Raw genomic sequence first — 144,179 nt, 5'->3', positions numbered from 1 at the left:
TATTTGTTCAATAAAACTCTAGATTACAAAGAAAAATGTATACACACATTCCTTTCTATTTGTATATGCACCTGTATTTCTGTTACTGGTTAATTTTATTCTTAAATAGAAGACTTATCCAGTATTTCTCAGGTCCTTTAGAGCAGAGGGATGGGGGGGGGGGGGGGGGGAGGCCTCAAGCTATTTTGAAATAAGTGCTGTGTAGACATTTATATCGAAATACGGGGCCTCCAACCTTCCCAGGGTGCCCTGGTGGCCACTCCAGCCTAAACCAAGAACACTCCACTCCCTCCCCCACTCCCCGGAGCTCTTAGAGGGGTAGACTCTGGCTACAGGCCTGTGCCAGCTCCAAGCCTGCCAGCCCAGAGCCAGCAGTCACTGCCCCTGACCCAGTGGCCCCAAAACATGAGCCAGCAAGCCACTGGCAGCCAGCCCTCCACTGCTCCCCGGGGCAGACCAGGGAGGTTCTTAGTGCTCCTCAGGGTGGAAGCTCTCCTGCAGGGCCTCCTAGATACTGACAGCCACCCGATAGACCTCCCGGATGGCAGCCTGCAGAAAGTGCAGCCAAGCTCACAGCATCGCATCCAAGAGAAGCACCAAAGTGCCCAGGGGCAGCTCTGGCTCCATGTTGCAGAGTTCTGTGGTGTCCTGAGTGAGGGCAGTCAGAGCACGCAGAGACAAAAATGCTTTCCTGTCCCTCATCGAGGTAGACAAGCAAGCAGGGAAACCTGAGAACTGGCTGTCCAGGGGGGTCCCTTTAAGCACAGACCTCTGATAGCCTCAGGCAGCAGCCCCACACAGTAAGTCCTGACCTGGTGCCCTACTGGAACTGGTTCTGGCCAGCCTTAAAATGCAATTCAGAGTCCACTCAGTGTGGGCGCGCTATTTTTAAATAAGCTATTTCAAAATAAGATATTTCAAAATAACACTGTAGTGTAGACATACCCTCAGATATTAGAACCACAAATTTACAAAAAAGGTTTTTTTGCTCAATGAAGATATGGAATAGCAGTTTCCCGATAGGCATCTTTGCTCTCATGTAAACTTGGAATCAAAAGTATCTGAGTACCATCATTTCTTTAAATGAATTTGAAACGCGGAGCCAGTATTTTGAGAGACATTCTGAACAAATAGTGTTACTTTGGTGAGTAATGTTTTGGACAGTGATTTGTTTTACTAGACATATTTTGTTTGGCATTTCAGGGGAATCATAATACAGTCCCCATGGGTAATGTTTAATATGCATTTGAGTGAATCTATTACAGATTGATGTTAAAAGCTCTAGCCATTCAGCCTCTAATATTTCTGTATCCGTCTCCTTGGGCCAAGCTTATGGCAGATGATACATTGCATAGGCGTCTTAATTGCAGAGACATGTGGAATTGCTTTGTTTCTGTGTTGTTTGGAGGACATAAAAATATTAAGGATTAATATATGCAGGATTATAATCCTTTTATGGCACAGATTTTTTTAGATGTATCTTCCAGTTGCAGGCTGAAATGTAGAGCTACAGAGACTGAAGAGTGATTCTTAAAAGGAGCATTTTAAAAGGACAGTAGGGGAGAGTAGATATGAATATAGAGTTTGATAAGTCTGTGTCAGATGTTTTATATACACATTCATTTCCAATGAAGGTAATGTACATTAGTGTGGACTACTGAAGCATTAAGACATCTGCATATTTGCACGTCATGTTGCACTTCATTTCATTAAATTTGACATGGTTTTTAAGAAAAAAAGAGGATGGATCTCTGCCTGATACCCATTAAGAGTATGCAGACTAATATATTTTAAGTTCTAATTTTCTGCTCAGTAATTAATACTTTCAGTTGTGTCATACTGTTCAAGTTCTGTTGCCTTGAATTTTGTTACCTAGTTGGGGATACTAAATGAAAATCTCAAATTCAGGTGAATGCTGCTCAAGTACTCATGTTGGGTTATCCAAGGGAGAAATTCATCAAATTAATAAGGAATTACATAAATGAGACCACAAGTAAGTTAGTGCACATGGGATAAATATAATCATTACAGCCTGGATTCCACAAACATTTGCAATCCTTTCAACACATGAATAAAATACATGTGTAAGTAGCTATACTTGGGGACTTTAGCCAATATATTTCTTTACATAAGAACATACTAGTGCCCAATGTTCCATTTAGCCCAGTGGTTTTCAAACATTTCCCCCCTCCCCCCCCCCTTCATGGTCCAGTTGCAGAAAGTTGTTGATTCCCATGACCCAGCATAATTCTATCTTTTGACTAGAGTGCAGGCTCCACAGTGGGAATGAGGGATTGAGGGTGCAGGGTGGGGTGAAGGTTTTGCCTGGGGATGTGGGTTCTAGAGTGGGGACAGAGATGAGGGGCTTGTGCTGCAAGGGTTCAGTATGTAGATGGGGACTTTGAGCTGGGGCAGGAGGTGGGGCACAGGCTATGGGATAAGGCCAGGGATGAGGTGTTTGGGGTGCTGGAGGGATTTGAGGGGCTCAGGACTGGGACAGAGGATTGTTGGGGCACAAACTTACCTGGCAGCTCCCAGTCAGTGATGCGGTGGGATGGTAAGGCAGGCTTCCTGCCTATTCTGGCACAGGGGACCACACTGCATCTTGAAAGTGGCCAGCAGCAGGTCCAGCTCCACAAGCTGCCCCCACCCCAAGCTCTGACTTCACACTCCCATTGGCCAGTCCCCGGTTTGTCTCCAGACACTGCCAAGCCAAAATGGATGGAGCTCAGCTTCATTTTTTGACTTGGTTTGCTTTTTCATGTTGTGAGAGTTGGCTACTTGCCTCCACCTAAATCACAAGAATCTACCTGGTTGCACAAGGTTCTCATCCACAGAAGAGAAGGCAACTGGTGAAGGGAACACAGTTTATCCCCTGGAAGAGTCGTCTCTGCAAAGACTTTTTGCAAAACTGGGCAGCCCAGTGAGGGAGTAATGTCTGGAATTCGGCAAGGCTCTAATCCAACAGCCTCCCCCCTGTTCTCCCCCTCCCCCCAACTGGATTCTAGTCTGAGCAGGAAGAACTATTGCCAACTTCCAACTGAGAACAATCAGGTGGAACAGCTTGGCCAACTTGACCTGGTTAATGGCAGGAAACAGGTTTCCAGAGAAGAGGCCTTTGGGGAGGGGGGGAAGGGAGTGGCTCTTCAAAAAGCCTTAAAATGGATGTCTGGTTTAGTCATGAACTTTTTAACACCAAGTGACTTCTGCACAGACCATTATAGAATGGAGGCAACCAGGTACCAATGAAAATAGGTGACAGTCAAACCCAACATAATGGAGGAGAAAGAAGGCAGCATATCAGTAGCTGAGATCTTGCCTGCAAAGAGCTGCCAGATTGCAACAGAGAGTTCTTTTAATAACAGCGAAGTTGCCAGGCAGCATTTTTCCTCCTCAGTCAGATGGGGTAACTCCTAGTACAAATCCCCCATTGCCAGCGTATCACAGGCTTCAGGCAAATACAGAATGCTGGTCTAGGAAACAGCTGTTTTCTGGCTCTCAGCAGGGTCTGTTTTCTGGCTCTCAGCTGGCCATCTGGCAGGTGGAGGTGGAAAAAACAAAAAGGTCAATGTTCCAAAGTCTTCTCCAGTCCAAAAGTGCTTTTTGCTGATTCCAACACTCCCGAAACATCTACATGAAATTCAAGTCCTGTAATAAACTGGTATTAAAGCATGAGTGGGAAACACAGGTAAGGAAAAAAAAGATGCTCTGATGATCAGACAAGTGATTTGGAGACACAGAGAATCAAACATATTCCCACTAGCGTTCATGGTGTAAAGGCAACCCAGTCCAGCCCCAGAGTTATGGTTGTAAGTTACCTTTATCTTAACAGTGGTATGAGAGAACCTCCAAATAATCATCATCCCAGAGACCTGCAGGAGATAATACAGTTCCCTAGCTGAGCATACAGCTCCTCACGGTTCCCACTTAAAACAATGTACAATGTAATTGAAATACTGTACCAGAGCAGTAATGTCAGCCACAGCATGGGCAAATGTCTATAAAAAGGAGACACCATCTCACCCTCGGAGAGGGGAGTAGGCTCCACAGTAAGAAGTTGGGAGGGACAGTTCCAGCATGTGTCTATCTGGAGAAGCCAGCCCTGCACACTTTCCTTCAGAGGGAATCTGTGCCCCTGCACCCTGGAAAAAGAATAGCTGCCCCTGCAGTGACAATGGAACTATGGCTCAAAAAAGCTTCCAGTTCCCATTCCTTCAACCAGTTCCCCCGGTTATCATGGGCTGATCCTGCAAAAAGACAACAGCAGTCCATTTTTGGCTGAGAAATTCAGCCCTTTGACCATCCAATAATATTTATAAGTTGATCAGCACCACAAAGACTAGAAGGAGACAGCCAAGGAGCAGAGAGAAACAAGTGGAAATATTTTCCAAAACCATAGGGAAGCCCCATAGGCAACAACTTTTACTTTTCTCCAGGGCTGTTCCATGCCTGCTCCACCCTAAGGCCCCATCCCCACTCTGATCCTTTCCTCTCCCCCACCCCAAGTCCTTGCTCCACTTCCTTCCCCCAAGGCTCTGCTCTCATACTGCCTCTTGACATCCCCACTCTCCCTCATTCACCCTCTGCTCACTGGTATCTGGAGACTGGAAGGTGTTTGGCGAGGGAAAACACTTGTTTGGTGGCACCTTCAGTTAGCTGATCAAGGGCACTGCTGAACAGCTGCCCATGGTAGATGCTGAGCACCCCCTGTTTACCCCTCCCATGGGTGCTCCAACCCCAGAGCACCCACAAAGTCAACCCATATGGGCCATCTTGAACAATCCCCACATGCTTCCTCACTGTATTGAGCAATTCTGAGACAGATGTGTTTCCTGTAATCAGCTGAGGTACATCTCAAGAACAGTTGAGTGAATGAAGGTCTGTAAATCAAGGAGATAGTAACTTTTTGGGTAGCACCAGAGGCAAGCTAGGCGTGGAGGTGGAGGCCTGTCTAGCAGCCTGGGTGGGACATCTGGAACCAGTGCTGAGTCAACAAGAACGTTCTCATCCTCTTAATTTCCCCCTCAGAATCCACCAGCTAGGAGGAACACTGAGCAACTATTTTAACAGCTCTCATCATTCACATAGGAGTGAGATTCAGTCGGAGCTGCAGGCATATCCATTCCCTTCCCCCACCCCACAAAGTGTAGTAGGCAACGAAGCCCCAGGCTGGGACCTGCATCATCACTGCGTGTTGGATCAGGGGCTTGAGGGCACATCATGCCAGGGGAAGAAGGTAACTCACTGGGAACTCCAGGCATGAGACTGTGCAATGAGCAGTATCCTTTTTCCTCAGAGCACACAAGTCCATCTTCATGGTCTCCAAACTCTTACCCTATTAGAAATAGTCACATACATCCATCTCATATGTGTGTTTATCATGCCCATCACTAGACCCTATCTCTGCGTGCTCTACAGAGAAATGCCTGTTAGCCTCCAGGACTTGCTTCTGCAATGATAGTCTAACATGCCATGAGACGTCTCGTATTTAGGGACACAGAGGTATCCTGCAAGAGTGCTGCTCCCTGGATATTGGCATACCACATAAGGCAAAGGGCAGTGCAGATGTAGGTGCCTCTCACTGGTTCTGTTATGTCCCAGCCTCACCCTCTACTATCCTAGGATCCCACATTCTTACCAGATGCCTCTGAGATACCAAACACTATGATCCACCCCAGCACGGTGGCCCTTTAATTCCAGTTTCAAGAGCTGTTCAAGGTTACTGAAAACCACATAAAGATGACACAACATGCTTCACATTTGGGGTCAGCTTTACAAATCATCCTTGAATAGCAGAAATGTCCTTCTCGGAACAGAAGAGAGTAGACATTTATGTCTCCCTGTGTAAGAGTGGCATTAGAAAAAGCCTCTTTTAGTAGAAGTAGACAAGGGTAAAACGAGAACAGAAAACTCCTTGCCCTAGAACCCCTTCACTTCAGTACCAAGCTGCTCCAGGGCCAGGGATGAGAATCACTAAAGATTTATTCTTTTGAGAGTCAGATTTTAATTGGCACTGCCAATAACTTTGCTTACATTCAGCAACATGCCCTCCACAGTATGAGAGATCCCAGGCACATACTGACCCCTATGCTTGTAAGTCAAATTGTTAAAAGCCACCTGAAGTGGACCCATGAAAAAGCTTCCTGTCCCTCCATTCCCCCAAATTAAAACAGCAGAGAAACAGCAATTAACAGATCAAAACCAACACAGACTGACAGAAATGCAGCTAGTACACACAGCCCATATGAAAGACAGCCTCATTCTCAGCAGGCCCCACAATCCAAAGAGACTGACTCTGTGACTCTGATCTAGGGGTGAAAGCACCCACATGGTAGATCAGAGACTCTAAGTCGAGTCCCCCTGCCCCAAACCTTCCTTATTTGTTCAGAGCACAACAGCTTCTACAAGAGATACTGAGGATTCACATTAGCCTACCCCATTGGCTCAGTGAATAGAAAACTCTGAGAAGTGAGAGATCCCTATTTAAATCTTCTGCCAGAGAAGAAGAGATGAGAGACAGGAAGGGGAAATTCAGCCTGGGACTCCTATATCAAGAGAAGTTCTGTAGCCACAGGGCTAAATGGTGTAAGATGAAGGACAGCACCTCCTCCTTTTACAGCCATCGTGTGTGGAGTAGGACAGGCACCTAACTCATTCCCAGGAGAATGAATGTAGGCACCTAAACTATCAAACTCTAGTTGCCTGGTTTCTGTTTGTGGATCACTAAGCAGCATTAGGCATCTCCCTACAGCCTGGATTTAGGAGCATCTCTCTTATCAGCATCTCCTATTGGCTAGGCAATGTGGCTAAATGTCTAGCTTGCTGGCTTTTGTGGATCAGTCTTAGATGCGTACCTTTCCTCATTCATTATCTAGGGAGCCTAGGCACTTAACTTGGCTTTGTGGATTGCTGTGGGTTACTGTATTTTATAGGTACCATGCTGTTCAGCACTGCAACACCTAAGTCCCATTCATGGAGCCCACCCTAGATACTTATCTGTCTCTTTAGGTGCCTAAAGATCTTTTTTTGAAATCTACCTCTAAATTATGAGTGAGAAACAGTACAATCACAACACTGCTGCTATGGACTTTTCTGGGAATTTGGGAATGAATACAAGCACGAAAGCCTCTGTCAACAAAGAGCATCTGTCGACAAAGAGTGTCTAGACTACAGCTAGTTCTGTTGACAAAGCAAGCCGTTTTTTCGACAGAGAGTCTATCTAGATGCTCTCTTTTGAAAAAGCACAGTGTGGATGCAATAGCTCCTTTTGTTGACAGAACTCTGTCGACAAAGGGCGTTATTCCTCACAGAATGAGGTTTACTGCCATCGATGAAACTGCTATGTTTTGTCGACTTACTGTTGACAGAACTCGGCGGTAGTGTAAACGCAGGTATAGTTTTGTCAACAAAAGTCCATTTTTGTCAACAAAACCCTGTAGTCTAGACACAAGCTGTGGCAAAAGCCAGCAGGGAGCAATTTAAAGAGCTGGCAGGGACCCAGGTTGCAATAAGACAGTACTCGTCAGAAATTTTGAGTTATTTTCACCGTTGCTGTAACTTAAATTATCAGTTCAATGATTCCTAAGTCTCTGTGATCCAAATTTGGATCATGTCCTCTAAGAACTTTTACATAATCAACAATATTTTCAGTTTCTGAAAGTGTATTTATCCAGACAGACTCAGTTGCTCAATATTTGAATTGCTGAGTTTCTACTGTATAGGATTTCCAGACCTGACTCAGAAATAAATTCCACTGTATGGCAGTCATTCACTCATGAGTAAAATTCAGCCTTTTGTCCTATGCACCAGTTCAATCTCCCATATGCCCACAATATTAATTTCACCTCTTGTGCATTCCCTCGTGCTCATTAAAATATCTTCATCTCCTCAAGATCAACATATAAGATCACAGGGGGGAAAAAAGAGGAATAAGAATTCAAAATATTAAGCTAGCATTGACTAAGAAGTTTTTGGATTACCATCTTTAAGTGAAGAATCTCTTTTAAATCTATACAAACTAGGTAGTTTTTATTGGCGAGCTACGGAAAAACAATGTGATTTATATCCTAATCCTAATACTATTCACTAGAATCACAACTTTCTTTACACAACTTGTCTTTACAATGCAATGTAATTAGACACCCATTTTGAGTTCTAGCCAAAAGTAGTGTGCTTTCAGTAAACAGGTGCAGAGAAAGTTTAAATATGATCAGAGAAGAGCCCTCTTTTTCCCCAGCATCTTTCAACCTCCTGTAATTTAGGCCATCACGGAACTGATTTGCTGATTGTAAGTGGCAGTTATAAGGAATTATGGTTTCTTTATAGAATTATTCCACACTTGATAGCCAATTCAAAGAGGAATTAACTACATGACATAACATTGTTCCCATCTGAATGGTTTGCATCGGATTACAAAACATCATTTGTTAAACTTAAATCTCAGATATTGAATTACCTATTGCATTGGGGGGCAGAGTCGACAAATCTCCCACGGTAAAAACAATTCCTTTCAAAACACTAAAGTAAAACAAAAAATACAGTGCAGCAGCTCTTCAGTCCCATTTAAAAAGGGATGACATTCCCAGGTCACCCACCCAAGAGTTTTTAATTCTGTGCCAGGGCCACACTCTTCAACCCATCTACCCAGGAGTCTTAAGAGTCACTTCTTTCCCATGAGCTTTCTCCTGAAGTCTCATGTCAGATCTCCTACAAGAGGCCTCTCTGCAGATTCACACTCCCACCCCTAGTCTGTAAGTCCTACCCCTGCTCTGAGGATGCTCCATCCAGAACCAACTCCCATCTTCTAGACCAAGCTTACATTGACTATGCTGGTTCTTCCCCTCATTCTTAGAGGCCTCTACACAAGCCTTCTTGCAATTCAGTAACATGCCCCAGCTTTAGCCTAGTTTCCCAGTAATTTCCCTCAGAACTCACCACAAGCAGCTCACAGTTACTGTTGTTCTGCAGGACTCCTACAGCTCTTCCTTTCTCACTGCTGTTCTCAAGCACATCCACTGCCTTGCTTGATTCTCTCCTGCCCTGTTCACAGGTAGCCCCTTTATACAACCCACATGCCTTCTCTTAAAGCACATGGGGTGGCAGCTGACCAACCATAGATGCACCTGAATCTACTCCATCTGAAAGGGGGCAGTCACAATGTAGTACTCATGTAACTTTAAGCTTGGGCTTAGGTTTCAGTGACCTCAGTTGGACTTAAACATGTGCTTAAATGCTTTCCCGAGAAAGACCTAAATCATCTGCTCAAATCAAGCTCAGTTTGGTACTGATCAGAAGAACCATCTGATGGGCCTTTGGTAGCTTATGTTATGCTGTCAATAGGACAGAACATAGATCACCAAACCTGTTTTGTGCCTCTCTAATTTTCTGTCCTGCACCAAATCTGGCACTTTATGAGGTAGAATGCCTGTAAGGGACAGGCAGTTTTTGATGCCATCCAGTTGTGTTTTAGCTTTTCAGGGGTGATAGAAGAGGGGAGAGGCTCTTTTCCATCCTGCTTTCATTGGGTGAAAGTCAAAGATGATTCTCACAGGGAAGTTGGTAGGCATTTGGACCAAATGGCCATGTCACTGTAGAAATTCCCGGGTAACCATTCAGTGTGCAGGAGCTGTTTAGGTAGAACATATATCCTTTGACTTTAATTTGTACTATTTGATGTCTTCTATCATTTGGAGATACTTCAGCTGAATGGTGTTTAACTTCTCTTCAGTCTTGACTGGGAGGGATCATGTAGTAGCCTCAGTCCATTTCCCAGAAGAGAGCTAGTGATTCAACAGAACTACCTCTACATTTGGCAAAAAGTGAACCTTTTTTTGCAGTCTCAACAAATGTAAGACTGTAGGAGCCATGGAACCTAAACTGATCCATCCTTAGAGTAGACCCTCTTGAACAGGGCTGAGTGGGGAAATAATTGACGTGTGAATAAATGAGCACTATCAGGCACCTTCCGGACCTTTGCATTCTCACAGGAAAAAGCACATGCACTTTATTGTTGCTTTTAGATACATTGTAGCAGGGGTGAAAATAACTTAAATTTCTTACAGGTACTGTCCTCTCACAACCCCCCTTGGGAAAAGCTCAGGGCACAGGATAGGGGAGGTGCAATACAACAGTACCTGTATAAAATTTAAGTGTGGTGTGGTGTGTGCAGAGCTCAAGACAGAGGTTTGGGGTGGGGGGTGCAGGAGTCAGGTAAGGGGTTGGGTGTGGAGGGATACAGGAGACATAGAGTGTGTGTTGGGGGGTGACCAGCTTGGGGCGGGGGGTTAGGTATGTGGAGGAGTCAGTGCCGGGATTGGGGTGTGGGAGGAGTCTCAGGGCAGTAGTCAGAGCAGGGGTCTGGGTACATGGGAGGTGCAGGAGTCAGGTTAGGGAGTATGAGGAGCTTAAAGCAGAGGGTCAGTGTGTGGGAGTGAAAGAGCCAGGATAAGGGGCTGGGAATATGGGGAGATGCTCAGGGTCATGTCTGTGTGAGGGGCACAGGAGTCAGGGCAGGGAGCTGAGAGTGTGGGGAGAGACTCAGGCCAGAGAGCTGGGGTATGTGGGTAAGGAGGAGTATGGGGAGGAGCCTGGGACAGTCCCAGTTGCTGCTGGGTTACCTTTACCTAGCTAGTAGATGGGTTCCTGCCTTGCTGCCCCTGTTTGCTACACTGCCACAAGGGAGCAGTAAACCAGATGTGTGGGAGCACTGCTGCAGGGAAACTGGTGGTGATGTGAGAGACCTCCCGCACTCTCCCCACCCCTGCCTGCTGCTCCCTTTCCCTGGCTTCTTCCAGGGGCTGCCAGCAGCAGTGCATACCATAGACTGCACATGCGCTGCCCAGTATCCAGCAAGAGAGGGGATGCAGGACATCATCTGGGCACAATAATATAAGACCACATATTTCTATTTTATGATATAGTCATTCTAAGTCAAATCCAGGATTGTCACAGTCATGGGATTGCAATGGTAAATACATTTGAAAAAAATAATTAATTATAATTTTGCCGTCTCAGTATGAGGTTAATTAGGGTCAAAGTGATGACACCATGAGCCTGCTCCTATTGCAATCAATGGGAAAAGTTCAATTAACTTCCTTGAGAGCAGGTTGAGTAAGTCCCTATGTCTAACTAAGGATGTGTGCATTTGCACAGAACATCCACTTAAAAGCTCCTACAGTCACTTTGGAATTACAACCCTAATGGAATTTTAAGAATGAAGTCCTGCTTTCCTGTTGATTATTGTACTGCTCTTTTCCAGTTAACAGAAACATCTTATTTAGAAGAATGTGCAGATCTTCTAGTTGCATAGATTTTTACATCATCACACTTTATAACAGTTGCAATGCCCTCCATCTACTTGTTGCTCCTGGGCTGGGGCATGGTTCAGGGCGGTGGGGCAGGCGCTGGCCCGGAAGCAACAAGTGAGCACGCAGCAGGTCTGGCGAGTGGCGGTGGTGGCTGCAGGCAGGGAATGGTGCCTGGCTGGATCACGCAGGAGCAACGAGCAACAAGCACCATGCCCTGGCCCTGCTCCTGTGAGCCGTGGCTGCCTGCAGACTCCCGCTGCTGCTGCTGGCCACAGAGCACTGCGCTGCAACTTGCTCCAGGCTCTTTCCCTTTGTCAGCCTGGGCTGGGAACCTCCCGCCTTATGCCTCTGCTGGGGATGCCTCTGCCCCAGCTCCGGAGCATTCCTGGCTGCTGTGCCCATTGTAAGTTTCCCTGCGTTGTTCAGTTGCGGGCTGGGAGCCTAACCCCACACACCGTAAATATACCACCGCACCCTAAATATACCCCCAGCACAGTCTTGTATACCCCGCGGGTTATACTAGTGTGCGGGGTATACAAGATTTTTTTACTGAAACAGCAAAAACCTCGGAGTATATTCGGGTGCGGGTTATATTTGGCTGCAGGGTATATTCACTAAAATATAGTATTCTGACCTCTCAGTATGATTTCTCAGTTTGCAGATTGTTGGGTCTAAAAACTAGATCCTGTTCTGCTCAGTTCTGACATTCCTCTTTTTTGTGTCCTCCATGAAAACAAACCTGGAAAATTTCACAGGCCAAAAACTGTATGTAACCCCCAAGGAGATTGCTTGGATTCCCGGGGCCTTGTCTGCTGGCAGCTCAGGGAGAGGTACTCTGAGTTTGCCTTGGCTCCCCCTCCCTACCAGGGCCAGAGTCTGCCCGGCAACCCATGGGGAGTGAGATGCCCCTCCCAGGGGGAAGGAGAGACCATTGTGGAGGGGAGTCTGGAGCCAGCCAGGGAAAGGGGAGGACTGGCTGTGTCGGAGCTAGTAAGCCCCAGGCCTGCATGCAGGTTCCCCCTGAGAACTAGCCTCTAGGGACCTGAAGGCAGGATCCCTCAGCTGGTTTTATGTCTCCACTGTTGATTCCCAGTTGTGGAATTTGCTGGGAGGCTTCTCCAGCCAGGCTGAGTTGGCTCTCCAGCTCCCTGGGTGAGAGGAGTCACCGCATGGTCAGCTGGGCTCTAGCAGCAAGTTCAGGGCTGCTGCCTGCTGTGTGGGTCTGGAGGCTGGCCTGGGAGGCTATAGTTTTGAATTTTGGTGCAGTTGTGTGGCCTGCACCTTGAGCCCTGCACCTCTTCGCGGTGAGGGGAAATTCTGGGACCGAAGCAGCCTGGTTCCTTCTTGAAGAGGACCCCTGTGAGAAGAGAGCAGCCCTTTGCAGAGACTGAGTCATCTCTCAACCTGAGGCTCATTCATGGAGTGTGTGAGTGCACCAATTTTTAGTTAGTAAGTCAGGGAATTTGTTTGGGGATTTTATTACCTGCTGCATATTAAACCTGTGGAGGGATTTACTGCCTTCTCCCATTTGTGAGTCCTTTGGGCTGTACTGGACCTAGTCAGCCCCACTGCTAAACCTCTGCAGAGAAGGATTGTATGGTCAACAGTCATCAAGGGCCCCAACAAAGTACACGTACCAACGGGACACTAACCTCACAGTTGCTGGGCACCAGTGACCCTAAAAATAGTGTTTTACCCTGTTCAGTTATATTTGTCGCCTGTTTAATATAATTGTGTTTATTATAGTGTATGTGTTTGTGTTATTTTCTGGGAGTCTCCAACTATCTGGCAAATATGTGGGGATTATCCTGGGCTAGAATTTTCCTCCCAAGCTGCCCTGGTGACCCTGCTAGGAAGGAGTGAGGGGGGTGGAGGCACCGCCAAGTACATCAATCAGAAAGAATAAAATTGAGTGGGTGGCGGGATCCAGAAGAACCCAGACCTATCCATCCAAACCTGAAAGGAGATTGGCTTTAAAAGAAGATAACCAGGTGGAGAGGGGGCGCTACATGTATTTTATACCTATTGGATGTTGCTTATGAGACAGATAGGAGCATTCATTCATATTACACTTATATCTCCTTCACTGGATTTATTTCATTAGCCTGAGCCAAATAAAAATAATTAGGTTGAGCCCCAAAGATTATGGGGTTTTTTAGCCTTTGTCCAATGACAAAACTTCACTATAGATAACATCATCTTTTCAGAACTATATTGTATATGCTGAATACCTGTGGTCTTTTCTAAAATGTTTCCCTCTCTCTTTTAAAGGGATTCAAAGTTATTATTTACAGCTACTTCTCACACGGCAATTGCCTAAAAGAGGAGTTAGATTAACAAGAGGAGTATGATGGGGCAGGAGAATCATGAAGAATGCTATGCAGCATGTCTACATCCTTAAATGTTTCTCTTTTTCTGAAGAGAGTAAAATTAGCTCCTGTGGACTTTTGAGTATCTTCTCTTCTTTTTAGTTTGTTGTTCCTAAGTTTATGCTGTGATGATCCCAACTGCCCACTGACTTTTGGCTGTTTTTTCTAGAGCAAATTCATGAACCTGTTTACTGTGATTATTATGTTTTGGGGTAGGGAAAATCAAGGGGTTGTTTTTTAAAAGAGAAACATTTTAGATGGACTGTAATTCAAATGATAAAATCTAAACTATTACTATTTTTTCCTGTTCATTAATTTTGTCTAGTTAAAAAAAGACCTCAGAAGAAAGGCATTTGACTGTCAGTTTACAAGTACTCAACATAATCAGTCTGAACAATTCCCCACTTTTGAGTCATACTGTATGTGCAAGTTTGTTACTGCATTTGTTATTTTGTTTTTTTCCCCCTCTTTTTTATTGACTGAAACCACTTTGGCACCCACTCTACCAGCTCTGGCTACATTGCTGCTAATGGATATGTGGCTACAGTATCATTTTTCCAATGAAGGCAACCATTGTCTCATAATTTAAGAATAAACGAGACATGTCATAAATTGTCTTTTTAAATAAAAAAAGTCTGAAAGAGTTATGACTTATTTATCTGTGAAAACTACTATTTGTACATGCAGGAAGTCAGAGAAATCAGGACAAAGAAATTCTTAAGTAGTGGAATCAATGGCAAAGGAAAAACAAACAAACAAAGCACTGAACTATGAATGCTGATATAGGTAAGTATTTCAAGTTTGGGAACATGTAGCTTTATTTTCACTTATGCCTCATTCCTGCGACATGAATAATTCATAAAAACATAAGAACGGACATACTGGGTCAGATCAAAGGTCCATCTAGCCCAGCATCCTTTCTGCTGACAGTGGCTAATACCAGACATCCCAGAGGGAGGGAACACAATAGGTAATCCTCATGTGATCTCTCTCCCGTCGCTCATTCCCAGCCTCTGACAGAGGCTAGGGAAATCATTCCTACTCATCCTGGCTAATAGCCATTGATGGACCTAACCTCCATGAACCCATCTACCGTATATTCCGGCGTACAAGACGACCTCTGAAGTTAAAAAACATCCCCCAAAAATCGGGGGTCGTCTTGTACGCCGGATGCCCCGCCGCCGGAGCCCCTCCGCGGCTTTGAAAGCCTCGGGGGAAGCCGGCGGCGGGGCATCCCAGGCGCGCATGGGCTGCCCCCCCTCCGGAGCCCCTCCGCGGCTTTGAAAGCCTCGGGGGAAGCCGGTGGCGGGGCATCCCAGGCGCGCATGGGCTGCCCCCCCTCCGGAGCCCCTCCGCGCCGCTGCGGAGGGGCTCCGGAGGGGGGGCAGCCCATGCGCGCCTGGGATGCCCCGCCACCGGCTTCCCCCGAGGCTTTCAAAGCCGCGGAGGGGCTCCGGAGGGGGGGCAGCCCATGCGCGCCTGGGATGCCCCGCCGCCGGCTTCCCCTGAGGCTTTCAAAGCCGCGGAGGGGCTCCGGCGGCGGGGTGGGGAGGAAGCCCAGGCGCTCCTGGCGGCTTTGCTCCCGGTGCCTCTGGTCTGCTGGGGACCATCTCCAGCAGACCAGGGACACCGGGAGCAAAGGAGGCGGAGGGGCGCTGGGGTATAAGATGAAACCCTATCTTTTAATTAAAAAGATAGGGGGTCGTCTTATACGCCCAGTCGCCCTATACGCCGGAAAATACGGTAGCTCTTTTTTGAACCCTGTTAAAGTCCTAGGCTGTGTCTACACTACAACGAAAAGTCAGAAAAAGATTTTTGGTTTGCAATTTGCGTATTTTTCCCCACTCTTCTTACGAAAGAGGCTTTTCCAACATTTGGCACGTTTACATGGGGCCAAATGTCAGAAAAAAACATCTTTTGGAACATCCTTTTTTCCTCGTAAAATTAGGTTTACAGGTTTATAGGGATGCCGAAAAATGTGTCTGATTTTCTGAAATTTTTTTTTGAAAAGCAGACGTGTTCCCTAGATGTAACAGAGCATTTCTGGGATACTGGAGGTATCCCAGAAAAGCTCTGTTGTCCAGACGTACCCCTAGTCTTCCCCATATCCTTTGGTAAGGAGTTCCACAGGTTGACTATGTGCTGAGTGAAGAAAAACTTCTATTTGTTTGTTTTAAACCTGCTGCGTACTAATTTCATTTAGTGACCTTTAGTTATTTTATTGTAGGAATAAATAAATAACTTTTCCTTATTCACTTTTCCCACACCAGTCATGATTTTATAGACCTCTATTATATCCCCACTTAGTCTCCTCGGGTATGTCTACACTACCACCCTAGTTCAAACTAGGGTGGTTAATGTAGGCAACCGGAGTTGCAAATGAAGCCCGGGATTTGAATTTCCTGGGCTTCATTTGCATATTGCCGGGCGCCGCCATTTTTAAATGTCCGCTAGTTCGGACTCCGTGCCTGCGGCTACACACGGCTCGAACTAGGTAGTTCGGATTAGGCTTCCTATTCCGAACTACCGGTACCCCTCTGTCTTATTCTCTATCCTTTTTTTGTAATGATTCCTAACATTCTGTTTGCTTTTTTGACTGCTGCTGCACACTGGGTGGATGTTTTCAGAGAACTATCCACAATGACTCCAAGATCTCTCTCTTTAGTAGTTGTAGCTAAAATAGTCCCCATCATATTGTATCTATAATTTGGATTATTTTTTCCAGTGTGCATTAGTTTACATTTATCAACATTAAATTTCATTTCCATTTTATTGCCTAATCACTTACATCTTTTCAAAGCTCTTCCCAGTCTGCTTTGGTCTTAACTGTGTTGAGCAGTTTGGTATCATCTTCAAATTTTACCACCTCACTGTTTACCCCTTTCTGTAGATCATTTATAAATACATTGAACAGGATTGGTCCCATGACAGACTCTTGTAGTTGTGAGAGGGCCCACAAGTTACTTCTCTCCACTCTGAAAACATACTATTTATTCCTACCCATGAAAGGACCTTCCCTCTTATCCTATGATAACTTACTTTACTTAAGAGCCTTTGGTGAGGGACCTTGTCAAAGCTTTCTGGAAATCTAAGTATACTATATCCACTGGATCCCCCTTGTCCAAATGTTTGTTGACCCCCTCAAAGAACTCTAGCAGATTAGTAAGGCATGATTTCCCCTTATAGAAACCATATTGACTTTCCCCCAACAAATTATATTCATCTATGTGTCTGTCAATTTTATTCTTTGCTATAGTTTCAACTAATTTGCCTGGTACTGAAGTTAGACTTACCGGTCTGTAATAGCCAGGATCACCTCTAGAGCCCTTTTTAAATATTGGCGTCACATTAGCTATCTTCCAGTCATTAAATACAGAAGCTGATTTAAAGGATAAGTTGCAAACCACCGTTAATAGTTCCACAATTCCACATTTGAGTCATTTCAGAACTCTTGAGTGAATGCCATCTGGTCCTGGTTATTTGTTACAGTTAAGTTTATCAACTTGTTCCCAAACCTCCTCTGAAGACAACTCAATCGGGAACAATTCCTCAGATTTATCACCTAAAAATAATTGCTCAGGTTTGGGAATCTCCCAGTCTCCAATATCCTTAGCCATGAAGACTGAAGCAAAGAATTCATTTAGTTTCTCCAAAATGACGTTATCATCTTTGAGTGTTCCTTTAGCATCTCGATTGTCCAAGAGCCCCTACTGGTTGGTTAGTAGGTTTCCTGCTTCTGATGTACTTAAAAAACATCTTGCTATTACTTTTTGTGTTTTTGGCTCGCTGCTTTTTGGCTTTTCTTATTATATTTTTACACTTAAATAGACAAAGTTTATGCTCCTTTTTATTTTCCTCACTAGGATTCCATTGAACCAATTGATTTATTCATTGGGCACACTGATAAGTATGCTCAATTCAGAAAAAAAGTGAAGATTCAGCACTTCACCAAATGGGAAACCCTATAAACCAGCATTTCTGATCTTGGAAAGTAGCGGTTGGAGTCCAGTTGGTGTGGGGTCAGCAGGCTCCCTACCTGGCTCATTCGAAGTGGCAACATGTCCCAGCTGCTCCTAGGAGAGTAGAAGAGGGAGATCAGAACTGTGAGAGGGGATTGGAGTGTGGAAGAGGGGCCTGGGAGGAACTCTGGCTGCAGGAGAGGGCTTTGGGCTGGTGTAAGGATATTGGGATGCAGAACAGGAGGTGGGGTGCAGGCTCTGACCAGGAGGCACTTACCTCAGGTGGCTTCTGGTTGATGGGTCTAAGCAGGATCTCTGCCTGCCATTTCTCCATGCTGCTCTGCCCCCCAAGGTTGCCAGCATGTCTAGCTCATAGGTGGAGGGGCCCGGCTGCTCTGCATGGTACACACAGCCTGTGCCCACAGATTCCACCTCTGCAGCTCCCAGTGGCCGTGGTTCCCAGCCAATGGGAGCTGAAGAGCCAGCACTGGGGGTAGGGGCAGCATGTAGACATTCCCTGAATAATCCTTGTTTAGGAGCTGCAGAGACACACCAGCAAGCTGATGCTTCAGGCTCCTGACCTGTGGGTGTGGGGGGTGCTGAGGTTTGGGGGCCAGCGTCCATCCGCAGCACAGACACTTGCCATGTGCCAGATGAAAAGAAGCGGCGGGCTTCTTCCAGCCCATAGGTTTATGGGGTCCCACTTAGCCTGAGGCCCTGGGCTGCAGCCCGTAAAGTTCCTGTTAATCTAGCCTTGCCTCCAGCTAGGAACAGCCCCCTCCTGAAACTCAAGACCAAGGGTGCTGTTCTGGGACAGCCATGGAGAGAGGGCAGCAGCCGTGTGTACCGGGATGCAGCTTATTTTTCTTCTCATTCCCTTGACTATCAGGGAACAAGGGAAAAGTACTTGGATTCTCACTCCTGGCTGGTGAAAGGAGGAGGCACAGGAGTAATTCAAAGAATCCAAGTACTTTTTCCTTGCTCCCATATCGTCAGGGGAACAGGAAGAAAAGCAAGCCTTGTCCTGTTATGCATGGCTGCTGCCCCCACCCTTGACCCTGCTCTCCCAAAATGGCACCCTTGCTCAAGATCCTCATCTTGGCCCCACCCTGGATCCTACATCCCCTAGATGGACCTCTCATTCCCTCCCACACTTATTCCAGTTAAACAAAGTATTTGACTAACGAGCACTCCTATTCCCCCAACATGGCAGATAACACTTTTACTGTGTTTCAGTTTATAGTGCCTGTTGCTTAGGTATTCTTGCTAATGATAATATTAGCAAATATTATGGTGTTTATTTTACAAAGTATTCATGACTGTACAAGATTTTTTTGGCAATCTGCTAAAAAAAGATGATTGGGATACACGCATTTTATAGCATTAATAACTGTGCTACAAGGAAAGAGAAACCCCTATGGGATGAGAAGAATAGGGGATAAGGCCACATCTCCATTTGCCATACTGGAAAAACAATCTTCTGGCATTCTATTTAGCGGGTCTAGTTAAGACCCACTAAATCAAAAGCTGAGGCTGGCTCCAGTCTGTGCTGGTACTCCTTGCAGTCTGCCTCTGTGACGACGCGTCGGGGTTTTCCCATCTCCTGCACCCCGAAATGGCATGAACAGACTTCACCAGCCAGTAGAATGGAGGTTGTTTATTGTTCCTCCAGCACAGCGCAGCACAGATGTAATCTGGTTACAGGAACTGGGGCTAAGAGGCCTCAGTGCTCCCCTTGAGATAGGGGAGTCCCAGCCCCCCTCCCCAGCTCCTTCTTCCCTGCCTTCCAGCCAGGAACTAACCAACTCTCTTCCAGCCCTGCCCCCCAGCCAGGGCAGCATTCCACCTTCCTTTGTTCCTCTCCATGGGGGGTGTCTGGCCACTGGTTTGCATAGTGACTCATCCTGTTTTGCTGGGTCGTGGTACCCACGGCAGCCAGTGGGGGTTACCCCAGAGCCAGCAGCATAGAAACCAGCCAGGTACCCCCACTACGTCACAGCCTCCCAATGTGAAGACAGTGCTGAAGCTCAGCTTAAGATAAGCTGATTTCAGTTACATATTTTACATAGCTGGAGTTGTATACCTTTACCTGACCTTCCAGGTCTAATGTAGACCTGGCCTAAGCTGGGCATCCACCTCATCCAGCCAACTGGAGACATACACTGTATCATCCTTCTGCCATCCTTGCATGCCACCATGACTCCTTCTGCCAGTGCAGCTGGCAGAGAGAAAGAAAACGAGAAAAGGAAAATTCTTCCTGTTCCCCAGCAGCTGGTTCACTCTTATGCACCGCAACAGCCACTCCAGCCCTTCCTCTGGGAGTTGCTCTAGCCTCTTCTATCAAAAACATGCGCACAGGGGCAAAAGCATTGCCAGGTTCTGCTCTTCCCTCCAAAAGATATTGTGAGGGCAGAAAACATTGTGGTGGTTTTAGGTGGGGCAGAAATATACACAGCCCCTCTTCTTCATATGTTTCCTGGCTCTAGACTAGCTCACGCTTCTGGTTCTGCATCTTTAGACAAGTCATTCACAACACTTCTAAAGCAGAAGTTCAGAGCGTAGTCCATTTAAGTCTGTTACTTTCCAATGGATGTCATGAATCTGTTTATGACTTTACAAATAGTTGCTGAAGGATTGACTTAATGTGGAGGATAGCTTTTACTTTGTACAAATCCTTTCCCCTATACAAATAAAGTCCCTTGTAATAAAGAATATAGACAAATGATGAAAATATAAGAGATTTCCATATATTGAGCCAGATTCCCCAGTATGCATTGGCTGGTTTGTACCACTCTGGCTGCATGTATAGGTTTGTGTTGCCAAATGGCGCAAAGCAATCAGAGCATTTTGATGAATCTAGATCAAATATTTCTTAGTACAGTATTTTCCAAAGTTTCCTAGGAGGCATAAATACACTACTGATCACAAAATTAAATATAATTTCATTGTCCAACATTAACATGTTTGTCTTTTTATGCATTGAATATGAAAATTGCAAAGCAGTTCATGATAAAAATATACACTTTAAATGTCATGGATTTCCTTTGAGTCTAGAAAGAATGATTGAGAGCTTTGTTACAGAAGATCCTAATTCAGCTTCCGTTGATGTTAATGGTAACATTTCCACTGACTTCAGTGGGTACTGAGTCAAGCCCTTGGTAGTTTGTTTCTTGTGGTGCCTGAAAACAATCATGCCAAAATTAATGTCCAAAAAATTAACTGACTTACCTATCCCTAACTTAAATCATTATTTCCCTTTTCTCATTCTTCAGTTCTCTCCCTTCTCATTTACAGTACAGTCTCTCTATGCTGGCTGAAGGAGTAATTTTCCTGTTGAGTAGCATAGATAAATTCTGCTTTCCATTAATTATGAACAGCTCTGGCTGTTTTCCCATAGAGGCTATATGAGTTGTGTAGTGGTTTAGGTTCAGCTGGTTCATGACACCACAACAAAAACCATATTTTTGGCTACCCATTCTCTCTCTCAGGACTCTTTTAGTCTGATCCAGCTACAGCTGAAAGTTTATTGAAATATTCCTATTGATTTCAATAGGACTTGGATCAGCCCTTTATTTTTGTTTATAGTGTAATATTTACAATGCACGACCCAAAACAAACAAGTCTGTATTGCCAGAAATCAAACTGAAAAAGAGCTCAGCTAAGGCTACTGCCTCTGAGACCTATCATGCAAACCTTGATGTAGCAAGGAATACCTCAAAGTATCCACTATTTGACTGACATTTTCTAACTTATTAAATCTGAAATGTGTTTAATTTTATATTTATACTATAGATATTAAAAGCTGTGAAGATGGCAGAAGAATACAAGGCAGAAAAAGATTTTGAATAGCCTATGTGGTATTTATGCACAAAGATATTAGTAGAGTATTGTATGGAATGAGCACCCATTGTTGCCAACCCTTCAGTAAAGGAGATGCTCCATAAAAAGAAATCAAAATCTATTTTTGGAGTAAATATACAGCTTGGTTGGCTAAGTGTATCCATATGACTGATTAATTTGCAGTAAACTGAACAAGGAGAGATATCAGTGAATGTTGCTATATTGTGCAACACCATAAGCACAGCAGTCTGTGCAGGGACATGATCACCTTTGAAACTCCCCAAATTTTAATGCTTTCTTAATCTCATGGCAGTTTTTCTTCCTCTTCTCCTCTGTCTCACCTGCTTCTGAAGTTTTTCTTTATTGTGAACTCACTTATTGAAGTTTCAAGATGCTATAATGTAAACATATTTTGGTTTTGTTAGTGACTGTGTATTCTTTTACTTGCTGCCTCTGTCCTATTCTAAATGGCAAATCACACCTACTAGAGCAGGTGTGGCCAACCAGTTAGAAACTAAGAGCCAAAATAGCTTTGGACAGTAGTGCAAAGAGACACGTATTATATATTTATTTTTATATATCTAGGGTCTAAGGCACCCCCAGCCTCCCTGCTCTAACCCAATGCACCCATCCCTCCCCCAGAGCCAAGTCACCCCAACCTCCCCGCTGTAACCCAATGCACCCACGCCTCCCCCAGAGCCAGGCACCCCTAGCCAACCCCCCACTCTATCCCAATTCCCCTCCCCCAAAGCCAGGCAGCCCCAGATTCTTTTATTAACACCCTGGGTCTCATCAGAGCCACTTCTGCCACCGCCACACGCTTGTCCCTCCAGGCGCTGGGGCACGTGTGCAGAGTGGCCATGAACTGTCCAAGCGCGTAACTCCGAAAAACAATTGAACATTCCCTTGAAGACAGGTGCTGCTGCCCCCTCCCTGAATCCCAGACATTTTTTGTGTTTAGAAAAGCCGGCCAGATGGCAACTTAACATGGGCAAATGAGGACATGTCTGGGAAAAACTGGATGTATGGTAACTCTAAAGAGCCGCATTTCTATGAGCAAGGAGCCACATGCGGCTTGAGAGCCACGGGTTGGCCACCCCTGTACTAGAGACTCCTCCAATGGCTGAGCAAATGAAGTTATTCTTCAGAAGCTTCAGGGGGTAGCCGAGTTAGTCTGTACAGGATAAACTTAAAAAACAACAAATGGTCTGGTAGCACTTTATAGACTAACAAAACATGTAGATGGTATTATGAGCTTTCCTGGGCACAGCCCACTTCTTCTGCTGACGGGAGTTATTCTTGTAACTTAATAGTTAGAAACCCAGTTTTTTTGTAATCAGGAGTAAGGGTTTACCTTGGTCATATTACCCAAACTGCAAAATATCACTCTCTTCCTTTCCTAGTCTCCCTGTTCCCCCGTTGTGTTCAACTTATTAGCAACTGGGATGGGGAAACTTCTAGGCTACGTCTAGACTGGCACGATTTTCCGGAAATGCTTTTAATGGAAAAGTTTTCCGTTAAAAGCATTTTCGGAAAAGAGCGTCTAGATTGGCAGGACGTTTTTCCGCAAAAGCACTTTTTGCAGAAAAGCGTCCCTGGCCAATCTAGACGTGATTTTGCGCAAAAAAAACCCCAATCGCCATTTTCGCGATCGGGGCTTTTTTTGCGAAAAACAGATCTCAGCTGTCTACACTGGCCCTTTTGCGCAAAAGTTTTGTGCAAAAGGGACTTTTCCCCCAAACGGGAGCAGCATAGTATTTCCACAAAAAGCACTTATTTCTTACAGTAGGAAGTCAGTGCTTTTGTGGAAATTCAAGCGGCCAGTGTAGACAGCTGGCAAGTTTTTCCGGAAAAGCGGCTGATTTTCCGGAAAAACTGGCCAGTCTAAACACAGCCCTATAATGATTCAGCAACTGAACAGGTTGTTTTCTGGAGAGGTTGTATTAAGGCAAGTAACTTGGGCCAAGTTAATCAGGTTATTTGTCAGAGATGGGTGGGGGGTGTCAGGTTGCTACTTGGAAGATAGGCTCTGCAGTATTTATGAATCCGACCTGACTTTAGTATTGCACACTCACTTCTATGCAAATCTATGAATACAGAGATATTGAACTGTGACTGCTTAGGTCTTTAGTAATTATTCCATTCTTTTTGCATACAGATAAAGACAGTGGGATGCCAACAATTTGGATCTGTAGCCTTGAAATATTGTAATGGCTCCGCAAAACAGAACTGGCAAAATATAGGTAATGACTTATAGCAATCATCACAATTCCAGATATGAAACGGGTGCTTAGGTTAGTGAGGCATTTGGTAACTCTTTTGAAATAGCCAACATTTGTCATGGTGTTGAGAGATACAAGGAGTTTGGCATAAGATAACAGAATTATGGCTCCTCTTACTCCTCCCTTGGAGCTTTGTAGCCCTTGAAGTCTTGCTGGGGTCTCATCAAAGCGAGTGATCTCAGACAGCAGACTAGGATTTCCAACTTGATTAATAAGTCTCTCGGCGTGCGTGTAGATAGATGTAGCATGTGTTAAAAATTAGTGGCCGCTTCAGATTCCACAGCAAGGATCCAGGGCATGGAAATGAGTTTTCCATAACGCTGCTGCTGTTGCCGCAAGGTTTGAGGGCTGCGGATTCTTTCCTGCTGACGTCCCCCCCGCCCCCCCCCCCAGGCCTTGGCAAAGCTGCTGGGCAGAGCGCGCTGCTGTTCCCAGCTCCCAACCTGCCACCTCCCCGCGCTCCCGCCCGCCCAGCTCCCAGCCCCTCTGCCCAGGTGCCTCCCCACGCAGCGCCTCCCCCGGCCGCCTCTAACCCCCCCCCCGGCCCACCTCCGCCCGCGCGCCCACGCCCTCACCTAGCGCGCGCCCCTCCCCACCCCAGCCAAGCCCCCCGCTCCTCTCTGCCCGGGCTCCCATTGGCCCGCGGGCTGCGCCAATGGCGGCGGGGGTGGGGGCACGCGCGGGGGGCGGCCGGGGGAGGGACTAGAACTTTCCGCGGCCGGGCCGGAGCCGGACTCTCCCCAGCCCGCGGCGAGCAGAGCGCAGGGAGCGGCCGCCACCCGCCGGGGACACGGAGCCGCCATGAGTCACTTCAACAAGGGCCCCTCGTACGGGCTCTCCGCCGAGGTCAAGAACAAGGTGGGGACCGGCCGGGGCTCGGTCCGCTCGGGGCTGCCCCGCTGGGGGGCTCTTCCCGCTCTGGGCAGGGGCGGCCCCTGCATTGTCTGCGCTCCCGCCGCCGGGCAGGGGAGGAGAGCGGCGCCCGCCCGCCCCCTGGAGCAGGGTCCGCGTCCGTCCTTGTCTTCTCCTCCCTCCGCGGCGCGGGGCAGCCAGACAAAGGCGGGCGAGGCTCCCTGGCGGTGGGCGGGCTGCCTGGGGGGAGCAGGCTGCTGGGGGGTCCCTACGGGCTCCGGTGATGGTGTCCGTCGCGGGGAGAGCGAGGGATGCGCTGGGGCTGCGGGCTGGCTCCTGCCTGGTGTCGGAGGAGCATCCCCCTGCGGCCCTGCTGAGCCTCGCGCCGGCAGAGCTGCCCCTCGAGTGGAGGGTGTGACGTGCCAGGAGCCTGGTACTGGCGAGTCAACTTAGGAAAAAAACAAACAAAAAAAACCCACCACTTTTTACGAAGGATGCGACAAGCCCGGCAATGGGGCTCTGAATTGCTAAGCCTGGAGATGCCAAGATTCAGCCTGGGCAAGTCCTGGAAAGAATTAAGGACTGGGTAAATGCTGCTGCCCAGGGCATATTGGTCTTTAGTCAGTAAATGGCATTGCACGTTGTGGGATGCTGTTTTCAAAGCTTCAGAGGGGTAGTGGAGTTAGTCTGTAACTGGAAAAACTTAAAAAACAACTGAATCATCTAGCGGCACCTTAAAGACTAACAAAATATGTAGACTATCATGAGCTTGCCTGGGCATGACCCACTTCTTCAGATGAAGCAGGTTGTGCCCAGGTACCATCTACATGTTTTGTTAATCTTTAAGGTGTTGCTAGACCATTGGTTGTTTTTTACTGTTTTCAAAGTTAATGTTCCTTCCTAGAGTTTCCTAGGAACAGCAGACTTATGTATTATGTGTCTGTATTAGTGAGCTATGTGCCAGTGCCTTACACAACATTTTCATCTCCCCCCCTCCCCAACATTGGGACTCATTCCTTCTGTTTACACCATTGCTAATGCCCCTACAACTATTCTTATCCCTTCATTTACATCGCTTTCCACTCTCCCTTCCCTTTCTCTCTAGTCTGCAACAGCAACTTGGGAGGGGGATGACATTCCTGACTAACCTTTGCAGCTAGGGTTTTAACACACTTTGCATTCGATCACGTGTAATAGACATGTGCAAAGTGGTGGAGGTGTTGGGTGGTATTTGTCTCCTTGATTTTAACTGGTGAACCCTTTGGTCTGGGAAACAGATGAGAAATGCTTCCAGTCTAAAGCTCCAACACATTCCAATCCTATTACATCATGGGGTACTGGGAGAGACCAGCCAATCCGCGTGGGCGCTGTGCACAGAATGCTCATTGTCTCCCTTTGCTGCTCCAGCCAAAAGGGGGCGGGGAGAAGAGATGCACAAAGGAGGTCTAGAAAGGGTGAGGCGGCAGCAGCTACTGCTGTTGGGGGTTTTAGTTTCCATTGGTCTCTTGGGGAAATAAAACATTTCAGGATTGCCACCATCACATTCATCTCATTGCCTAATGCAAGAAGGTATGCTCCAGTGACAATTAAGCCACAATAAAATATGTTCTTGCAGTCATATAGTTGTGGCAGAGATACATGATACAGACAATATTCAGTAGTTGCTGCTTGTGATTATTTTTATCTGTTTGCAAAATGTATGTGACAATATCTCACACATAAACTGCCTGTCTTTTGATACTAAAACAACTTCTAAAGAAGCATGGCTACTTCTCAACTGTCTAAGGATGTATAGTATAGTTTTGAAGGTTTTTTTCCTGTAGTGTTTGATTTCACTGTTCTCTCATTTCCATTTTTCTGCTCTGTGAAAGATGCTTTTATTAGTATCCCATTAACACAGGCATAAAGTACCAATCCTGCATCAGATCAAATAAATCATAATATGCTTTTTATACTGATTTTTAGTGTAGTGGAGTCATTGGGTGCATGTTTATTTTAAATTTAAGTCTAGATCAGTATATGTAGAGGATTTTGTAAAACATCCAATTTTTTCCTTGAATTTTTTTGCCTTTATAATTAACTACAAACCTTGGAGAGTCTGGCTCAGCAGATGGCTGTTTCAAAATTTTGTTTAGATTTCTAGAGTTGTTTGTAAAGTTACGATAAAATGTTTATATATTTGAGCATATTAATTAGAAGTAATGTCTTTCTATCTGGGTAAGGTTTTTGGCTGTTCAAAGGAAAAATAATTTTACAAGTTGAAACAGAGGTCTTTATAATTGGTAGTTCCAGCAGCATTCTAAGGTCTTGTCTACAGAAGAGCATTGCATTGAGTTAGTTAAATCCATGCAACTCCTTTGTGTGGATGCTGTTTGTTTCAATTTAAGAGTACCTTCTATTAATTTATCCTAAGTCAATTGCTTACTGACCTAAGTTAAACTGATAGAAACCAAATGAGTGCACATATAAGGGAGTTAAGTCACTTTGTACCAACTTAAATCTGTTTACAATTTTCTTTTGTAGGCAAGGTCTCAGAACAAATATTGATTCCATATTTTGTCTTTCCTTCAAAAGACTGGACACAGTATTTCTGTGGTATCAGTAATAAAATGAAGCCAAATAAACAAAGTGGGTGCCAAATAAAACTAGACTCAGTCGAGATACAGATTTTGCCCGACATTCTACTTCCCGCTCAGTGTAATATTACAGATGAAATGGCTTGTGGTTGGCAGAAGTCTATGCTTCCGCCTTGTGGAAAACATAAGGTGCCAGACAGCGTAGGGGGAAAGGGAGGAAATATTTTCTTGCTGGACCAGAATCATGTATCCATTTCTTTCCAATCTCTACCCCAACAAATAAATCAAGCATCTTCTCCATCCTTGTAGACCAAAAGGCATGAAACTTCTGGGTTGATGGGGCATTTACTAATCTAAGTTTTTATTATATGTTGACAGGCTTCAGCAAATCTGTTCTCCAAATGCTTTATTTTTCACCCCTTTCTGCTGGGGGTAATGGATTTTTTTAAATATAATTTTAGATTGTGTAAATTTTCCCACAACTGGGAAAGGAAGAGTAGGTGCAAAGGAAGAATGTTGAACTTCGTTTGGGGGAGGAGGGAAGGGGTGGAGAGAAGTGTGAGTCTGAAAATTTGGCATGATATTGTGTTTCCTGCATCTCTCTTCCACTTTCCATAGTGTGCCTGGCAAAACCCATCAGCTTCAGCAGGAAATTGACACCAGAATAGTCTTTCTGATCCATTTGAAAGTCACTAAGTTTCAGTTATCCTCTGTGCAGTTGTGACCTTGAAAGAACAAGCACAAGTGCAAGGATAAAGGGCAGGGGTTTGCGTGAATTGTTTTAAGTTTAGGCTGAAGATTGGTGGTTAAAAGAACATTGGAAATAAAGCATCTTCCCCATTTTGTAAGTGTGCAGGAATGGAACATTACCTCTGCCTCTCTTCCCAAGCAGGAAAACTTAAATTCATTCAAGTGAAAATTTGGGCTGAATGATGCCAACAAGTTTGACTTTTTCTCCTGCAACAGTTGACAGAATTTTTTAGATTGTTACAGGGCAAACCCAAAATCCTAAACTCAGTTCTTTGCCCACAAGTGACCTTTTTTGAATATTTAAATTTACAATTTTTATTTCCAATACTAACTTCAGGGTTTTTTTAAAGCTTTAGGGCTGGTGATTTGGGAGAAGGTTAGAGTCTTGGGTGCCTCCAACGGAACTAGTTGGCCTTATTTCCTCTCCCCACCCTCACCTAAACTCCAATATTCTTGTCTGACCTATTTTTAAAATAAACTTTGCATTTCTGTGTATCTTTTCCTTCTTCATACTTTATATACTTTTGCTTCCATGCTGTTTCAATTGCCTTGCCTAATTTTTCTAGACCTCGTTACTATAAGAATGTAACAGAGGATTGCACATTTACTGTTGCACACTGATCTAAAAATGTAGGCTTTCTGCAGTCTTTTTTTTCTTCCTCATGTGAGGTAAATGTGTACATGTGTGAAAGAATTTAAATATTTAAACTCCAGACTTTGGTAGTATGGGACTTCAATGGAAATAATTCTGTTGTTGTAAAGTATTTTTGTGATTTGTTAGGTGACTTGTTAATATATACAAATATTAGATTTAGACAAATGTCTCTGTTGTTCCTTATTAGCAGTTACTCCTAAGCATTCTCTGCATTAACTGATACATAGGAATTATGGAATATTGACCAAAGCATTTTTATTTTCTTTAGTGGGAACTTACAATATACAGTATTCGAGTGCAGTAGACCCAGCACTGGAAGAAGTGACACACAAGTATCATTCTTTCAAAAATACACTTACACAACAAGAAACAAGTTACAAAATGTAGATATGATGCTAAGTTCCTTGTAAGCTGCACATCCAGGCAGTTGCCTACTTAGCACCATGCAGCTGCTCAAGGAATCTGCCCAAGGCAGGGACCTACCAGCTGGAGGAAGGTACCCCTTTCTCTACCTACCTCTGCCTGGGGCCTGCCATGGCCTGGGGAAGGACAACCTAAGCTTGGCACCTCTCCCCTGGTCCAAAGGTAGCTGCAGTGGCTGGACCCACCCATCCACCATGGCTGGAGCCCCAATCCAGCTGAGCCCCAATCCAGTCCCAGCTGGACCCTGCTGCATCCAGGGAAAGGAGCCTAACATCCAACGGCAGCCCCCTGATCTGCCACGGAAAGACACCTTTCTGCCCTTCCCTCTCCCCAACCTATTTTCTGCTGAAAGGAGAGAGGGTAGAGGGAGTCCTCTCTCCTTGCAGTAACCATGGAACACGCTTCTTCACCCAAACCCCTCAACATGGCTTCATCCCAGAGCCTGCAGCCCGGAATCCTCACACTTGTGCATCCCAGCCCTCTGCCCCAGGCCTGATTTCCCCCTCCCACACTCAGAACCTTTGCCACACCACGTGAATTTTGTTATGAAAATGTCAGCAGTTACACATTTACACGGGGGGTGGGGGTGGGAGGAACAGGAGCCACCTGGCCTTTGTATCAGAAGCAGCAGTGCGGGTATGCACAGGGAGCTGACTTAAAAGCTGGCTTCCCAAGCATACAAGCTCCTGCTACACCCTGCTGCCTCTGATATGGGTGGAGGAGGCTGCACATAATGTGAAGATTAACTGTTTACACTAACACACCTCTGGTACCAACAGATATATCACATGGCCTCCATACTGGTGCATGAAACACAAATCTGTTCAGAAGGGGGAAAAATAGAGGGAATACTGATACGCTGGTTAAGTCCATAGTTATGTTTGCATTCTATTAATGCATTTAGTTGACACTAAAGTACTAAAAGTGTGTGCACTAATTAGTAGAGATGTTAAAATGCAGTGAAGTAAATGTATAACCCCTGAAAATTTCAGTGGTACGTGCAGGGGACAAGTGGCTCCCCGGAACCAGTATGTGTAGGGAGCCTGCTTTTAGGCCAGTCCCCTGAATGCTCTGGCCTTTGCTGCTGCCTCCCCTCTCCCAAGAGTGTAGGATGGGAGAGACAGCTTCCCAGGAGGGGCTTTTAAGTCAGCTCCCCACACATCCCAGGAGGCCTGTGTAACCAAGAAGGTGGCTAACCGTGTACAAGGTTACACTTTCACATATCTACTAATTATTAGGGATGTTAGCATATAGTCGTTGGTTTGAACGATTAACAGATAAACCTGGGCTTATGGGTTAATCCTAATGACTACACACAGCCCCCACCGCCTCTGTATCAGAGACAGAAAAGGGGGAGAGATGGGAGCCTGTGGGGAGCCAGCTTTTAGACTGTCTTCTCATGCATGCCGGATCTCATGGAGCTACTTCCCTCCGCCCCCTCCTTCCCCCTTCTTCCCCCCGTTGCCTCCCAAAGAGGCAGCAACACAGGGAGGCGAGTGGAAGTTTGTGCTCAGGGGACTCCCCAGCTGATCCCCGGCTCCACTTGTTGCTGTCCCTATGAAATGCCGCTGTGGCGTTTCAAAGCAGCAGTACCGCACAAAGCCTGGAGTCTGTCCCCGTCTGATCTTGGGCTCCAAGCGGTGCTGATGCTTAGAAGTACCCCCTTCTTCTCCCCCCTTCTGCTATATCTGACAGAGGCTGCAAGGTGGGGGGGGGGGAATCGACTAGTCCTTAACATACGTAGTCTGTATGTCTGGCCCTCCTTCCTCTCAGTGGGTCAGAAGACTGTTGTAATAAAGACTGTCTCCTGGGATAGGGCTGTTTTGCTAACTGCACTTATGTACCTAGAATTTGCAGGATGCCAATTGAACCATAGCAGCGCTTTCATTGGCTGCAGAAGGAGCACATGGCTCAGAGAGTCAATGTGTGCAGTCAGCATGCATCTCACTTCACCTGCTTTTGTTCTATGTCTGTGTAACTTGAGTATTATTGGTAGGAAAAAAACTTTGGGTGGAAACTAGTGGAATCTAGCAACCCTGCATGTGGGCAACAAAATGTCTCACGGGTACCGCACAGAACCCTGATGGGCTACATATGGTCCATGGGCTGCACTTTGCTCACCACTGATTTGTTAGTATTGCACCATATATTAATGATTAGAATTATCAGACATCTCCTGAAATTACTGAGCCTGTCTGTTTGTGGCCTGTGGTGTGGTGTGGTTTGGTGTGGGGCTCAACATGTGGCCCACAGGTGGGAACCAAAACAAAAAAGTAGTCAATATAATGGTCTTCTATTGATATGCATTTTAGTAGTTAAATTCCTGGACTATCATGGCTTATTAAAAGTGCTGTCATGTGGGTGGAAATCGGGTAAACGTTGCATTTTATTAGTAACAGCAGAACTGACTTAAATGGGGCCTGTGTTGTGTAGTCTTCCCTTAATCTTTGTATTCATGCAGTCAATGTGAAAGAAGCTATTTGCATATATATTTGCATGTATATACAACCACACTTAAGTTGTGGTCCTTGGCATGTGCTATGAATGCCATTGTGGCCCCCAGGACTTCCAAAGTTGAGTAGCCCTGCACTGGAGTAAACTAGTAAACATTCTGACTGTCAGAGCTCTTAGGCTAGGTCTACACTCGCGGCTTCTTGCATCAGAAGTATGCAAATGAGGCTGTGTGGAATATCACTAAGCCTCATTTGCATACCTAATGAGCCACCATTTTCTTGAGCCCCTTCGTGCACAAGAAAACCCTCTTGTTCCTGAAAATAATAGGCATTGCGCAAGAGGGGTTTTCTTGTGCACGAAGGGGCAGTGTAGACAGCTCCTTCTGGTGCAAGAACTTCTTCTGCAAAAATGGCGGCTCCTTAGGGATGCAAATGAGGCGTGGTGATATTCCACACTTAGCCTCATTTGCATACTTCTGACGCAAGAAGCCGCGAGTGTAGACATAGCCTGAGGGTTGCCAATGTATGACAGATAGGCAAACAGAATTAAGTTTCTAAGCGGTGTCACTGTGTCTAGACTACATCTCTTTGTCGACAAAGAGATGTAGATTAGGCACATCGAAATTGCTAATGAAGTTGGGATTTTAGATATCCCTCGCTTCATTAGCATAAACATTTTTCCGCTTTTTTTTTGACACGGAGCTTTTTTGAAAAAAAAATGGCAATCTAGATGGAGATCTGTCAAAATAAACCCTTTTTCGACATCCTGTAAACCTCTTTTTTTTTTTTTAAAGGAATACGGCATCTGTCGAAAAAGGGTTTATTTTTCGACAGATCCCTGTCTAGACTGCATTTTTTTTTCAGAAAAAGTGGTGGCCATGTTTATGCTAATGAAGCATGGGATATTTAAATCCCTGCTTCATTAGCAATTTCAACGTGCCTAATCTACATCTCTCTGTCGACAGAGAGGTGTAGTCTACATGTACCCTGTGATTTTTTTTTCCCAGAAAGCTTCAGCCAGTTACCAAACCACTGTGGTTTATTTAATGTCAGGTTTCTTTAAAAATAGCCTCTTGAAATACTGACCATTTTGAAAGTGCCAGAACACCAATAGGCTCTTATTTGAGATACTGAACTTCTCACTCCTTTTAGATGACTAATATGTACCTAAGTTCTAACACTTATTATTTTTCCAATAAGAGAAATTTAATATTTATTGCAATAACACTTCAATTGATTAGTCTACCACAATGTTTACTGAAACTTCAGAGGGATTGCCAAGTTAGTCTGTAACTGGAAAAACGTAAACAACGAATAGTCTAGCAGAACCTTAAAGACTAACAAAACATGTAGAGATGGTATTATGAGCTTTCATGGGTACAACCCACTTTCTCAGTCCTCTGGTGCTATTGGGTGTTTTTTAAGTTTTTACTGAAACTGTAAGAAATGAAACAAAGCTTACTGAAGTCAACATCCAAGGTTTAATAACATGTACAAAAAAGATTAACTGTATTACTTAAGCTTATTGTATGCATCATAAAAGATAGTTTGAATTGAGTGTGAGACCATTTGCTTGTGACCTGATTGAACCAAGCTGAGGTATTGGGTTTGGGTGTCTCTGAATTAAGTCATTTCAGTTGCATTTTAGTAATAGTTGCGTGTTAAAGTGTACATCTGAAGTTGTTTTGAATGCAGTTTCAAATGTGACTTAATTTTAGAGAGAATGTTGCTACATTCTTGATGCCAGATCAGTACCATAAGGGGATGACTGATTCATTGTTTCCTGCTGATGAAGTTTCAGTAAACTTTATTTTCTTTCAACCTTGTCTTTTGAATTAAGATGCTCACAGATATCTTAATTTTTTTGTAGTAACCTGCCTTTGAATATAAAGAATAGATAGCTTTTCTGTACTCAGAACTGTTGGCCTCTGTAGCTACATAATGCCATATATAGAGTGTATCTAACACATCCTTTTAAGGAAATTTTTTGAGAGATTCCTATCCCCTATGGAACTGTACAGGAAAGGCCTCCAATAAAACAGGCTGGAGGCCAGGACACGTAGGGCAATTTGAAACAGATTTTTTCTAAGTGAGATCATGTGAAAAATGACTTTCTTCCCTTTAAGACTTTTTTTTGCTAAAAAAAAATACTTTACAAGCAGTTCATTCTAAACACTACACACTGTTCTGCCTCAACCTATCCCGCTTTTGTAACTGTCTGAGAATATAAATTCTTATTTGGGTAAGTTGATTTTTTTTTTTAACAGCATGTTCTAAATTTGTTAGGTGACGGTATGTCCACTGGCCAATTCATCTTATAAAATTACTCTAACAAAATAAAAAATTTGAAATACTGTAAATATTTAAAACTGTACTCTAGTTTGTTGTGCTTTCTGAAATCAATGCAGAGGGTTCCGGTATAGTACAGACTAAATACCAATAAACTTTGGTTGTTTCTACAAAAGCTCATTTTATCTTTGAGACATGCCTGTGGATTTAACATTTCATAATAGATACTAAAATATAAAGGTTTTGTCATGCTGAAGAACTTGGCATTAGAGTCTCCAAAAGAGCAGTATGTTGAAGAATCAAATTAAACTGAAAGTAAACTTAATAAAAACAACAACAAATAATTTGATAGCACTTTAAAGACTAACAAAACATGTAGATGGTATCATGAGTTTTCATGGGCACAACCCACTTCTTCAGATGACATTGTAATTCCACACACAAGATGTAAGCTAAGCATACCCCTTACTAACTGGCTTTTTTCTGTTGTGGAGACTTTTGTTTAAAGAACTTTCTTGAACCAACAATGGTTTTATCTAATTATAATTAGACTGTTTTCAAGAAAGTAGATAGAATATCTTAATGCTGTTGAATATCTTAATCCATGATACTAAAAACTTGAATACTGTTTGCAGTTCTAGTTACCCCAGCTCAATAAGATATTAGAATTTGAAAAGATACACAGAAGGGCAACAAAAATGACTAAGGGTTTGGTACAGTTTCTGTATGAGGAGAGTTTAAAAAGACGGGGATTTTTCAACTTCCAAAAGATGATTAACAAGGGATATGATAGAAATCTATATAAAATCATGAATTATGTGGAGAAAGCAAATAAAGAAGTGAGGTGAAGGAATAAACATCAAGAACCAGGAGTCGTGCAAGTTTAAAAAAAAAAAAGAAAAAGGAAATACTACTTCACACAATACACTGTACAACATGCGGCCCGAAGGGGTTCACTGTGTAGCCCGCGATGACTTTAGGAAATAATATTTCCTCCCGCCTCTCTTCCGCTCTCCTCTACTCCCCTTTTGAATGCGGCGCACTCTTGTGCCGGCGCCTCTCCCCCGATGTCAGGGACGCACTTGCTCTGGCCCCGCCCTCTGCCCACGTGCGGCCCCGCCCCTGCTTCCAGCGCCCGTCCCAGGGCTTAGTCCTGCTGCACGCCGCTCAGCTGAGTGGCCGCTTGCACAGCACAGACTGCTGTCAGAACACCGCGCTCCCCATGCAGCACGGGGGTCAGTGCTATAGGAGTGCAGGGTGGGTCGCCCTGTCACAGCTCGCCAGCTGGTAAAATCTACGTCCCATCGATATTATAACTTGTATTAGAGGGAACAAATTTTGCTCCGTGAGATATTTCTTCTCTTTGTGTGTGACTGAGAGTCTTTCCCTTGCGTGTGAATTTATTCAACAAAATCTTGAGCTTTCAACAAAATCTGTGGTTGTGTGCTGATGCCGGGTGGTGCGGGGGTTTTTTTGTATGCCCAACATGGATGGTGGTGGTGTGGGGTTTTTGTGTGTGTGTGTGTGTGTGTGTGTGTGTGTGTGTGTGTGTGTGTGTGTGTGTGTGGTGGTTTGTTTTTTTTTTTAAATTTTTTTTATTCTCAACAAAAAATTTTAGCCCGCGTGTTTGGTATTTTTTGGGAGAGCATCTGGCAGCCTTACTTGTGGCCCGCAGCTGTTTTCTTTGGAGTAATATGGCCCTCGCTGCTTTCTGAGTTGTGCAGGCCTGACACAATGGAACTAGTTGCCACAGGATATGGTTCAAAATAGGGAAATTACTGTGTATCTGTGAACACTGCTAACTGATAAGCCTGAGTTTATCAGTTAACCATCATGGTTACATTTGCTCCTCCCCTCCCCCTGCTATGGATGTAAAAGAGTAGTCAAATAGTCAACTACCCAATAAGCCTATGCTTATTGGGTAGTTGAGTTGACTACTTGCATTTGTCATCTACCTCTCCCCACCCCCGCCTCTATATCAGAGGCAGTAAGGGGGCAGAGCAGGAACTGGTGCTGGGGGAGCTGGCTTAGAAACTGGTTCCCCCTGCACTTTCTCCATAGTGTGGGGAGGCAGAAGTGTAGCGGGAACTGAAGCGGGATCCCAACTGCTGTGCCTCTGCCTTGGAAATGTAGCAAGAGCCACCTGGTGGCTCTTGCTACATTTCCAAGGCAGAGGTGCAGCGGGGATAGAGAGCACCCCTTTTATTGACTAATTGAGTAGTGGATGAAAATTCCATTAACTACTTGATTAGCTGATTAACCAAAATTAACATCTCTACTCCTCACTGCCTCTAATTCTCAGGCAGCAGGGGGAAAAGGCCCATGCCAGCTCCTGTGCACCTTCCTGGCATGCCCCCGCCCCACATTGCTGCCTCTGAGAGAGGGGCAACAGAGGGGTGGGGGCAGCTTTCTGTAAGGACTCTTGCTTGTTCTCTTCTCTCTCCTCCCCTCCCCCCCCCCAAACTTTGAATCGCTAAGAAAAATTCAGCAGCTACATGTTTACACAAATGTATCTTAATATCCCTAGTTCAAATAAGTTCCTGGAGGATAGTAATTGATAGAGCTAGTAGCCAAGATGGACAGGGATGCAATCTGCTGCAATTGTCAATCAAAATACTCAAGAGCTGGAAGTGAATGAAGGGATGGATCACAAGATTCTCTGCTATTGCCCTGCACACAGACTATCCTAGGGCTTGGTACATCCTTGGCTTCAATTCTGCAAACCTATGTGTGGCTATGACTTCCACGTGGAAGGAAGGGCATATACAGCTGCCTGGCATTCAATAAAATTGCCAATAAACAGCAAATGTTACCAATAATTAGACCAATTAACCTTCTAGTCAGTTGGATCATTCCAGGCAAAATGTTTCTATTGAAGGAAAGTTAATAGGTTGCTGTTAAGTGGAATCTGTTGTGTAAGTAAAGACAGGGGATTGCCAGGGATATTAAATATCGGTTAATTGAATAGTTGAGTAACTTCATGAATTCTTATCAGTTAGTCAACTATTCTGTAGTCCTCCAGGGTGGGGCTGGCAGCCAGGATGCTCTATCCTCACTCCTGAGGAGCCCTCTGCCACTCCATGCTGCTGCCTCTGTATCAGGGGCAGCAGCATGGGGTGCCAGGTGGGAACTGGTCCTCAAGGGGATTCTGTTTAAAAACCAGCTCCCCTCGTGGACAGGCTGCCTGTCATCCTGTGCTGTTTCTGATAGAGGCAGCAGTGCAGGGTGGCAGCAGCTCCTGGATCTGGTGCGAGCTGGAACTGAGCTGGGTTGCTTATCCACCCAGCTCCTAATACACTTTAAATGCAGAGCTGCAGCAGGGGGTAGGTCCCAGACCCGTCACAAGCTAGGACTGGGCTGGGCTGATGGCCAGCCTGCTTAAAAAAAAAAAAAAATTCTGGCTGGGGGAGGGGAGGGAAATACATGTAGTCTATAGAATTAACGTATAACCTTTTGCTCATCGGTTAATCGATTACTCGACTATGCTATTATATCCCTAGGTATCCCCAAAGGAAAATAGTTTAAAATACAAGTAACAAATCTTACCTCAGCTGTATATCTTAAATTGTGGAGGGGGCCGGGCTGAAGGTGGAGCTGGGGCCTGCCTCCTCCAGCCCCAGCTGCACCGACCACCCATTCATTTACCTGTTTTTAATTGTCTTGGGTATAAGGCATGCAGTCAGAGAAATGTATAATAAACTCAAAATAGCCAGAAAAGGAAGAGACTGATTGAGAGTCATGAGAAGCTGTGACTCTGGCTGCTATGTTTTTTGTCAGTACAGTATTGTAAATAGGCAAGTTGTCATCTTCTGCTGGGCTTTCTTTTCTTAAAGCTTACCTCAAATCACTATTAGCAATGTCATACTCTGGACAGATATGGGTACCATGCGAATAGTAGATGCGTTTTGCATCGATTGTTTGACTAGTCAGTAGAGTGTTTCTGCCTTTGAAGTTAGCCCTAGAGCTGTTGCTACACTTTAAAGGTGAATGTGCCATGTGGAGTGGCTGTGGGCTTCCTGCTCACTGCCGCTCCATGCGTCGCTGCTGCTTTGAAACGCTGTGGAGCCTGGCATCAGGCTCCTCCTGGCATTTCAAAGTGGCAGCGTTGCCTAGAGCTCGGGATCACCTGGGGCTCCAGGCAGCGCTGCCGCTTTGAAATGCTGGGAGGGGCCTGACATCGGGCTCTCTCAGAGGTGTTTCTAAGTGGCAGCACTTCCTGGAGCCCAGGATCCGGCCCCAGGCTCCACGCAGCGCTGCCACTTTGAAGTACCGTCTTCTTCCCCCCTCCCTTGCTACCTCTTTCTGGGTATGTCTACACGAAACGAGGAGTAACGGTAGTTCGGAATAGGACCCTAGTCCGAACTACCTAGTTCGAGCCCCGTGTAGCCGCGCTATACGGGGTTCGAAGCAGCGGGGATTTAAAAATGGCGGCTCCCCGCTTATGCTAATGAAGCCCGGGAAATTCAAATCCCGGGCTTCATTAGCAAGTGCGGTATGCATACATTACCCCGCTAGTTCGAACTAGCGGGGTAGTGTAGACATACCCTCTGATAGAGGCAGCAAAAGGATGCGGGGGAGCAACTAGTCGACAAACTTGTTGACTCTGATAAGCAAAGCTTATCGGATAGTTGACTAGTCCTTCACATCCCTAGTCTGAGTTCTATCTAGTGGCTTTATTTTCTTTCTTTATTTTTGGTTGGGAAACAAGTTGTATGTGCGCTTTAGAAAATAGTCACCTTTTTTGTAAAATTTCTTCTGGGGCTTATGGAAAATAGCAAGAATTTCAAACTTGATGTATCTTGAAATATTTTAGAAAATATGCTTTGTGGAATGTTTTAATACAATTCCTCTGTAGAAATCCTAAGAACTATTCACAGGATTCAAAAACCACACAAAGACTACCCTTACTCTTTTTACCATTCTTTAAAAATAGTCATATGAATATTGTACTAATGATTTTTGTCACGTTAGCATTATGTCACTTTCTGTTTGATTACTATCATGCTGCTTGCAAAAAAGTTAACTTCTGCAGGGAGCACATTTTATCCATCCATGGGAAAAGTCTACAATGGCTTTAGATATGTACCAGGGGTTAGAGCAGTGGTCTCCAACCTTTTTACACCCAAGATCATGTTTTAAATCTCAGAACAGGCGAAGATCTGAAGCCCCGCCCCTTCTTGAAGCCCTGCCCTTTCTATTCTCCTCCTGTCCATCACTTGCTATCCCCAGCCCTTACTTACACACTCTGATAAACAGTTTATTTTAAAATTATGCGATATATACAATTAAAATCACGTGTTTATAGTTATGAAATAAATGGTCTGTTTTTTATTCATGCTATTTAAATCTAAAATGAAGCATTTATAATTATACATTTTGTGGGGACAGAGTTCTGCGGCTGGGGGCAGGGGAGAGGAACAGGGTGCTGGGAGGGCAGAGGACAGGGTTCTGTATCTGGGGACAGAGTTCGGGGAGTGGGGATGGGACTGGGGACAGAGTTCTGTGGCTGGGGACAGAGTTCAGGGAGTGGGGACAGAGTATTGTGGCTGGGGAGTGGGGGCTGGAGTCTGGGGACAGGGGGCGGGGTGCCAGTGGAGGCAGAGAGTTCCCTGCATCTGCCTCCTCCCAGGATTCCCCCTCCCCCCCGCCCCACGGTGCAGGGAAACCCTGTGCGTGCCTGCCCCAGGGCCGACCCCCTATCCCCTACGGTGCAGGGAAACCCCGCGCGTACCTGTCCCGGGCCAACTCACCCTTCCAGCACCGGTGCAGGGAAGTTGCCAAGCTCTTCCAGGGCCGACGCCCCCTCCCGCAGCACGTCCAGCAGAGCAGCCAACGCACTTCCCGACTCCCTGGAAGTGGCATTAAGCTGTGGGACTTCTGTCCACCCGCGGGAAGCCGGCACTACCTCTCTGGAGGTAGGTAGTGGGGCTTCTTGAGGGGGGGGGAGGGCACAGACGCCTCGCAATTGACCTGTTGGTGACCACGGGGTTAGAGACTGAGAACAGTAGCCATTAGAAGTCTACCTCTGAGCTTGCTGGGGCCCATACTCTGCATTGACACAAGGCAAGGGTCTTTCAAGTGGGAAAGCTGGAACAAAGAACTGCTGGAACTTTTAAAAGCTGCACCCTGCTAAACAAAAAGGGAGATTGAGCAGGGGAATTGGGTACGGGTAGTGAGCTTATGAGATTCTCTCAGGCACTGATAAGATACAAAGAATTCTGAAGTGACAAAATGGAAGGAGAGTTTTGCATACAAGTGTGTGTTGTACTTTGCCTAACTCTTTTGTGTTTTTCCTAGAAGTGTGGAAAAATTGTAAAGCTTATTAAGAGGCTTTTGTAAGAAACGAAACCTCTGTTTTGAGCCATGTCTTCACTTACAGTAGCTTAGCAGTATTGATACAGGTTCATTGCTGCAAGATTGCTTGTGTAGCGTGTTATGCTGACTGGACAGAGCTCTATTGACATAAGAGCAGCCCTATGAACAGCGTAGATAAGTCAGTGGGAGAAATGCTTCCACTGACCTAGTGCTGAGCCGGCCTGCTGAAATTATGTAGCCATATGTTGCTTGGGGGAAGTGAGAGGAGAGAGGGTGGAATGAGAAACATTCCACAGCCCTGGGTAACAAAAGTTTTGCAGTGCTAGTGTAAGACATTATGTTAGAACAGGGCTACTCAACTTTGGAAGCCCCAGGAGGCCACAATGATATTCTCAGCACATGGCAAGGTATACAACTTAAGTGTGGTTACATATACAGGCAGTTACATACAAGATAGGGACTAGAGGTTTGTTAAGTGGAATTTGTATGTAAGTCGGAACTGGCTCCAGATTCAGCCGCTGCTGAAACTGATCAGCGGCTGACTACAGGAAGCCCTAGGCAGAGTTACTCTGCCCCGGGCTTCCTGGAATCAGCCGCTGATCAGTTTCAACAGCGGCTGAATCTGGACTCCTGGGACAGAACAGCTGGGGCACTGCCGGGTAGGTCCCCGCAGGACCAACCCGGCAGCACCCCAGCTGCTCTACCCCAGGCGTCCCGCAACAAAAGCCAGGTCTGCTGGGGGGTGGGGGCGCGCACTAGCTGCGTCCCCTCCCCCCCAGCAGACCAGGGAGACCCGAGCAAAGCCGTGGAGGCGCAGAGGTCCCGCCGCCTCTGCGGCTTTGCTCCTGTCTCCCTGCTGTGCTGGGGGGGAAGTCCTTTGCCCGGAGCAAAGCCGCACAGGCACAGGCTCCTGTGCACAGCAGGGAGACAGGAGCAAAGCTGCAGAGGCAGGGGACCCCGCCGCCTGTGCGGCTTTGCTCCGAGGCAAAGGAGCAAAGCCGCACGGGCAGCGGGGTCCCGCCAGCTGTGCGGCTTTGCTCGGGTCTCCCTGCTGTGCTGGGGAGTCCCCCCCAGCACACCAGGGAGACCCGGAGCAGCTTTTCTCGCCCCGGAGGACCGTGTTAAGTCGGGGACTGCCTGTATATGCAAATAGCTTCTTTCATACTGATGGGCATGAATACAAAGATTAAGGCAAGACTAAACAACACGCAGGCCCCATTTAAATCAGTTCTGCTGATATTAATAAAATGCAATTTTTATCCGATTTCCATCCATATAAAAGCACTTTTAATGAGCAATGACAGTCCAGGAATTTAACTACTAAAACGCATATCAACAAAAGACCATTATATTGACTTGCTGTTGTGGAATGTGTTCCCAGTGGAGGCCATGTTCAAAGGATCCCACTTGTGGGCCATATTTGAGCCCCACATAAACCTAAACTGCACCACGGGCCACATGTTGAGAAGCCCTGAATGAAAGCAGTCTGTTCAGGAAGACCGGTATCAAGCATGAATTCTGAAAGCCTAAAGAAAGAACCATTTGAGTTTGTGCAGAGAGATGTTTGCCAACAGCTGATCAAGTAAAAGTCACTCCATGAGTCCATGTTGTGCTCAGATGTGAGGGAGAATCGAGATTCTACCCTAAACTGGGACACAGAGGAATGTGCCACTTCTACAGAGCATGAGGTGATCAAGGAGATGTTCCACAGACCAGTGCACTCAGCATCAAGGATAAGAAATCAGAATGCCACCAAGAGTGGAAAATGCTGCAACTGGAAGAAAGGAAGCTTGATCATGGAGGAAAAATGGCTAAAGCTAGCTAGTTGATTGAGAAAAGGAATGACAATATGGATAGAAAGAGAGGGAGATGGCAACAACAAACATGAATTGGAAGGAATGATCCAGCAGCACCCAGATCTGGGATGTGGGGACAGTCCCTGTATATCTGGTTCTTTGTGTGGCATAGATTCTTAATTGTTACATTTTTAAAGGGTCACAATAAGATATTATGAATGATTTTGAGATAAGCTGTGAACTAAATTGGGTAGAGGACAGAGTTGAGTATCTGTTTCCCTTACTGAGGGAAGGCCCTTGGGGAAGCAGGACTAAGGGAGAGGGGATTTGGGTGGCCACACAGAGTGAAGGCTCGTTCCACACCCTGAATACATTTTCTTGTGTTCCTGTGCAGGATGATGGAAGTTCTGAGTCGTGCAAATAACTTCTGCTGTAAAAGTTTAAATTGACACCTGAAGCATATAGGAAGAGATTTGGGGGAGTTCAGAAAGATGGGGTTTGCTACAGTTAATAAATCAAAGTTTTCATGAGGCAATAGATGGGGAGCTATATTGGAGGCAGCAGGGGAGGAGGAGTGTAGGTGGGAGCTGGTGCTCACAGGGAGCTGACTTTGTAAGCAGTTTCCCCACACATTCTCCCCCCCCCCCCACCAACACACACACACACCCTGCACTGTTGGCCAGTTCTCTGCATGTACCAGGCTTCCTTCCCTAATCCTCCACCGCTGTGCTGCTGCCTCTGATACAAAGGCAGCGGTGGTGGTGGGAAGTGTAACTATGCACGTTAACAGATGAGCTCATGTTCACTTCCCTAGTTTTAATCAGAATTCAAAGGGTGGGGGGGGGGGGAGGATATTTACAAAAATATGGTCTCAGCAGCTTAATTGATATAAAAGCCCTAGTCTACAAATCCATCTGTGTACAAGCAGTTCCTCCAAAATTCCTAAAGTATAGTAACGTAGCACAGCAGCTCTTCAATCCTATCCAGAAGTTACTACTCCCAGGTCACCCAGCTAAGAGTCACTAAACACTTTTGCTCCCTTTCAAGGGCCCTACTCACTAGCTCATCTGAGGGGTCTGAGATCTGCATTTTTTTGAGTTTCAGTCCAGGATCTACCTCAAACCCAAATATCCCTGCCCTGCCCCTTTGCCAAGACCCTGCCCCTGCCTCACCCCTTCGCTGAGGCTCCAGCCTCCTCACTTTGTGAAGATGGTGTACAGGGGAGTGGGATGGAGTGGCATCAGCACCTCCCTGCCTCTGTCTCCCCCACTCTGCGCAACAAGCAGGAGGCTCCCTGGGGCAGCTCTGAGGCTCTGGGCAAGAGCGGCAGGGTGGGGCAGCTGATAGCCTCCCAGTCAAACTAGTTAGGATCACCTGTCAGAGGCTCCAAGATCTTCCAGTAGATCCTGATCTACTGGTTAGTGACCACTGTCTTAAGCCCAGTTGGAGGACAGCTGATGAATCACAGGTGCACTTGACCTTTCTCTCATGTAAAGGGCTCAGTCTTGCTTAATGGCATTATGAATAAAGGACATGACATCTTCCTTTCTTTTTCTCTCTGCTCTCTCTGTTTTGAAATTCTCTTGTAAGCTAGGGGAAGAGTGTGCTACTCTTGCTCATAGAATCATTCAGTTGCTTAAGTAGGTGTTCTTTATTTTGCTTTGATGCTCCTACATTGTGCTGTGTTACATGTGTTGTGATATGTAGGACAGTGGTCACTAACCAGTAGATCAGGATCTACTGGTAGATCTTGGAGCCTCTGACAGGTGATCCTAACTAGTTTGGCTGGGAGGCTATCAAGTGCCAGCACTTCAGCTGCCCCACCCCGCACTGCCCTGCTGCTCTTGCCCAGAGCCTCAGGTGAAGTAGAGGCATAGATGTGGTCTTTTGCTGTTGCTGAAGAGCGAAGGAAGTACAGATTGTTGTTGTTGTTGTTGTTAGCCAGTCCATAGTATGAAACTGAGTACATTTGTAAGCAACTGTTGCTACTTAGTGGGTAGTATCAAAAGAGGGACCAGAAATCCCAGGAGACCAAACAAGAGACTAGAAGAGGAAATTAGTGTTAATTTTAGAGTAGAATGTGTATTGGAATTTCTTGCAGTTGTATGAAGTTCACTAGATTTGGTAGCCAAAAGGAAACTATTAAAACAATTACTGACACCTGATCATCTTGCTATAGTCTCAATACTTTTTCTAACCTCAGAGCTAAAAATCAAATCCTTTTGGCTAGAGAAAAAGAATCTCAGACAGTGGAAACTTTGAGCAATATAGATAGTATGATTTCTGGTAGTATAATTAAAGACTACACGTCAAGATTTATTTTGTTCTAACTTGAAGTGTTGCACAGGGAAATACTCATTGGTTCCTTGCCTATCCCTCCTGTTTGATCTATAAACTGTCTTTATACTTTAGGATTTTTATGATGACTAAAACAGTTGTTTTAAAAACAGAAAAGCATGTCTCCTAATTAGAGGGCAAAGCAATAGAGATTTAGAGAAGAGCTTGTTGGCATGGCCAACTAGTGTGCTGATTTCTGTGACAGGACAGTATGTCAGTTTGCTCTAGTTAATGTTACATGTTACCAGGTAGCATGAGAAGACATGGTCTGGAATTGTCTCCAGTACAGCAGCAAGCTATTTGTAACAGAAAAAGGGTAGATTCAAGCAGCAGTGTACAGACTATGGGTCAATACCCTATTCTAAGAAGGTAGCCAGCGTTGGTTTAGACTTGTTAGCATCCAGGGCTGAAGTTACAAATCACTTGCCATGGGCTGAAGCCCTTAGGCTTTGGGGGATGGTGGGGCTATGGCTTTGCCCCCCACATCTGCGGTGCCAGGGCTCAGGCAGGCTCAATCTTCAGGTTCCCCCTCCCGGGGTCATGTCAGAAGGTGGTTGTGGTACATTGAAGTTTGAGAACTCTAGGATTAGAATAGATATGTAAAATTAGGATTCTGAATAAGTCATATTCTGCTGATTGGGTTTGATTTCTGAATATGTTTTCTATCTATTCTCCAAAATTTTGCATGGCATATAGTTTGCAGCTGGCTATCTTATTTATTCCCAGTTCTGAAATTTGTAATACAGATATGACTTCTCTGGGAGAACCTTTTGAAGCATGTATCTTTCTCAGTTCAAGTTCCTCTGAGAAACTGGATAGAGTTTAAATACTAGGCATGGGGTTTCATGAACTACCCTTCACTCTACTATTAACAACTTAAAAGAAGGGGGTATCACAGTTAAGAACAACAGCATTTGTATTTCCTTCATATGGTCCAGCAAGGGCCCCCACTCATAGGTTTTCAACTCCCTTGCCTTCTCTTCTGTTGGACAGAAACACAAGTGTCTCTTTCTCTCTCCCCTGACTGGTATTTCCAGATCCCTGTGTACATTGTGAATTCCTCAGCAATCAGACTGCTTTACTGTTCTCCTCAGAGATTATAAAGCTTAATAACTTTGAGTTGGGTTACCACACAGCTCTTTCTAAGCAAGAACACTTAACTTTAAGGTGAAAGCATTAGAGTAAACCTATTACAACTAACAAAGAGAGCTTACATGCATGCTAACAAGCTTACCAGAGATCACCCGACTCCTACAATGGCTCTGGCAGGCGACAAGTCCTTGAGACCCCACAAAGGGGTTTTTTCTCTGGTCACAAGTTCATAACCGTTTTTTTCAGAACATGCAATCCTAGGTATCCATGGGTCACTGTTTATCCAGTTTGGGCCTCTGATCTTTTACTTATGTAATAGTTTCAGTGGATAAAGGTTCCCTCCTCAGGGCATGGTTCCAAAAGGTTGAGTTGGAAGGTAAAAAATTGATTTCCTTCTCCAGGTATTTGAGGGCCGGGATGGGCAATAATTTTTGAGAGGGAGAGGTCTTCCAAGAATTTGGTAAGTGGTCAAGGGCCACACTCTTCCATGATATAGATGGAGGAAGTGCGGGATGGAGGTTGGGTGCAGAAGGGAGCTTGGGGTTAGGGATGTTAAATTTAGATTAATGGGATAATTGAATAGTTGATGCTATTTCATCAACGATTCGATTAGTCGATAAGGGCGGCTCCATCTTTGAAGTGTAGCAACTGCCCCAAGGCTGTTGCTACACTTCAAAGGCGAAAGCACTGGCCTCATGCTCCCTGCCACATTTCAAAGTGGCAGTGCTGCATGGAGCCCAGAGTCCCCAGCTGACCCCATGCTCCACTTGACACTGCTGCTTTGAAGTACCCTCTTCCCCTGCTGCCTCTTTCTCAGAGGCAGCAAGGCGTGACTAGTCAACACTCTAGTCGACTAATCTGATAATTATTTGCTTATTGGATAGTTGACTAGTCATTCACATCCCTACTTGGGGTAAGGGATTGGGGTGCAGGTGGAGGCAAGGGATCTGGGGGAGAGTTGGTGACAGAAGGAGTTGTGACCTGGGCAGGAGTGCAGGGAGAAGGTGCAGGTGTTTAGGATATGACCTGGGGTAGTGGATTGGGGTGCAGAGGGTTTGGGTTATGTGCGGTAGGGAAGCAGGCATGGAAGGGCAAAGGGCTGCCTGCTGGAAGGCGGAGCTGGGGTGCCAGAGGCAAATTCTAGACGGGAAGCCCCTACCTGAGTGAGTCCTGGCCAGCAGCCCAACAGTTTCCTCACCCAGGCTCCCTGCCTTCTCTGCCCGTGCTGCTGATCAGAGCAGCTGACTGCAGGGGCCATGTGTGCTGCTCTGAACGCTGCAAGCCTGGAGGAAGGGAGGGAGGAGTACTCTGCTGCTTCTTCAGCCTCTTCAGATGGGCACCTCCTATTAGGGATTAATCGATAAGCCTAGGCTTACTGGTTAATCCTTTTGACTACACACACTTCTCCCCCCTGCAGCCACCGCGGTATCAGAGGTAGCAAAGGGGGGAGAAGGCAGGAGCTGATACACATGAGGAGTTGACTCTGTGGACCGGTCTGACTCTGCTTTCCCCGGCTCCTGCTGCCTTCTACAGAGAAAGTGGGGGAGAGAGGCAGGAGCCAGTGGCCCCCCTCCCCTGCACTGCAGAGGCAGCAGCGTGGGGGATGGAGGGTAGGGGAGGCTGATTCTGGTGTCCTATGGAGCAGCTTTTGTCCACAGTGAGCCTGGGCTTGCTGCAGACAGAAGCTGCTCTGCGGCAGCCTCTGTCCATGGGGAGCTCTGACGCTGCATGGCAGTAGCTCTTGTTTGTATCATTGTCAGCAGTGCAGGGCAGCAGGCAACCAGTCTGCAAGGGGGAGCTGGTTTTTAAACTGGCTCCCCTCACAGACCAGCTCCCACCTGCCTCCCTACGCTACTGCCTCTGCCTCCTTGCTCTAGGCAAGGACTGTCCTTAGCATTCCGCCTTAAATTTGTTAAACATTTAAATACCTTATTTTTATTGCACGTGTAGCCCATTTCATGACTTTGATGCATGATTTATCACTGTAATATAAGATGATAAATTTGCATGCTAGAATCAATAATTTTTTATTTATTCATGCCATAGGAATAAAATGATTTCCTCTAAGCTTACATAGAAACTTTAAGAGGAGACATTTATGTTTTGCAGTCATAGAAAGTCATCAAACTTCAGGTGTTAAGCATGGCAAAAGAAATAGCAGGATTATTGGATACTATATTATTTCTATTTGCTTTGAGACTAAATATGTGAGTAGAATATTGGTATAAAAAAATCTTAGCTGGGCTTGGATGAAATTCGGTATAAGGTTAATGTGTTCCCAAACTTTGAATCACAGGAACCTTGTGCCTCTGAAATTTTTTGTCATGAAAATGTTACACTATGTCTAGACTACATTCCTCTTTCGAAAGAGGAATGTAAATGAAGTAAATCAAAAGTGCAAATGAAGCGCGGATTTAAATATCCCGTGCTCCATTTGCATATTCGCGTCCAAGCACTTTTTCACTAAAAGGTTTTTTGAAAGAACCAGTACCTCAGGGGTTGGTTTCTCGAAAGAACCTCATCTAGACTATGCTTTCACTTTTGAAAAACCCTTTTTCGAATAAAGCGCTCAGATGCAAATATGCAAATGAAGCATGGGCTATTTAAATCAGTGCTTCATTTGCACTTTCGATTTGCTTCATTTACATTCCTCTTTCGAAAGAGGAATGTAGTTTAGACGTGCCCTTAGTCTTGTTTAAAATGAGGCATATGAACCCTGCCAAATTTTTCCTATAAGGAATATTCACACCTGAAACTGAAGAGCTTATTTAATAAAACTTTTTTTTTTACCAAAAGTACACATTGAAAAGTATGCATGCCCTGAAACATTATCCTTTACCCAAAGAAAAGTCCTCGCCATGGCTCTAGTTCTTATGCAGTATGCAGTTTATTTTCATTTTTTCCTTAAAAGGAAACTAAGTGAAATGAAAACATACTCCTATCTGGGGTGCTAGAAAAATTTATACAGTTGGCATAGGCTCGGGATGGAGCACTCATGGATTAAAAAATAGTAGCTGCTAAGCACCCATTAGCAGCCCATGCCCATCAGCTCCTCTCCCTATGGAGTATCTCCTCAGTGTATTAGATTGCAGGGGGTGCTAAGATTCATTGAACTGAACAGTAAACCCTGTATATGATGGAAACTATTTCAAGCAAAGGGATGTGGCAGCATCTCTGATTCCTTTTACATTTGAAGTAGAGTATGTAAATACTTAGTAACTGTGCTAGATACATGGATCAAGATGATTGCATTTAGTCTGACGTCTATTATATATAATTAAACATCTGACCTACAGAGCACATTCTTCAGGTGAAAAGTATAGCATTTATTTATACATATTCAATTCCTCTTTTTCAGTTCAGTGATTTCTTTTGAATCAGTAGCAGATTCTGTTTGTGCTTTGATAACTTGCTCTACATGTAAGAATAGCATGATCTGCAGAGATGAGAATTGGCAGTTTACAAGTTCAAATCCTGATTCTAAGGCTCAATGTGTGAATTTTGAGCAAATTTATTTTAATCTGTTTCTTAATGCTACCTTGTAGGGGAGTTTTGAGGCCTAATCAGTGACTATCAAGTAGTTTTAGACAAAACACTATCTAAATGTTAAGTATTATGGCATCACAGGCAGACTACCAAAACAAATTCCATTATAATCCTGCCTCCATTTACTTATAGCTCTCTGAAACTGTCACTGTTGGATCTTGTATTCTCATGCTTGTATATTCTGAAATGAATTTTTCTTGAAAGCTTGAGAGAGACTGTTTGGGTTTTTAAAAATCTAGTTCTTTAAAAATGGCTGAAGTATTTTCTTAAACTTCACAGTTTGGCATATGTGCACAGAGTCCCTGATATATACGTCTGCGTTGCATTCTTGAAAAGGGGCAACAGATACTGAAACAATGGGTATCAAGGAATTTTTCCCTGTAAGAAATGATGACCTACCCTGCTGCCTCCTGCCCCGTTCTCCCTGCTCCCCTCCCCAGCACATCTTGTCCCCCCACTTTATCCTTCCAGTGCCTGCTGCACATCACTGAACAACTGTGCTGGGTTATGCAGAAGGCTCTGGGAAGGAGGGGAAGGAGTTTGTTGGGGGGGGGGGGAGAGTTCACTGGCTGCTGGTGGTACTAAGCACCCACAGAAAAGTGACACAAAGTGAAGCCAGTCCTGTAAGTTGTAAATGATGATGGATACGTGGATTGTGACCAACATGAATTGGAATGAGTCAGTTCTGAGTATGCTAGTCATCCTGGTCTATTGGATAGCTTGAAATTAGCCAGGATAATTTAACAAATGTTTCTAGGATTCCATGTACTTTATACAAGGAATAATCACCCATTTTTTACTGCTTTTGTCACTAAAATTCCTAGTTCCTCAAATCACGATGAATACAGATTTTGTATAATTAAAAAAACAAACTAATAGTACCTGGGTATCAGGCTGGGTGTTAAAAGATCTCGAAATCTCATCAACCCAATTCCATAGATTGATGACTTGGTCATTTAAAAATTAAAAATCAAGAACTCTGAGGTGTAAGACACTATATAATAATTCACATACATGTAAATTATAATAGACTATTTGGTATTTCTCCAAATAAATGAGTTTTAGCCTAATCATTATAGTTTTATTGAACTAAACTTACTGGAATAAATTTAGGTAGTGACAAGTGGTCAATGGTCATTAACCAAGTGTGAAATTCTGTGTTAAGATTTGGAACTGAAAACATGCACAATAAGCTGCTTAAAAGGTACATTTCCTCATACCCAGGAAGCTGGCTTCAGACTAACAATCAGGTGATGTATTACGGAACTACTTGCAATTTTTTGCTAGCCAGCAGAGCTTTAAAGTTTTGGTGTTCATTTCCCTTGCTCTTCCTTTCTTTATAAACTAGTCAAATGCAAATGGGACACCAACTTTACCACTGAGTAGAAAATGTTTTACACCAAAATAACGAAATTGGAGTGCAATTGTAAATTATTTGAGAACTTGACAAAACTCAGCACAAGTAGTGTCACTGCTTCCTTAGATTTGAAGTTGGTGTTTCTTTAATGCAAGAATGAAACTAGGAGTGTGAACAAAAATCAGAAAGTCTGTATGTTAAACCTGAAGGCTGCTTCTTGAAGCATTCTCACCATGATCACACCTTTTCTCAACTAATACAATAAAATAGTATATAGACCATATTTCGACGCCCTTAGATTACACATTCAGTATGGCATAAAAGTCCACTTATTCCTGTGGGAATTCTGCACGAAAATTAAAATTCTGTATGTACTATTTTCAGATTTTGCAAAATTCTGCACATTTTATTTATCAAAATAACACAATGTAATCATACCAGCTTCAATTATTGTTGATCACTTATTTCAGAATACCTGTCAGCAAGTATATTTGTAACAATGCAGTCAACAAAAATATTGAGAAAATGATTTTGACAAATAGATTCCTTATAGACATATTAATACAGAACTCTTAATTCTACAGTGCAGAAGTGTATGCACCGCCAGAAACATGCAAAGGCTTGGGGGTGGTGGTGATGGGGGGTGAGTCCAGGAGTAAAGGAGGAGCTAGGGGAGGATTTGAAGAGTTGTTGAGTATGGATGGGGCAAAGTATGGAACCGCTTTTTGTGCAGCAGGAAGGAATTGTTAGGTAGCTTCCCCAGGCACATCTGCCCCCATCTCCATGTGTCTGTATGTCCCCACTCAGCCACCCTCCCTTGTCCTTATGTGGCCCTGTCATCTTGTTGCCCTGCAGCTCTGCTCCCATTTATCTACTGTTCCTGGCTGAACCCCCAGTAGCCCTTGCTGTCTGTCTCCCTATAACCCCCGTCTCCTGACCTGGCCAGATGACACTGTGAAGAAGGCAGGCTCTTTGCCTTGTTTAGCTGGTCGGGAGCTAATGTTAGAGCCCTGCATATCTGCAGCTCGTTTTTGCGGATTTAGATGTGGCGACAAATTTGTGGATACCCGCTTTATATTCGCATCCGTGAATGTCGATATCCGTGCATCATTTTTGTGGATTTGAATAACAATTTTGCACCTGGACAGGGCTCTAATAATGCTCTGTTCTATCATCACAGTGTCCCCTGGCGGGAGAAAAGGCAGAACTGCAACAGCTTTCTAGAGGAAGGTTTTGTTTTTGTGTGTTTTCTGTGTAAAAACTGAAAATATGTGCAGCCTACTAATTACGCGAGCATGCAGTGGTACAGAATTTCCCCAGGAATTACTTGTGGACTGGTAGGAAAGTTTCTATGGAAAGTGACTTGTAGAAGGAAAAGACAAACTTTTCATCTTTTAAAAAATAATTAGCATTTCAGATATAAAACAGGTGGACAGTGATTTCATTCTGGATCTGCTGCCTATTTGTGTCTTTCATACCCAGTGTTACGAAAATGAAAGTGTTAATATGCAACAATGAAAAACTGCAAAATTCCATATGTGTATCTAACGTAGAAAGTATTTGTAAGTATTTAAAAAAATAGCACATTCAATTTAGGACTGTAAATGCAGATGTTCAAGGGAAGAACATGTTGTTGACCTACATACTTATTTTCATGATGTTAACATCTAATTATGACCTTGCTATAAAAAGGTCAATTATCTGAAAAGGATCCTGGAAACAATTTATTACCAGTATTTAAGGACCAATACTGTAACTCTGGAACCCCAGAACAGTAAATCTGGCCAAAGGCCTTGAACCTCAGTCTTCCCTCTCCTTCCTCCCTGCCCCCCCGGTGGGGCTGGAGCACCAGGAGAGGGAGGTGGGTTTTTTGGGGGGGTGGGGGGAGAATTATGTCAGTGAGGGTTGGGGGTTTTGGGAGAATTGGGATTTTGTGGTTGTGGGGTTTTTGTTGTCGCTTTTTGGTTTGGGGTGTAGTGTGGGTTTTTTTTTCTTGCCCTTATCACTTGTGTGGGCCTGACTTTTTTTCTGTGGGTCCGTGGTCCAAGACTCCAAAAAGGTCAAAACAATGAAACCTTTTGTGTTGGACATATTTTACTTTATTTAAAAATGAAGCCTGGCCAACAAGCCCCCAGTTGGGGCCCAGGCTCCATCTGGCCTCCGAGTCATATCACTTCTGCACACACATGCCCATGCTCACCAACCCTGAGTCCATCATACATCTGAATCCTCTGCCTTGAGCCCCTTGTACACTCCAATCCAAACTCCTGCACTTCCACATCACTAGCCTCCTGCCATAAGATTGACAGAAGACAGCCTGATTGCATGAATGAAGTTGGATTTGACCAGTTATGATGTAATTTCAAAGAAATGTGTGAAAAGATGCAGCAGCAGAAGTCCCATTAAATAAAGTCTGAGAGTAATAATAGCATAAATGAAACATTGTAATCATGTCAATTATCAATAATATGTTGTATATTTTCAGTCATGCAAATAGGCAGTCTTATGTTTGGTTTGAAAAGGTTGCTGACCCCTGCCCTATTGGGATGAATGTTTTAGACTGCATTGTATTTTGGAGGATAAGTCTCCAGACTCAATATTTAATGTTTGCACCTTTCTAAAATACCTGTCTACAATCTGACAGTACACAATACGTTAAAATGTTGGATCTACAGTAGAGCTTCAGTTATGGACACTTTGGTAATGGAGACTGTCCATACTACTGAACAAAATGCAGCTCCAGCATTTCACATTCTTGGCCAGGTTCCAGAGGTAGTTAGCTTCCTCACAGGCAGCTTTTCCTGGCCCTGGACAAGCTTGTTCCCCTCCCAACTGGGATAGGGAACTGAAAAGTTTCCCCCTCTCTGAGGGGGGTGTGTGTGTGTGTGTGTGTGTGTGCGCGCGTTTGCGCGCGCGCGCCCTTCTCTGCCAAGCTCTTTGTGCGTGTCAAAACAGCATACACAGTTTACAGGAAAGCAACACAGAACCCACTGCTGTTCTGACTGCCTCGGGCTGGCAGCAAGAGCTCAGAGTTTTTCCTGCAAATCTCAGCATCTTTCATTCCTAGCTGTAAGTGGGTGCTCCATGTATGGGAATGGGCACAGGCAGTCCAGAGGGGCCTGCCTTGAAGAGTCAGTAAGGCCCAATACTGTTTGAGGGGAAGGGAAATTGGTCTCTGCTGCTGCCTGATTGACTATGTCTGGTTTCACATGATGTTTGATTCTTAGAGGTCCTACAATATATACCAAGCAGACCTGAAGGAGACTTGTCAACAAAGCTGGTCATTGCGCTGAAAGGTAGAAAAAATAGTAAACTGGTGTAAACTGATCACTAGGTCTGAAAGGAGCATGAAACTTGGAGCAGGATGGGAGAGGGTCAGCTTAATGGAAAAGGAGTCAGTTGTGCCTGGGTTAAATTCCAGAGAATGATTTTGCTAATTCTTAGACTGACCTTAAGTACAGATGTATGAATACAGTGAACAAGAAAGCATGGTGGGGGCCATGTTATCCATAAACAGATAATGAAAATATACAGAATCTTGTTTCACAGTGACACCTGAGCATTTTTTTTAACTATATTTTAACAGTTTATGAGCCTTTTAAGTGCCAAGAGCAATCTTAAGCATGCAATTTACAGGGTTGGTTGGGGGGGGGGGGGCAGAAGGAGAATGAGGTGAAAGGGAGGAATAAGTGTTTGAATCCACTTTCGGCATACTGGAGCGGAAAGGTGTATTGTTTTGCATGTGATCACTACTGGCAGTGTTCCCAAAAGCTATGTCAAGAACAGCAGGATGTCAGACTAGTTGGCTTCTTTTAGTCCCCTACACTATTCCTTTCTGCTTCCCTTCATTTCCAAACTGGCTGGGTTGGATTACTGGCCTAATCTTTTCTAGGCTTGCCAGTCTAGTTCACTTCATCCTCCCTTAAACAGTCTACTCACCATTTTCTTGACTCTTGTCTCCACATGCAAACTCTAGTCTCAGTTGCTTCTTCCAAACCATCTCACACTGTTTTCTTGCAGTTTTTCTGACACTGCAAACTTTGGTCTTACTCTTGATGCATGTGGTCTAGCAATGCCACTCCTTTCAGTGCCATTAAACCTCTCATTTCAATGGCTTCTCTCTTTGATTGCCTGTGCAGCTGATCCAGAGAGATGTGGCCTCATGCCAATGTTGTAGTTAGCTCTTAGTAGTCTGGTTATAAATGTGTCAGATCATTCTGCTCATGTTACTGCAGACTTCCCCTGCACTTAGTGGGCACTTGCATTTCTCTACTTATTTCTCCATTTGCTGTTAATCACCCTCACGTTATGAAACACTACGCCTCTTTAGCCTCTTTAGCCTCTTTAGCTATTATAATGTGTGTACTGCCTCTTGGTTCAAATTTTGCATCAGTCTCCTAAATTTGTGGGTCAGCTGATGCATGACTCACTGGAGAGTAACTCAACCTGGGTCCATATGCTAATTCAAACCATTGGTGGTACAATGGTTGCTGCTGAAGCGTGATCCTTTTTGCTTGGGATAACCTTATAATCTGTAATCATCTTCCTACTTTCTTCTATCTAATATCCAGTATGTTAAACTAACAGTCACAGACTTGGTGCTCCCCTGTTGAAAAATATCACCTCAGTCAGTTTCTCTCCTCTTGGTCTATGTTCTCTGCCACTGAAGGGTAAGAGCACAAATTTTTTTCTCAGAATAGCACTTATTCTGCAGGATTGTTCAATATACAGGTTGGATCTCCTTGGCCTCCCTCCTGACTGGCAAACTCCTTCCTTGAGGACCAGACTGGGGAGGTCAATTCTGGCCCCCTGTTGCAAGCCTCCATGCTCTCTCAGCCCCGGGCAACACTTCCAGTTTCCAGGGTTCTCTGGTCCAGCATCCACCCTTATCATGGATGTTGCTGTACCAGGAGGTCCTACCTGTACTGGTGGAAGTTTCCTTTTGTGCTGAAAATGAGATTAGTAAAATCTGAGTCTGTACCAAATCTAGATGAGGAAGGTGAAGACTACAGTCCTAATCCATGACTTATTCCTAAGAGAGTTCTGTCCCACCCCCCAAAACTCCTGCACCACCCCCCCAAAAAAAAATTGGTGCACAATATTTTACAAGTCTGCATATTTTGTGTCAATAAATGTGAAGGCTCCAGAACGGCAGGTGGGAAGCACAGATTACTGGCTGTATAGAGATAGTAGATCACCTTGCTTCCTTCCTCTTCCTGGGATACAGATTTGATGATGTGGCTGCACCCAAGGCTGATGCAGCATAAGGGCTGAGCCTGCCCCAGAAAAACACTTTTGCTTGCTATCTTGGTGCAGAGGGGCAGGGCCAGAGGAACAAACTCTCACGCATGCCCAACCCTGATACCTGATCCAGGTTTGGAGCAGGCAGTCAGCTTAGCAGGATCCAAATGTGGAGGAATTTAATGTAAGGTGATTTAGGTGTGGCGTAAGAGTGCCTCTCATAGAACAATCTGGATGTGAGCAGCTTGGTGGAAGGTCTGGCTGCAATGAGGGATCTGATCCTGGGTGTAGGAGTGAGATTTGATGGGGAGGATTTGAGTTATTGGGGGTGGGGGAGTAGGGCTAGTTTCTGGGCTGGCTCTGACCTGACCTTGGGCCTGGCCGCTCTTTCAGATAAAAAGGAAGTGCTGTCTTCTCCATCCAAATTGGACTAGCAGCTAAACCTGGTATAAGGTAGGAGCCACCAGCTGGGGCATCCCCAACCTCCTCTCTACCCTTGCAGTGATTTATGTCTCCAACAGCTCCAGGCACCCAAACAACATGTTTGTGCTGGTGGGGAGGAATGTGTGACTGATTTTGTGACTTTCCACTTAGAAGTAATTTTTCTGCAGGGAAACAGAGAAATTTGTGGGGGATGTGAATTCTGCATGCACACAGTGACACAGAATTCTCCCTAGAATGATGACTGGGGCTTCCAGGCACTACTGCAATAAAATTTAAAAATACTTCAGACAGATTCCTGAAGCAAAGCCAAGAGGTTTCCATTCCTCTTGAACAGCAAAATCATAATCAGAATGTTACTTTGTTTTTTGGTTTGAGGCTGTTCATCTTTGTGGATTGCTAAAGCTAAAAAGAAATACAATTATTCATTTCTAATCCTGGTAGTGTATCAATCTGCTCAATAACATGCCTTCTCAATGGTCTCTCTTACCACAAGGTTTTTTTGTGATGACACATAGGAGTAAATGTGACAAGTATAAATGTATGTTACTTGTTAGGCATAGGGATGTTAAGGACTAGTCGACTAGCTGATAAGCAAATGCTTATCGGATAGTTAGTTGACTAGTCTATTTTCTCCCTCCCTTTATCAGATAGAGGCAGCAAAGGAGGGGAAGAGGGAGTACTTCAAAGTGGCAGCGCCACATAGCTGAGCCCAGGATCAGCTGTGTGGCGCTGCCGCTTTGAAATGCTGGGGCAGCCCTGCACAGCTGAGCCAAGCGTCAGCTGTGCGGTGCTGCTGCATAGAGCCTGGAATCAGCTGGGGAAATGCCACACAGAACCCATGGTCAGCTGGGAAGTCCCCCGTTGACCCTGGGCTCCATGCTGTGCTGCGGATTTGAAATGCACAAGAGCCCCTGGTGGGTACTCTTGTACATTCAAAGCTGGCACCCATGCGGGGCCAGTGGGAAGTCTGCACGCAGAGTTTTGCATTCCTCCTTTGAAATGCACGGAGACTCTTCCACATTTCAAAGGAGGAATGTGCAAGTGCCTATGGAGTAGTCAATGGAAATTTCATCAACTACTCGACTAGTCAGACTATTACTTAACATCCTTAGTTAGGCATGTCTTCTGTGTTAAATAGTGTTTGAGTTGTATATTTTAGCTCACTTGTCTTTCCATTAGACAAAAATACCGAGGGTTTATTTTCTAGACTTGTCATGGTAACTCAATCTTATGTTTTTCATATGAATGATTACACAGCCTGATCTATAATTACAAAACTGGTATAGCTATTGTTGGTTATAAATTTTGGGAGGAAAATACCCTAAATAACTGCTGGTTTTGCCCACGAAAGCTCAGGATACCATCTACATGTTTTGTTAGTCTTGTAGGTGCTATTCGTTGTTTAAGCTTTTGCTGCTTTAGGGTTTTCAATAGCAAATTCAGGTTCTGCCTATACTGAGGGACTCTGGTTAGTAGGTAACAAATAAAATAATGACCTCATACATAAGAGTGAAATCCGAGGATTTGAAGGGTAAGGAGGATATTTAATCAGACCATTTAAAAACCTTGTTTTTAAGATGTCCTTAACTTCCTCCCTCTGAAGAATGAGTCAGCATGCTGACCTGTTAGTTGAATTACGAGGTCACACAATTCCTACCTTCTTAGGTGTCCAGACAGTCCTCAAGCAAGGCAGGCTTTTGATATTACTGATTTTTAAGATAAGACAAAAAGTTCTCTTGCTTGATGGTATGGGGAAGGAGGAGGTAACTCTAGTCTTCACGAATCCTAAAGAAGCAGGAAAGGACACAACTTTCTTCTTGCTTTGTTAGCTATAAAAAGCTTTACGTAATGGACAGAGGTGCAGAAAGCTTGTTGTCCTAAGAGCACATTCATAGGTTGCCAATTCATTAAGGAAATGAACACAGCACTGGTATGACTGAGATGTTATAGAATATTCTATGATGCAAATTAACTTTACATTTGGACTAAAACTTTTGGGAAGGCAGTACAATGACATATCTCTTTAACAATTTTCTGTTACAGATTGCACTGAAATATGATCCACAGGCAGAAGAAGATCTACGCAACTGGATAGAAGAGGTTACAGGCATGAGTGTTGGTGCAAACTTTCAGTTGGGCTTAAAGGATGGCATAATCCTATGCGAGTAAGAAGCACATTTTCTTTGTTAGGTAGTTTTGTTTTTTTCCAGATTCTGGAGAGCATTTTGAATATATCAGTTATAATCAGAATACATTTGCTACCAAGGAAGACACTGCTTCCATGTTGTCTTTTTCATGAGCCTCCGGGGAAGAAAGACCAAGAATCCTATCAGAGATATGACACTATGGTATTAAACTAGCACATTTTGAATTTGTATTTGAATTAAGAGATTTGTCAGAAATCCTTAAGTGTAAGAGGGGCCTTTGCATGAAACAAAATAATTTAAACTGGTTTGCATCAACTCACTACAGCAATGGTAGCATGAACAATGAAGATTTTTAGGTAATGCCTGTACAAATACTATGAAAATGAGATTCACGGTTTACACATTTCATTCATTTTTCCCCAGACTCATAAATAAACTGCAGCCAGGATCAGTGAAGAAAATCAATCAATCAGAACTAAATTGGCATCAGGTAAAAAAAAAAAAAAGCCCACCTTGTATGTTTGCAGAACTGATGTAAATGGGATAGAACTGCCTCTACTGAAATATTTCCAGTGGTTAATTAGCTATTTGTTTATGGATACTTAAGCAAATAGAGAAATGGAGTCCCAACTGGGTTGTCCTCTAAAATGGTACATCAGTAGAAATGTTTAATAGCAGCTCTAATTACTAGCAGAAATTTCAAGTAGCAGACAAATGGGGACATACAGCAAGACTACTTGTTCCTTAAAAGGAAAAAAGGCTTTTAAAAGGCTGTTTTTAGTTAAACTTTAACTGGAAATTTTCACCCAGCCAAAGCTGCTAGCTACTGCAGTGTTTGCCAAGAGTTCTCAAACTTGATTGCACTGTGGTCCCTTCTGACAACAATTACTACACAACCCCAGGAGGGAGGGCTGAAGCCTAAGCCTTCTCATTCCCTCACTGCCCTTGGGAGGAATGGGAGCCAAAGCTACACACCCTGGACAAAATGCAAGCACAAGAGCTTCAGCTCCAGGCAGGGGGCTTATAACTTGAGTCCTGTTATCTAGGGCTGAAATCCTTGGGCTTTGGCTTTGCCCCCTGAGTGTTAGGGCTTAGCAAGTCTGAGGCAGCCCTAGGGACCCCAAAACAGTGGCATCATGACCAGTGTTCCTGGTAAGCTGAGTGCTTGGGTGGCTACCCAGGAGAGATTCAAATGCTGCCTGCCTGATTAGCCAAGCACCCACAGCTGGCACCATGTATTTCTATTGATGGTGCACATAAAAATATAATTCCACACGTGGATGGAAAAAGATTAGAGGGATGTTATCCTTGGGACCTATCAGCAGTATCCAAAAACTACTAATAAATAATACAGAGGGGTAGCCGAGTTAGTCTGTTACTAGAAAAACTTAAAACAACAAATAGTCCAGTAGCACCTTAAAGACTATCACAACATGTATCATGAGCTTTTGTGGGCATAAACCACTTCTTCAGATGTGTCTAAAAAATAATACCTGAAGTTGGGCTGACTGTCCCAGTGAGTCAGCAGTAAAGTGCATAGTGTAAACATGTATTTCACATGTGACGGGAGCTTAATGGACAGTTTATGTTAAGCTGGACATTAAGTAATTTCTGAAATACTCTTTATTTCAGAATTTCTACAAATTGTAGTTCTGACTTTTTTGAAGTATTTAACATAATTCAGTAGAACTAAACTATTGGCACAGATTGTGTTTGTGGGGGGTGATATTAGTTTAAACTATTTGCTTTCAACCATTTGAATTACCCCTTTCAGCAGTCCAATTTTTCTTGCATATCCCCAAGTTTCACCTTGCTTATAAAATCAGACATACAACTACAAGTTCCATTAATTACTGAAAATTGCTTACTTTCTCATTTTTTATTATATAAAATCAAATGAACGTAAACATTGTACTTGCATTTCAATGTATAGGATAGAGCAGTACAAACAAGCTATTGTATGAAATTTTAGTTTGTACTGATTTTGCTATATAGCCTGTTGTAAACCTATACCCCTAGAAGACCTCTGCATACATCCCAGGTATACATACCTATGGTTGAGAACCATTGATTTAAACTAGAATATCTCTGAGGAGAGAATATGAATCTGATCAGGCATTAGCGGGTCTATGTATAAAACAAAAAATCCAAATGCAGATCTAATGTGTTCTGTTAAGCTTTACCGCTCATTTACTTTGCTCTATGTTGTGTCCCATCCCGAGGTTGTCTTGTCTAAACTCTTCAAGGCAGGGAATTTGTCAAAGTTCCTACTGTAAATTTTGAAGCTACCTTTTAAAAAATGAAACTGTGTGTGTTGTTTTTCAGTTGGAGAACATTGGGAATTTTATCAAAGCCATCCAAGTCTATGGTATGAAGCCACATGATATTTTTGAAGCGAATGATCTTTATGAGAATGGGAACATGACCCAAGTTCAGACTTCCCTGGTAGCACTAGCAGGTCTGGTAAGTATTTGTTTCCATCAAATATACTATACCACATTGAACTGGCAGAAATCCATGCATTGACCAGGATCATCTCTTCCACTCATAAGCATGGAAAACTTAGCAGGAAAAGATTGATTTTTACTGTGCTCCTCTCTCTGCCACGGCTCTGCCTTAGTGTCTCCCTCTTCACAGTAGTGGGTATGAGGATTGTGAGTTGGAGAGGATTGGGGTTATGAAACTGTGTCTTTAATTGCATAGTCCCCTGCTTGCATGTTACAGCCAGGAAAGGAGTTAATGACATCCTATTAACTCGTACTAAATCTCTTCCATAGCTGCTATTGAGCAGCCACAGAGCAATTTTGCTAATGGTAGCGGGGTGTGAGTGTGTTTATATAAAAATAAAAGATGTGCTTGCAAGGAACAGGGGCTAATAGAGGGTTAGCTCTCGGGACAGGGCTACATTTTCTCTGGCTGAGAATGTCCTATCTCTTAGGTGTGTGAAGGCCTTGTACTCTGAACACACATAGCCATAAACTCCATTCACTAGAGGAGGTAAAGCCTGAAAATATTGATGTTGAACTGAAAATCCTTAATATCTTTATACCCCTCTGCCCCCAGCTGTCTCAGGTGCATACAACTAATGAATCACATTACTCCTGAATTTTCAGAAGGCCATACAAGCTAATTACTAGTGTGGTCATCTACAAAATTGGCAGAAAAAAATCCTGCCAAAGAAAACTTAACTGTACAGTATGCCTGTAGTTGAATATTAAAGTGTTTCTAACAGCAAGTAAAAGATGTATGTACAGTAAGCTTCCGATAATCCAGCACCTTTAGGACCTAGGGGGTGCCGGATTATCAGATATGACGGACTATCGGAAGGGGGGCTATGAGAGGTCTGGGGGAGGATACGCCCCTTGGCGCTGCAGGACCAACCTGGCAGCACCCCAGCTGCTCTGCCTCAGACTTCCCCAAATCAGCCGCTGCTAAAACTGACCAGCGGGTGACTCTGGGAAGCCTGGGGCAGAGCAGCTGGGGTGCTCTGCCCCGGGCTTCCTGGAGTCAGCTGCTGGTCAGTTTCAGCAGCAGCTGAATCGGGGAAGCCGGGGGCAGAGGCACTCCCAATTGTCTGGCTGCCTGGAGCTGGGTTCCAGATGGTGCTGGACCATCAGGAGTGCCGGGCCATTGGATGCTGAACCACTGGAGTTTTACTGTACTAAATGTAAGACTTAGTCAAGTAATTCTCACTTTTCAAGCATATCTAAAACTTGCTAACAAATATTTAAGAAGTGACTAATGATTTTGGGTGGTGGTTTTGAGTTCCCATATTGCACTCTATAGGGACTGATTTTCAGAACACAGATTTGCAGCACTGTCTGAAAATCAGGTCCACTAAGGCACCGTAAATTTGGGACCCAAAAGTCACTTCTGAAAAGCTTAGCTTGCTGTCTGTGTATGGGATGTAATTCTTTCATGAATTCTAACAGCAAAAAGGATTATTTAAAAAGTGTGTTTTCCCTTTTTAAATTACTTGTTTCTACTTAGGCAAAAACCAAAGGATTCCATACCACAATTGATATTGGTGTAAAATATGCAGAAAAGCAAGCAAGAAGTTTTGATGCAGGGAAACTAAAAGCTGGTCAAAGTGTAATTGGCCTTCAGGTAAGAATTAGATTAAAGTTTTGTGTGTGATAAACCAAACTGATAAACCATCAAAGATAATAGGGCCTAATCTAATTCATGGTCATGAAAAATGAATTACAGATCATGAAATCTGGTCTTGTGTGTGCTTTTACCCTATACTATAGATATTTCACTGTGGAGTCTGACATTTCTCTGCGGGTCCTGGTCCAAAAGTGAATTGCAGGAGAGGGAAGCCAAGTTATTTAGGGGGATCATTATATTATACCCTTTTTTGTGGCCTTAAGAGCTGGATTACTGGAGAGCAGCAGCTGCTGGTTAGATGTCCAGCTCTAAAGGCAACAATCCACGCGCAGCAGCACAGAAGAGTGGCAATACCATACTATGCCACCCTTACTTCTGCACTGCTATTGGCAGTCACTTTGCTGCCTCCAGAGCTGGAGAATGGTGGCTGATGACCTGGAGCCCATCTCTCAAGGCAATCAGCAGCAAGGCAGAAGGAAAGGTAGCAGTACCACACCACCAATCTTTTTTGGCTGAGATCCAATAATTAAACATTTCAGATTTAAATACAAGCTATCCTTGCTATAAGTCCAAGATACTTTCCAAAAAAAGAACTTAAAGTGGGACTTCCATTTGTGCAAATTGGTTTTTTGGTGGGGGGGGGGAGGGGTGTATGTGTGTGCAACTTAAGATCAGGGAATAGGAGGACTTAATGCATCAGTTCTTACAAGCGTCAACAACTTGAGTGCAGAATGGATGTATACTGGGGCAACTTATAGCTGGGATGCCCTGTAGCTAAAATAACAATTTATTATTTTTAAAAGTCCTATGACTGGGACATTAACAAATGGACTGTAAATTTAGAGGTTCTAATAGATAATTTGCTGTTTGAAAAGCTGGAACAAGGTCTCCTCCTGCTATTGGTGTACAGTTTGTTTTCTGTCCTTCTAAAATAATAGATAGGATTTCTAAAATCAAGTGACATTATGAAAAGAATTTTTCTTTACTATAATCTCTGAGAGTTAGAAGAATTAGATATTTATTGATAGATGAAAAAGTCTTGATACTCATCAAAATATAAATGAACAAAGTAAGAAAAATGCTATTTGAGAACTTGAGTTCCACCTTACTATTTATAAAACAAACTGGCAATACATCATATTAGAAGAGGTGAAACATGAGTGTTATTTAGATATCTTTAAACTGACCCCTTTCCTCCTCCCACAAATTCCTGCAACTGTGAAAATTTAAATTGGTTAAAATGTGTGGGGGGGGGGAGAACGACACGTAACCTATACTTTTAGCCAATTCAATACTTAAAACCGATAATGCTTAAAAATGAAGACTAGTATTTCTGTCCAAACTATTAAAACACTTCAGTTATGAACACTTTAGGATTGGAGTTACAAAACACGATTCCTTGAAGTTTACAATTGAACATTGACTTACTGCTTTGAAACTTTACTATGCAGAAAGAAAATGCTGCTTCCATCTCCTCACCTTGTCCAATTTATTAAACTTTCCCTTTAATAGGTTACATTTAACACCATACTGTACTGTATTTGCATTTTTTCCCTTCTGCTACTACCTGATTACGAACTTACAATTCCAGATAAGACATGTGGTTGATAGGTCAATTCATAACGTGGTGTTCATAGCTCCAAGGTTCTACTGTAATGAGAAATGAATCAGCCTTTCCGCTGTAGATCATAATGGCCAAAATATACCATAATGTGCAAAATGAAATAAGGTTTCTCATTCTAAGCAATACCCTTGCTGAGAAGACACACCTCCTTTGCACACCCACTGAAATATGGCATATCTGTTTTGGACTAGGTCTCTGCATTGCAATGAAATTAACACCCACTCTCGCCCTCCTCGCCAAATTTTTTGTGTTTTTTTTTTTTTTTTTTTAAGATGGGAACCAACAAGTGTGCCAGCCAGGCAGGTATGACTGCATATGGGACCAGAAGGCATCTGTATGATCCAAAAATGCAAACCGATAAACCATTTGACCAGACAACAATTAGCCTACAGATGGGTACTAACAAAGGGGCCAGTCAGGTGAGAAAGGTTACATGTGATAGTATTTCAAAATCAGCTATTGTTGTGACGCTGCATCTTGCTAAAGGAGTCACTTGAGACCTTGAAAGGGCACAGTACCAGTAATGTTTTCTTTTAATGATTCAAGAGCTGAATCTTTTGTGGGAGCCCAACCTGCTTCCTGCTGAGAGAAAACTAGAGGAACCCAAAAGACCAATGTCTGCAGAGAGTCCCTTTCTCTGGTTGTGTGTCAGTCAGTAAAGTTAAAGGGAAGCTTCATTTTCCATACTTCCTAGCCAAAACAAAAATGGAAGACTGCTCCCTATGCAGTACCCTAGTTGAATATTCACCATCCACTTTGCAACATCCAAAAGGGGGGCATGCTGGACTTATCACCAGTGCCTTCCCCCAAGGCATGATAAGCTGTAGCTTATCTCTTTTTCCCTACTGGTATTTTAGAACAGGTTAACTGTTAGTTGTGTAATATTGTTGCATTTTAAGTCACCATTTTTGTCTGTAGCTTGTACTAGTTGATGCTGTGTACACAGAACTCAGTGAAATGTGATTAACTGTCTTTTAGGGTAACCTTGTCATGATGCTTAATTTAAAACCATTATAATGCTATTTTATTAGGCTGGGATGCCAGCACCAGGCACCAGAAGAGATATTTATGACCAGAAGCTCACATTGCAACCCGTGGACAACTCTACTATTTCACTACAAATGGGTACCAACAAAGTGGCTTCCCAGAAGGGAATGAGCGTGTATGGGCTTGGACGACAAGTGTATGACCCCAAATATTGTGCTGCTCCAACAGAACCTGTAATTCATAACGGAAGCCAAGGAACAGGAACTAATGGATCAGAAATCAGCGATAGTGATTACCAGGCAGAATATCCAGATGACTATCATGGCGAGTTCCAGGATGACTATCAAAGAGATTACCATGGTCAGTACAGTGATCAGGGCATTGATTATTAGATCTGTATCAAAAGCTCAGTATTAGTCCATTATTTTATTCAGTAAAAACGAAACTAGCCTTGTGGAATTGTTACCCATTTTATTACACACTATGCTTAATGTTCCTTAAGAAAGATTGCCTTACATACATACATTCCTTTTTCCTTTCTCTGCCCTTCCCCTCTTCTAGTTGCCTTTAGTGCTGTAACATTTGTAGTCTACAGCATAGCCAATAATTGCATATGAAGTAAAAAGGAATACTGTGAGTACTCTTGTACAGCCAATTCTTTTAATAAAGATCTATGCATTTTCATAACCTCCTACTTAAATAGGTATACACACCACATCCACCCCTCATTTTACGTTTAGTACTTAGGTATCTTTTGCATGGAATATTGAACACTTCCATGCTTATGTTAAATGCTAAAATTAAGCTGCAGTACTTTTTCTGCAGTATTGTTTGCTTGTGTTTAAAGTCAGACAGGATAAATGTGCATTTGTGATTGTGTATTCATTCCATTATCTAAACTGACCAAACTCCTAGAAATAGTTGTCTTACTAAAAAGGGAGCTTGTACAAAGTCCTTGAGCCCACAAAAGTCCCATGTTTTGATGGTGCATTTATTTTTATTGTATGTGCCATAATATATCCATGTAGAAATGCTTTTCTCCCCTTGAACTGTATTTATTGCCACATTTCTCATTGAACTGATCCCATTGTATTTTTATAAATATTTTCTTGAAGTTACATGACTATCTCATTCATTTGTTACATCCTCAGAACGTTAGTTGCCACGGAAATGATTTCCAAATAATCTTATTCTTGGCTGTGCAAAGGTAATCTAGAACCTCCTCAGCTCTGAAAAATTCTGGTGTACATGTCAGGCCAGACTATGAAATGGTATTTTTAACTTCAAAGGTCTAGAGCAGGAGGGGCTCCTCTGCCCCAGCACAGTCTAACTGGGAACAACATACAAAAGAAAATACTCTCCCTGCTCTAGGGGCAGTGGTGGAACATGTAGGATATCACTAGTATCTCTCAAGGTTCGGGAGGAGGACCTATCGAATTACAGATTTTGCTGGAACTTGTTCTGCTTACCTTCTCTCATCCCCTAGACAGCTGGGGGATGCAGACTCCAGGTTAAAACATGGGATGGTCTAGACAGTACTGGGTCCTGATGTGAGGGCACGGGAGTGAACTAGATTATCTCTGGAGGTCCCTTCCAGTTCTAGTGTTCTGATTCTATGGAATTTGTACTTAACCCCATGAGAATAAACTGCGGAGACTAGAAGGATATGACTAAGATACAGGTTTTCTGCTTTTTCTGTACCTTTGAAATAGCCGGCATGTTTTGTCTACCTTTGCAACACATTGTTTCTGCTGTACCATTTCAGTGTAGAAACTTGCTTATGATCCACTGACTAATATGCTTAAATAATATGCTTAAAAATCTGATCTAAGGTTGCAGTTGGATGGGGATCTGAAACTTATTTATACTGATAGGAGGGCTTTTCCTGTTGTTGGTATAGACATTTCAGCTCAATCTAGCACTGTCTCCACCAGCAGTTAGCCTAACCAAACTATGTTCAAGGCTGTGGATTTTTCAGGCTCTTGAGTAAGGCCTGGTTTATAGTAACTACCTTATTTGCCTTCTCTAACAGTAGCATCTCTGGGAGCCCTCCTGTTAACGTTAGCAGCAGAAGGGGACACTTAAAACTGTAGCTGGCGTCTTTAGCATGAATAAAGTATTCACATCAAGCAAGACATCCTGGGTTTGTGAAAGGCCCTTATTTCAGGGCCTCTTCTGTTACTGAATTCCTGCTTTTGATATTGGACGTTTTCTGATTACTCAAACTCATAGGCTACGTCTACATTGGCCCCTTCTCCGGAAGAGGCATGTTAATTTCCAACTTCAGAATAGGGAAATCCGCGGGGGATTTAAATATCCCCCCGCGGGATTTAAATAAACATGGCCGCCGCTTTTTTCCGCTGTCTCTTCGAAATGCGAGAGCTAGTGTTTGAAAGGGGCAGTCATGGAGCCCAGGGCAGCTGGCTTCACGGCTGCCCCTTTCACATACTGCTTTGGGATTGTACCACACAGCTGTCTGATAGAGGTAGCAAGGGGGAGGAGGGATCATTTAGTCCACTGACTATCCAATAAGCATTTGCTTATCAGCTAGTGGACCAGTCTTTAATTTCCCTACCGGAGATCAGCTGGAGTTCCCAGCTATCTCCAGATCCTAATATGCTGTCCCTTTGAGATGCTGACGTGGCATTTCCAAGGGGTAGCACTGTATGGAGCCGGGGGTCAGCTGGGGACTCTAGCTGAACTTGGGCTCCATGCAGTACTGCCTTGTTGAAATGCCGTGGTGGCGTATCAAAGGGGAGGTGCATGCGATTAACCACTATTAAATTTTTTAAATCCCTTGCCAGCTGTACTATTTGTCTACCAAGTCATTCTGAAGTATCTGCCTCAGTCAACAGAATTAAAACAAACTTGGAAGGAAATGTCCATCACACCTGTGAATTAGCGCTTTACTGCAGTTGCTCCTGTATAGGCTTGCATAGGAGTTCAATCCCTATGAAGGTAAACAACTGTGGGCACTCAGATGCAATAAAATACTTAACCAACAGTCTTCATAATACTGCTTTTATGTCATATTGATCAGTTTTAAACTACTTTCCTGGAAATTGCATTTTTTTTAAATAAACTTGGTCATTAGGACTAGGTCATCCTAGTCCAACTGAATTCTGTGTATTTGAGTCTGATCCTGCACTACTGTTTTGTTTTTCTCTATGATCCAATGAACTACTTAATTAGCATGTAATGTGCAAATTAATTTCCATTTTTAGTTGTTTAAGGAATCACGACTCTGAATTTAGTGGATAGTGCACAATGTAGGAACGAGGGAATATCCACATACAGCTTAAAAATACACTTCTATAAATTTCATTCTGACTGACTAGTTGAATATATAGTCACAAATACCCATTACCTGTTTCCTTAAGACCAAGCTTTGTGCACAATTAGCTTGATTTCAGACTACATTACTTTGGACTACTTTAAAACTGATTAGTACATTAATCCTGATGTCAGAATGTAATCAATTCAGGTTATACTCTCCCACTCAACTTCCCTGGGACAAACCTGTACAGATAAATTAGTGCTGCAAATATGAAACATTGTCAAATACGGATTCTTACCTGCAACATCCCTTCTGACTTTAAAGTTCCTCACTAAGTAGTCTGTGCGCGTGTTAACTACCAAATATTACCAGACCTTTATCCACAGAAAAGCTACTGTAAGAATAGTGTTATTGCACCCTTCATCACAATGTCTTAAAGCTGGTCTTAGAAGGTGTAGGTTTTTTTTTTTTTTTTTTTAAATATAACTTCCCTCCCTCTATCATTCTACAAAGATTTAATGAGTCAAGGCCCTGAGGACATGTCTACACTAGAAGACATTGACCCTCTGGAGGTTGATTGTTTAGCATTTGATTTAGCAGGTCTAATGTAGACCTACAAATCGAACACTTGAGAGCAGCCCCCACTGGCATCTGGTATGCTTCGATCTGCAAAGAGCAAAGGAAGCTGCCTCCTGCTCTGTGGATTCCACCATGGCTCAACTAAAGGTAAGCTAGTGCCAACTATGCTTTATGCATAGCTGGAGCTGTGTACCTGCAGACTGTGTCTACACAGGGAATATGTCTGTTTTCGGAACAGTTTCCAAAAAAGTGGGCATGTTCTTTTGGCAGCCCTGTATTCTTCATTTTATGAGAAATAAGTGCTCTTCCGAAAGAGATTTTTCCCATATTTGGCCCCATGTAGACCGGCCAAATGTCAGAAAAGCCTCTTCCGAAAAAATAGGAAAAAGGTCTAGACAAAGCCTAACATGACCTACCTGGGCCTAGAGTAGATCAAGCCTTACTTATCCAGACTCATAGAAATTCCATTTAGTAGTATAGACTTTTCACTGAGGGGGGAAAAGGTACTCTTCAGCATTTACTGATAACCTCCCAGCTGTAATTAAATCTTAATGAATCCATTTTGTTCTGTAGACTAAAAATTGAGAGGATGTTTGTTAGAATTCTTGAGAGAGCATTTTGGAAGTAATCTCTTTGAGTTCTTTAGAAGGGATGTTGAATCCCACTTTAGCAACAGGTTTGAGTCTACCTCTAGAGATTGTAATCTAAGTAATGGAAAGCAAAGAAATGGCGAAGACACCTCTAGGGATCAGATTTTCCTTTTTAGAGCCCACAAAGTATAATTGGCCAACCTCGTTTTACAGCAACATGTCAATAGCATCCGCAGTAAAATAGTGAAGACAACTTAACGTAGGACATCAAAAGCCTGAAGGCATTAAAGTTGGCAGTTGCACCTGAAAATATTTGATATTTAGGTTTTCTAAAATGCCTTTTACAGTTCAAGTAGGCATTCTTTGAAAGATGTAGAAGATAGATTCTGCCTATTTCATACAAGTTCTTGTTCCTATTTAATGTCTGTTTCCACTTCTAGCAGATGTAGCCATGGAAAGATGACAATGCATAAAATAAACTCACCCCAAACAATAGGAAACCCTTAAAGATATATGTGGGAGAACATGGAGATGAAATAAGGATGAAAGACTACTGTAAACTTGGTCCGGGAATTAAGTGCAATATAGTGTAACTGTTCAACACACCGAAGTGAGAGGAGGTATCTAGTCAGTAATCCATGAACTTTAATGTTACTCAAGTTCTTCAGAGTAAGTCAAGAAAATAATCTCTCCTCTAATGGTAATACAATACAAATTTATAGAACTATACACCTAAGACAAACTGAAAATCTAGGACTGTCGAAGAAAGGAGATGCTGTTATGTAAAATAGTGAATGGCTGTGTATACTTACAGGAAATCACAAGACATCAGAAATCTGGTAACTGTAGGAGGAGTCAGAGCTCTCCATTTTTAAAAATAGGAATATGCACAAGGCCAGTAAAATGGTATCTTTTATTGGACTGGCTTCTGTTGATGGAAGATGCAAGCTTTCAAGCTACATCAAGCTCTTCTTTAAATTCTGACTAAGACCTGAAGACCACTTCTGTGTTGCTCCAAAGCTTGTACCAACTAGAAGTTGGCCCAGTAAAATACTACCTCACCTTTCTCTATATATATCCTGTGATGAATACGATTATAACACCACTGCAAACAACTCTAGAAGATACTGTACTTCAATATCAAGTCTACTTTTCTTTGGCATTAGGTCCCTGCATTGCTTTAGATTTATCATTCTAAACTATATTTCTGTTAGAGATCCTATGTTTATTCCTATTTTAAAACGTCTTATAAAATAAAGTTGTATAAATTATTTTTTAAGCTTCCCTATTGGTATTTCAGAGTCTTTTCAGCAACAGACTATACATAATGTGCTGTCACATGAAAGAAAAAACATTCAACAAATAGAGATCCTGTGGGTTGCTAATATCTATATGATCACTAAATTTTCAGTGAAGGACTATTTTCAAGATGACTGTGTGAAATGTGTGGTTGTTTAATCAGGAAGGACTCTGGAGTATATTATATGCCATCCTCTACTTGGCTCAAAGGCTGCTGATCTAACAATGAGGACATTAGGTCAGAGGACTAGCCCTACAAGTTGTCCTGAAACTGTTTAAGGCAGGAGTGGGCTAATAGTGGTCCAAGGGCCAGACATGGTTCATCAGGATTAGCCCCTGGTGGACCACCAGGCATTTTGTTTACCGTAGCATCCTCAGGCATGGCTGCTCACAGCACCCATTGGCTGTAGTTCCCATTCCTGGCCATCAGACGCTGTGAGTGGCCGTACCTGCAGATGCTCAGGTAAACCAAGTGCCCCTCTGGGGACTAACTCTGATGAACTGTGCCCATCCCTGATCTAAAGGTAGGGTGGATGCTTAAAGGAAGAGGCAAAGACAGAATACAAATGAATCAATGATATCAAAGATAGGCTACCAGATTTACCTCTGTCACTGCCAACTGGGTAGAACAGCTGTTTGTAGGTGCAGGCTCTCACCCAGTAGGAATTCACTTTTGGAAGCCAAAAGAGAAGTAAAACAACTACATTTAGGACTCCCTCACAAAGTACCACCATAGTTTCATCTACTTCTGCTGAACTGAGATGTACATATGACTGGAGAAGCTTCCAGTGTCTGGTTAAGCTATATTCCACTTGGGTCATTTCCTTGGTATAGTGGAACCTAAGAGTTATGGACACCAGAGTTACAAATTGACCAATCAGTCCCACACATCATTTGGAACCAGAAGTGTGCAACCAGGCAGCAACAGACATACAAAAAGCAAATAAAATATAGTACTGAGTCAGACTGTTAACTACCTTTTAAAAAGTTAACCAATTAAATGCTTTTTTAACCAGTTTACCATGGCGTAGCCCTCTGCCCGCAGTGCACGGTGGTGAGCCCAGCCAGAGCAGCCCCACCGCACGGCAGCTGGAGAGGCTGGGCTGGGCCCACTGCGCTACAGAGCAGGGGCGTGCTGGGCTGGAGCAACTCACACCTGGCTAGGCTGCCAGTTACCCTTTTGTATTCCTAGAGTAGTAGGTTAAATGTAAACTCAAACTAAGCAGCAGTATTTTTCTTCAGGCTAGTAAAGTTTTAAAGTTGTATTAAATCAATGTTCAGCTGTAAACTTCTGACAGAACCACCATGAAGTTTTGTTCAGTGTTATGAACAAGTCAGTGTCAGAAACTACTTTCATTCCCAAGGTGCTCATAACTGAGGTTCTACTGTACTAAATTCTCTGGATGCTGCCTTGTCCCATTGGAAGAACCACACTAGGGAGCAAAAGGGCAAGTAGTCCCCATAATGTTTCCCTTGTGGAATTTTCTGCCCAGTGCATGGATTTTCAGGCTGGGCTTGCTGTCCACATGAAAGACTGCAGGAACTGCCTCCCAAATCCTCAGTTCTGAGACAATCAGGAAATTAAGTCCATCTTCATAGAGGACCTGTGCCTCTGGCCACGCCACTAGTAGTATTAGGGCTTTCACTGCCAGTGGCGCTCAGAAATCCCTTATATATAGTCTTTGGGAAGGATCCCACCTGCTATCTGTTCCCCTCCACTGCATAGATCCCCAGACATATAGAGAGTTAATGTCTGGCTGAAAAGGTAGAAATAAGAGAATGCTGACACAGATTGTCTAAGCCTACTTTTCCTGCGGCAGGGAGGATCCATAGATCTCAATGGAATGGTCTAACTTTACAAGATAAGAAAATTGTCCACGATTGCTTTTGCTGCCTCTGAAATTTGCTTAGTTACTAAACAAACTGTCCTCAACCGATGAAGGTTTTTTTTAGGGCAGCAAAGAAAGGAAATTTCACTTACCTGCAGAAATATCTCATCTCCTAGACTGAAACTATCTGTACTGCCTGTATATCTCTGCTCGAGACATCCTATGTTCTCCCATGCAATCCTGCCTTCAAAACAGGAAATTAAAACAGCTCTGGAAAAAAAAAAGATTGTGCAGCACTTACTAAAAATCAACCATCAGTTCTAGAGTTAGGTGAATTCAGAAAACTCACTATAATATCCCAATCTTTTGAAATATTTTCCAATTTCCTCCAAAAAGGTGGAAAAATGGATCCATGTATCTCTCAGAACAGAACAATTTTGACCTTATGAAAATGTATGACATGCAGGATCTAAACCCAACCCCAGAGCTGAATGAACTTCAATTGTGCATAAATAAAAAATGCTCTTCTAGGATTTTTTATTATTAAACTTTTGTTAATTTTATCATCTCTTCTGGAGGCTCCTTCCCCCTCTATAAATCTTAGGTATCCATCCTTTGTCATCTCTTTATTTACTCTCTCACCATTAGGTAATTTCCTTCATGCCAGTGCAACTTCCTCATCAAATTCTCTTCAATCATATCTGCTTCTTTAGGACATTTCATCCTATGATCTTAGATCAACATCAAGCATCCAACTGATTTTCCCTGCTTTCTGTCACATACAAAATGTTCATTTTTATTTAGAAACCTTTGTACATCTAGAGATTTTATCTTACATCTGCCATGTAGAGAGGATAAAACATCTGTTCATAATTTTTTTCTCTATTTAAAACCATTCCTCACCAAGACCGCATGTACCAAAAATCCCTCCCCAAACAAACAAAAAAACAACCTCAACTTCACATACCTCAAACTTCACATACCTCATAGACATTATCTTGTCTGAAAGAAACTGGTCATAATTTCCTTCCAAGGGTTTCAATGTTGCTCCTGAATTAAGTGGTTATAAAGGGATATTAAATAGCTCAAATGGGAATGATCCAAAATAATTTTTTTTTAGTTCTGTGCAACTGCTGACCCAGGAATTACTGGCTGGTCATATTTTGGGTCCATACCGAATTACTGCTGGTCATGTGAAGAGATTTATCAAGAGGGTCCGAAAGCAAAAGGATAGCACTTGTGGACTCTCACCTGTTTTCAAGCAGCACCATAAATCTTACAAGAGATTTGTTTATTAATTCAACTTTTATAAAACATGTGAAATACTTTTACATTTTTAATAAAATCAGATATGCTGGAAAAATCCATATATAAAAAATTAAACAATAATTAAATACCTAATTATCTCTTGAGCACAAAAGGTACAAACCAGGGTTACATATCTAACAGGTCCTGCCATCTTCATAAAAATGTATGTAAAATGTACTCTTCCAACAAAGTAAATGAGGCACTCTTGTTGTACCTTTGCATCCAGGATTTTCTTTAGTGGGGAAAGTAAGAATACAAAGAACCCTGTTTTGTATTCTGCTTTTCAATAAATTTCTAACTCAGTTCATTAAGAGTACAAGTAATGAAGACACCTAGCACAGTCATTCATAATCAGAATAATAAACTGAAACCATGAATTCTAACCTAAGAGCTTAGGAATTTCCATCGACTACTCGATTAGTTGATGGGGGGGCAAAGTGCTACCTATCCCAGCTGCAGCTCTGCAGTTTAAATGTAGTAGGAGCCAGGCATGCAGCAGCAGCCCAGCTCTTTAAACTACATTTAAACTGCAGAGCCACAGTGGGTTAGCTCCTAGGGGTGGCGTGTGGCTCTGCATTTTAAATGTAGTAAGAGCCAACTGGGACTGCTTAGTCTTAACTAGACTCCTAAATCGAACTCGGGAAGATTGATTGTGGTAGCAGTGATCTTCCACAGCGTGAAGATGTGGCTTAGTGTTCAGAAAGACAGGAGTTTGTACACTTGTTATAAATAACCAAAACTGCACCTGATTACCACCAATTTGTACTCCTGCTTGGAACAGTTCCCTACCTTTGATTAGCCACTCGGGTCAAAAAGAGGTGACAATATCGATTTTTGTGCATGACACCATTTAACAGGACATGGAATGGCTGCTGCAGAATATTTATCGGCCAGCCTTGGTTGTATTGAGAAGTATATTTTGTTCTATGGAGGCAGCCATGCTGAGTTCTGAAGACAATGATTCAGATCCTCAGCTGACATAAATTGTCTTAGCTCCACATTCAACTGGCCACATTTTTCTCTGAGAGCTTGTTTTCACAGCAACAATTACATCAAGTTAGTGCATTCTAAAACTGAAACCAGGGAGTTACAAAGTAATTAGGATAACAAAATGATTGGATTAGCTGCTAATGACTTGTAACATCAACTGTTACAGCCCCACAGCATTACTAGCTTGAGCTTCAGCATCACTCCAGTCTCAAACTATACCATCCCTCTCCTACCCAAAAAGTCTTGAGCATAAACCAACCTTTGTCTACACTACAAAGTTGAGACAACTTACATTCCGTGACTGTACAGCCACCGCTGCAATTAAAGCGCTGCTGCATGTCCACACTATGCTCCTTGTGTTGGCAGAGTGCATCCACAATAGCAGCACTTGCATAGACACAGAGAGCAGTGTGGGTAGCTATGCCATTGTGCAACTGGCTTCAGGACTTTTTTGGAAAGGGTTTGCAATGATTCATGGGAACAGGGTCAGCATCACATGGTGCAGGTTTCTCATCCCATCATTCCATGGGCATTATACTAGGCTTCCAGCTGCTTCTCAGCTGCACTGACAACCTGCAAGTTTGTCATCTTTGTCAGAATGCATGGATCCTGCACTGTTCTTCAGCACTTGGCTGTGCATTATGAACACAAAGCTGTAAGAGGAGATCAATGGGAGGGTGCGAGGAAGCTATTCACCAACACGCTGACCCCTGCCACCTCCTGGTAGAAATGGCACATCTGTGGGTCCACACCAAAAGGTGACTAGTTACCTCCCTTCCCTTCTCCTATACCTGCTGCAGCTGAGTTTTACATAGCGCTGCTATATGACACTATTGTAGCCCTTCTCCATGTCCCAAGCAAGTTTCTGTGGTTGTTAACTGACTGTACCTGCACAGCCTTGTCTCCCCTACAGATTCAAGAGATCCACCACCTCCTGGGTACTCAAGGCAGGCTGCTGCCTGAAGTGGGCATGCTCAGCTGAGCAGTTTCTATGGGAGCTCTCCACCCTGAGCAAAAAGGAAGAACAAGTTCAGAAATTCCTCAGGCTCTCACAGGTCATCAGCATTCACTTATATGCCACTGGCTTACGTCAACCTTTTTGAGCAGAATTTCACAGGCCCTCCCCTTCCCCCCGATCCACTTTTGCTAGTCCAAATGGCTAGTGGCTTCCTGCCACTCTAACAGTTTTTTAATGGTTAGAACAGGGTGACGTATTCCAAAAAGAGAAAAAAAATGTAAGAAATGACTGACCAGTTCATAAGCTGACTCCAGAGGATAGTTGCAGCTTCTCAGCTTCAGCGTAGGCTGAGAAACGTGCAGACTGTAGGGCATGGAGCTACTCAGGTCCCATTGGCTGCTGTTTGCCTATATTGCTTCCTCAGTTCCTGTCCTTTCCATCTCCTGTCCAGCCACAGAGCCAGGAGGCTCTTGTGCCAAAGGGAGCTCTGGAACTGCCAGCTCCTCAAGGGTGGAATTTCAGGAGGGTGGGGGCAAGGGCAGAAATTCGGGAGCACGGGGGGAGGGCGGGGAAAGAGGAGCAAATAGGTAGCAGCTGTGCGCTCCAGGTTGTGGCTTGCTTTTGATCCCATTACCAAGATGCTAAGGGAGTGAGGGGAAAGTGCTTGCATCCCATCCATGCCTCTCACACCAGCCTGGTATGAAAGGCATGCATGGCCTGCAAGCACTTTCTCCACACTCCCTTAGCTTCCTGAGAATGGGTTCAAAAGCAAGCTACATCCTGGCATTCACAGCTGCTGCTGCATTCCCCACTCCCCATCTGTGTGCCCGGGGCATGGTGGGAAGGATAAGACAAGTAAGGATTAGGCCCACTGCACTAGGCCTGATCCTTACTTTTAAAAATCTTCCTCAGACCCTCTGCAGCTCTCGTGGACCCCAGGGAGCACAGGCCACTGATTGGGAACCAATGACCATAAGTGATGCAGCAATACTGTGTTGCTGATACTGATACTTTGTTGCTCTATGCTGCCCTATACTCTGTGGCTCTCATCAAGGGGGTTTTCTCATCAAGGCGGTTTTATTATGTCGTGTAGCAGGCGAGTTAAAGCGGCAGGAGGAATACTGTAGTGTGCACGACTAGATAGTTAGGTTGATGTAAGCTGCCTTATGCTGTCAAAACTATGTATTGTAGACATGGCCTAAGTCAAGCTAGAGATTTGTGTGTGGGGATGGGAGTAGAAGGCTAACACTGAAATTATAACTTAAGTTAATTGTACTGTAACTAACACGGCTACATTTCTATCACTATTGTGCTGTAAAGACACCCTTACTCTTCTTCCAAATCTGAAACCGCATCTTGAAGGGGCTTCTCTTTTCTTTCACCTCATCATTTTTAAAACAGTGGAAAGCACAATCAAACAACATGTCCACTTAAAAACAAGTACCAGATTCTCTGCTGCATCTGAGCACTGCGCAGTGCATGACAGCAGGAAATCTATACCCGTTCCAGTGGGAGTTAGAACCACCTAGCACTACACTAACTTACACTTAAGGACTTCTGAGCCTTTATGCCAATGGAAGGTCAATGTGGCTGTGTGGAACCCTGCCCATATTCCTCATCTGCACCTCTTCATCCTTTCTGTGCTGGGTGTGGGAAGGGTGGCTGGCACAAAAGCCAGCTCTGCCTGCTTTATTCCAGCACAGTTCACTGCTAGCCATTCATGTGCTTCTGGTGTCAGTAGCAATAATTAGTTTGAAGTGATGAAAGAACTGGGTCTCAACAATTTGGCTACTGCAAGAAATCACAAAGTAGAAAATAATATTTACAATCTATTGCCATTCTTGTAGTTCAGCTGGGAGACAAGTTATTTGATGTCCTCACTGCTTTGTCTTTGTTCCTGTCTCACCATAGGCTGTAGTTCTGTACCATCTTCACTGTTTGGTGGGGTCTTTGGGTTTCTGTTTTTTCTCCCCTCTGTTAGCTTGGTGCTTTGATTCACAAAACTCTACAAAATAAAAATAAATGACAAGGTCATCCAAAAATTTACACTTATATAATTCAATAATCTGGTGCAACACTGAAAAGGAGGACAATTAGCATGGAGCTCTAAACCCTTCAACTAGCTGGTTCCCAGGTGGATGACACTGGAAATTAGCTCACATATAGTGCATACTCTACAAAGTCCAGTGGGATGTCTCTCTACAACAGTGGTTCCCAAACTTTTTGGCATCATGCCCCTTTTCTGATTTTTGAAAAACCCTCATGTCCTCCCCACCCAAAAAAATAGCAGCAAAACTTTGAGAAAAAGAGAGACAGACAGAGAGAGAGAGGAAAAAGAACTGACTGGGGCAGCAAAACTTGATGGGGGGGGGAGAAGAGTCTGGGTCGCCTCGCACCACCCCTACAATGTCTTCATGCCCTCCAGTTTGGGAACCCATGCTCTACAACCTCCTTTACCGGAAAGCTTCATTTCCCTCTAGCCACAAGGACATGGCAAGCTGCATAGGGCACTAAAGCTAAAGTTGGAGAGTTTGGCAGTAGGATTAGGAAAGGGACTACAAGTTGGACCTCCCTGGACCAGCACCTTCAGAATCTGACTGGTCCTGGAGGAGGGATTTTACTGGACCAGGGGAGGTCATTTCAGGTCCCCTGATACCAGCCACCCGCCATTACATGGGCTTCTTGGCTCCCTCCTCAGCCCAGCTGAGCCGCGCACAGACTCCCTGCCCCCCCTCGCTGCCCAGATGAGCCGCACGCTGGCTCTTGGCTCCCCCCACAACCCAACTGAGCCACACACCAGCTCTCAGGCCCTCATCCCCCATACAGCACACTAAGACTCTGATCCTGGAACATGTGCCAGACCACGGGTGTTGCCGGACCAGAGAATCCCAGATTTTAGAGGTGCAATCTGTAGTTAGCAGTGCAGAGCAGTGTAGGTAGGGAATGGCTATAAATTGCCTCCTTGAGGGAAAAATTAAAAATAGACATGTTCTGAACTCAGACAAATGTGACTGACAGAAGGAAAAGACTCTCATTTGACAAAGGAAAAGTTTGGAGGGCAAGACTCCAAAAGTTCCACACTCAGGAATGTTACACTATTCATGGCAGAACTTAAGCACATGCATAGCTTTTAGCATGCAGTTTAGTGCTGTCCTAAATCAGGGCTAAAAACCAAACCACTATCTTCTTTTGTCCAAATGGTTACATTCATTATAGGGACTTGGGTATTTAAAAAAAACAAAAAACAAAAACAAAAAACTTAATTCTGTGAACATTACAAGGAATGTAACAATGACTATTTCAAATCAGATACCATAGCATTTTTCCTGAAGAAATCCATCCAGAGCATCTGTATTGTACGGGTTTTTCTGGTTGCTGAATTTACTTTTCATGGACCAGCAACACTGTCTTTGTCATATGACATTTAAGGAAAAATGCAGACCTGGCCAGAAAGCAGCATAAAACATCTGTCTCTTAACCTTCCTCTTGATATGAAAGAGAAGGTATGTGCACATTTAAACATTCCACATGCCTTTATAACTAAAGTACTCTCTACCTTTACTAACTACTGAACATTTGTTTAAACTAAAGCTGTCTTCATAATCCTTCTGATGATTCTCCATGTAACATCAGAAGTCTGGCACAGGAATTCCCATAATATAAGTAACAAACAACAAAATGGAAAATTTGAAGGGTTTGACAGGCTGTGACACTAGTTTGGTACAAAAATTCTATTTTGCATGCATGAGAAAGACTGATAAATTTGCGAGGCATGGATGAGGCTTGTAGTACCTTCAGAGCTATCTGAACAATGGCTGAAAACTAAAAGGAATATTTCTGGGTACAAGTTAAGATACAGTACATCTACATTTCTAGTTTTAGGACTTCATGATGTAGAAGGAGACTCTGCATATTGGGTCACCAATTAATTTGTTAAATACCAATAATGTATTCAGCCTATAAGAATGGCCATACTGGGTCAGACCATAGGTCAAGTTTTCTGTCTTCTGTGCTCAAGAGAGCATGAACATAACAAGTAATCAATAAGTGATTAATTCCTTCTTGCTTATTCCCAGCTTCTGGCAAACAGAGGGTAGGGACATTACCACTCCATCCTGGCTAATAGCCATTGAGGAATTGATCCTCCAGGAATTTATCTTGTTCTTTTTTGAGCCCTGTTATACTCTTGGTCTTTACAACAGCTTCTGGCAAGGAGTTCCACAGATTGACTGTTGTGTGAAAAATCATTCCATTTCTTTTGAACTTGCTGACTATTAATTTCTTTTGGTGACCCCTTAATTCTTGTGTGACGAGGAGTAAATAACATTTTACTTTCTCCATGCCAGTCATGATTTTATAGACCTCTATCATATCCTCACTTAGTCATGTCTTTTTCAAATGGAAAAGTCCCAGTTTTATTAATCTCTACTAATGGCAGTCATTTCATGTCCCTAATAATTTTTGTTGCCCTTTTCTGAAACTTTTGCAATTCCTATATGTCTTAGAGATGGGTGAACACATCAGAATTCAGGATGTGGACATACTATGGATGTATGTAGATTAAATATGATAATTTCTGTCTCAATCTCTTTCCCTTTCTTAATGATTACAAACATTCTGTTTGCTCTTTGGACTGTTGCTGCACACTTAAGCTACATCTAGACTGCAGAGTTTTATCAGAAAAAGATAAGCAAATTGCAGATTACAATTTGCTTATCTTTTTCCATTTTTTCGGAAGAGGCTTTTCCAAAATTTGGCCCACTTACATGGGGCCAAATTTCGGGAAAAAACTCTTCTGGAACATCCCTTAATTCCTCTCACCGAGAGGAATAAAGGAATGCCGAAAGAATGCACCACGTTTTTGGAAACTGTTCCAAAAAAGCAGATGCATTCCCTGGACACGGCACAGCTTTTCCGGGATACGGTATCCCAGAAAAACTCTGCAGTCTAGACATAGCCTTAGTGGATGTTTTCAGAGAACTATCCACAATAACTCCGGGATCTCTTTGTTGAGTGATAACAGCTAATACTAATCCCAACATTTTATATGTATAGTTGGGTTACCAATCTATACAAGAACCTTCCTTTTTTTCCAATGACATCTTATTCTGTTTAAGAGCATTTGGTGAGGGATTTTGTTAAAGGCTTTCTGAAAATCTGAGCAGTGTATGCGATATACCTAAACTTTAGTAAGGTATTTGATATGGTCTCACATGATCTTCTTATCAATAAACTAGGCAAGTACTACTTAGATGGGCCTACTATAAGATGGGTGCATAACTAGCTAGATAACTGTTCTCAGAGAGTAGTTCTTAACAGTTCATAAATGTGCTGGAAGGACATAAGTTGGGTTCCACAGGGGTCTGTTTTGGGACTGGTTCTGTTCAATATCTTCATCAATCATTTATATATTGGCATAAAGATTCTGCTTCGTAAATTTGTAGATGATACAAAGCTGGGAGGGTTTGAAACTGCTTTGGAGGATAGGGTCATAATTCAAAATGATCTGGACAAACTGGACTGAGGCAAATAGGAAGAAGTTTAATAAGGACAAATGCAAATACTCTACTTAGGAAGCAACAATCAGTTTCACACATACAGAATGGGAAGCGACTGCCTAGGAAGGATTACTACAGAAAGGGGTCTAGGGGCCATAGTGGACCACATGCTAAATATAAGTCAACAGTATGATGCTATTGCAAAAAAAGCAAATATGATTCTGGGATGCATTAACAGGAGTGTTGTGAGCAAGACACGAGAAGTCATTCTTCCACTCTGCTCTGCACTGATTAGGCCTCAATTGGAGAATTGTGTCTAGTTCTGGGCACCACATTTCAAAAAAGATATGGAAAAATTATAGAAGGTCCAGAGAAGAGCAACAAGAATGATTAAAGGTCTAGAGAACATTACCTATGAAAGAAGACTGAAAGAATTGGGCTTGTTTAGTTTGGAAAGGAGAAGACTGAAAGGGGACATGATAGCAGTTTTCAGGTCTTTAACAGGGTGTCACAAGGAGGAGGGAGAAAAATTGTTCTCCTTAGTCTCTGAGGATAGGACAAGAAGCAATGGGCTTAAACTGCAACAAGGGAGGTTTAGGTTGGACATTAACCACCCTGACAGGAAGATTTTCCTAAACACTGGACTAAGTTGCCCAGGGAGGTTGTGGAATCTCCATCTCTGAAGATATTTAAGAGCAGATGATCTAGACAGTACTGGGACCTACCATCAGGGCAGTAACTAGACTTGGTGACCTCTCAAGGTATCTTCCAGTTCTAGTGTTCTATGATTAGATCCACTAGGTACCCTTTGTCCACATGCTTGTTGACCCCTAAAATAATTCTGGTAGATTGGTGGGGCATGATTTCCTTTTCAAAAACCATGTTGACTCTTTCTTCAAAAAGTTATGTCCATCTATGTGTGATAATTTTGTTCTTTACTCTAGTTTCAACCAGTTTGCCCAGTACACAAGTCAGGCACGATGGCTTGTAGTTACTGAGATCATCCCTAAAGCCCTGTTAAAAATTGGGGTATATTAACTATCCTCCAGTCATTTGGTATATAAACTGATTTAAATGGTCGGCTACAAACTACAGTTGGTAGTTCTGCAATTTCACATCTGAGTTCCTTCAGAACTCTTGGGTGAATTCCATCTGGTTCTAGTGACTCTTAAGTTTATCAATTTGTTCTAAAATCTCTGGGACAGTTACCCAAACCCAAGTCATTCTTTTTAGGTGATAGATTTGAGGATCTCCCTCACATCTTCAGCCATGAAAACTGATGCAGAGAATTCACTTAGTTTCTCCTCAATGGCCTTATCATCCTTGAGTGCTCCCTTAGCACCTTGATTTTCCAGTGCCCCAGCTTCCTGTTTCTAATGTACTAAAAAAAATTGCTATTATTTTTTGAGTCTTTGACTAGCTGTTCTTCAAATTCTATTTTGACCTTCCTGATTATATTTTTAACACAACACAGACAAAGATGGTCTTTATCTAAAAAGGCTTGGTCTAAAAGACTGAACCAGATGCAGTAGGTGGTTTAGTGGGAAGTGTTAACTTAATTTGTATCCTTTAGTCCACATCTTCTAAGGAGCTGGAGAGGCATTTACTATAGGTTAGTTTTTCAAGGCAGGGGATGAAGAGGGCGGGGAAGTGAATCTTAGGCACTATGACATCACTTGATCAATACGTTATTAAAAATATTACAGAATTTATCTGCCTGCCAATATATGTTACCGTCACAAGAGTTTACCAGCAATTGTTGATCCATGAAGTATGGCTTCTCTGGAGATCCATCATTTGTTTCCATATCAACAGCAAAACAAAAAAACAGGGCATCCATGACCACTTCAAACACCGACAAAAAGCTGTGGGCTACGAGGTAGGCAAAAAGTGCAACTAACAACAGAGGAACTACCCATACATGGAACTCACGATGGTAGTTAAATGCCATTAAACCTCCAAAAACTGTAAAACATACAACAAACACCTGTATAAAGGAGAAAAAAGGAAGCAAATATATTATAATATGCACCAAAGCTAAATCAAATATTTTACTGGCTGATGTTTTAAAGAATTTATTTCATAGGAGAAGGCTTGAGATCAATTTGAAACCATCTTGCTGCTCACATAGGGAACATGTGGCTACATAGATTTACTATCATTGTTATTCTTGTCCTCCTATCCACGTCCCTTCCATATGTTTGTTATACCTATTTGTCAAATCTTGTCTTAAATTAGACTAAGTTCTAAGGGGCATTCACTGACATGCCTCTGTCGTCAGAGGCATGTAGATTAGGCTACCAGACATAGTAAAATGAAGTGGCGATTTAAATAATCGCCACTTCATTTAAATTTACATGGCTGCTGCGCTGAGCCGACAAACAGCTGATCAGCTGTTTGTCGGCTCAGCGCGATAGTCTGGACGCGCGGGTGGCGACATCAAAGGTATCTGTCGACCACCCAGGTAAACCTCATCCCAGGAGTGACAGAGGCATGTAGTCTAGACGTACCCTATGAGTTTGTACAGCTATTAGTGCAATGAGCCTCTCGGTGCTTCCATAATACAAATGATAATAATAAAATGAATATAAGCAGCAATCATGTCCTTCAACAAAAAACTGAAATACCTGATTCTCCTCCTTCCAAGCCCAGTTTACATTAGTGTAGCCCCATGACTGCACCAGAGTCATGCTCCTGATTTCCTTAATGTATGTGAAAAGAGAATCAGTCTCTAATCTTTGTCTTCATTATTCCAGGAATGGACGCTGAGGCTGTAATTTAGGAGTTTATCCATGGACTTTATAAATTATAGTCTCTTACCTTTCCTAGAAAAATGATGAAGTCTCCAAAGAAATTAATGAAGGCTATACTAGCAGAATTCTTTGCTAATATAGATAGAGCATCCTTTGTCGAGGTACAAAAATTTGTCCCATTTATGGCAGTTGTCGTGTATACATGCTGAAATGAGAGAATGAAAAGGTAATATGACTGGAAAAAAGGTCGGAATCTTTTAATATGGGATTTTCTATGGGAAAAGAAAAGCCTTAAAACAGGGCTACTCAGCTTTGGAAGCCCTGAGGGCCACAATGACACAATGCCAAGGGCTGCAATTTAAGTGTGCAACTATATATGCAAATAGCTTCTTTCACACTAACAGGCATAAATACAATAATTAAGGCAAGACTACACAACACACAGGCCCCATTCAAGTCAGTTCTGCTGATATTAATAAAATGCAATATTTACTCGATTTCCACCCATATGACAACACTTTTAATGAGTAAAGACAGTCCAGGAATTTAACTACTAAAACACATATCAACAGAAGACCATTATATTGACAACTTTTTTGTTTTGGCTCCCACTCGCAGGCCACATGATGTGTGTGTCTAAACTACACCCCTCTGCCGAGAGAGGGATGTAGATTAGGCACATCGCTATTGCAAATGAAGCAGGGATTTAAATATCCCATGCTTCATTTGAATAGAAATGGCCGCCGCTTTTTGCCACCGCGGCACTTTGCAGGCAAAAAGCGGCAGTCTAGACGGGGATCGGTCAACAAGGAAAGCCTTTTCTGGCTGATCCCTTATGATCCCTTTATATTTAAATCCCCGCTTCATTTGCAAAAGCAATGTGCCTAATCTACATCCCTCTGATGGCAGAGGGGTGTTGTTTAGACACACCCATTGAGCCCCACATAAATCCAAGCTGCACCGCGGGCTGCAAACAAACAGGCCGTGGGCTGCCATGTGCCTTAAAATATCTTTGGAAATGCTGATGTTGTGCTTACACATAGATTATTTTGCATAGTCTTATATTTTAACTTTGAGCAAGTATAACTGTGCCTCTAATTTCAAACTGACTTTTCACATCGCTTCTACACTGGGTAAATATTGACAAAAGTAAAACTTATATTTCAGAGACTACCTCTTTACAATTTCTTTTGGAATGCTGGAAAGTGACAACCAGTCTTTGGTAATGATTAACTACTATGACATGTAAGTTTCATTGTAACTCGTATCTGGACATATGCCAGGCTGATGACCTTTTCTAAGTATATTCCAGCTAAAGTGTTGCATTTGATAAACTGTATCAATGAAACAAAAAGTAACACTCACTTTGCACACTAAAACTTTAAACTTTGCACACAAAAAATTAATGATTAAATAAGTTTTATGTGTGACCCTTTTTCTTACTAGTGAGCCTTTGAATTTTCATGGACCCATAACCATAAAAAAAAGCTTCACAGAAAGACAAAAGAATACAGGCAGTCCCCGAGTTACGCGGATCTGACTTATGTCGGATCCGCAGTTACGAACGGGGATTTTCTCTCCCCGGAGGACTGGAGCGGCGGGACACCTGGTCCCGCCGCCCGCCTCCTCCGGGGCGAGAAAAGCTGCTCCCCGTCTCCCTGGTCTGCTGGGGGAGCCAGCAGACCAGGGAGACGGGGAGCAAAGCCGCCGAGGACCCGGGGCCGGACCCGTGGCCGCTTCCAGATCAGCTGGAAGCGCCGCGGGTCTGGCCGGGTCCTCCGCGGCTTTGCTCAGCGTCTCCCTGGTCTGCAGACCAGGGAGACGCTGAGCAAAGCCGCGGAGGACCCGGGCCGGACCCGCGGCGCTGATCTGGAAGCGCTGCGGTCCGGCCCGGGTCCTCCGCGGCTTTGCTCCGCGTCTCCCTGGTCTGCTGGGGGGGGACGCAGCTAGTGCCCCCCTCCCCCCCAGCAGACCAGGGAGACGTGGAGCAAAGCCCGGGGCCTGTGGTAGAGCAGGTGGGGCGCTGCTGGTTGGTTCCGCAGCACCGCTCCTTGGCGCTACTGGACCAACCCGGCAGCACTCCAGCTGCTCTGCCCCAGGAGTCCTGATTCAGCCACTGCTGATCAGTTTCAGCAGTGGCTGAATCAGGACGCCTGGGGCAGAGCAGCTGGGGGTGCTGCTGGGTTGGTCCAGTAGCGCCGAGGAGCGGCCGCGCTACTGGACCAACCCAGCAGCACCCGAGCTGCTCTGCCCCAGGCGTCCCCCAGTTAGCCGCTGCTGAAACTGACCAGCGGCTGACTACTGGAAGCCCGAGGCAGAGTTGCTCTGCCCCGGGCTTCCTGGAATCAGCTGCTGATCAGTTTCAGCAGCAGCTGACTTGGGGACGCCTGGGGTTCTTAAGTTGAATCTGTATGTAAGTCAGAACTGGTGTCCAGATTCAGCCGCTGTTGAAACTGATCAGTTTCAGCAGCAGCTGAATCTGGATGCCCGTTCCGACTTACATACAGATTCAACTTAAGAACAAACCTACAGTCCCTATCTTGTACGTAACCCGGGGACTGCCTGTAATGACAGGGAGCGTCAAAACTAGATCACTTGGTTTTATGTTGTGAAAAAAGATGTTGATTTCAGTGGAAATTATAGGCACTCAGTAATTTTCAAGTAGATACCAAAAATTTTGTAAGATTAATATTAATTGTTTTCAGGTGGAATTTTGTTAAAGGGAGACTGGAGGATAGACTTATGAGCTATTTCAATAGGAATCTTCAAGCATCTTTTAAAAATAGTTTATAACATAACAGAAATCATTAGTGAGGAGTTAAATTAGTATCTCAACAAAGAGCAGAAAAACATTATTCTAGCAAAACTTTTATATAAGAGAGATTATATGGTATTAAAAACATTAGTTAAGTTTAGTATGCTCACTAAGACTAACTGTATGCAAGAGTTTTTGTGCAAAAGGAATTTGTAGGTTGCGCAGTTTATTTAGGGATTAAACTACCTTCTGCTTTGCTCGTGAATGAATAAAATTCTCAGCCTAATTGAAGGAAGTATATAGATTGTACAGAATTTCTGGTCTAACTTGCTACTTTTTCCTATTACAAAAGGAAATATAGAACTGCCTAGCATAGCTTCTATCTGCCTTACATATTCCCGTGATGCCCAATTATGTTCCATAACTTGATCACAAGCATCTGGGCACCACGCCTGCTAGACTATAAGCTGATATGACTTAACCTTAAAATATTTTTAAAGGGAATTCATAAAAGCAAATGAAGACTTTTGGTGTGAATATAATAGCAGAATATTCACTTTATATGACGAGACAAGGGAAATTATTTTAGTTCCTGAACAGTGAAGACATGCAAACAATGATGTTCTTTCACTGGAACATTATTTATGAGCAACAAATGGATCTTAAAAATAATTAATATCAAGACTGATTTCTACTGCCCTGAGCAATACATACATAAGACTGCAGAATGGACAGAGTACTATGTAGAATGTTTGCATGGATATCTGCCTGTTTGTATTACTTAAATAAGCAGGTTAGAAAAACAGACTCAGTACTAGACTGTTTCATTTCTACTCAAGCTGCTCTTTGCCCCTGCCAGTATCTTAATCTGAATGCAGGGAATAAAAATAATAGCTCAAGTATCTGCTGAGAATCATTAGTAATATTGTGGGTATAGCATGTGTTCCATCTGAAGATCTCAATGCACTTTATAAACATTGGTAGATTCATTTAACTTTCTGCGACACTATTTGTCTTCAAGTATGCTAAGCACAAAGCTATGGACTTGATCCTGCTCCACTGAAATGGATGTGAGTTTCACCATTAACTTCAATGAAAGCAAGACTCTGGACGCTATTTGTGTAATTGGCAGTCTCTTCTCTTGAATATTAAAGGTGTATGGTGCACTTTTCTTTGTACGAACACTATTTCCACCTTTCAAAAGGGAATCAGCACTTGACAGCTATATTGGGTTGCGAATACTACCTAGATGAAGATTTGTCATACTACTAGCAAACAAAGCAGAAACAGAAGTAGCATTTATTCAACACTTTGGAATTCCAAAGAACCATGTAAATATTAACTAAGTCATCACAACACCCAGCAAGGCAGATGTGTACGTAATAATGCAACACTCACAAACTTAAAAGAGGCACAAAAGAGGCTGAGTGAGTTGTCCAAGGTCACAAAAGCAGTCAGTGACCAAGGCAGGATTAGAAATCAGCAATTCTTGGCTTTCACAGTGCAAGCTAAATCACCTAAACCAAGCTACCTCCATGCATATATTAATCTTGTAACTATAAATGTATGAATTAGAGAGCAATTTCATGCACTTTAATCACATTTTACTAGTTTATTATTCGAATAATGAAATAACGCATTGGTTCCGCACATATAAAACCTCAGTCTCACAGTTCAAGTCTCTATGATGCTAATCTATTAAACCACTTAATGTACCTGCCTAATTTTAAGCATATAAACAGGCTCAGTGAAATAAACAGGACTACCTGAATGAAGTTAAGCACACTGCTGGAGGGTTTTGTTGGATGGTGGCTTTAGCCTCTGTGATAAACTGGGGTTCTGCCAGTACAGCCTAATAGTTCTCAATGGTATTGTGAAGTTGATTTAGGAAAAACTGCACATCTATCACATGTCTCTGTATGTGTATGGATTCACCACTGCTGACAAGTCCTGTAATAGGTACACACTAGTGATGTAAAAAGGAGTTTAAAAATGTAACTCTGTAACTGCTAAAAATCCTAGCGGTTACATGCGCTGCAGGCTCTGCAGTATAAAGCTTAAATAAACCTTACACTGCAGACCCCACAGTGAAGCCTCTCCAGGAGCCTTCTGGGACGCTTTGCTGCAGACTGTGCAGCTAGCTCCCCAGGAACAGGGCTGTCAGCCCCTGCCAGCCCCACTCCCGGGGAGTCAGCATGTAACCTGAGGAGGGGGAGCTGGGCCAGGCCTGCCAGGGATAGTGCCTACTCCAGCTGTCCGGCCTGAACAGCCCCTGCCTGCTATGAGCCCTGCAGTGCTGAAGCTGCCCCCTGCCCAGGGTGAGTGGGGAGCTGTTCTATTCCCTACAGGTTAACTGCAACCAGCAAGTCTCACCTGTTAAGGGTAGGGCTTATTGATTCACTGGTTAATTATTTACATCCCTAGAACACACCTGACTGTTACAATGGGGATGCTTAGAACTCAGCGACCTCAGTCAGGTACCAACACTTAGGTACGATGAATGGGCTGCATCTTAAGAAAAACAGTTTTGGCTCAATCTCCTGAAGAGGGGAAGGAGGAAGAAAAGAGTAGAATGTTACCTAAAAGGTAGAACAAAGGAAGCCAGCAAGGTTTAACGAGCAAGACACACATGTATGCGAGACAGACAGAAGGAAGAAGCAAGGGGGTTGGAGAGAACACAGTCTCCCAACATGTAGCAATCACCTGTGGCAAGGTGCTCTGGACATTTTCTTGAGCCCTGGTGGCCCCATGGCCTCTAAAAACTTTTGGAACTCTGACTTCAGCCCAAAAGAATGCCCTGGAGTGGTGAGGATGTTTTGTATGAGCACCACTCTAGTATTTAAATGTGTGTTAACTGCTTCACAACTGCTGCATCCGTCTTAGAGAGTTAAACTGTAAACATGAAGCATAACCCCATTGGGATGGAGAGGGTGTTTTTAATTACAAAGTAGCTTTGGGAGTCGGAGGTGTCAGATGGAAGGTCTGAGACCTAAGAATATGCCTAGGGAATGAGCAATGGTGAAGTGACTAGACTCCATTTATACTCCAAGGTCTTAAAACTCACACAGGCATCTAGAGCAGAAGAAGCTTGGATTTCACTCACAACAGTACTAGAGAATGGCTGAAAAGGGGCACTTGCTGGGATATGCAACTATCACGAGCAACCAATACAGGGAAACAATAGCTCAATCAGTGACCCCCCCCTCCCCCCCCCCCCCCCCCCCACTCAGCAGTCTTCTGCAAGCCAGAAGAGCGCTCTTCCTTTTTGGACATTCACATAATGCTCAACCTAACACCTATTTGGAAAGAATGGCCCAGATCCTAAGTCACAAAGGGCATTTCCAACATGTTATGAATTCTTATATGTTCCATTGTTTTCTAGTTATTGGGAGTATTCACCGACTCATTTCCTTTCAATAAAAGATATATTTTCTGAGCAAGAGAAGGTAAATCCAAATAAATTCAGAACATGCTTTCATTTGGAAACAGGCAATTTAAATATATTTTTCAATAGATTTTAAACTTTTGCCTTGTCACTAGACTCTGTTTAATACACCAGTGATTATTCCACTAGTGCAGTCCTTCCCAAAGCTATGGGCAAGTAGTTATGACATCAGAGCTGCACCATAAATCAGAGGCTTGGGATGCATTAGATAAGAAACAGCCTCTCTCCTGCACTAAAAAGAGCTCATGTACCACCACCTCTGTGAAAAACACAGCCATCTCTGCTTTGAGGCCTGAGAACCAGACATGTTTTTCAGTACCAGGGCAGATAAATAAGGAATGTGAATGTTTACATATTTTCTAATACCACACTATGCAAGAAAACTATTTAGAAAAAAACATCCTTCTAATACTTCACAACACAGAATGTCAAGGGTCTTGGAAAAACTGGCCAGCTAGCTTCATGAGAAAAACACTGTGGCACAGATCCAGGCTGTAAATTCCCGTTTGTTGAGAATAATTGCTACTTTGTATAACAGCTGAATGCAGTCCTCCATTGAAGGATTGGCTATAACAAAATGAGCTCAGTGAAAAAGAACGGCCATAGCAACAGAGTCATCTTAAAAAAGAAGCCAAAACCAAGCTAGTCAGATATCCCACTTCAGCTTCTACTGCTCAGCCTGACCTGATTTTCTTCTTATTGAATAGAGCCGCAGACTCTAGAGGGCTGGCCTGCAATGTGGCGGGACATAGTTTGAATCCTGAGTGCCATAGAGACATGCTCAGAGAATGGGTGCTGGACGAATAAGAGACTATGATGTCACTCTGGCTAGCGCACAGAGCAGCAGCAGAGCAGATTCTGGAGGAAGCCATGTCACGCCACCTCTGACTAGAGGGAGGAAACAGAGCAACACAGGGCCTATAATAGGGAGGAAATGAAGGCCTCCTTCGGTGTCCTAGAAAATGCCATCTCTTGAGGCCTCAAGAAGTTAAAAAAAGGGCTACTCTTCCAAAGGGCACATTAAAACACCAGGCCACCAATATTGCAGCCCTGCAACAACTTCCCTGATGTGTCCCCCGCAGTCTCACAGCCCACCTTTCTCAGCTCCTTGATCTTCTGTCCTTTCCAGCTTTCAATCCTTGCCCCGCTCAAGAGCCTACTCATGCCCCTCCACTGTTTTCTTGTTCTTTTCCATGCATGTAATCTAGTCCCTCTCTGGCTAACAATCACAGGCTGGTTCTAGAAGCAAATTCTCTGTCATTGATTTTCATGTGAATGTTCTCAAATAAACCTACACTGAGCCACAGCATGGTTCAGAATTACCCTTCTCAAAGGCACTGTTTCTGAATTCCTTCGCACCTGCTTCCTTGTTTTAAAAAGGAAGTTCCATTTGGCAGACACTAACGGCCGTTAGTCCAACACAGGTCTATGAACTATGCTGGCTATTAGCTAAGAGTTTATTATGGAGTCAAAAGTTCAGTTCAACCTGCATCAGTGGAAACATAGGCCAACACAGTATAATTGTTCTCTGCTCCCCACGTGGTAAACCATACAATAGACTATGTGAAGACTAAAAGGGTTTTTATTTCCAATTGAGGCATTTATGAAGGTCCTCAGGGAAAGCAAACACTTAAAAATATATGATTTAACTGAAACTATTTATTTTTTCAGTTAACTGTGATTTTGAGATGCCTGAAAAATCTAGCCCTACCACCTACTAACAAACCTGCCAGTAATATTAAAACACAGTATTTTTGGAGGGAGGACAAGAAGAGGTATTTGATAGGGTAAGATAGCAAGAATGCTTGGCAGTCTCCAGGAGAAACTGTATTTACATTAGTGCTTCTGGATTTTGTCTGCATCCACATGATTTTTGCACATGGTATTTTAATCCCATGACCACAAAGCTCTTGACAGACTGCCACCCAAAGGTTTAAATTACAAGAAAGCCCACCAGTAGACATGAACCTGATTGTTAACCAGGGTTACTATTATTACTTTTATATTTATATACTAAGGCAGTTAAAATAATTTCATAATTTTAGTGAATTTCAGTACCAATAAATGCTGAGCCATAACACTGGCTATTATCACTAATGGCCACCACAAGATTCTGCATGCCATTGCAGCCTCAAATTCATGGTGCTGATTAGAATAAAGAAACCACACACTTCTCAGCAATTCCTGCAGAAATCTGTGTGCTTGCACTTTGGAATGGGTGCTTGCCAGTTGGCTGCAGATCAACTCAAGCCGGATATAGAAAAGGAAAATTATACATCTGGTGATATACTGTAAAATAAATATACTGAAACAAGACTAAGGAAGGAGAGATGTCTTTGAAATACCCCAAATTAAGGCACTGCCACAACAATTTAAGAGAGGAGACAGAAATTGTGACTACAAACCAAAAAGAGGATTGTTTTATGGAAGAGAAATTCCATTCCACCAAATTTTACTTGAGATGATTTGAATAGGTGTAGCCTATAAATGCAAGATGATGAAAAAGCTATGGTAATTCTAACTAATGTTGGCACACAGAAGGATAATGGTTTTATATTCATCATGTACCTTTCATCCGGATAGATTCCAGAGAGCTTTACTAATGTAACACACACAAATCATTTTGTCCATGACTGAAGTACAGCAGTTTAGGGGTAAATTGTTAAACAAAGTAATATTATTCCATAGGACAGGATCCAGTTGCAAGTACAGAGAAAATTCAGGCAGGCTAAATAATTACACAAAGTGTATTCCAAACAGGATACTGGGTTAACACTCATGCTCATGGAAAAAGTGCTGTCACTGCAACTAAAATTATATATTCTGCACACGTTATAATAATTAGTGACTCAGGAGCAACCCAGGTAATGGCAGGATTTATTTTATGGTATGTCTACACTGCAATTAAACACTTGCTGCTGGCCCAAGGGGCAGTTTAACTGTGATTCAGACATTACGGCACAAGCTGCAGCCGGAGCTCTGGGACCCTCCCACTTTGTTGGGTATTAGAGCCTGAACATCAACATCACACTTAAACAGGCCGTTACACTGAGCCCCATGAGCCCAAGGCAGCTAGCACGGGCCACCAGCAGATTTTTAATTGTGGTGTAAACATCTCCTTAGGCATCTTTTAAAGAGACTCAGCTGAGTGATTTGGGGTTGATTCACCTGGAGGAGGCTGTGTTTGAACTAAGCTTAGGGGAGATGAACATAGACTGCTGTTCTCTAGCTTAGAAAATGTGTTGAGTTAGTGAACTAAAGGCAGAAGAGTGGAGATACAACAGTGCAGATAATCCTGGAAACCCACAGAAGGGACATTTAAGGGAAGATAAGGAAGTTCTTATTACCTGTGCCACTTCTGAAATCTGCAGATGAGTGAAAAGGCAGTTATAATCGCTTTCCATTATTTATAGATATAGCATCCTGTTCATTTTTTTGGTACATTTTATACATTTAATGTTAGTATTGTGTTGTTTTGCACATCCAAGCTACTGTTCCTACTCCACATCCAGTGTTTGCAGGCTTTTAACTGTGAATAAACATGTATCTTTTGGACTGTACCATATAGGTAAAACAGAATAAGGCCCCTAAATGGATCCACACTTGTTCTATACTATGTTGTAATAGATTAAGGAGGATCACCAAATCCAGCGAGCACCGGACAGTCAAAATAACATAGTAAAATACCCCAGAGTCATCAATGGGCATATTCTCTATTGGTGTGTCTACACAGCACCCTTAGCTATGCAATTTGTGCTACATAAATTGTATAGCTTATTTCGATGCTATTTCAAAATACCTTATTTCATAATTTGGCACGGTCTACACAGTGGCACATTTCAAAATAACTCACTATTCTAAAATTCCCCTTAACCTTCGTGGGATGAGGGTTACCATGATGTCTCCCAAAATCGCTCTGCAGTGTAGACATATCCTACCTGAAGGCGATGCAGAAGTCGATCAGAGCCCACATTAAAATCTTATCTGAAAAATAGCATATCCAGCTGCCCTCTGACAACACAATGTGCCACTATGTTAATACTATCTCACAGGTAAAAGCGCTACAGTCTAAATCATCAGCATTACTTCCTGTGACACTTGTTATTCCTCTGCAAATTTTGCATCCAGGTTCTGACCCATTCAACCCTGCTTAGTTTGTGAAATCAGAATCTGAGGAGGAATTAAATAATCTGAATGACAAAGGCAGGCAGGCAGGCAGAAGAGAATATCAATGCTGAAATGATGGCGAGGGACTTGTAATCATATTTTTAACATGTGATCTCTTCCAACCTATCAGAGTTCTCAATGGATTTCTTTTTAGAATTCCCATGTAATGATGTATTTGTTAATGGAATATTCATCACTGATGAACAACACTGGGACAAAGGACAAACACAAAATGGAAAATGTCAGTATACACAATAACTCTAGAATCAATAAAAATTATTCTATAAAAACAAAAATCTGAAAAATATTTAAAAGTTTTAAACATATCTATAGAGAGAGGCCAAATGTTTGAAAACAAGTGCCTAAAGTTAGGCTCAAACCCAAGCCCACACTCAGGAACTAGGTAGGCGACCTTGATTTCAGAAGTGCTGAGCACTCAGCAACTTCCACTGATTTCAATGAGATTTAGAATGTTCAGAACTTTTGAAAAATCAAGTCACTTACTTAGGTGCCTAAAATTGAGCCTGTAATTTTGAAAATCGTAGTCACAGATTCTGCAAACCTGAAGCCTGGTTCATACTTATTTGCCTAATTGCCTCCCAAAAAACTACATACACCTGATATTGCGAGGGCATGGAGGACAAACAGATTAGTGCATTACACAGGATAATAGTGCTAGCTCTTACTGTTTTATACAGCTATCGCTTCTGTAGGTTACCTTATCTTCTCTAACCTTCTCCCATCTTCTATGTTGCTCTGGTGTACAAAGCTGAAGCCATAGTCATTTTTGCCAAAAACATACCCAAACAAATGTTTATTTAACAACAGACCCAGTGTTATTATCTTGAATTTTAAAAACAACCTCATTTTTATTTTTTTCTGAGATCTATTTTTTTACTACAATGGGCAAGGAAAACAACAGGAAATCTTTTAACAAAGTAAGAACAAAAAACACAAGCCTTTGACCCCAGCAACTACCATTATAATAATTAGGTATTCTTGTAACACACATAAATGACATACAACAGCAGCTGGAGAAAGCAAATATTTTTATGTTGGCTATCTTCTTTGAAGGGCAGGAAGCCAAGGTGAAGGGTGAAAATAACATGCTTGGAGTCCAAACTAACTCTAGGGCTCTTAACCAAGTCAGTGACCATAAGATCCATCCCAGAATGAAAGCTGGGAAAGTTCATCCCACGGAACTAATGATTTTATTGAACAAGAATTTAGTGCGGACTTGACTAAGAAGCATGCTATTTCTTTTAAGTTACTTCAGCATCTATTTTCTCTTATGCTGAGACTTTAAAACAGTAAAGAACAGGTCTATAAGAATCTGATTTAAGAGTAATCAAAACTCAACTTGTATTGACCAATGGAATCTTCAAAACTGTAGCATGTGAAGTATGAGAGAAAACTGGAGTGAAACTAGAACCCCAAAGAATACCATACATCAAGGACAGCAAAATAATGCATGCGGGCTAAATATTCAGCTTGCCAAACATTCAGATCCAATTATTGCCCATCCCTGCCATACATAAAAGAATGTCAGTGCCATCACAGATGATATGGGGATATTGTAAAAACACAAGAAATACGTAGAGACAAGAATGGAGATGTAGTTGGGAAAAATATGGAAGAAAGGATCAGAAAGGAAAGAGCAGGAATCAAATATTTGAAAACTGGTACCTCATAGGAGATTTATTAAATAACAGTTCAAGTCATCATTCTTGGAAAAATACTATATTTTGTGGATGCCTATTTTGGTTTACATTCCAGACATGATAATACTACAAATCAGAAAACCCCAGTGAGAGTTTTTTTCCTTTTAGTGGAAGCTCCCAGGGTGGACAGTTAATTACCCACCTAAATTGTATTTTAAACTATTCATGGAAGGGGCCATATATTTTGCTCTGTTGTATAGTGCCTAGCACAATAACTCCCCACACTGAATGAATAAGACTTCTAGGTACTGTTTATCCCACAATCACAGTAATAAATAATAAGCCCCAAAGTGTCCACAAACCAGCAGGAAAGCTGGACATCATCTTCAAATAGGCTTCTTGACTGAACCTTCATATGGACAGCCTGCATCTCAATAGCTTGACATCTATCTCGTAGAGCCACCTGGTTTTCTAACTGTTGAAGAAGGGGGAAGGCCCACTATAGTTTTTCTAACAAGATATTTCCAAACTAAACTATCAGATTTGCTTTACCACTCTTCACACCCAGCTACTTATAGCTGCTTATAATCTTTCTTTGCCACAGGCACCTCTGGATATGTTAATGAAACAACCCACTAAAGTCCTCAGATCTAGATGGAGAAAAGCAGCCAACACCAATCTTCAGTTCATCTACACAAATTCATTTTTAAAAGTCAAAATTTGTACATACCAGTCTGGACACCTCACAAACATACATTCAGACTAGCATGGACTAATGTGTTTGCTGACTAAAGTTAATCAGCAATCAATTAATTTGAACTAAAACAGTTTTATCACTCCTCTGGCATGTCTACAGTAATCTTCCTGATTTCACCCACCAAAAGTGTGCCTATGTATGACAGGATTCTCTCATACCGTAGGCAATATTCAAGAATATTTGAATTAATACAGCTAGATACAAAGCAGACAAAGATTCAATCTGAAATGAGTTCTAGGACACAGGATAATTCATTTGTATACAGTGTTCACTATATTGAGTCTACCTTTGCTTATAGGGTACTTTAGGTATACACTTGATATAAAGTACTGTACCTGGTTAAAGTATTTTAGGCACCTTTCTAGGCACCAGAAGCAGCAGAAACAGCATTTGAACATGCATCTTGCACATGCACCCTCCTGCAAGGATATCAAGTAACTAGTTAGTGCATGCAGATTTTATATAATATTGACATTTTACATGAACTTGCTTAACAGGACACTGTAGTTCTCCTCACAAAATGTTCATTTAAACAGCAGAGATTTCCTTCCTGCTTATGGGAATTGTTTTTAATTCAGACCCTAAAGTATTAATGATTGATGAGGTGAACTTTTTTTTTCTTTTTCATGGAAGATACTACTCTGGAAGGAAAATAACTGCTGTAAGCAGCTTTGGTTGCTAACAGCTGCATGGAGCACAAAGCATGCAGGCAAATCAGTAACCCCTCAGTGACCAACAGAGTATCTAAAAATAAAAAATAATAATAATAAATACAAATATTATATATAGAGTATGTATTTTTGTTGTAATTCATACCAATGTTAGTTTTATTTTGGGCTATTTTTCAAGTTTTTGAAACAACTGGAATCCTATCCGGCAGAAATAAAAAGACTAAAGAGATGTATACAAATGTGCGTAGGCACACGCAAAGGAAATGTCTACACACACAAAGGAAATGTCTACATATCAGCTGAGAGCATGCTTCCTAGCATGAGTAGACAGATCTGCTAACTCTGCTTAAGTTAGTGTGCTAAAAATAGCAGTGACAATAGTGGCTCAGGCACTCACTCAGGCTACCCACAAATGTACAAACCTGCCTGATCCCTTGGGTATGTACTCTAGTGGTTAGCCTGAGCCACCACTCAATGCCACCAAAACCACAGCGCTATTTTTAGACACTCTCTCAAATGAAGCTAGCGCATGTGTTGTCTATCTGTGAAGGTAAGCTCGCTCCCAGCTGCTGCTAAATTAACATATTTACAGAGTATTTTAATTTTATTGGAAAAGATGAAAACAGCAGACTTAAATTCTCAATGTGATCATTCCTTTCAGGAAACAGTTTAATTTGATGTTTAATTCATCAAAGTCATACAAAGACTTTGATGAATTAAACATCATCTTTATAATAAATATAAATGTTTATATTAAACATAAAAAATAGGGAAAAGCATCTGCCATTACCTTGAAAACCAGAGTTGTTAATTCTACAAAGTACTTCAGAATTTAATTATGAAATCCTACACTGTGGCATGGCTATTTTCCCCACATGGTATTTAAAGTCAAATTCCATTTAATGATATTTGATCAAAAGCCTTTTTTAATCCTTTGTCTTTAGGGATCAGAAAGGTTTGTGTGAAGTTTTTCTTTTCTTTTAAAGTTAAGCACTTACAATGGCTCTGTGAAATCTTCAGGTCACATACATAGCTGTGGCATTTTATGGAAGCAGTGAAGGTGAAATTTTTTGAGTCTGGAGTTTAATATCTTTGCAAATTTTCCAGTATTCAATATATTTTTAAATGTCACCAAAGAATAATACTCTGAATTCAGCTGAAAGACAAAACTTTTCCATGTCTCGCTGGAGAACGGTATTTATTATAAAAGCAACATGCTAATTTTTTCACAATGGACAATATTCATCCCTTTCCACATTAACCCCTTAGAAGGAAACTCTGTATGCCACAATTCCACCATGTAATTCTATCAAAAGGAAGGGAGGGGGCTCCCTTGTGGAAAAGGCCATGATGTTCTTCTATAAATCCATCAAACTCCAGGGCCTCCTATGTGATGCTCAGGCCTATAAAGTGTACCCACCCTCTCCCAGACAGCATAGCTGCGGTGGAGCCAAGGATCTCATTTCCAGAGGGAAGGGAGACATCTGTGGAAAAGGTAATACAGCCTGGGCAAATCCTGGGAAGCCACAAGATGGCAGATTTGCATCCTATCCAGCCTGCCCACTTCCCAACCTCTGCCACCTTTTGCGCTCTTGTACTTTGTGGACGGGACTTCACAGGGTCCAGGTGTATGGTGGATTATATTCTGGTGTGCCAGAACCACTTGCGCCTTCTATATAGAGATGTGTTATCACTGTGTGGAGAGTCTCCTCCATGAATTGGGGGGGGAACAGTCTAGCCCATTGTTAGCAGGTGCCCTACAGCCTGTTAGGAGCAGCACTGCCTTACTTCAGTTCTGTCAAATCCTTCTAAGCTGGAAGGCTGGACGCTGTGCACCAGGGCCAGGAAAGGTAAAAGAAGAACAGGACATGGAGGATAAGCCTAAGGTACAAAGAAACCCTCCTTGCTAAAGAATATTGGCCCATTCAAAAGGTATCCAGAATTTCTAGCATCTATTTCAGATGTACAACAAAAGCAGCAGACGCTAAAGTTTCTGGTTAATCTTCTGATTAATCAGTAATTTCTTATTTGTTCTTATATATTATTTGTGACTTTTACCAGATTCCAGTGAATAGTCTTATATGCTTGTGGTATGATGAACTCCTTCACAAGTAGAAAATAAAACATATTCTTCCTATTAACAAAGCCCTTCTTATCCTATCATATCTATTAGTGAAAGGCAAGCCAACATCAATGGTTTATGGGCAAAATCTTCCACGAATAGGTTCCTAAAGTTAAGAAACTACATCCAAGTTCAATCATTTTAATAAGAGTAACTTGATTTTCAGAAAAAACAACAACAAATGGTCTGGTAGCACTTTACAGACTAACAAAACTTGTAGATTGTGGTATGAGCTCTCGTGGGCACAGCCCACTTTTTCAGATGACCAGAGTTATGAGTTAGGGATATGAAATAAATAGAAGAGGGTAAGGGGGGGGGGGGGGAGAGAAAGCATCATTAAGTATCTGGAGAATGGGTACTTAAACCTAAGCAGATAAAAATCAAAGTCAATAGATAGATTCCTAAAACAGGAAGGATACCCCTCAGGGAGCTGTTAGCACCTTCAGTGATTATTAAGTAGGTAGAGTCCCCACCAGCCCATATCACAACTGAGTCCATTAGCATGGACTCAATTGAGTCCCAAAGCTCTTGATTTTCAGAAGTACTGAACACTCACAACTTCTGCTGACTTCAGAGAATGTTATGAGTGCTCAGCACATCTAACATCAAGTCATTCTGCAAATGGATTTCTGTACTCATATGGACCCCCAGTGATGTTAGTGGAACACCACACAGATTCTCTAGCTTATTACAAACTGCTGATTTAGAAACAGAACTGGACATCTCACGAGAAGCAGCTCCTCCCATGAGATTTCCAGAAATGACCAAAAGTAGTTGAAAGATATGCTGGAATTCTGGACTAGACTGTGGGCTAGTTCTTATTTTACCTATTCTGTTTACATACTCTTGTGGCTCATATCATAAGGCAGGTGAAAGAACCCAAAAAGGAGAGCTTTCATGCTGAAAATAAATCATTCTTGGTAAGCTGTATTTTTTTTTAAATGACTATGATGCGAGAGTTTTAAAAAATCATTTTGCCAACTCTAGCATGCGCCTTCCTCCGCATATAAGATTTTACGTTAAAAAAAAAGTTAAAATGGTCAATCAAAATCACCTTTGATTTTCTTTTCTGAAGTTAAAAAATGTGATCTCAGGAGGAAAAGTAGTAAATACATACAAGAAACTATTTCATGAAGAAACCAGAATAAAACAAACTATGGATCATATTTCTATTTCTTACACAGAGTTCAGTTTTTCAGTACATATCTTTCCTGAACTTCACTCCTTACCCACTGTACCACGGTTTTACACAAGAATGTACCCACCTTTTCTTTTAGGGCATCATAAAGGGACATAAAAATAATTCTTGGAATTCTCACTACTGAGATTAAAAATGAGCCTTTTACAACTGTTCCTTGATGATAGCAAAAAAGAACTGATATGCAAGAGAGGATCAAGTGTCGTGGCAGGCTACTCTTATTTCTATGGGAAAAAACAAACAGCATGTTAAAAATGTTACAGAAATGGAAACACAGCTAATTCTACTGCTATTTAACAAGCAAGTAACAAGTAATATTTTTATTGTTCCAGTCTCTTGTAATGCAAGTATTAATTAATAGAATCCCATGGAGGTCAGCCCTCAGTCTGTAGCTACTGAATATTTTCATGAATAACATGGATAATAGAGTAGAGGGTATGCTTATAAATTCTGCAGATGACACCAAGGTGGGAGGGATTGAAAGCATATTGGAAGAAGAGATTAGAAACAAAAGCAAAACAAAACAAAAACACCATGGAAAATTGGAGAACTGCTCTGAAATCAACAAGATGAAATTTAATAAAGATAAGTAGAAAATACTACTCCTTATGAAGGAAAAAAATCAAATGCACAAATACAAAATAAGAAATAACAGGCTATATTGTAGTAGTGCTGAAAATGATCTAGGAGTTACCACAGATCAATTAGGTGATAAGGAGGTAGCTAATATTCTATGGTGTATTAACAGGAATGTCATATAAAAGTCACATGAAATAACTGTCTTGCTCTGGTGAGCACTGGTGAGGCCTAAGTTGGAGAACTGTGTTCAATTCTGAGTGTCATGTTTCAGGAATGATTTGGACAATTTGTAGAAAGTCCAAAATAAAGTAAAAAAAAATTCTTTAGAAAATGTGATCTCTGAGGAAATGTTGAAAATCTAAGCATGTTCAGTCTTGAGAAAAGAAGACTGATAACAGTCTTCAGTATGTAAAGGGCTATTATAACAAGGATGGGGATCAACTGTTCATCATGTCCACTGAAATTAACATACAAAGTAGTGGGCTTAATGTACACCAAGGGAGATTTTGTTTAGGGATTTTTTTCTAATGATAACGGTAGTCAAAATCTGAAACAGGCTCCCAAGGGAGGTTGTGGAATCCCCATCATTGTACATTTTAAAGAACAGGCTGGACAAACACCTGTCACGGATAGTCTAGATTTATTTGGTACTGACTCAGCTTAGAGGACTAGACTTCTCAGTGTCCCTTTTAGCCCTACATATCTATGAATAATCTGGTATCTCTTTTAGGACTTGCTATAACTCCAACTTTGATTGACTTTATTTGGGAGCTGGATCAAGCCCTAAATCCAAATGAAGAAAAACAAATGAAGATATATGTGCACAGATATCACAACAGGAAAACTGGCCATGCAGGTGGGAGGGAAATGTTATAAGTAAACAAATAACATAAGATAATTATAAGTCCTTTGAATGCTTCCATACTGCTTCTGTCATCTTCCTAACCTCTCTGCACTGGGTTGTGCCCACAAAAGCACACCATCTACGTTTTGTTAGTCTTTAAGGTGCTACTAGACTATTTGTTGTTTTTAAAGTTTTTCTTGTTACAGACTAACTCGGCTACCCCTCTGAAGCTCCTTATTTTATGTTGTTACAATAGGAGGTCAGTCTGCAGGACTGTGTCCACTTGTTCTGAGACAATGTTAAACTAAAATAAATAAGCAGTCTGGCAAGATTGTACATGTAAAAAATTAAGGTTTACTCTCTAGTGCCACTATAATGATTGGGCCAATTCTGCTTTCAATTTTTGCTGATTTAACTCCTGAAGAATTATATTGCAGCCAACAGGTTTGTTTCAGATTTACAATGGAGTACATCAGAGCAGAATTTGGTGCACTGTGTTTAAAATATTATCTGAGTTACTCATTGCATTTTAGCTATGGTGCTTTGAGGTAATAACATACATATTCTAGCATCCAATTCTACATATGAAAATTAACCCCATATTTTGTCTTATAAGTGTTGTCAAAATTCCACATACAGGATTTTTTTCTACCGTATTTTCTGGCGTATAAGACGACTTTTTATACTAAAAAACATCCCCCCAAAATCGGGGGTCGTCTTATACGCCGGGTATAAGCATACTGTAACTTCGGCTACATACAGAACGTCCCTGTGCTGATTCTGTATGTACCGCGCTGAGCCAATCACGGCAAGCAGTGTCATCTATTAATGCATACAAAGCCTGCTCGGATTGGCTGAGTCAGAGAGGCGGGCTATTACAACCTTTGCCAATCCGAGCAGGCTTTGTATGCATTAATAGAATACACCACTTGCCGGGATTGGCTCAGCGCTGTACATACAGTATCAGCACAGGGACGTTCTGTATGTAGCCGAAGCTACAGTACTGTATTAGGGCACATCCAGCGGGCTGGTGTTATTAAATGGTGTTGTCTCGGAAGGGGGGGTAGTCTTATACGGCGAGTATAGGCCAAAACCTATGTTTTAACTGGAAAATTAGGGGGCCGTCTTATACGCCCAGTCGCCTTATATGCCGGAAAATACGGTATTTGCATTTTAAAGATCACTTTAATATGAATAATTTACAATAAATGGCATGGCAACTCTCAAGAATTTATACTAATTAACTCTCCAAAACCAGGAAAAGAACTAAAAAAAAATAAAATAAATGACTGAAATCAGTCTTCTCAGCACAATAAATCAGCATAAAATGTTTTTGAGGACTTCATATACACGGGTTACTATACCCTGTGGTCACACTAGCATAAAAGGTAGGAGACCCTTTTACTAGCAAACCCTAAATTATAGGCTCAATCCTATATATTATTTACTCAAGCAAAAATACATTGAGTAAGGAATTAAGGATCAGACCCTAAGTCATAACTAAAATATTCACTCTTCATAAGAACTTTTGAAGGATTCATTTATTGCTTTTAAAAAAGAATAGTCTACAGAAAAAACTAAGCATAAAAAGGGTGTATGTGTGTGGGTGAGAGCACAGCTGGGTGGAGTTTGAAAAGGTCTGCAAACACATTTTTATTAAATCTTCACCACTGCAGACATTTAAACCTTACACAGCTAAGTCAAGATAGTTATCACAGTGCTGCAATACAGTACTCCTGAATGTATCACTGCAGTCCTTTCATAGCAATAACTCCTTGCTAGCTATAAAGTCATATTTATATATGCCTGTGCACCACATTATTTTAAATAGGAAATACCAGCAAAGCGGTTGCTAGTATGCAATAGTTTTGGTCTTAAGACGAGGGGAGCAGCTAGAGGAATGCTGATTTTTATGTAGAGCAAGTATTTTGACATACTTTCTTAAAAAATCATTTTTATGTTAGAAATAAATATTTATTGATACCCTAATAATTTCACCCCTGTATTACTGCTCTTTCCTATTTGTGATGGCTTAAAATCAGACCTGAGAAAATTAAAGATTAAAGAACAGCAAGTTAAAATATTAACCAAGTTTAGAAAATATTGGAAGGGGAAAGATAACTCTGTTAATAATCCATTTGCTGCTGAAGATAAGATGAGAAGGGAAATTATTCTTTAACAATATGGATTAATAAGTAAAGTTTGATTTGCATAAATCCCTATAAATGTGGAGGCTGTTGCAAACTTCCTTGGTCTAACTGAGAATTTTCATATTCTAACAATATTTCATTATGGTTTAGGGTTGCCAGATGGTTTAACCAAAAATACCAAACGCCCCTTCCCACTCCCACCCCCAAAAAAACCACCAGGGGAAAAAAAATTGTTGAGAAAAAAAAAGGGGGGAGACCAAAGTTGGCGAGGGGGGGGGGAAAAGGACCCCAAGAGTTAAGGCCATCTTGTCTTCCTGCTTCGGACGAGACAGCTTCCTTGAAGAACCAGGAGACTGGGTAAGTGGGGCAATACCGGACACCTAGCAACCTATTATGGTTCCAGGAATGCTGGAAACTGAACAAAGAATTTTCCTTCCTGGATCAAAGCAGAAAGTACTAACTTTAAGAACATGACTAACTTAAGAAAAAAACAACCCACTAGTGGTGTTTGTCTCTCAAAATATGGTTTGCCTTTAATCAGTTATTTTATCTTTATGGATCCCAAACACCCACAGCTCCAAATCCTACCAATAAGCTCTGCACAGGTGGCCTTTGTACATATATGAAGCCCGCTGAAGGGCTCAAAATTGCTCCAAATGGACACAGATCTTATTGTGGGACTGAGGCTTTAGTTTGAATTGTCTTACAATATTTTTGTTGTATTGTCTGTGAATGTCTTGATTAATACAGAAAAATACTGAACCCACGTTCCAGCCTGAGCTCAGAAATCTACACAGCAATGAAACAGTCCTGCAGTCCAATTTGACTGGCACTGGCCAGTCAGGCATAGAAACAGTCTTAGAATCAAATCCTATAGCCCAAGTCCTAAAACATTTAAACACACTCTTAATTTTAAGCATAAATGTGTTTGGAGGCTCAGGGCTCCGATCCTACAAATGCCTAAGCATATGATAAAGTTACTCACAAGACTAATTTGGGACTACTTGGGAGTACAGTTATTTAACATACTTGAGCATTTGTAGAATTGGGCCTTCTGTTAATCATGTTGGTTAAGTAGTCACATCCACAAAACCTCTTTCTTTAAATCAATGTCTGATCACAGCAAGGAGACAGCAGCTGTGCACTTAACCCCTCAACACAGCAAGATGACAATAAATCCTTATACAAAAAAAAATCTCGCTAACAAGATTTGCACAAAGATCTTTCTCCATAAAAACGGGCTGTCAGGAAAGTCATTTTTTTTTGAAAGTTATAAAAGAATAGCCATTGCATAAACCATTTTTTATTAAATTAATAAAGCCTCTTGGGAATTTATATTTTATCTGAAATAAAAGAAAGCAAAGTGTGGTTTCAGTATTATTATTTCAGGTCAAACAGATGTCACCACTAAAGCTAATCCAGCTGAAACAACTCTCTGCCCTCCCATTTTTAATTCCGCTTCTGGACAGTGGCTGTGAAGTGCCTAATGGTTGTTGTGTGTACTGAGGAAGCAGGTTTCCTCAGGGAAAGGCTGTCCCATTTCCTGCAGCTATTCACTAGCTAGAAGGTAAACCTCTCCATGGGATATCATAAAAAAAGCTCGTGACAAGCATTTATGAAGCTGCATCACAGAACATTAAATTGCAGATTCCTGGTGACAAATTCACTGTTGTCAATAAGAACTAAGATGGTTCATGGCCCTCCTGCCCTTTATGTCAGTAATACTCCTACTCCACCATCCAGCCCCATTACTTTACAGATAAGTAGATAAACCAAAACAGTGAAGACAGATCAAGGAAGAGGGATCACCACCATTAAATACATCTACATAGCATTTCCCTTTCCATGCACAACTCCCTCGCTACAATGGGTGTCAGCTGCCAAGCAAATGGAATACATGGGAGGAGAAAGATTTCAATGGAATTCAGAACACAGAACATGTCTACTCCAAGAGTTCAATCCTGAACCTCACACTGGTGGTGTAAAGTAGCTGGAAAGCAGATGGGTCTGGTCTCTCGAAGATTAGTTACCTAATCCTGAGGGGATAGCGAGCCAGCCCAGCAGCTTCAATACTGTCTTTCCAGCCCTGGATGTAGACGGAATGGCCAGGTTGCTTCCATGCCTTCTCACTTCCAGAATAGTCCTTCGGGCTGCTGAAAGCAGTGCAAAATACAACAGCTCTGGGGCTGCAATATATTTTACACCAGAAACAAGTTTACCAGCCCCAAGATCAGTAGAGCCCTGTGTGCACACAGAATTTGAGCTGAAAATGTGATCTATAGATGTCTGTAGAAATAAAGCAAGGAGCTACAGATTTTCTGGGTTCTACAGGTAAGGTGTGTATGTAGTATATGAAAGCAGCTTAACGTCATCTTTTCCTGTCTCACCCCTGAAGTACTCCACATATAGCTTGGAGCATCATAGTATCTGGATCAGTGATTTATGCAGCCCTGCACACAAACTGCCCATACTCAACAATTAATGATAGATAATCTAATGAGTGTGAGCTTCAGTATAAGTGCCAAATCAGAGAATACACTGGGACAGACACTCCTGTGAAATGTGACTCTCTCTCCCCTCACTTCTTAAAACAATGTGTTAAATTTTAGTGCCTTATTCAGGCAAACTCCCAATGACATCAATGGAGTAAAAAAATCTCATGATTTGGCCCTCTAGTATAGTTGTTCTCATCCTTTCTAGATTATGTACCCCTTAAAGGAGTCTTATTTGTCTTGAAAACCCCAAGTTAGATCTGATTTTGTGGAATGTAATACAAAAGTGTCACAGCACAGTGCTACTGAAAACATGCTTACTTTCTCATTTTACCATATAAATCAATTGGAATATATATATTCTTACATTTCAAAGTATAGAATATAGAGAAGTATAAACACACAATTGTCTGCATGAAATTTTAGTTTGAGCTGACTTCACTAGTCCTTTTTTCCTGTATCCTGTTGTAAAACTAGGCAAATATCTAGCTGAGTTGATGTACCCTCTGAAGGACCTCTCCACAGTTCCAGGGTACGCATATCCCTGATTGAGAACCACTGCTCTAGTATAACTATTCATTGTTTAAGACGGAGAAATTCAGATTCTGATGACAGAGCACTTCTTTTACAGGATTGGACACTATGCTATACCCTCAGGAGCGAAGGGCCACTGAACTACTTACAGCTCTGCAGGGGCAGTGGTTACTTGTGTTGATCCCAGTGAGAGCAAGGAGATTAATGTATGAAATATGAACCTCTGGTCCTGACACAGTGGGTGAAATGGTAACAGGTTATGCCAGCATATTGATCCTCTCCCAAATCAGCGGGTTTTGATAGAAAAATAGAAAATGGGCATTTTAGATTCTCTCTATACCAGGAATATTTTAAAACATTCCTCTGTCATTACCACCAGTTCAATCTCACCCCTATTGAGAGCACTAGAGTAGATGCACTTCTGACAAGTGTTTTAAATGCCGTGTTGATTAGCCTTGCTTTAAGCAGAGACAAATAACACTGCTTAAAAAGGGGGCTGCAGGGCTCCCAACATTGCAACCACCAATGGAGTTGAACCTGTATTAATAACAGTGGAAAATGTTTAGACCCTTGTCCACTATAGGGATATTTTTCTAAACTGGTTTTCCTGTCAGAAGAGAGAATAGAGTTTTCCAAAAGAACACTTTACTATCTAAAACCTGCTGATTTGTTAAAATCAAAACATTCTGTGAGACTGTTTTGATTTGGAGAAATTCCAATCAACACCATGCTGGTTTCCTGACAGCTCCCTGTCAGTCTAAGAGTAGGATACCCTGGAAGTCCCACCTCCCAAATAGCCTACGCCCCCAGATCTATGGCAGCCGGCCAGGTGGGCTTTTGTGCTTCCAGGCTCTTTACGCGGCAATTGCCACAAAGGAGACACCCCCACAAAAGGCCATGCAGCTTTTCTACGTTTGTATCTATACACGCACTTTTTTATTCCATTATAGAAAAAGAATTTTTTCGAAATTTCAGACTTTCACAGAACAGAACACGTGTTACCATATTTGCATGGTATGGACCAGAGGAAACACAACAATGTGGTTAGCAAATCAAAACATTCCTGTACAGTGTTGGCAATCAAAACAAAAACAGCATTGATTTACTGCATGAAACCTGTCTTATTTCACTATCTAAAATGAAGGGAGTGTAACAAGCAAAACACGATAAACAGTAAGAAGTAAATGAGATTTTCACAATTCCTGCCCATCTAGCTAAGGTGGTGTCTTGGTAACTCAAAAATCAAATAAACTGGCTTAGAATATATTTTTTAAAATCTTAATAGTGAGCCTTTAACAACCCTTCAAGTAAAAATATTTGCGTTGCATGACAAAAGATGCTCAATAGTTTTTACAGCAAACTTCTAGAGGATTATTCAGTAATAGGAGATGAAAAGCCCAGTGGAAGGACGGAAAGGAGATGAAATCACACTACAGGTTGAACCTCTCTAATCCAGCACCCTCCGGACCTAATTGGTGCTGAACCAGAGAATTTGCCAAACCAAGGGAGGTTGATATTGTCTAGCAGCATTACCAAAACTTCCACTTCTTACTGGGCTCTTAGAAGACATTTACAGGTAAATTAGAGCTAAATAACACAGAATACTGAGAGCCAGTACTGGTGGCTATAAACAAACTGCCAGAAACTTGATCAAACCAATGATAAGTGGACGTCTGGCTAACTAAAATTATTCCAGACCATGAATGTTGCCAGACCAGAAAGTTCTGGAGTAGAGAGGTTCAACATGTACTTTTGAATTACTCTGGGGCAATCTGCTACACCTTTACTTAGAGCTACCAACATTTACTGGGGCAAGGTTAAAATTTAACTTCCGTTTTGTCAGAGGAGTTGTGCTGGCTTGCACATGAGAGCTCATTCAATGCAATGAACACCTTAACTTTCTAGTTTCGCATTCTTAAATTAATTTAGTTCCCAAGATACTAGTCTAAATATAAATCTAAGGTATTTTATAATAGTTTATCTAAAAAAGAGTAAAGGCTAAGAAAACACTAAATATATAAGGAGATAAATTTTGAACATACCTGTTGAAATAGCACGTAACCACTACTCCAGCAATTGTCATTTGCTGACAAGCCAAGATGAATTCACTAGTCCAGATAAGGCCAATTAAATGGTACCACCACATGTAGCGAATGCCAGACAAAATTTTATATTCTACTTGTCCTCCTGAAATGACTTGTGCATTACCTGAAGTCAAAGATATCACAATATTAATCACAACTCAGCAAACAAAACTGTACTTAAACATGTCCCATATATCCCATGCATTTACTTTTCTTTAATAAAGGAGGGGGGAATGGACCCTAATTTCTAATGTGGGCACTAGCTCCACCCCCCAAAAGCTCCCCTCCCTGGTTGCTGGCTAGCCCCTTTCTCCTTCCACCCACAGCATTTGGGGCACAATGCCCCCATGTGACCTCACACATTGCTCCAGATCTCTAGTACCATCTCTTTCTTTCCCCCACCTTTAAAAAAATAAAATCAGACCCAAGAGATATTTTCCTCTCTCACAGAATTTTGAAATGGAGCACATTTCCACATATAATCAAAGTAAATGTTATCAGATGCAAGGTACATTTGCATCTCATTCTGTATTCTGAGCATTTCTTGACTCCTTTAACTTTTCCAACAGTTTTAGGTTCCTGCATTCTTACAGCAAGTACAACTAGTGAAACACGCTCAGACATCAATTGTAATCATTACCAGGGGCAACAGTGCAAACAGATAAATGGTGGTCTCTTCAGCCTTCAGTTTCATTTAAAAAGAACTGAGGATTTTTCAGTAGCAGAACTGAGGATTTTTTCCAGGTGTGAAACCTTTACTTCTGAACATTCCCTTACCATGCAAACTGTTAAGATATTTTACTGTTGCACCAAGAGACTGGTTAAAATGATTAATGGATGTCTGAATCACAAACTGTAGTTCCACTGCTCTTAACAAGCCACTGCAATTTAAAATAATGAGTAACAGCAGCAGCAGTCTTGGCTAAACAGAAATTATCAGGGGCTGGTATTATGTGCATAATAATGTATCACTGCCCTCTGCTGGATGCCATCATGTGTCAGTGATCATTTTATTTGCTGAGTAAGAGGAGCCAAAGATCATGTGCTGTATTCCCTCATGGTGCATGTGTGAGACTGATGGAGACCCTTTGGGTCTATGCTTACCATGCACATACAAATGGAATGAGAGAATAATGCATTTTAGTACGTTTCATATATAAAAACATGAGGATATTGGTTGTGTGGGACAAACAGCATGGATCTCACCAATATCCTATTAAAAATACATTTCCGTTCACCATTCCAGTGTGATCTAGTCAGGGAGCCACAAAGAACCCCACCCCATCCACACTACTGTCTGCAATACGTCCTTCTTACAGCAGACTAATCACAGCAGAGAGGTCACTCACTGAAAATCAGTCTTGCCAGAGCAGCCATTTGACAGTTCCAAGCAGTTAATAAGTGACTAAAATCCACACTGTTGAGCTACAACATTGTACAAAGCAGCCTACTGTATGTGTACTTTTCTTAGACTTGTTATTTGGATGCAAATACTAAACAAAAATGTGTGTCAGATACCAGGATGCTGCCACAGCATTTCTAGTAAGACTCTAAAAAGTTTCTTCATCTGATTCAGTAGCCTGATACTATAGCCTTATATCAGTCACAGCCAGAGAGATGCACACGATCAATATCAGCACAGTTTCTGTCTTGCAGACTTGTGCCATACATTCTACAGAAGTGGCTACAGGAGGGTGGGTTGTGTTTTGCTGCTGTGTGGAGCAACCAGAAGTTTTAAGCAGTTGGAACTCGTAGGAATTGGAAATCATTTCCCTCAATTTATCAGTATCACTGTGGCATCAATCAATGTGATTCTATAGCATAAGTCCTGTCCTAGTGGTTCTCAAACTGTGGGCTAGGGTCCCAAAATGGGACAAAAATCCCATTTTAATGAGGTTGCCAGGGCTGGCTTAACCTAGCTGCAGCAAGGGGACAAAGCCTAACCACCCCCCCTCCCGGGGCAACAGCAGAAGCCCAAGGGCTTCCGTCCTGAATGGCTCGGGTAACAGGCCCCCTTGTCTAGGGCTGAAGCCCTTGGGTTCTGCCCTCCCCCCTTAGGTAGTGCGGCTAAGATGGCTTGGGTGGGCTCAGACATTGGTCTCTCCACCTGGAATCGTGTAGGATTTTTTTGTTGTTAGAAGGGGGTCATGGTGGTGCAATGAAGTTGGAGAACCCCTGCCCTATCCCCCCTGAGCTCCCCTCCCATTAGAATGCATCGTTAATCTGTGCCATTTGATTTTTGTGCTAACTCCAGTCTCTTGCAATTTGGCATCTCTCCTAGCCAATGTCTGGCATTAGTCATAGTCGTACAGATTTGCAATACTCTTGGCTTCTGCTGCTCATACAGCCCGATTTAGCAAGGTAGCCAAGCAAATGCCTAACTTTGAATACCTGAGCAGTCTCACACCAGTGAGACACTTGTGTATTTAAAGCTATGCATGCACTTATGTACCTTGGTCATCTGAGGCTATAATTATCTGATCTCCCCAAGGAGTTAGCTTCTTCTCAATGTAACAATAGATATTTAAAATGATAACGTGATCTGCAGGCATCACACCCTTAACATGGATAAGGTGCCTCAGAGTTACAAGATGCAGTGGATGTAAAATATTACAGAACTACCAGAAGCACAAGGGAAATATTAAGAAGAGGTGCAACACAAAAGCAATTCAATTTCACAAGCCAATCACAACCGCACATAACTAAAACCTACGTGATGTTATTGTACATATTTACATTTTTTCAGCATTCTCAAAAGATTTACTAATAAGCTAAGTTCCTTTTGCTGTGCTGTGCAGCAGTGCAGTTTCCCATTAAGCACTGGCGCAGGGCTCAAGGCTGCAACATTGTGCGTTGGGACTCACGGGCCCGGCCCCTTGGACCCTGGTCATGGCAGCTCCATGCTGGGGCCAGAGAGGAAGCTGCCAGAACAAAAGGTCCAGCTCTTAGGCAGGGGGACCAACAGGGCACTGCACACCATGTAGCCTCATCTCCTGTATCCCACGAATCGAGCCACCACTGCCCAGGCAGGTTTAAGCCTCAACACCCCCGCCACACCACGGGCCCCGCCCCCAACTCAGAGCTACATCCTACACCTCAAACCTTTCATCCCCCACCCTGGTGCCACCCAACCCTCCATCTGAGCCCTGAGCCCTCATCCTCGGCCCCACTCGAGAACTTGCATTCCCAACCAGAGCCCTCACATCCCTGCACTCCAACCCGCTACCCCAGGGCTGAGCCCCCTTCCATACTCAGAACCCTTGATCCTACTCCCACCACATGAATTTTGTTATGTGCACCAATATGTCTGACATAGGCACACATAACTAAATTCATTCCACTTAGGGGCAGGAAAAATTAAAGGGAATACCGTAGGTAAGTCCAATGTAAAACTAAGAGAGTGTTTAGGTGAAAATTAGAAACCGCTATGATTCAAAGGTCAGGTCAAGATTTTACAAACTGAGCCCCTTCTAAGAAACACAGAAAGCCAAAGACCTTAAATGGCCAGCACATGGAGGTCCAGAGCAGTATTCTTATCTCCCACAAAACACCCAGAAAAATCAGAGAGCAGGAAAAAGTTCTCTTCCATCTCTATAATCAGCTGTTAATATATTATGGAACATGAATCTTGTAAAACCTGTATGAGATTTTATGTGAAATAATGTATTTAATTTTTTTTGCAGACTGTTACATAAAATGCTATTTATTTTAGAGTATGAAGATTTCCCCCTCCTGTATGAAGTAGGTTCAGGTTCTATACCTCCCCACAAATCCCCTGCTAACTTTTTTGCCATGTTAATGTTACATTTACATTTTCTTATTTTTAAGTGTTTATCTACCCCACATACAAGAGCACAAAAGAATTAACAGAACAGATTTTGAAACTGACTTGCATAAAATTGACTTTCTATTGCACAAAGTAAATCCATTTTACTCTAATCTTTGTCAGTTACAATAATCTTAGGTGTTATGCGAAACATTGTAAAGCGAGAACATCTAGGCAAAACTGTAATTTTTAAATTAACATTGTCTTTTTAGCCTATTGTGAGAATATTAACAAAGCAAGTGAATCCCTCCACCAGCAGTGTTTTAAATAGATTATGAAGATATTTATCAAATGTGATATAAACTTTAAAATTTATGAAATAGAGGAAAAATAGAGCACAGCATGAGATTATACTTCTAGCCAACCTAATTCCACTTAAAACAGATTTTCACACCCGTGGTCAAGTAGTCCTAATGATACTCGTGGGACTACTTGCACAGCGAGGAACAACAATGGATAATTTTTTAAAAAGAAAATGCACTGATTTTTATTCCGTTATTTAAATTTGCTTTATTTAAAAAAATAGTTTAAAATGAAAACCTAATTTAATACAAAAATAACTTAACTTATTAGTCTCTTAAAGATATATAAATTAAAATAAAAATGCTGACTATATGAGCCCCTATCAAAAACCTTGAGCTAATGGTTGCTTTCCTATGTGGAGACAAGAATGCAGGGGAAAACATCTAATTTTTGTGGTGCTATTTTTACAAAGCTTGACAACAGGTCACATACCATGATAATTGTCTGAGCCAGTGAGGAACCCATAGGCTGTGCTACTAGGTGCAGTATTATGTAATAAAAATAAATACGATATATTGTGTTTAATTAAATCCCAATTATCAACCTAAAGGAGCCTGACACAGCTACTGAGGCAATAAATAAATAAATAATTTACAATTGTCCAGCATGCTAAAATATACAATTGTTAAGAATCAGAAAATATTAATCAATATTTGAACGTGTATAGTTATACTGCATCTTTCTGGGTAGCAAAAGTGTACCAAACCTAGCGTAAAGGCTCCTGTTAGTTATAAATCAGAATGAAATAATGGTGGTATCAACCAATGAAAATGCACCTTAGAAAACAGCTACAGTATAAATAGAAAAGTTGATTAAAATCAATTATTTAAATGAAGACTTTCATTATTTAAATTACCTATTTAAGTCACCTTGATTTACATCAATACAACCCGTGAAGAACTATTACATGGTCCTGACCCAGCAAATGATTCAAGTCTAAGTGCTTTTCTGGATTAGGGCCAACATGAATAAGTGTCAGAAACTGGCTCTTACAGAGCATGATATAGATTTAGACACTTGGGACTTAATGATTTTGAAATATGAACACCAGAACTGTTACCTAATGGTTAGAACAAGGGTGGGGAACCTCAGGTCCGGTGGCCAGATGCGACCTCTGGCTTGCCTGGATCTGGCCCCTGAGGCTCAAGGTCCCTTCCCCCCCAGCAAGGAAACTGCATACCAAATTTGGTGGTCCTAGATCTTACTGTAGGAGGAATTCTTGAACAAACAGACTCCCAGATGGACAGACACATAGACAGACAGATGCATAAACTCTCTCAAATATATAGTACAAATGTGATCAATGAACTGGTAGTAAAAACAAGTATCATTTGAATTATTAACAATAGCCACTGTTTATCTTTGATGTACTGAATGCTAACCTGATTAGAACCAGTGTTAAAGCTCAATAAAAGCTCACTTGCAATTACAAAAACAAACACATAGTCTGATATTCCTGTATCTTCTCTAACACTGTTTTAACAGTTACACTGTCACTTTACAGGCAGTCCCCGGGTTACATACAAGATAGGGACTGTAGGTTTGTTCTTAAGTTGAATCTGCATGTAAGTCGGAACTGGCGTCCAGATTCAGCCGCTGCTGAAACTTACTATCTATGTACACAGCCATTTGTATGTGGTGTTTTCCCCTGAGATCTGAATCCTTCCTTTAGGACTGTTTTCCTTAGGGCACTCCTACAAAGCCAGCCTCATTAGGACAGCCTGCTGCTGATCCTGGGTTCTGCTGAAATGCCGCACGGAGCCTGGGATCAGTTGGGGAGTCCCTAGCTGACCCCGGGATCCATGGCACTGCCCCAGCCACCGCACAGCGGAGCCCAGGATCAGCTGTGCAGCGCTGCCACTTTGAAGTATCCCTTCTCACTCCCACCTTTGCTGCGTCTATCTTAATCATTTCTGTTCAGACTCCTGGTCTTTTTACGGGTATTTTAGGATTACATATTCTTTTTAAAAAATTCCTATCGTACTTTCTCTGACTTCACTGGGAAGCATGAAGCAGCTCACAGAAATCACTGAACTAGCTCAAACTACCAAAATAATACAGCTTCTCATGCCATTAAATCCGTGTGCCATCCCTCATACACACCAATGTCATCTCTCCACCTATTTATTTGGCCTGCTCCTATGGCAGACTTAAAATCCCCATTCTCTAGTTTAACTGTATTCACCTTTGCTTTCATAGGCCTCTTTTTTCCCCCTTCTTTCTCTCTACTGTGTTTGTGTCCTTCATTCCTAATCTAAACAAGAGCCAGAACGTCTGCAATTATTTTTGCTACTTAATGGGAACTATATGTGCTCTCGGTAAACTGCATGCTATCTAGTTTGACTATGGCATGCGGAAGTACTTCTTGTCAGTCTGTTATTTTACTGACTGCTGTGCTCACAGAAAGCCTTGAATTTCAGGCCATGTCTGCACTTACAGCCGAGTGTGGAATACATGCACTGCATGCCCCACCTAGCATAGATATAAATAGCAGTCTAGATGGCAAGGTCCTGCTTAGACAAGTACAGACATTGCAAAACCTTCATGAACCATGGCTCTCATCAAAGCAGCACCTCCATCTAGACTGCTATTTTTTAGCAGTGTGGTGACACACTACCAGAGCCTTTCCTATGCAGAGAAGGGCTCCAGCAGCACTGAACAGCTTTGGTGGGGAAAAGCTGTGAAGAAAAGCTCTGGCAGCTCCCTGCTGATGGAGCCTTTCTTTGCAGTAGGAGAAAGGCTCTAGCAGGGCGAGGCAGTGGAAAATGACTCCAGCAGCCTCCTGAAGCACAGAAAGGCTCTAGCATCTTTCCACTGGCAGGAGCCTTTCCCTGTTGCTTCCTTCTTACCAGAGCCTTTTCACTGTGGTGTGTAGCTAAACACCACAGTGAGTATGGAAGCAGCCTGCTTTTCACTGCAGCGTGTAGCCACATGTACCCTCCATGCTGCTATGAGCGTAGACAAAGCCTATAGCACTGGATCTCAAGTTCTTTACCCACAGAAAAGGTACCATACATGGAATCTCACTTGGTTCAGCAAGACTGGCCTCAAGTATGCTGACTGTGATCCTGCTACTTGTCCACTGCGTAGTGAACAGAGTGCATCACACTTGTGCTACGCACGTACCCTCTTAGGAGAAGAATGCCTTTTGATCACCCAGGGGGCTGGGAATTTGCCGGACCCGAGGAGGTCAGGCCTTGGGCTCTCCCAATGCTCCCCTCCTAGCTGCAGTCGGGGCTACTGCACTACTCCAAGCATGCTTGTTGGGATCTGCTGCCCCTGGTGGGGCTCCTCTACAGTCTGCCAGCACCACTCTGGCCAGCGGGGTTCTTTGCCCCCAGTCAGGCTCTCTAGGCCACCACCCAACTCCAGCCAGTGGGGCTCTGCACTCCAGACAGTGTTCTCTCCAGTCTCACTCCAGCCACAGCAGGGCTCCATGCTCCTGGCTGGCAGGATTCCCTACCTCCGGCTGCTGGCCCCACTCTGGCTAGCAGGGCTTCTCTTCACAATGGCCTCACACTGGCTGCAGCAGGGCTCCATGCCCCTAGCCAGCAGGGCTCCCTGTGTGGCTGGGGCTCTCTGGTCTGGACCACGGATTTTCCTAGACCAGAGAGCCCTGCACCACAGGGGTTCAACCTGTAGGACAAATTTGTGCTGCAATTCATACCTGAAAGGTTTTTTTGGTTTGCGGTGGGTGTTGATCCTTTTCAGACCCAGAGTTACTGAGTACCATTAATTTTTTTCCTCAGAGGAACAATGCCTGACAGAGCCAACGTTTAAAATGTATGAGCTCTTTCTCTTTCCCACTCTCATCCCTTCTCATCCATTTACACATTCATTTTAAGTTTATTTAAAAGTCATTTTGTAATTTCTTACAGCAATATTCTCCAGAATAATTTTAAATCTCTCACACAAAGGAAGGCACTGTCCTGTTGTTCCTGTAGTAGAAACACATTAATTTCACAACCACTCTCCTAAATGAAAGCACTCCCCTTTCTGTTATACTCCCTTCTTACAAAATGCAACTATGTATTTTGAATCTGGAATGATACTTTATATTATGACAACTAAACAAGAAAAAACAAAAGTAGTCTCCACAAGGGTACACAAGAGTGTCTTTCCTCTAACATGCTATACCAGGGCTACTCAATTTTGGAAGCCCTGGGCGCTACAATGATACTCACAGCACATACTGAGGGCCACAATTTACATGTGGTTACATATACATGCAAATATATGCAAATAGCTTCCTTCACATTGACAGACATGAATACAAAGCACTTCCCACAATGCCCCTGCACTCCCAGCACCTCCTCCCTGGAGGCAAGAAACGCCAACACCCTGTACACGTCTGTTCCAGCTAGCCCATCCGCTTGCGTCTTTCAGTGCTCACCCCGCCTGGGAGATGCCTCACTGTTGTGGAGTGTGTTGCCAGTGGAGACCATGTTCAAAGGATCCCACCCATGCACCGCATACTGAGCCTCACATAAAGCCAAACTGTACCGCAGGCTGCAAACAAACAGGCAATGGGCCACATGTGGTCCATGGGCCGCGTGTTGAGTAGTCCTATGCTATATTACCTTTGCCTCAGAAAACTGTCAATACTTTTGCAGTACTTGTAGAAAAGCAAAAGTGAAGTAAACAGAAAACAAGACCACAAAATAGATATATTACATGTACTACGCCTTGTACACTAACACCAACAGACTGTGTGTATAAAGACTAAATTTTAAAATGAGACACTGTAAACCCAGGACCAAAATAAATTACAACTACTTACCTGCAGTTCCTAAGCTAAGCAGCACAGCAACCCAGAAAACCCAGAAGAAAATGAGAATTAAAAAGGTCCACAGTGGCTGGAACAGTAGCAAAGGGACCCTGCCAATTAGTTTATTAGCAATCTGAAAGAGCTGTACAGTCAGCTGAATCCTCTTCCTCAGTACAAATATGAGGGAAAGTAGAATTATCTATTAAAAGAGATGACAAGAGAATCAGAACAATAATAAACTAGGAATTTCTTTCTTAAATTATCAGAAGTTGCCAAATTTTGTAGGGGGAGTGTGATACAGATTTCACAAAGGAACTGCAGCAGAACATGTCTTTTCATAAAACTATTATGCACCAAATAAGACTGAACTGTAAACAGTGTCTAAAAGGCACAGCACTCTGGAAACTATAAAACAAACATTCACAATAGAAGCTGCTTAGCCACTTTTCTAGCCTGCTCTACACTAAGATATCAGATACTCTTAAAAGAGCAACCAAGAAAAGTGGGTGAATTTTGAGTTCTACAAACAGTACCAGAACAAACCCGCAAATTGCACAAGAACAAATATGTGCACAAGAACAAATATGCATCCAAAAACACCTTTTCTTATTTTTCTATTGAGAAAGAGAAGAGGTGCAGATCCCACTATCTGATAAAGTACAGAGAATATGCAAGCAATCGCAAGTACATATCACAATTGTATATGTCATTTTAACATAATACAGACCACATATGCTCTTAAAGAAATTTAACTGACTCATTTCCCAACAATATATGAACCGTTCACACATTTATAGGGGGCTACTATGCTAAACAAGACAAAACATTCATTTCAACAGCATAAAGCCAAAGTAATCACCTTGTGTGTGATGGACGACAGGAAGACAAATATTCAGCACCACAGTTTGTGGACAGGACACTAAATTGCAGCACTAAGCTTACACCCCTCTGCAATGGCTGTTGCCCCTTTGTGTCACTTACAAGGTATACTGGGCCCACTCTCTCAACTCACTCAACTCCCTTCATTAGCTTAAATGAAGATGGCCTATAGACCCACACTGCAGCAGCGTGCCCAGGGCACTAGTCCTCCAGCACAGCTCCTCTGATGGCATTGTCCTACAGCCCTCGCAAAAGGTTTATGTTTGTGAATCATAGATCTAGAAGAGACCTCAGGAGGTCATCGAGTCCAGCCCCCTGCCCAAAGCAGGACCAATCCCAAATAAATCATCCCAGCCAGGGCTTTGTCAAGCCAGGACTTAAAATCCTCTAGGGATGGAGATTCCATCACCTCCCTAGGTAACCCATTCCAGAGCTTCACCACCCTTCTAGTGAAATAGTTTTTCCTAATATCCAACCTAGACCTCCTCCACTGTAATGTGAGGCCATTGCTCCTTGTTCTGCCATCCATCACTACTGAGAACAGCCTCTCTCTGTCCTCTTTGGAACCTCCCTTCAGGAATTCGAAGGCTGCTATCAAATCCCCCCACACTCTTCTCTTCTGCAGACTAAATAAGCCCAAATCCCTCAGCATCTCCTCATAAGTCATGTGCTCCAACCCCCTAATCATTTTGGTTGGCCTCCGCTGGACCTTCTCCAATGCGTCCACATCCTTTCTATAGTGGGATGCCATAAAGGTGTAAGAAAAGGCTTAATTAATTATAAGCAGATCTTATTTGGCTGCAATAGAAAGCAGAATGCACGAGCGTGCAATCCACCCTGGGATACACTGACTGGTTGAAACATCACAACACTGGCTCAGTTACTCACTACATTGGAGTGTCCACTTATCAATGTCAAGTTTAAATAAATAAGGGTATATGTGTATTTGCATTGTTGTCATATAGCTTTATTCAAGGTTTCAGATTGTAACCTCTAGCATTAAGCTCCCTCACCACCATTCTGTAACATTTCTCACCGTAATCACTGTAGAAATGATGGCAAATCCAAGTAAAAATTTTACATTTTCCTTTTGGGTTTCCAGTTCTATGCTTGGGTCATTGGCATAGTCATAGTACAGCCACCAGAGAATACCTGAGACAACTAACACAAACACAAACTCATGAAGTTGCAGATAGTGCATCACGACAGTGCATCACAAGTGACTGGCAAGCTAATGTACATATGTTTATATGTTCTCTGTCCTCTTGAATTCCAAAATAACTGAAGAGCATAAGGTGACTGCAGCATAAGGTGAGAAATACTAGATGTAATTAACATAACGCTAATCACTGAATAAAACTGTGGAGCTGGTTTGCTATTTTGAGGTCAAAGCCAACATTAGGTCTGGTTTTCTTTCAGCTTTGAAGTTACAGCATTGTTGCTAGACATAAACATAATTTATAAAACTGGTCAAAGCCTGAAATGTGATCTGAGTATTTCTCCATTTTAAAAAAGGGTGCATTGTTAAATTCTTTATTTAACTTTGTTGGAAACATTACCATTACTCAGATTCAAATAATTTGTCAAAAAAAATTAAATCTACTGTAAATAATTAAAACCAAATAATTAAAACCAAACCAAACATCCCAACACCCTGATCCTACAACTAGACCTGCATAGCCAGATATTTTCATCTGCACAGAAGTAAGAGTCCAGCATGGATTCAAATGCAGGATTGGGACCCAATTTAGCTTACTGAAGGATACTTGAGGAGAAACATTTGTTATTTTTTCCTTTATGTTTTTCCTTCAATTCAATGAGAAAAAAGTATTACTTAAACATCCATTATAAATAAATATACTTACATAACAATCCAAACACAACTAGTGTAATGAAAATATGGACCAAAAGTGTGGTGATGAATCTGAAGGTTAAAACCATTATTAAAGAGAAGGCTGGAAATTAAAAAAAAAAAAACACATATAGAAAGGGTTAACTTCAGATGACTGTTGCAATCCATTTTATCAAACTAATTATTTTACATGGAAAATTTAGATATTTTATTTGAAAAATACTGATCTCAACGGAGATCAACAGGCTTTAAAATAGAAGAGATTCTGTTTTGCCCCTGAATGTTCCAAAATCAGACCCTAAAATGATCAGAATTGGAAATTATGTAGAGTAGTCAGGTTCTTAGAGAAATGCATTAACAGTGTAACCCCCTTGCTTTCTGAAGCTCATTCTCTCTTGAATGGATTTACCCTTTGTTCTCGAATTCTGAAGCCAGTTCTTGTCAATTTCATCTTGCTCATGAAATCAAAGCTAGCAAACTGATTTTAACACTTAAAATGTAAAATTACCTTATATATTAATAACTAGCTTAATTACTTTATTATTTAAGCTTTGGAGTCATGAAAGTATCCAAATTTTGCAGTTTACACAAATAAGATGGTTATCTACTTGTTCTACAGCTGTTGCTCTTCAAAATATGAATGCACATATATATTCTGTTTAGGGGATGCACGCTGAGGACCAAAGCTTGAGAACTTTGTCTAGCAATACACCAATGGGGCACTGTTAGCATAAGAGTGACCACCTCAGTCTGTCTGTCTATCCCTATTGTCCTGATCTACTGAGTCAGTATCATAGGGTATGTCTATACTACCCCGCTAGTTCGAACTAGCGGGGTAATGTATGCATACCGCACTTGCTAATGAAGCCCGGGATTTGAATTTCCCGGGCTTCATTAGCATAAGCCGGGAGCCGCCATTTTTAAATCCCCGCTGTTTCGAACCCCGTGCAGCACGGCTACACGGGGCTCGAACTAGGTAGTTCGGACTAGGTTCCTATTCTGAACTACCGTTACTCCTCGTGAAACGAGGTGTACCGGTAGTTCGGAATAGGCACCCTAGTCCGAACTACCTAGTTCGAGCCCCGTGTAGCCGCGCTGCACGGGGTTCGAAGCAGCGGGGATTTAAAAATGGCGGCTCCCCGCTTATGCTAATGAAGCCCGGGAAATTCAAATCCCGGGCTTCATTAGCAAGTGCAGTATGCATACATTACCCTCCTAGTTCGAACTAGGAGGGTAGTGTAGACATACCCATAGTCAGGTTTCACACCCAACACTGAACAGCCTGCACCTCACAGCATGGATGTTGCATAGCTAGACAAGCAACAGGTGTGCGGTTCTGAAGCTCTTTGACAGATTCTAGTAAGGGCTACCTATCTGGTTAAATGGAAACATTTTTTAATCTCGTCCCTAGGATGGGGGGAAATTCAATAGGATCCTGCATTCAAGACATTCTGGAGTAATTGTTGCACATACAGTCTTCTAGTGTGTGTCTCAGTTTGTGGAGAGTCCACGTGGCAATGATTTTGGCACTTCATCTTTCATCTAAGGAAAATTCAGCCTTCTCAAACTCCACAGTAGTCATATTTCTGAAAGGGATCACTTGTCTCTTCCCATTAGTGTAGGGAGGGATTCCTCAATGGGAATTCCTCAGCACTGGGTTGGATGCCCTCATGAGTTTTCCATTTGAGTCCTTGTTCTCTGTCTCTATTATGCCAAAAGACTGTACCGTGCGGCAAAAGCTTCTGCAAGGTTAGTTAGGGAGCTGCAGACCCTTATGGCATAGGCCTCATATAACCAGTTTTCCAAAGACAAAGTCATTTTGATGCCATATCTTAAGTTTTTGTTAAAGGTGGTGTCACAATTTCATCCTAATCAGACAAGTATTTTTTCCCAAACTTCATTCAAGTGCTGATAAGCAGCATTTTCATTCCTTGGATGAGAGACAATGTTTGGCATATCACTTGATAGATACTTAACTATTCCATTCACCACCTCATCTTTTCATTTCTTTTGCATATTGCAGATGGTTTCCAGGTGGATAACATCCTGTATTACAGTACCTTATGGGAGAGCTCACTTTATTCCATGCAGGTTAAAAGCTATTTGACAAAGCCCCAGTGGAACTGGTTGAATTTTTCAGCAGCATTTTGACATTGGACATTTGCAGAGGTTCTATTTGGTTTTATACATACACCTTACCCAAGCTACGAGGAGTCCTGTGGCACCTTATAGACTAACTGAAGTGTAGGAGCATAAGCTTTCGTGGGCAAAGACCCACTTCGTCACATGCATCTGACGAAGTGGGTCTTTGCCCACGAAAGCTTATGCTCCTACACTTCAGTTAGTCTATAAGTTGCCACAGGACTCCTCGTCGCTTTTGCAGATTCAGACTAACACGGCTACCCCTCTGATACTTACCCAAGCTGTATGTTATTACAACCAAGTGCAGATCAGATGCAAGTTTTGGGACAGCAATTTTGAGCAGACTCTGACCCCATTTCCTTCTGAAACTGCTTTTGAATCACTTAAATGGAGCACACATCAGCAATCACTTGAAAAGACTGTTACACTATAGGTAAATGTTCTTCAAGATGGAGTGCAGAAAAATGTTCCATGGTCTCCGCTTTATCCCCTCTGCATCTGAGACTCAAATTTATAGTGTTTTGTGTGCAGGAACAAAGGAGGATCAGAGTGACACTGCCTTTAAACAGCTTGGGGAGGGGCTAAGGTACAGAAGGCACCAGCATCAACTCTTCAGGTACTGCTAGGTAAAGTTATCTGGCTTTGATGCATTTGATGCACACTCAAGGGGAATGTGTGTTTACAATCTCCCAAGAAACTAGTTTCTAAGCCCTCAATGGCCTTCTCAGAATGGCAAGAAAAGTGGAAATAGTGTATCAATAAAACATATTTCATGCTAGAATAAATTCTGATTTTATAACTTTTTTACCTAAAGTTTCTAATGGAGCCAGGCCAAAAAACAAAAAATAAACAAACAAGTGACACAGAGTAAGTTTTCAGTCCGGTTTCTATAAATCTAAAATTTCACTAGTCTACCAAATGCCCTGTGAAAGCAAATAGCAGTTCTCGCTCTTAACTTAAATAAAAATAAATTTGTCTATGCAGAAAATACCAAGATTCAATGTTTTAAAAAAATTGTATCTGTTCATAACATTACCTAGTGCAAGGACACTCAGTCCTATTACAGTATCTCTTCCTGCCATTATTCCACTCAGAATACGATGAAAAATATCAGCTTCATTAACCCCATTTATCAAGACAGATGCAAACTGTGAATAGCACTCAGGGTTTTGTGGAACACATCGATTAAACAATGGGAAGGATTTGCTGGAAAGTTAAAAAAAAGAGATGGGGGAAAGGTTGATTACTGGAGAGAAAGGTTTCGGATCCATTCAATGATTAATAACACAGTTCGAACACAAATTGCTGTGTTTTGTTTATATGCAGTATTATGTTTGTTTGCTTTTTAGTAAAAATTAAATATAAAAAATAGGTGATCACTGCCACCAAAATAAAGACACTGTTCTAAATTAAGGTAAGCAGTTTATGGTAAATTTGGAATATTTAGAATGAACTTTAGGGCTCCCCTGAACTATTTCAAAACACTATCTCAAAACACTTTCCAGAACTTAAGCCAATATACAGAGAACATTTCATCCTTCCCACAAAACTGAAGCTGCATATGGAGTAAAGGAGCACAGCAGTTTAACAATGCACCACAACACTGCATAACAATTTATAACTGTTATGAAAGGAAATCTCTCTATTTGATTAAAACCACAGGAGAGATTTAGGAAGGCAGAACATATTCAGCCAAATTGGAATTTTCCCAAGTCAATATGATTAATAACCCTATTCTAAGGAAAAAAGACACAAGATCTTTCACAGGCACAAATAATCAGCAGGTCAGTTATATATCATCTGAAAGCCAGCTCTTCTACCAGCGTAGTACCTCCAGATAGGGTTTTGGTTCAGTACTGACTCGGGAATAATGCTGTCTACTGAACACCAGCAAAGGTTTCTGCTCCTTTGTAGTCTCCTAATCAAACATGAACTGGGCTTAACTTACTTAACTTGCAAGAATGGATGGAATTAAAACACAAATCAGTACAACTATAGGCTATATCAATATATTATTATTCATTGTATATGCACACACACACACATTTGCATAGTGTTCATGATAGTCCAACATTCTTAAGAGTGTACTGAGCCTATGCCTTACCATCTTGAGCATACAGTCAGCCCACTCAAATATTTATATATCAAACAATGTTATTTGGCACTGTTAGCCAAGTGTCCTACATGTATTATCCCTCTAGGCTTGGCACTGCTACACTAAGCCAGCAGGAAGGGTTTTAGAGCTCAGACAAATTCATGCATCTAAAAGGAAACAGCAGTCAAACACCATAGTATGCCTCTAATTAATAAGTAAATGGTGACTACTGCTAGGGAAACTGCTTCAACCAGTTCTGCTTTTATGAGTAAGTATCACATTCATAACAGAGACTGCTCATGAGGATTTCACACTGCAGAGAGAAAATACAGACTGTCAAGAAATAAGTGTGAGGTGCCCTCTTTTCAATTCATTTTACATTTCAGCTCTGAAATCTCTCACACTCTTTTCTTTGCTTTCCTTTGTGCAAAGGAATACAGAAGCATAAAGAGTCCAATTCCGTATTGTGCCTGCAGAAGGCAATGGGACTTGAACATATGCTTAACGATCTCTTCTGAACAGGAGTCTGAAAAACATGGGAGGAGGGCAGTGCACGGGCACGCATATGACAATTCAAAAATCTAAAATCAAAGATATTAAACAAAGTAAAATCATTCTGATTGGTATGCATCAAGTCAAGCACAAAATGTGAAGGACAGTCTTTGAAAAGCTGTCTTGAATAAACAGTGCAGTGAAGCACACAGTAATTTTTACCTTGGTGGAACTGGCAGTGTAGGACATAGCTCAGCTGCTTTCGGATTTAGCGTGTAACTAGAAATGTTCAAGTTATAAACACAAAGGCAAGAACCTAAAAAATAAAATAAAAACCCATGAGAGGGAACTTGTTATTTGTCAATGTTCCTTTCTGCACAGAAAACACACTTCTTAGAAGTACTAAAAATCTATATAAATTGCAAACTGTTCAAATCAAGGGGTGTTTGGAAAATTTGGAGCAGCACAATAAATATTAGTTTACAAAACTGCACTGTTTTTCCTCGATCATTTTGTATTTAAATAAACATTTTTCTGTTTAGGAGGCAGTTTAAAATCTTAAATAGTTCAGATAACTTCATGAATCAAGATCAAACCCCTAACCCATTCTCTACAGAGACACAGTAATATTTTCAGTTTTTCCCACTTTTATCAGTAAATTGTTGCAACTGGTTTTAAGAGATGAAAGCACAACCTACTGAAACACTGGATAATCCAAATTTTACTAATCTCAGATTATTATACTATTTTATTTTCTCATTTCTTATATTCCAGAATCCTCCCTTCAGAGCCAAATTCAGAGATGTTTTGTAATATGGTGTTAGGTAGGTAAATTAGACTCTCTTACACAGATTTGGGGGGCAAGCCAAACTTACTAGCCTGGGAAATAGGACAACTGATCAAAGAGAAGGTCACTACAAAAATAAACATGCAGCCAGCAAATCCTTCAGTTGTCTCAGTTTACTTTGCCACTAGAAATGGTTTTGTTGGCCAAGAGAGTATGAGTTGGCATGCAACTGTTTCTCCATCTGAAACCATTTCTGGCACTGCCTTTGATAATTTAATAAGTCCTAGAGTGACAGGAGAATGGTGAAAGTGATGGACAAGGAACATTGCTAGGAGTCACAGCTGCGAACCCATACATGTGTAGGTCAAGACTCTGTATTGACCTGGGGTGGACACTATAGCCCAGCAGTATCTTGACTGATTCAGGGATAGCACAACTGACCTCAATCACAAGAGGGTGCTAGAAAAGTTCTCAGAAAACTGCTCATTGTGAACAGCCCTGAACAGCTCAGCTGGAGGGTATCCCATCATGCAGTCAAAATTCAGATAAGCCTTGAAAAGTTTCCTTTGCTTTAACATTGCGAGGTGGAATGTTTGTACACCCCTTAACTGTCCGAACCAAACAAATGGTCCTGCCAGATGGACTGCTCCTATTGCTCAAGAGCTTGAAAGATACTGCATTCACGTTGCAGCTCTGAGAGAGATGTGGGTGCTGAAAAGAGAGTCAATTAACTGAGAAGCACATTAGGTAAGTATACTTCTGACAGGGACACCCACAGAATGAGCCTCGAAACACAGGAACTGTTTTTGCAATCAGAAGGAATCTTGTCTCGTTTGGAAAACGTAGCCATTGGTATGAATGACAGACTGGGAATTCTGACTGCCCTAAGAGGTGGATGTTTTGTTTTACTGATCAGCATTTACAAACTGACAATGATGAACTCTGATGAGGATATGACACTTTGCAATTCAGCCCAGACCAATAAATTAGGATGTAAAATCCCATTTAATTAACTAGTGAAACTTCTTGTTTAACTGGTTAACTGATTAAAGGGGAGCTGGGCGGGCAGCGTGCGAAGGTCCAGTGCGGATGACTAAAGCAGCCCCTGTATTTGGCAAGCTTGCCGCAGGGCTAGAACTGCCCTCATCTCCTGCCTGTTAACCTTACCGGGCAAGCCTCCACATTAAGGGTGAGGCTTACCAGTTAACTGGTGAAACATTTAACATCCTCACCTGAGACGTCCCTCTGGATGCTTTCAAAGCTATGGTGCCATGACTCACAATGCTGATACCCACAGCCTGCACACAAGCATGCAAACCACAACTCAGGTATTATGAAGAACTATTTGTGGGACTAACTACCATCTTATTAGGTCAAAGCTTTCTCTCCTTATTCAATCAAATCCATAAAATACCCAGCTCGGGATAGTATGTAAATATTGTTTGGCTGAAAGATGTCAATCATTAAACAATTTTCAACACAGCTAATTACTGTTGTAGAAAACTATCAACGATCAACAACGACATTCTGTCAAATGGGTATCCCTGACACAATCTAAAACGCTGTTGTGTATTGTGTTCAGTATTTAAAAACACTGTCACACAGACTATTTTGATGACAATGCTCCTGAAATATCAACTATCCTTGCGCACAAGTGACAAGCACATTCTATGCTGTTATATAACCTACTCTGACAAGTCAAAAAGGACAGGTATAGGGCAGATTGCAACCCATTCCAACACAAACTCTGCCAAATGTAAAAGATGTGGTTTGACGAAAGTGGATGAACTACAAGCCCTTGTTGATAAACTTTACTCCAAACATGATGTTATCTGATTGAAATATTAGACATCTGATTAAAATGTGCCGCATGGCCAGAAAGGGTCAACCAGCTTATAGGCTGAATGTCCAGGGTCAGTCTTTAAAGGCATGTTGAGAGATGTGTAAATGATAGCTGGGCTGTTACATTACGTTAGAGCAGTGGTCACCAACCAGTAGATGGGGGGGGGGTCTACTGGTAGATCTTGGAGCCTTTGACAGATGATCCTGACAGGTTTAGAAAGGAGGCTGTTAAGTGCTGGCACTTCATCTGACCCTCTCAGTTCTGCTGTGCCGCTCCTGCCCTCTGCCCAGGAGCCTCTTCCTTGCTGTGCAGGGCAGAAGAGGAGGGGTGCTGATGTCAGGGTGCCCCTCCCTCCACCCTGTACCCCATCTCCACTGAGCAGAGGGGGGCAGGGATGGAGAGAGTTTGCTGGCTTCTTTGGGGAGTAGTTCAGGGCCAGAGGAGGGGTGAGCCTGCCTTAGCTCCCTGCACCACCACCTGGAAACCACCTGAGGTAAATGGTGCCCAGCTCGAGCCTGCATTCCAAACCTTGGCCCCAATCCTGAACCCCTCCTGCACTCCAAACCTCTGCCCGAGCCCCCCACACCCAAACTCCCTCCCAGAGCCTGCTCCTGCACCCATCCTGCACCTCAGCTCCCTGCCCCAGGCTCAGCTCAGAGCCCCTCCCACACTCCAAATCCTTTAGCCCAAGATCAGAGACCGCATCCCACTCCCTTGCACCCCAACAATAGTGAGTGAGGGTGGGGAGGAAAGGAGGATGGAGTGAGCAGGGGCGGAGCCTTGGAGAAGGGGGGGGAAGGAGGCAGGACAAGAGTGTTGGGTTTGAGGTGGATCCTGGATTGCACTTCAATTCAAAAAGTGATCTGATGCTTAAAAAGGTTAGAGATCACTGTGTTAGAACAGAACTTCAAAATGCAAACTTGCACTGTTAGAACAGTAGAAGGGTAGGTGTTTGCTCAGGTCTTGTAATGAGAACAATCCTTGTCTGTTACTATAGCTTTGATTCAAGATCAGAAGAAAGCATTAATATTTATGGTAAAGCTTGGTATAAGTGGTATTGTTGTTTATATGTCTCTTTGAAGGCTGTAATAAACTGTATGTGAACTGTTTAACGGATAAATTATCTTGAGCTAATTACCACGATGTTTAGCAGACAGAAGGTTATGTCAAAAGCCTATTGTGTTCTCCTAGACCAAGAGACCGCTGCTGCAAAGGTATAGAGTCCTTTTGAGCACGATCCTTTTTCTCTCAGCTCTTCTTGAGGTTTTGTACAGGGGAAATCTAAGCCTTATGGATTGCGATCCCTGTCATTGGCTGGAAACAACTTGAATATAATATTGGATTTTGGACTAATGGCGATGAACTAAATCCTAAAAGAACTTTTTGTAACTACAAGATCACCATCACTATTACATATTTGAACCTCAAGAATTGAACTCGTGTCTGTATCTTACTGATGTTTTAACTAATAGTCTCCATTTTGTTTGTTTTTATTTTAATGTAGTTAGTAAGAACTTGCTATAGGCATGTATTTGGAATAAAGTCTGAAGCGTGTGTTGACCTGAAAGGGAATGTGTCCAGTCCTTTGGAACTGGTAAAAGCGTATTTGACCAGGGTGTGTGGGTGGAAGCCTGAGGCTGGGTGCTTTGAACTTCTGATTGATTAATAAGATAATACAGAAGCTGTTTTGTGCTAGCTTGGTAAATATAAATATTGAAATAGCCACCAGCTTTGGAGATTGGCCACCCCTTTGCTTGCAGTGCATCTGAACTGAATAACTCAGCTGGCTCCCCAGGGAGTCCGGTTATTACTCCAATATTTTTACATTGCAGTCGAAGCAGTGTACAGCCCTAACCAATCTGCCTTCACACTGCTAACAAGCATTGATGGTAAATCTCTCATTGCGAATCACACTGCAATCTACCAACAGAGGCAGCTTAAGGGGCCCTTGGGCACAAAGAAATTTGGGACCCTGCTCCACGTCCCTGCCATGTAGCCCCACTTCCTGCTCCTCCCATTGTCCCAAGGCCACGGCTCCTATCTAGCTGGAAGCTGGGACCATAGTAAGAGCTGCCCGGGGAGCCCTCAACCTTCCTTCTGCCTAGGAGGCATATACTGAATGGCAGCGATACAGGCCAGGGGCTGCCCTTAGGTAGCCCAGTTCCACACCCAAGGCATATGGAGGGCCATGGGCTCCCCACAGTTGCCTGAGCTTCCTGGGTGGTTCTTACCACAGTCTAGGCCAGTGGCCCTTAAAGCGTGTAGCAACCCCACCAGAGGGCCTAGAGCAGGGTTTCCCAACCTATGGGTCGCCACTACATTTCAAAAGGGTCGCCCAGAGTCTCCCCAGGTGGCTCTGCCTCCCCTCCTCCCCGTTTTTGAATTGCCTTGGGTCACCAAGTCTTCCTGAATTGTCAAAATGGGTCCCCATCTGGAAAAGGTTGGGAACCGTTGGCCTAGAGGAACATTTGGGGCTTGCCAATAGGACCCTGGTCAGCCCCCACGTTGAGGGGGGAGGGAGCACTATCCAACTCTGCTCTACCCCCAGCTGTGTTCCAGTCCCACCCCCAACCTTAGATACAACTCTGCACCTGGACACTCTCCCAGCTTGGGCCCACAGCAACCCCTGGCTCCTCCTCCCACCTCTTGGGGAGGCCCAGACCAGACAAGGGGTTAGGGACAACTAGGGATGTAAAGGGTTAATCGGTTACCTGGTAAACATGAGCCTTACCAGCATGCTTATCAGGTTTTCGTTTGGAGCAGCCCCATGCCCACCGCCTGGTGCAGTGGGCTCAGTCTAGCCTTGCTGGAGCAGCCCATGGCATGGCAGGTGCAGCCAGGCTGGAGCAGTTCCCTGCTCATGGTGTGCAGTGGGGGTAGGAGGTCCATGCTGCTCCAAGGTTAACTAGTTAAACCTAGGGTTTAACTGCTTAACATTGTAAACGTTAATTAACATCTCTAGGGATAAACAAAAAAAGTTTGGAGACACTAGCTTAGGGCAACCATACATCCATAAATCCAGGTGACTAACATCATCACTGCCCATCTGCTGATGTGTAAAACAATGTAATAGAGTCTACACTGGGGTAAATTAAATGCCATGGAGACAGAAGAAGGTGTATTGATGTGTATGTTCAGAAAGGGGACATGATAGGACTTTTTTTCTTGCTATACATCTCTCTTCTTTGGTGTACAAGTTACACCCATCTACATTTCCCTAAACTCAGTGGGTCATAATAGGAATGTAAGTTATACATTAGTATGTGTAAGGGAGCTTACAGAGAATTTAAGTTGGAGCACAGTGCATCCTGGAGAGTTGGGAGAATGGTGGAATTACACCAGGAATTACACTAATTTCAGCTTCTGTAGAGTCACCTCTGAATTGAGTTCCAATGTGCATTTTCACTAATACTGAATCTTTTTAAAAAACTGAGATCCCAAAGCCATGTGAATATATTAAGGGAAACGAGCACAACTTTATTTCTGCCTTATCTTGAATGTTTCATTATCTCATCGATCACCAAACCTCGAGACTTAGGTCACACAAATGCCCTCACATGTTTAGGTATTTAAAGTCTTATTTGCTCCCATTGAGACAACAGCAAAAAAAATGTATTTATGTAAATTAAAGCAGGATTGGGCCCTTAATGATTCAGAATGAAATAAATATCTTCCAGTCACAGACCTAAGAACATTAATCCACTATCTTCAGGCTGTCTGCTGGTAAAATACATTACTACAGTGCTTGTGAAAAAGTAGTGCTTGGATTAGGGATGTGATCCGTTAACTGGTAAGCATTACTCACGTGATGCTTACTGGTTACAGTTCACCAGTGGGGTTGGAGCAGCCCCCATCCAATGTTAGTAGCTGGTTAACCAAATAAATGGAACTTTACATCCCTACTTTGGATGTAGTCAAACCAATTAAAATGCAAAATTGCCAACTCTCTAAAGACAGGTATATATATTCTTTAAAAGTAGAGGGAGTTTCATGTAACCTAATTCAATTATGCTGAGATTATTTAAGGAGCATCACTGGGGTACACAGCTCATTATGTATGTAAAAAAAAGTATTAAATAATCATCAAGTACCTCAACATTAAATTTTAAAAAAATTCATTGTAAACAGCTATTCTTGCCATCCAGTCCAAGATATTAGAACAGAAGAATTCCCAGAGTGTTAGCCATTGCCTGCCAAATGCCAAAGACTATTTAGTGAGCAGCACTGACCAGATTTATGTAGTCAATTTATTGTTTCAAAAAGAACCAGATTTAGAATCCGATTTTCCCTGCCTTGTGCCCAGAGAACTCAGACCCTGGGCTTTTTTACAAAATACTCTGACTAGTGTATAAATGGTTTCTTCATTATGTCTACTGGGGATCTCCAAGGAGCATTTCAGATTTCCATATTCATATAATGGATAATGCTGGTAGAGGCCCGGTAGTTTTTTGTGTCTTAACTCCTTGATATCTTGAATATGACATTTTAGCTGTGTAATGTATCACTGACGCAAGGATCAGTTTTAGCTTACCATAGTTATATGCTGAAAAGCAACACACAAATTTTGCACAATAGCTACTTGTAACTTTTTTTAGACTATCAGCATAAAATAAAAATGATTCTAGTTTGGCTTTGAAAACAAAACTCACTACATGTAAAGGGCTCATAGATATGATAGGTCAATGAAACAATAATGTTTCATTATAGTTTTAATTGAATTTAAAGGATCCAATTCAGAGTTAATGCAGATATCTCACATAGCATACAAAAGGCATCCATTCATCAATTCCATTCCAACCTGAACTAGTTTGACCTCAATAGCCACCTTCCTCCTGAACAATCCAGTCCCTTTCAGAAATGCATCTAATAGTTTTATACACATAAGTGATCCATAACATTTCTCATAAATAAAATATTTAAATAAGCAAGAACAAGAACATGCTTTCCATTGACATTGGCTTATCAAATAAATTAAAAATAAGGAAGTAAAGATCCAGTACAACTTATTTCAAACAGGAGTACATATTATAAGATTAAAAACTGTTTAACTCTTCAACACAGATTAAGGAATCCATATTCTTTATTACATACCATTGTTCTTTGCAAAAAGCTGGATGTCTTCCAGAGAATTAAGTTGCTCTTGTGGACAGCTAGACACACACAAGGCGATTGAATTGATTTTAAGTTGTTTAATTTCCAGAGTGCACGAATTCAAAAAGAACACATGTCTAGGAAGGAGGGAGAGAATTCCCTTTTAAAGCAAACTATATTTTTCATATCATTTTGAACCTCCTCATAATCTTTAAAAGCAGTACAAAATATAACAGTGGGTGATGTGTTTTTCCACATGAAATTGGAACCCTTGGATTTTGAAACTAAAAGCTAGAAAGTGATTCTAACACATGCCATTTATCTTAAATTGCATTTCAGGATCTCAGACATGCAATAAACCTATGTGGGCAGTAGGGATGTAAGCGACTAGTTGACTAGTGTTGCAACTAGTCGCTTCTTCCTCCTCCCTCCCCACTGCCTCTATCAGAGAGAGGCAGAAAGGGGGGGAGAGCAGGAGCTGTGGCTGCCAACTTAAAAGCCGGTTCCCCTCCAGCACCATCTCTGCCAGGAGGTAGAGGGCACAGCTGGAAACAGCGCAAGGGGAGACTGAAGCGGTCTCCCTTTCCACCACTTCTGCTGTGATTCTGCTTCTGAAATGTACAACAGCCCCATTGAGAGTGGCGGCTTCTGCCTTTGAAATGAAGAAGGAGCCCTGGCAGGGCTCTTGTACATTTCAAAGGCTCAGGTGCAGGGAGCGCATGGCCCTGTGCTCCCTGAGGGGCTTCCACTTTTGAACTATAAGAAGAGCCGAGCAGGGTTTTCTTTTGAAATAACCATGTCTACACAGCGTTTCTTTTTTCAAAATAGGGTATATTGAAATAGCGCCCGGATGCGATTATGCAAATGTAGCACGTGAAATTCAAATCCGTGCTTAATTATGCAATTTTGTTTGTCTGCATTTGCAGTCCTCTCACAAAGGAGGAATGCCATGTAGACATACCCTAACAGACCAAAGATTTATTTACTACAGATCATTTATTGCACTCAGTGACCAAATTTCAAGTATTTAATTTAAAAAACTGATGTACTTACTTTTTATTTGTCATATCCTGTCCAGAAAGAGGCGCACCTTCAACAGGAGTGTTCTTCCTACCACATACGTTCCCATAGCTGTCATACCCAAATACAAGTCTTTCTGCAGCGCCGGCTGTTACAGCATAGCCAGTTATAAACATCTATTAAAATATGCATTATATTATTTTTCTTTCAAATTAATGATACACACAATATTATGCTTTTTTCCTCTACTATTCAATTAAAAGTTCTTTGTTTAGCCTACATAATTTTTGTCTGGTGCTTCAAAAATCAGGTATTAACTTTTCAAACATTGCTTTACACTGTAATGAATATTTTGAAGTGAAATTCACCCCTGCACTGAAGGTCAGAGCAAGGCCTTTAGACACATTGGACCAACAGCGTGTTACAGTTAGGACACTTTTGTAATTCATTACAGAGTAAGAAGGTGTGTAGTTACTGAGGCACAGAATTATAGGAAAAGAAAAAATGGTCATGTGCTTAAAGAAACTGAACACCTTGGAAAACTTCATTTCAACCCGGTCTGCACCACAGACTTACTGTGTAATGCTGTACAAATTACTTTCAACAAACTTCACAGGTGTTCAGTAATTATGTACTCCTCATTTTTAGTTGCCGAATGTGAGACACCTGTGGCCAGATTTGCAGAAGCTCTGAGCACTCACAACAGCAACTGAAGTCAATTGGAACTTTGCTTGAATATATACAATGATGTAAAAATGAAATACTGAAAATCAGGCTCTATGTGTTTCAAGTTGGACACCCAAAAATAGGAGACACTTGACAATTTTGGCCTAGATTTGTGTCTCAGTTACTCTACCTTAAAATGGGAATAAAATCACCAAATATCACAGGGGCATTGAGAATTTAATCAATAAAAGTTGTTGGGGTCCAATGCAAAAAATAGTATATGGTCATGTAATTAAAGACTGTATATAATTATATATATACACATGCATAAACACACCAAATTAAGGTTACACAGACAACCTTAATTACAGCACTTCCTAACTTTTGAGCACTTGATTTTCAACTTAAATATTCTTTTAAGTAGTTTGGGGAATTTTTTAAATGTAGTAAGTCTGTGAAGAACTGAATGATGTACATTCATTACTTTAATCATATAAGTAATCAGATTTGTACTTAGGTGTTTGGAATCTAGTGATTTACATCAGCAGTTCTCAACTGTGGAGTTCACGAGCCCCAAGCCCATGAACAGAGTTAGGGTAACATGGCGGGCACTGCACCCTCCCAAACTGCAGTGTCAGAGCTGAGCAGTCCCATGTGCAGTTCCATACACCCCACCCTCCACCTCCCAAGCCTCTTCTTTTCCCTCTGACCAGAGGTTCTGCCTTCTGGCCTGGTTGGAGTCAGGAAGCCAGAGGTGGGCAGTTGCTGTTCTAGCTGGTCCCATGCAGTACACAACCATGGCACTCTCCTGTATCCTCCTTTTGCTGCTGGTGATGCCCAGAGCTGCAGCTGCTTCTCAGATCTCAGCCCCCTTCGGCAGATTGTGCAGCCATTAAGTCCTGCTCAGCTCCAGGGCTAGCAGAGTCCTTGGGGAGCAGCAACTGCAGAAGAGAAGCTCTCCCAGCACAAACAAACCAGAGATCCCCTTCCTATACACAGAGATACATCCCTGCCCACACACAGTTCCTAGCTACGCACCCTCAGCTAAATCCGTCTCTGAACAAAACCACTAGTTAGCCCTTTACCTGAGCTATAACCTTCACTGAACATACTCCTAGATACCCCCTACCTGCAATTTTCAAACTATCAAATTGTAGGGAGGCTCAGCTCTGAATTACAAATGTTTGCTTGCACACACACAGCCCAATCTAGATTGGGTGGCCTCCTGAGGAGGGACAGGTGGTAGAGGTGGTGCTCCCTCCCCAGGCCCTGCCATGCGGAGCTGCTACAACCCTTACAGAGCAGCACCAATTCCCAACTAGAAGTCAAATTATGCCTATTCCCCATCCGCCCCTCCCAGCGGCCACAGCTCGGAGCCATGGCACCCCAAAGGGCTAAAGCTCCAAGACTTCCTCCCCCCACTAAAGCTAGCAGCCTCAAGTCTCCCCTCACTGGACCTTAGAGTTTTTATAGCATATGGGGGAAGGGGAAGGCTTCAAAGAAAAAAAAATGGTTGGAGAACTTTATTTATATCACATTAATATTGTGATGCCTGAATTTTTATATCTTAATTTGTCTTAATATAGCATTGTAGGGACTTGATAGCTCTGGTTGCTACATATATATGCATGACAACTCTGTAACAATAGCAAAATATTTTTAGATCCAATGTATTTATTCAGTTAATACACTTCCAGCAATCAGATGGCTACCTCAGTAACAAAAATACATGAGGTAGCCTTCTGTGACCCTACTTCTAAATATGCCTTCTAAGAAAAATTCTGACAGATGGAAGTTACAGTTCCAACAGCACTTACTTGTTGGCTGACCCATGCTGCTTCCACATAGGTTACAAACTAAGACAAAAGTTTAGCATATCAAACGTGATCTACAACTACTGCTAGTAAATGGCCGGCTGCAAACATTAAATAATTGCAAGAGAGTGTGCCAACATGTATGCACAAATAATGTGCTCTTCCAGACAACAAAACAACCTGAAACAAAGTCATTGCCTATGTGAACAAATAACACTGATGTCACCACAAATTTGCTTCAAACAAAAAGAAATCATAATTCACACATGACTAATAAAATCTACCAGAGAATAAGCAATGAAAAAAATGAAAGAAAAAAATTGCTGGAAACCACCACAGTTTGACGTGTTTCAAGTGCTGACATTTTGTATCTACATGGGCATTAAACACAAGGTGGAATACAAAACTCCTGTTTCCCAAGTCAGTTTAGTTTATAAAGTGTGTAAGACTAATATGCAATGTTCCTTTGAATTAATTATATTTAAAGGTAGTTAGAAAATTGAATACAAGACTGATTAGTAATTTGTATTGTGGTAATACCAAGTACCCCCACAGTCCTAGACTCTGAACATAAGCATAACAAAGATTCTGCCTGAGAGAGCTTGTTCTACATACAAGAAGATGATCTTGCAACTGGATCCTTGCAAGCAGAACCTTTGACCACAGGTGTGGAACTAAACTGACTTTGGAGTTACTTTGTGCAGGCACAAAAATCCTCCTCTCTGACCACAAGATCAAGGCACTGTAATTTCTGCAGTGAGAGAGGTCACCTAAACATTTATTCAGAATCACAGTAGCTCTAAATATTTATCTTTCAATGGATAGCATGCTTACCAAACCAGCCCAAAAAAGAAAGAATAAAATCAACCACAGTACGTCTGTGCATTTTCTATAAATCAGAGGTCTCCATTCTCTTTGTCCAGAAATCCCATCTACAGAAACCTAAAATTAAACATAAAACGTAAGCATAATTGAAGTTAGTTTTAGGCATCTGAAAAGCACTGAAAGAGTAACTTAGGGTGCACAACATGTTAGATATTTGTTAATTTGTGGACTCTTACAAATATTGATTTTACCTATAGTGCACAATATTACTATATAAAGTATCCCAATATTACTATATAAAGTATCCCCAAATAATGGAGAGTACTTTAGAGTACAGGGAAACTGCAGGAATACATCCAAACAAATGATAACTATCCATTGATACCAACATCCAAAGACTACATACACCCGCACAAGACATGGCCCAACAAGTACCCTGAGAGGCTTTTCTACAGTGACTGTATTGGGCAAAGAAGAATTGTCAAACAACTTTAAGCCAGCACTTTACCCCCTCCTTTTTTCTAAGTACTTTCCTCCTGAAGTAGGGGACAACCGGCCTGCTGTTAGCCTTTTGAACTCAAGTGTGATATCAATCAGTTTAGTACCTGAAAAGAGCTGGGGGGGAGGGGGGAGCACTGTATTCTGTGCCTGCCAGGCCATGGGCTTGGATTCGTGGCCAGCTTTGATTTGATTCCACTAACTCCAGCACCAATGTGGTTACTCTGGCATGCGGCTGCTGACAGCTCTTTCCCGTCTCTAACTACTAATGGGGACTTGGGAGAGTCCTAGATGGGGGAAGGAAGCCCCCGAAGATCCTGGCCCAAGTAAACGGGATCTCCGTCAGCAAGAGCTAGAGCCGGCACGGGGGGGAGAGGGAATGTGGAAAATGCCTTCCCTGAGGAGGGGGCGAGGGCCGCCGCAGAGCCAAGGGAGACAGTGTGGGGACAGGGTGCGGGATTCCCCTACCCCCAGGGGACGTGAGTCGGGTGCTGCTGCCTCTGCCCCAGGCTCTCTCGCAGGGGGCGGACTGTGCCTCCCAGAGGGGAAAGGCAGCAGCTGCGGGGCCACGCGGCCTGTCGCTCCGAAACCCAGGCCCTCGGTGCGTCCCGGCTGGACCCCGCAGGGGCTTACCTGGTACTCGCCCCAGCAGCACGCCATGCTCCCCGCGCTGCAGCGGGGCAGGAAGTGCCGGGCCCGCCCGCGGCTGCCTCCCGAGGCGCGGCCCCTCCTCCCCGCTCCCAGCCGCGTGCGGGGCGGACCCCTCCTCGCCTCACCTCCCGCCGCTGGGCTCCCCGCCCGGGCCTGGCGCGCGCGGAGAGCCGCTCGCAGGGCCAGGCGGGCCGCGCGCCCCGCTTGCAGGTGGCTGCACAGGTGCCGAGCCCGGGCCCCGGCGGCAGAACGGCACCGCGCGCAGCGCTTGCTCCCCTGCTGGGGCGCGAGCTTCGCACTTGCACGCAGTCGGCGAAGGGTTTGCATGGCCCAGGCGCGGCCAGCTACGGCGGAGGCTGCCTGAAAAGAGGGCAAAGCCCCCCAGTACAGGCGTGGGTGCCCCTCACCCCCCTCGGGGCTGATCTGAGTGGTGCCCGCTTAAAGATGGGAGTGATGTTCAACTGAGGACTTACACCGGTGCCAAGGGCCTCTGAAGCCTTGTCCGGACACGGGTTTTGCTTCGATTTAGAAACGGAATTGTCAAATCAGTGCCACCTCCTATTGTGGATCAAAACAAGCCTGCAGCTATAAATAAGTCTATGTCGGAATAACTGCTTCTGCACCAGGGGTTTGTGCAGGTTTAACTACAGGCAGTCCCCGAGTTACACGGATCTGACTTACGTCGGATCCGCACTTACAACGGGGCTTTGTCACCCCGGAGCTCGCAGGCAGCGGGACCGCCCAGAGCGCAGCGGTCCCGCCACCTCAACCTCCGGGGCGAGAAAAGCTGCTCCGGGTGCCCCAGTCTGCTGGGGACCGTCTCCAGCAGACCAGGGGCACCGGGAGCAAAGCCACAGTGGGGTGCCGCGTCTCTGCAGCTTTGCTCCCGGTGCCCCAGTCTGCTGGAGACGGTCCCCAGCAGACCAGGGGCACCGGGAGCAAAGCCGCAGCAGCGGTGGGGTGCTGCATCTCTGAGGCTTTGCCAGAGCAAAGCCTCAGAGGCGCGGCACCCCGCTGCCGCTGCGGCTTTGCTCCCCGTGTCCCTGGTCTGCGGGGGGGGGGGCGCAGCTAGTGCGCCCTCCCCACCAGCAGACCAGGCTTTTGTTGTGGACCCTGGGGCAGAGCAGCTGGGGCGCTGCCGGTTCGTCCCGCAGCGCCGCTCTGGGCACTACTGGACCAACCCGGCAGCACCCCAGCTGCTCTGCCCCAGGCGTCCTGATTCAGCCACTGCTGGTCAGTTTCAGCTGTGGCTGAATCAGGACGCCTGGGGCAGAGCAGCTGGGGTGCTGCTGGGTTGGTCCAGTAGCGCCGAGGAGTGGCGCTACTGGAGCAACCCAGCAGCACCCCAGCTGCTCTGCCCCATGCGTCCCCAAGTCAGCCGCTGCTGAAACTGACCAGCACTGACTACAGGAAGCCCGAGGCAGAGTTGCTCTGTGCCGGGCTTCCTGGAATCAGCTGCTGATCAGTTTCAGCAGTAGCTGACTTAGGGACGCTTGGGGTTCTTAAGTTGAATCTGTATGTAAGTCAGAACTGGCGGTCAGTTTCAGCAGCGACTGAATCTGGACGCCAGTTCCGACTTACATACAGATTCAACTTAAGAGCAAACCTACAGTCCAGGGGACTGGACTTGGTAACCTCTTGATGTCCCTTCCAGTCCTAGTATTCTATGATTCTATGATTATCTTTTTGATTGTGGCAAATTCCATATTGTTTTCACATCCTACAATTTTTCTCCTTCAAATTCTTTACTTGCCTTACAGTCATTCCATGTTACACCTGCCATCTTTTAAAAACTCCCATCTCTACCTCCTCCAGCTTTTGATATCTTTTTTATTTAATGCAGCTTCTTCCAGACCAAACAGTCAGCCGTTATTAGCAGGGCTCGCTAAACTGCAGCGATCCTCGCTCACCAGCCGCGCTGTCCGGTGATCTGCGCATGCGCAGATCACCCAAACCCAGCTCTTCCGTGTTGCAATCTACTCACCCCGGGCGAGTAGATTGCATTATTTGTCGAGCCCTGGTTATTAGAACATTGGTTTGGTACATTTTTACTTTGGTAACAAATACCGAGAAACTTAACTCTAAAAAAAACCACCTTATAGTATGCAGATGACATCGTTCAACTGGGAGATATACCTGAATTAATGATGATACAACTTGCTATCATGGAAGACTTAGAATAAATGGCAAGATTGAAGATGAAGTAGTTGCATCTTGGGAAAGGGAAAATAGACAAAGTGTTAAAATGAAGTAGTAGTGAAGTCATAGAATAAGTAGAATGTATACCTCAGAATCTTAATTAGTGGTGACAATTCTATCAAAAAGGTTAAAAGGAGCTTTACCTAAGCTACATGTGTTGCACAGAAACTGACAAAATTATGGATTGATGAAAACATTTAAGAACAGGATTATGAAATGAACTCAATTTCTAATGAGAAGTCAGCCTAACACTGAGTTTTTCTCAAGTGGAGTTTGTCCACTTGTTAAATGATATTCTTTTATTTCATAATTTCCATTGATATTACAAGAGAAAAGTGTTCTGTTATTAAAATAAAATTGTATCTTATGCCCGTGAAGTTAGAACTAAATGTTATAACAGTATTGTTGGAGGGAAAGAGAACAAGAGACTTTTTCCCCCACATCTAACAGTCATGTACACATGTACAGAACTACTAAGGTAAGATTCAAGATTAAATAACTCAGATAATGGGACTTGTGTTCCCTAGCAACCTGTAACTAATCTTGCTGGGTCTACTAATGACTAAATCTTTTAACAACAATATAATGTAGTACCCCACCCTATCAAACATTTAAAGGCCTTGATCCTGAAAACACCTACACACATGAGGAGTCCCAGCAGCCTGGTTAAATTTCAACTTAATTAAATGTATTCTGCCTACCCATATTATACTGGTAAAGTCTAGATTGCATTTTCTTACCCACTGAACTCACACATAATCAGGGTCCTATGGAAACAGCAACTAGAGCCAGTACAGAGGCACAGGATCTTATAAGTAGTAACCAATTAAGGATGTTAAGTAGCATGTATTTCACTAACTGAATAGTCGATGCATTTTGGCATCAGCTATTGGATTAGTTTATAGGGCAGCACTACTCCTTTGAAACACCACCATGGCATTTCAAAGGGGCAGCACCACATGGAGCCCAGGATCAGCTGGGGACTCCCCAGCTGGCCCCAGGCTCCTGCAGCACTGCCACTTTGAAAGGTCACAGCAGCATTTCAAAGGGGCACCACCGCACAGCTGATCCCAGGCTTAGTGCTGCACGGAGCCTCGGGTCAGCTAGGAACTCCAGCTGACCCTGGGTTCCATGCGGCACTGCCCCTTTGAAATGCTGTGGTGGCGTTTCAAAGGGACAGCGCCGAACAGAGCCTGGGCTCCCTGCAACACTGCTGCTTTGAAGTACCCCCCTCATCACCTCCTTGCTGCCTCTATCTGATAGAGGCTGCAAGGGAGGGAGGAAGCGACTAGTCGACTATCCTGTTGACTATCAGATAAGCATTTTCTTATCAGATAGTCGATTAGTCCTTAACATCCCTAGATTTTCAGCCAGATCCTGTAGCCTATGAGCGTAGAACCTCAGTCCCGTGTACCAGATGCGGTCCCCTTCTTTCCTGGATGTGGCCTCTGAGGTTCAGGGTCCCCCCAGTGTTGGGGATCCCACACTGATGCTCCAGGCCCACTGCTGTCCCACCGGGGAGCTGGAAGCACACAAAACCTCCTAGGCTGGGCCCCCTGGACTCTGGTGTGCAAGGGGAATGTGGGGAGTGTCTTTCTCCTCAGTTGGGGGCTACCTCAGTGAGTGAGATTTTGTTTGTTGTTTTGTTTTATTGGTTGTTTGTTGAGGCTTTTTTGCTTCTTACTTCTGTGCAGCCCCCGAATGATTTTTCTGTGGGTCAGCGACCCCCGAACCAAAAAAAGGTTCCCCACTCCAGTGTAACCTATTCCACAGGGAGTAGGAGCTGATATCACTGGTAACAAAACAAGGAAGAGGTAAACAGGTCCTCCAGATAACTGTCTTGTCATAAATCAATTCAACAAGCCAAATACACAGAGAGGCATTGGAATTACAATTCATCCACAAATTCAGTTCTCACACTGATGACCTCCTCAATCAAAATAAGGGATGGCTGGGACATTATCAACCTAACATTCAGTGAAGGTGCCAACAGCTCTTTGTCTGTGTAGATTCCTTAGTACCCTTCCTATCTACTTGCTATCCTGTGATCCTTATCTGCTTCTTTTAACTATCCAATCTTTAGGTGCTTATAGGTTACCAGCTCTGCCTACTTGTTTTTCCCTTTGATATTTTCATACTCTCTGCTCCTTGTTTCCCACCTCCTTCCTTTTTTTTTCCTTCCTCCCTCTCCGTTCTCCCCTATTTATTTTGGGTCTGTACATCCTAAACTCAAAACTCCAGTCATCTGAAGAAGTGGGCTGTGCCCAGGAAAGCTCATGATACCATCTACATGTTTTGTTAGTCTATTAAGTGCTACAGACCATTTGTTGTTTTTAAAATTTATCCTGTACAGACTAACTCGGCTACCACCTAGCGGTCCTCAGAAGATCCCCTTGCATTTTTTTTCTGTGATGTAGAGGGAAACAGGGCGTGAGTATCAAAATAATTGATAGATGCTCATGAAAAGAATAATAGCTGAGGTAAAAATATCCAGCCTAAATGAGATGGCTCAGTCTCACTTTAATTGTTGCATAGATATACCATATTTTCCGGCGTATAAGGCGACTGGGCGTATAAGACGACCCCCTAATTTTCCAGATAAAACATAGGTTTTGGCCTATACTCGCCGTATAAGACTACCCCCCCTTCCGAGGCAACACCATTTAATAACATCAGATTTGATTTAAATAATTTTAATTAAAATGGTTTTGACTTACCGGTACTTAAACTCCTTCAAAATCCTCATCATGTTCATCCTCTGACATCATAAGTTCATCAATGACATCTTGTGGTTCGCCCGCCGGGCGCCAGGGGGCGGGGACACTTGCGCGCCCGGGGGCGGCCCCCACCCATAGCCACGCGCCCGGGGCCGGTGCCCCCTCCAAGGGCTGCGCGCCCGGGGCCAGCGCCCCCACCCTCAAGCGCGTGCGCCCGGGGCCGGCGCTCCCCCCACAAGTGCCGCGCGCCCGGGGCCGGCGCTCCCCCCGCCAAGTGCCGCGCGCCCGAGGCCGGCGCTCCCCCCCGCAAGCGCCGTGCGCCCGGCGCTCCCTCGCGCAAGTGCTGTGCGCCCGGGGCCGACGCTCCCCCTGCCAAGCGCCGCGCGCCCGGGGCCGGCGCTCCCCCCGCCAAGCGCCGTGC

At 42.8% G+C, this 144,179-nt stretch overlaps 2 protein-coding genes across 6 annotated transcripts; one reads left to right on the top strand and one right to left on the bottom strand.

Annotated features, from left to right (window-relative positions):
* The first annotated feature begins 24,435 nt into the window (after positions 1–24,435).
* CNN3 (calponin 3) lies at positions 24,436–65,868 on the top strand. Of its 3 annotated transcripts, none has more exons than XM_075936571.1 (7): positions 24,436–24,614; positions 57,926–58,047; positions 58,453–58,519; positions 60,355–60,492; positions 62,020–62,136; positions 64,036–64,182; positions 64,795–65,868. In XM_075936571.1, exons 1-7 carry the CDS (start codon positions 24,558–24,560, stop codon positions 65,140–65,142), a joined length of 996 nt encoding a protein of 331 aa, XP_075792686.1. In that variant the 5' UTR covers positions 24,436–24,557; the 3' UTR covers positions 65,143–65,868. The 3 variants fall into 3 exon arrangements, with proteins under 3 accessions (XP_075792686.1, XP_006114200.1, XP_006114199.1); XM_006114138.2 differs by lacking the exon at positions 24,436–24,614 and adding an exon at positions 26,156–26,177; XM_006114137.4 differs by lacking the exon at positions 24,436–24,614 and adding an exon at positions 33,585–33,707.
* SLC44A3 (solute carrier family 44 member 3) lies at positions 44,576–138,979 on the bottom strand. Of its 3 annotated transcripts, XR_012905961.1 has the most exons (17): positions 138,825–138,979; positions 137,703–137,810; positions 134,422–134,564; positions 133,369–133,505; positions 125,870–125,963; positions 124,097–124,266; positions 120,932–121,021; positions 120,103–120,227; positions 118,200–118,386; positions 109,249–109,414; positions 106,211–106,333; positions 100,675–100,831; positions 96,952–97,035; positions 83,899–84,036; positions 82,829–83,065; positions 72,477–77,585; positions 44,576–44,782 (listed from the first exon to the last, which is right to left on the bottom strand). XR_012905961.1 is itself a non-coding variant. In XM_075936568.1 (16 exons), the coding sequence occupies exons 1-16, from the start codon at positions 138,849–138,851 to the stop codon at positions 77,445–77,447; spliced, it is 2,127 nt and encodes a 708-aa protein (XP_075792683.1). In that variant the 5' UTR covers positions 138,852–138,979; the 3' UTR covers positions 70,516–77,444. The 3 variants fall into 3 exon arrangements, 2 of the variants coding, with proteins under 2 accessions (XP_075792683.1, XP_075792684.1); XM_075936568.1 differs by lacking the exon at positions 44,576–44,782 and having other exon boundaries at positions 70,516–77,585; XM_075936569.1 differs by lacking the exons at positions 44,576–44,782; positions 106,211–106,333 and having other exon boundaries at positions 70,518–77,585.
* Positions 138,980–144,179: the final 5,200 nt, after the last annotated feature.

Source organism: Pelodiscus sinensis, chromosome 9 (assembly GCF_049634645.1).
Source record: "Pelodiscus sinensis isolate JC-2024 chromosome 9, ASM4963464v1, whole genome shotgun sequence".
NCBI lineage: Eukaryota > Metazoa > Chordata > Testudines > Trionychidae > Pelodiscus > Pelodiscus sinensis.
Note: the sequence above shows the minus strand (reverse complement) of the source record. Positions and strands in the feature narration are given on the sequence as shown.

Coding starts and splice junctions, on each gene's coding strand:
- CNN3 (XM_075936571.1), top strand. CDS start 24,558: ATGAGTCACTTCAACAAGGGCCCCTCGTACGGGCTCTCCGCCGAGGTC. Junction 60,493..62,019: donor TGGTAGCACTAGCAGGTCTG/GTAAGTATTTGT, acceptor GTTTCTACTTAG/GCAAAAACCAAAGGATTCCA. Junction 62,137..64,035: donor AAAGTGTAATTGGCCTTCAG/GTAAGAATTAGA, acceptor TTTTTTTTTAAG/ATGGGAACCAACAAGTGTGC.
- SLC44A3 (XM_075936568.1), bottom strand. CDS start 138,851: ATGGCGTGCTGCTGGGGCGAGTACCAG. Junction 133,506..134,421: donor CAGGATATGACAAATAAAAA/GTAAGTACATCA, acceptor CCTCCTTCCTAG/ACATGTGTTCTTTTTGAATT. Junction 100,832..106,210: donor CGCTATCCCCTCAGGATTAG/GTAACTAATCTT, acceptor TTTTTCCCATAG/AAATAAGAGTAGCCTGCCAC.